This window comes from Phodopus roborovskii, unplaced genomic scaffold (genome assembly GCF_943737965.1).
Source record: "Phodopus roborovskii unplaced genomic scaffold, PHOROB, whole genome shotgun sequence".
Lineage (NCBI taxonomy): Eukaryota > Metazoa > Chordata > Mammalia > Rodentia > Cricetidae > Phodopus > Phodopus roborovskii.
Window position 1 is genome coordinate 47,541,566 of NW_026126418.1, and position 144,179 is coordinate 47,685,744.

The following is a 144,179-nucleotide window of genomic DNA, read 5'->3' on the forward strand; positions in this document are numbered from 1 at the left end:
TTACTGAAGCTGGGGAGTTTTCTTTTAATAAATTTATTTTACATCCTGACTGTAGTTTCCCCTCCCTCTTCTTCTCCCATTCCCTCTCACCACTTCCATTCTCTCACAATCCACTCCTCCTGTTTCTGTTTACAAAAGGGCAGACCTCCCATGGATATCAACAAAGCATGTCATATCTAGTTGCAGTAAGACTAAGCACCTCCCCTTTTATTAAGGCTGGGCATAGCAGCCCAGTATGAATAAGAGGTTCCCAAAAGCCAGTCAAAGTCTTAGTGACAGCCTCTTCTCCCACTTTTAGGAGTCCCACTAGTAGACCAAGCTACACAGCTGTCACATATATCCTGAGGACCTAGGTCCATTCAATGTGGGTTTCCTGGTTGTCAGTTCAGTCTCAGTAAGCTCCCATGAGCCTAGGTTAGTTCCATATGTTGGTTTTCTTGTGATGTCCTTTGACCTCTCTGGCTCTACAATCCTTCCTGCCTTTCTTCAGGAGGATTCCCCCAGCCCTCCTAATGTTTGGCATGGATCTCTTCATCTGTTTCCATCAGTTACTGGAGAACTTTTGTTTTTAACTGGTAGCCTGCCATATATTTTCTTGCATGTGCTTATTAATGCTCCACCTTAACCTTTCCCTTAATGATTGCCTTAGAGTTCATAATGTAAGATTATCCCGGCCTCAAAAAGTGAGAAGACATTGGTAGACTTTACAGAGACAAATACTGGCAGTCTTAACACACAAAACTGCAATGAAGATTCTTCAGAAGTAATTCTAGTGAGCTCTCAAAGCTGCAAATGGAGGCTGGCACTCTACTAACAGAATATAGAGGTGATAAGCTGCATAGTAGCAAGTATGAGTACAATTTGATTTTAACACCCTGTTGTTTACTGTCAGCTATGCATATAACAAATGAATAAAATGAATAAAAAAGGAGATTTGCAAATCTGTAGATCTTGGAACGAAATGCCAGCCTCCTGAACAAGCAGACATATTGCACAAAATTTCCCTAAACCAAAAAAGAAACAAAATAATATTTTACTTCTGATAGTGTTTTAGAAAATATATAGACTAGAAGAGAATCATATTGTCTGACTCTACCATTATTTTTGTTATTATTATTATTATTATTATTATTATTATTATTATTATTACTATTATTATTATTGGTGTGAGAGTCAGGTAAGAGTGAAGAGATATATTCAAATGTTTCTAGGAACACAGTGAACACAATAAAACACCCACATGAAACTTACAATTTCAAAAGTTGAGGAAATCCAAAGGGTTCCAATGATTTTTATAATACTTCTATTTTTCAAGTACCCTCAGCTACTAAATGGAAAATCAGAAAAACTTAGTTCTTATAACTTCACTTCTAGTTTATTAATACTTCTTACCCTTCAATTCATACAAGGCAGTAGACTTGTTCTTCCAGTATACTTACTATTCATTGATAACATTTTCAAAATGACATTTGTGTATGACATATTAATTAGCTTACATTTACTAAATATAAATGTCCATGTAAATTACATTTTCATCCTTTTGTTCTCTAATAGGAATATATTTGATTAGAACAACAATCATTTCTATTGTTCATATAACATCAAGGGGAACTTGAAAGATGACTTCATGGTCTACTGATGCCCCATGGAACAATGAAACAAAATTGTCCCTCAGATTATTGGGTTACTGTTAGAGCCATTAAACTAAGTTAGTCAGTGAGAACTTTCCAAATAAAACCTCCAATTATAATGTACAATTTCTAATGTTACTGTATTCCAAGTAACGTTAAACTTCAAGAACTTTGGAAGCAAAGTTAGGGTAATTAGCACTTCAATTTTCTAAGTCATTTGATCTGGCTTTGGATATCCAGTCATCTGTAAAATACCCTCTTCTCTAAATATTTCTAGGCTGCCAAACTTTGTTTCTCATTCACTCTGTTGTGAATTTGGTGGCACCAATTCTTGCCCAATGTGTTGAGCCATTTCCTGCTTTCTGATGTTTCTTCAGACAAGTCTGTTCCTCTACCATCATAATTTATTCCATTCTACCATCATTTGAATTTGTCATTACAGTATAAACAGCATTGCAAAGTGTGCCAGATCCTGATGGTACCACATGCTACTGGTAGCTTGGCAGTTCCCTTTCTGGCCCAAACTGTTCCTCTTCAGGCCAAACTTGACCTTTAACTATAGCCACTGTGTATATTTTGTATGTCCTGGAGTTGTCTCTTATGTAATATTGAATGAACTCTGATGTTACTAAGAAATAGCATTTAATTTTCTTGTAGTTCTATACCCATGTATCTGGTCATGTTTAAGTAGCTGATATTCTACCCAATTTGACTCCTTTTGAACATCTAAAAACAAACAAACAAACAAACAGAAAAACCAGTACATCAAATTAATGACGGGTAGCTACTAATAATGTGCTACATTTCCAAGTAAGGTCTTAAAAACTATTGGGGCAAAATATCAACAGAAAATAATAATTTTCAAGTACAAAATTAAATTTCAACATCTTTCACAATTTCTTTCCAAATACCAAGATAAAAACCCAAACTTTGAATACTTTGGAATCCACCTTACATGAACCTTCTCCTCTTTGCCTAACTAAAAGATCATTAACTGGTGAGATACTTACCAATGTAAGCCACTGGCCTGCAAGATAGATTAATTTCAGGCTATGGCTGCACAGAGAATATCTCTAGTCAATGACAGAGGAGTAAGAGAAGCATCTACTCTATCCCTATTTTGCTTTTAATGTATGATACACATGTGTTTTAATTTTAGCAAGATAAAAGAACATTTTGAAGGCAATACTTATAATTGTCTCATGGCAGTTAGCCAAACAAACCCCCCCCCGAAATATGAAGAGATAAAAACCAGCCAGTTTTCTTTTAAATGTTGACTAATGGCTGATGGTTGTTCGGAGTTCAGTAAGAAGCTCTCATATATGAATTAAGAACTGACTAGTGTTATCCAGGATTATTTGGGATGTAGCTGGAGTGTGAGAATTCCACACTGATTGTCTATATGTTTTAAAAGGTTGATTTTCTACAAAAACAAAATAGAAACAAATTACCTTTATCCATAAGAAGCCCATTATAAGTGAGATTGCCTTTCTGAAATCCATGTTAGATGGGATTGCAATGTCTGAATGGAAGTCTTTGCTTTATGAAAATTATAATTATTTCAATTTTTGTCCACAATCAGCTTGAAATGTTGCAAAACTCTGCAGGTGCTTGCTGTTATAACAAAACCATGGGAACAGATGGTGCAAGGTACAGGCCAGTTCAAGGGATTAAATGTGAGGCTTTTGAATTTTAAAATTAAAGCTGGGTTATCTTGGGAAAACCTGTTTGGCAAATATTCTTGCTTTAAAAATAAAAATAAAAAAGTTATCCAAATTTTCTTGATAAGCTTATTTATATTCAAATGACTAGGAAAATTAAATAGTTATAAAATACACTTGGCGGGGTACGACTCACCTGACCAAATTAAAATATGAAATGCTCACTCCCATTATGGTGCTAAATCTTTGCATGCAGTGACCCCTCTTATGTTCAATTGCTAATAGGAACCAATTTCTTTGGTCAAGAGGGTGCTTTCCATGTTCTGAAATAAAGATGTCTTAACTGTCTTGCTTAAATGGACATAAAATAATGGTTTAGTTGAAGCAGTGATGATTAAAGGGCTGTGTCGTTTTCTAGCTATGGAACAAATAACATAAATTAAGTTTCAAAACTTAACATGATCAATTAGACTTCGTGATTTTGTCTAAATCTATGTGAAAGAAGTACATTAAAATAATTATTGAAAATATCACCCTCACTATATTTATTCTCACATAACTAGAATATTTTATAATAAAACAGGGCATCACAATACAAGTTAGTATATGTGAACCACTGTTATATAACATTACGTATAGACATCTACTGTATTGTTCATATTTTCTTTGTAAGATATATATATATATATGTATGTATACATACACACACATACATACATACACACACACACATATATATATATATATATATAAAAATCATGACAGTTGCTAAAAAATAATAAAGCTAGAATAAAGAATGGTGAGTTTTGACCCTGTTTTATTTTCTGCTTATATAATGTATTTGTTAACTATCATCTGTATAGTAGTACCCATTTTATACATAAAAGGTCAAAATCTTCAGAAAACCTGGAAATGCTAGTATCACATCATTGAAAAATGGCAGTATAAGGAGAACTCATGTTCTTGTTTCAATTGACTGACTTAATTGGTATGACATCAATTATTTAAGGTCGTATACAAACAGGTTGTTGGTTTTATTCTGGAAAATCTGTCAAATGGCTTAATACCATGTTTTTATTTAGTTGTTTTGTTCTTTGGGGTTTTTTTCCTCCTTTCTTTACTAGGTTTTAGTGTTAGTCAAGATCATGGTAGCAATTGTTCATATATTATCTGGGAGATCAAGGTGATTCTATGAAATTGAATGTGTTAAACATATACATAATGTTTTGGTATATTCACTAGAAATATTGGGCAAGTAAATCTTAGTCTTTGACTTTGGTATGTTTGTAAGACAATTTGGGCAGTATCTCTGGCAATATGTTGAAGATGTTTCATATTGATTGAATTTAATCTATGAAAATAGTTAAATAAATAAATAGGGCAATTCCTATTTTAAATGTTCTTCTTTTTGAGACAGTGTCTTTCTGTGTAGCCCTGCCTATCGTGGAACTTGCTATGCAGATGAGGTTGACCTCAAACTCATAGAGATCTACCTGCCTATGCCTCCTGAGTGCTGGGATTAAATTCATTGGCTACCACCACCTGTCCTTATTTTAACTACAAATAAACCATGGCTCTGATTAAAAGCATATGCCTTTAATCCCAGCACTTTGGGAGGCAGAGGAAGGTGGATCTCTGTGAGTTCAAGGCCAGCCTGTTCTACAGAGTGAGTTTCAGGACAGTCAGGGTTACACAGAGAATCCTTGTATTGAAAAAAAGAAAAAAAAATAAATGAAAAGAAGAAGAAAAACAGCAGCATCAACAACACCACATACTACCATCAACAACAACAAAATAAAACCATGATTCCTTCCAGAAAAGGTAATTCATATATATATATATATATATATATATATATATATATTATAATATATTTATTAATTTAAATTAGAAACAATCTTATTTTGCATATTAATCTCAGTTCCCTCTCCCTCCCACCCTTCCATCCCCCCACTAACCCCCACATCCCATCCCCCATTCACTCTTCAGGGAGGGTGAGTCCTTCCAAGATGGATCATCATAATCTGTCAAGTCATTTGTGGAAAGAAGGCCCTTTTCCTTGAATTTAGTCTAAAAAGTCTGTCCATTCAATAGGGATACATCCTGGTTCCATTGCCAGAGCCTCCATAGACTTCCCAGTCCTCCTAGCTGACACCCATGATCAGGGGTCCTAGTTTGGTAATATTTTGGTTCCCCAGCTATCAGACTGAGGTCTATGAGTTCCTACTTGCTCAGGTCAGCTGTTTCTGTGGGTTTTCCTAGCACAGTTTTGACCCCTTTGTTCATCACTCCTACCTCTCTATAACTGGATTCCAGGAGTTTGACTTAGTGATTATCTGTAGATCTCTGTTTCTTCTTCTATTAGCTACTGGATGAAGGCTCTAGGATGTCATTTAAGGTAGTCATCATTCTCATTATAGGTGAATGGCCTTGAAAGTAGCCTCTCCACTATTGGTTAGGATCGTAGTTAATCCTTAATCTTTTGCCTAAAAGTACAATGCTGAGAAGTACAGATGTATAACACAGATACTAGCACAACAAGCTAAAACCACTGCATTATTTCATCTCAAAAAGAAAGGGAAATGTTATACAGAAAATAAAATGTGGGAAATCATCATAATTGTTATTTAAATGAAACATTACAATATTGAGTTTGGGAGGCAGTGTTACAAGAGGTAGTGCACTTCAAATTGAGTCTTTTTTGAAGGAAAATAGATAATGCCTATTGGCCTTGAGGAGGAGTGAGTGTAAGCATGGGAATCGAAAACATCATGATAGTTCTTGGTCCAGGGAGAGATGACTATGGTTATTTAAGGGAGAACTATCCCCGACTTACTCTAACAGAATTATACTAGTCCTATGTGTGGAGGGACACAAAATCAACCATAAGTGAATTAAAATATGTTTTATAGAACTTAAAGTCATGTTTGTTCAAAATGAAATAATAATATTTATTCATTTATTATTAAAATGTGAATTTATTTAATAATGTGCATTTCAATATTTACATTCTATAATGATTTTACAAAATGTACTTTGATCATATTTATCTTACTCACAAAATTCCTAGCTCCAATCCCTTACCAAAATTAGTGTCCACTTTATTCATTTGTTTGTTTTTGACATGGAGTCCAATTTGTGCCACCTATATACTCTTGGCTGTGTGGATTTAAGATGGACCATGTTCCATCTCCCAGTGCCCATACCCTTAAAGAAAACTGACTGTCCTTTTCCCTTCAGTTGTAAATTGTCAATAGGTTCTTAACCTAGGTTAGGAGTTCATGTCTACCTACACTCTACATCTTGATATTTTTATTGCTCGAGCTTTTGAAGACTTGAGTATGCTGTCACAACTGCTATGAGCTTGTATGTGTTTTTGTGCTATCCAGCAAACACCAATTTTTTGTAGTTACCTACCCTTTATGTCCACATATATTCTACCTTTGTATCTGAGCCTTAGAAAAGAGGGTGTATATCTCATTTAGAACTGAACATTCTGCAGTCTAGTATTCTTTTTTTATTATTTTATTATTATTAATATTTTATTTAATTTTATATAACAAAGTCCAATTAAATGAAAACAAACATTTATACACAATATTTGGGAATTTGAGCATCGTTCTTTCCAAACTACTTCCTGCTGGAAGGGGGCGCAGTCATGGGGGATTCGAAGAAGATTCAGATATCCTGGCTGTAGTCTGTAGGGCTGTTTTGTCCAGCTGTTTTGAATGTAGGATCACCTTGTACTCAGTTTCAGGCGGTCTGGCGTGATCAAATCACATTAGTCTGGAAGGAATCCACAGATTTTCATTTTCTGTGGAAACAAAAATAGAAATCCTTTTCCCCAGTAACTAGTCCTTCAACTTAAATTTTGGAATCAAAGCATTTTTTTTAATTTAATTTATTATTTTACATGTCGATCCCAGTTCCCTCTCCCTCCCTCCCTCCCTCTCCCCATCCTTCTCTCCTTCCCTCCCTTTTACCCTCTTTGCCCTCTCACATGCACTCTAAACACCTTCCCCAACCATCCCCCCACCCCAATTCCATATGTAGGGGAATGCCATCTAGTTGGGGTCATGTAGATCTGACAGGTCCTGTGAAGTAGGGACTAGGGCTTCTCTCCTGTCTCTAGATTAAGGCAGTTATCCTTCCATGGGGGATATGTTCGCAAAGTCCTTTTGTGCACCAGGGATACATCCTGGTTCCACTATCTGAGGTCCCTTAGACTGCTCAGTCCTTCTGGCTGAGACCCATATTCAGGGGGGCCTGAGTCAGTCCCATGTTGGGTTACCAGCTATCAGTTTAGTGGCCCTTAGCTCCTCCTTGTTCAGGGAACCTGTCTCTATGTGTTTCTGCTGCATGGTCTTGTCCTCTCCATCTGCATCTGGGTTCTAGTTTGACTTAGTGTTTATGTATGGGTGTTTGATCCTGTTTTCAACAAGCATTAGTTGAGGGCTCCATGGAGAAGTTAGTTGTTGACCTCACTCTCCGGGAAGGGCATTTATGGTAGCCTTTCCACGGAAGCTCAAATTATTAGTTGGGAGCAGTTTTGTAGTCCTCTAGACCTTTCTTTGTGTTCAATTTTATCTTCAAACCAATATTGGCTCCCTCTTTTATGTTCTCTCTCTCTCTCTCTCTCTCTCTCTCTCTCTCTCTCTCTCTCTCTCTCTCTCTCTCTCTCCTGTCTTCTATTCCTAACCAGGCTCAATCATCCTGGTCACACATGTTTTCCTTTCCTCCCCCTCATTTTCTCCTACTTCTCTCTCCATTCGCTGCTCCCCCTATTTCACCTGAACTCTGGGGAACTTGTTCCTTCCCAGTTCTGTGAGGGACTTTATATGAATCTCTTAGAATATACCTTGTATCCTAGTTCCTCTGGTGATGTGAATTATAGGCAGGAGATCATTTGATCTAGGTCTAAAATCCATATATGAGTGAGTACATACTGTGTTCCTCTTTTTGTGACTGGGTTACCTCATTTAGGATGGTTTCTACAAGTGCCATCCACTAGCCTGCGAATTTCAAGATACCATTATTTTTTTCTACAGAGTAGTATTCCATTGTGTAGATGTGACACATCTCCATTAACCATTCTTCAATTGAGGGGCATCTAGGTTGCTTCCAGGTTCTTGCTATTACAAATAGTGCTGCTATGAACATAGTTGAACAGATGTCTTTGTTGCATGGATGTGAATCCTTTGGATATATGCCTAAGAGGGGGATTGCCGGGTCCTGTGGTAAACTAATTCCCATTTTCCTGAGGAACTGCCATACTGATCTCCAAAATGGCTGTATGAGTTTGCACTCCCACCAGCAGTGGAGGAGTGTTCCACTTTCTCCACATCCTCTCCAACATAAGCCATCACTGGTGTTTCTAATTATAGCCATTCTGTCAGGGATAAGATGGTATCTCAAAGTTGTTTTGATTTGCATTTCCCTGATAGCTAAGGATGTGGAGCATTTTCTTAAGTGTCTTTCAGCCTTTTTGATTTCCTCCATTGAGAATTCTTTCTTCAGTTCTGTACCCCATTTTTTAATAGGGTTATTTGGTGTTTTGTTGACTAGTTTCTTGAGTTCTTTGTATATTTTGGAGATCAGCCCTTTGTCGGATATAGGATTGGTGAAAATCTTTTCCCAGTCTGTGGGCTGCCATTTGGTCTTGTCCACTGTGTCCTTTGCCTTACAGAAGCTTCTAAGTTTGAAGAGGTCCCATTTATTAATTGTTTCTTTCAGTGTCTGTGCCCCTGGAGTTATGTTCAAGAAGCGGTCTCCTATACCAATTTGTTCAAGGGTACCTCCTACTTTCTCTTCTAAGAGGTTCAATGTGGCTGGATTGATGTTGAGGTCTTTGATCTATTTGGACTTGAGTTTTGTGCATGTCGACAGACATGGGTCTATCTGCAGTCTTCTACACACCCTCATCCAATTGTGTCAGCACCATTTGTTGAAGATGCTGTCCTCACCCCATTGTATAATTTTAGGTATTTGTCAAAAATCAGGTGTACGTAGGTGCGTGGATTAATATCAGGATTTCCAATTTGATTCCATTGGTCTACCTGTCTACCTGTCTATTTTTATGCCAATACCAGGCTGTTTTCAGAACTATAGCTCTGTAGTAGAGCTTAAAGTCAGGAATGGTGATGCCTCCTGATATTCTTTTATTGAATAGTGTTCTTTTGGCTATCCTGGGTCTTTTGTTTTTCCATATAAAGTTGATTATTATCCTTTCAAGGTGGGTGAAGAATTGTTGTGGGATTTTAATGGTGATTGCATTGAATGTGTAGATTGCTTTTGGTAAGATTGCCATTTTTACTATGTTAATCCTACCTAACCAAGAGCATGGGAGATCTTTCCATTTTCTGGTATCTTTAATTTCTTTCTTTAGAGTCACAAAGTTCTTATTATGTAGGTCTTTTACTTGTTTGGTAAGCGTTACACCAAGATACTTTATGATGCTTGTGGCTATTGTAAAGGGTGCTGTTTCTCTGATTTCTTTCTCTGTCTCTTTTTTGTCTGAAAAAAAGTAGGGCTACTGATTTTTTTGAATTTATCTTGTATCCTGCTAGGTTGTTGAAGGTGTTTATCAGCTATAGGAGTTCCCTGGTAGAGTTTATTGGGTCGCTTATGTAAATAAACATATCATCTGCAAGTAGAGACAGTTTGACTTCTTCCTTTCCAATTTGGATCCTCTTGATCTCCTTTTGTTGTCTTATAGCATTAGCTAGAACTTCTAGTACGATATTGAAGAGATATGGACGAGAGGGCAGCCTTGTCTTGTTCCTGGTGTTAGAGGAATTGGCTTAAGTTTCTCTCCATGCAGTTTGATGTTGGCAGTTGGTTTGCAATATATTGCTCTTATTATGAGTAGGTATGTTGCTGTTATCCCTGACCTCTCAAATACCTTTATCATGAAAGGGTGTTGAATTTTGTCGAAGGCTTTTTCCACATCTAGGGCGATAATCATATGGTTTTTCTTTTTCTGTTTGTTTATATGGTGGATCACGTTGATAGATTTTCATATGTTAAACCATCCCTGCATTCCCGGGATGAAGCCTACTTGGTCATGGTGGATGATTTTTCTGATGTATTCTTGAATTCGGTTTCCCAGTATTTTATTGAGTATTTTTGCATCGATGTTCATCAGGGATATTGGTCTGTAGTTTTCTTTCTTAGTTGTGTCTTTGTGAGGTTTGGATACCAAAGTTATTGTGGCCTCATAAAAAGAGTTTGGCAATAAACATTCTGTTTCTATCTTGTGGAACAGTTTGAGGAGTAGTGTTATTAGTTCTTCCTTGAATGTCTGGTAGAATTCTGCATTGAATCCATCTGGCCCTGGACTTTTTTCCGTTGGAAGGCTTTCGATGACTGCTTCTATTTCATTGTCGGTTACAGGTCTATTTAAGTTGTTTGTCTGTTCTCGATTTAATTTTTGTAAGTGATAGTTATCCAGAAACTTGTCCATTTCCTTCGAATTTTCAATTTTTGTGGAATACAGATTTTCAAAGTATGACCTGAAAATTATCTGGATTTCCTCTGTGTCTGTTGTTATGTTCTCCATTTCGTTTCTGATTTTGTTAATTTGCCTGTTCTGTCTCTGCTTTTTTGTTAATTTGGATAAAGGTTTGTCTATCTTGTTGATTTTCTCAAAAAAACCAAATCTTTGTTGCATTGATTTTTTTATTGTTTTCCTGGTTTCTATTTTGTTGATTTCAGCCCTCAAGTTGATTATTTCCTGGCATCTACTCCTGAGGGGTGAATTCGCATCTCTCTGTTCTAAGGTTTTCAGTTGGGCTGTTAATTCTCTTATGTGACTATCCTCTGTTTTCTTCATATGGGCACTTAGTGCAATGAAATTCCCTCGTAGCACTGTTTTCAAGGTGTCCCATAAGTTTGGGTATGTTGTATCCTCATTCTCTTTGAGTATTAGAAAGTCTTTAATTTCTTTCTTTATTTCTTCTTTGACCCAGGAGTGTTGCAATTGCACATTGTTCATTTTCCATGAGTTTGCAGGTTTTCTGCTATTTGTGTTGTTGTTGAATTCCAATTTTAAAGCATGGTGGTCCGATAAGATACAGGGGACTATTCCTATTCTCTTGTATCTGTTGAGATTTGTTATGTCTCCTAGTATGTGGTTGATTTTAGAGAAGGTTCCATGTGGAGCAGAGAAGAAGGTATATTCTTTTGTGTTTTGATGGAATGTTCTATAGATGTCTGTTAACCCCAGTTGAGACATAACTTCTGTTAATTCTTTTGTTTCTTTGTTGAGTTTCTGATTTTTGGTCCTGTCTAGTGTAGAGAGTGGTATATTGAAGTCTCTCACTATAAGTGTGTGAGGTTTTATTTGAGCTTTACCTTTTAGTAGTGTTTCTTTTACGAATGTGGGTGACTTTGTATTAGGAGCATAGTTGTTCAGAACTGAGACTTTTTGTTGATGGATTTCTCCTGCGATGAATATGAAATGAACGTCTTCATCTCTTTTGACTAATTTTGGTATGAAGTCTAACTTGTTAGATAATAGGATAGCTACGCCTGCTTGCTTCTTATTTCCATTTTATTGGAAAATCTTTTCCCAACCCTTTACCCTGAGGTAATGTCTATCTTTGAAGCTAAGATGTGTTTCTTGTATGCAGCAGAAGGATGGATCCTGTGCAGTCTAGTATTTTATGTACCTTGATTACATGTGGGTCTCCATGTTAATTAGCATATGCTACAAAAATAAACTTTCATGGTTGATGACTGAAATATGCACTCATCTATGGGTATAAGGATAAGCTATTAGGAGTAAATTTAATAATATATTAATTTTGGAAAATAATATTAGTTAGCTTATATCTAGAAGCTATGTTCTAACCAGCCATGTGTTCCTTAAGTGGTAACAGTGGTATGACTTTCAGTTTGTGATGTTGGCTTTAATCCTATCATCAAATGGTTGGTTACTCTTATGACATTTGTGTCATTATTGTACCAATAGGTGTGTCTTGGTAGACCAGTCATTATAGTGATTCACAAGGTTAACATGGTTAAAAGTTTTCTTTTCTTCTCTGGTATTATGTATTGCATCATCCTGTACTATAAAACCGAGCCAGTGGGGATCTAACTTCAAGTGAATACCAACTTGTTTTCACTTTGTTCTATAATTCAGGAATGTGATCTCTTCAATAACAATGTCTTACACCAATGTTCTGTGGAGCATCAAATGAAATTAGTAATAGTCAATAATGTTGGATCTTCATGAGATCTTACTGACTAAAAATTCCAAAAGAGGTAACCCATTTTAGCATACTTACCTGTGGTGTCTAGTGGGGGCATTGTCACCCTTTTATATGGTAATACAGTTTAAATTATATATATATATATATATATATACATATATATATATATATATATATATATATATATATTAGGGTGCTTCTACAGTAATGGATTTCCATGTGACTTTATATATATATATATATATGCCACAGTCATTCTGTGAGATAGCTTATATCCACATAGATAAAACTCAAACTTTTCTTTCCTCACTTTTGGATGTTTGTTTCAAATCCTCAGATATGTGCATTTCAATTGAAATATCCATAGAGCTCAAGAAATTAGTCATGGGTCAAGGCAGGTAGTTTCAATGGATGCAAGTAGTATAAAAGGTAACAGGGGAATATGCCCAGAAGGATTAAATTGATGTAGGTAATAAGAGGACAGGATAGATATTCATTTTTAGAAGGTATCATAGGTATTAAGATAGGATAATGTAGTAGAGGCTACATTTTCAATAAGTAGGGAGATAGAACACATACTCAAACCTATGCCTATTAATTTTGCTTCACTCTACCTACAGGAATATTTAAAATATTCTCCAAATTTATGGTTATATTTTGAAATGCCATATGAAATTAAAACTTGCTTAATTTTTGGTTATTTATTTTTACAACTAAATGTGAGAAAAGCAGTAACAACCATTGCAATTAGAAACATTTACACAATGGAGTACTAATCAGATGTTAAAAATAAGGACACCAGGACATTTGAGAGCCAATGGATGAAACTAAAAAACAATTATCCTGAGGTAACCCAGACTGAGAAAGACAAACATGGTGTGTACTGTAGTGGGATATTCACTTTGTCTCCTTCTGTGGCACTGACCATGTCCATTGTGGGTGGAGCCATGGACAGAAGTAACCTGGGTTATTAGGTCTGAGGAGGAGCTGGGGAATGCTCTCTGGCAAGCTGCATGGGGACAGGAGGACTTCTGGAGGCATTCTTAAAGCAGGAACCTGCTGGCGCTCACCTGTCTATGTTGTGAGTTATTTCTCCCTGAATAAACATCTGTTTGGCCTAATTGTTTATCCTGATCCTTAGTAAACCACCATAATGTACTTACTCATAAGTGGTTATTAGCTGTAAAATTAACAATAACTATGCTACAATCCACAGACCTAGAGACTAGAAAGTTCATGGGGGTGGATCTTGCTAGGTAGGGGAAATAGAAGGGATTTCATTGATGAACATGTAGAGATGAGAACATGAGTGATCAGATTGGGGAAGTGAGAAGAGGGAGAGTACTGAAAGACACTACTGGAAAGGGCTGTTCATTTCAGGGGGAAATTAAAAAAAAAATAACCTGGCAAATGGAATCTCCTGGGAATCTACAAGGTTAATTCAAGCTAAGATTCCTAGCAATAAAGAATACATGAACATCTCCTTTGACCAGATTTGTGCCTACCCCAATTGTTATCAGAGAGGTTTCACCCAGCAGCTGATGGAAACAGATGCAGACTCACAGCCAAACATTAGGCATATTTGGATATTCCTGCAGAAGAGGAAGAGAAACGATTGCAAGAGGGGCCAAGGACACCACAAGAAAACTCACAGAATCAACTAATCTTGGATCACAGGACCTCACAGAAAATAAACCAATAGCCAGGGAGTCTGAGTGGATCTGACTTCGACAGTTGTTTAGCTTGATTCTCTTTTGGGACTCCTAACAATGAGAACATGGGTTACCTCTGACACAGTCTTTTGAGACCATAATCCTCATACTGGGTCTCCTTGCCCAGAATTAATACATGGGTGGAAAGGACTTGGAGAATGTAGGGGAGGGGAAACTGCATCATGACTATAAAATAAATAAATAAAGAAGTTTATTAAGAAAAATAAAAAACAAAACTATACAACAAAGTGTAATCTTCTACTTTAAATATTTCACTACATCTAAAACAAAACTTCCTGGTTATACATTACCATTTTGGAACTTCAGCTCTTCACATGTTTATAAGAAGAAGAATCAACGTATTCTATATTTTCTGCAGTAGTAAAAACAACCTTTCAAGCTCTTATGGGAAAGTGGATGAAATGGGTGGGATAGAAATCAAATTCAGAATATTTCAGGAATTTCATTAGTACATGTAACAACTGTAACATCTTCAGAGGGTGTTGAAGACACAAATTCCTGTGTATTGTGAAATAGCATAGGGCCATACCTTATTACATCTTTTTATTGAAGTTAGAGGCCATTGATTTGAAGAAAGTGTGGGCAGGGGAATATAACAAGGTTTGGTGGGAAGAAGGGGAAGGGAGAATTGTTTATATTATAAACTCGCTTTTCACCCTGCCATGAGTTTCACTAGCTGTTAACTGAACAGAGAACAATAGTTCTTTCAAACCTGAAACATCCTGACAATCTAATAGTAGTATATTGTTGCATCCTCCTTGGTAATGTGATAGAGAACACATATATCACGATTTCTTATCCAACGACAGTCTATTTCTAGTTCATAATATAATCATTTAGCACAGACATTTTACTCACTTTCCTGGGCTTGATATCTCTAAGAGTTTGTATTTATTAAGCCTGTTAGGAATAGAGAGACTCTGAAAGGTGCTGTAAATTATTTGTGCGGTTGAACTTAAGATCTTATAAAGGGATGTGTTCTGACTCAAGTAAGCCAGCAGCTGATCTGATGGGACCTGGTGGCAAAGGCTTAGGAGGACATGACAGTGGCAGAGAAAGTAGGTTGATGAGGTTCTGTGCCACTGAAAGCCAATTTGGTCTTGATAATGGACTGACTTTTCTTTCTCCTTTCATGTAGCTGACCTATCTTGTCTAAGTAAAGGTTTTATAGGCTTTAATTAGGTAGCATGGTTGGAGAGTTGGCACAGAACAAAAGTCTGCCAGATCAGACCAAGCTTTCTGCTTTGTACACGAGACATTTCATTGGGATGTTTTATTTGGCAGGTACAGGCTGGCAAGCATAACTGATCAAAATTAACTAGAAAGGATAAAAGTAGCTTCAGGGAGCAATCTAAATTTTAAAAAAGGAATTTACAGTGAAGGCCTTTGTCTTTCTCCCTGTACTGTCTCCTTGGAGCACATACTCCTTATTATGTGAACTTGCCTGGTGGCATGGCCCATATTTATTCTAGCCTAAATTTAGAAACAATATAACCTGAAGAGTCCAACTACACTCAGTGTGTTGAGACATTGTAGTAAGTATTATTTAGGATATTTTTCACCCTAAATTTATTTTCTAAGGAGATTTTCTTTTATCTAAAAATAACTGTAATCCAGACTTTATTATTCAACAAAGAAGGACAATCCTTATATTAAAACACTTATTAGAGAAAAATACCATCTATTATTGTCATAATCAGGTAAAATATTATTTAATAGGAGTATACTCTGCTACATCAAAATTATGGTGTCTAGCATTCTGATGCATGGTAATGATTTGATACCAAAGTATATATTTCTGTAAGCAATGAAAAATATAGTACTTCAGTTGTTTCAAGCTTTATGATGTTTCTCGTTTTAAATTATTCACATTTTTTTCAATTTGCATACTGTTTACTATATCTCAGGATTTAAAAAAATATCACCAATTTTGAAATGAATATTAGCATACATTGGTAGGAGAGAATGGAATATAGGCCAAATGTCTAATAGCCAAACCATATGGTTCTAATCCTAATTGGAGTATTCTTTTAGTGGAAATAATTGGATTTACTCAGGGTACTAGAGATATATTTATTGATTTTAGAAGTCCTAAGAATCTTAGTTGAAGGAAGAGTTTGCGTCATTTGTTTCATGTCCATTAATGAAAGGAAGAAATAATCATGTCAACAGTTACAAAACAGTAAATATATATATATTCCCAATGTTATTTAGAATGCTTGTCTCAATTACAGAAATCATACACAGAATAATTATGGAGGACAGACTTCATGCTTCAGGTGGAAGCTTTCTCATTTCCTTGTAGTCCTAGAATAGAATCAAACATTTATGACCAAGAGAAACTTGGAATTTTTCTTTATCTTACACTTCTGATTGAAGACACCTTTCCCACAAGCATCTAACTATTCACTTTAAAATCAGACATAATTAGGAACAATTAACGAGTATTCTCACAATTTGTCTTTGGTATATTTTGTGTATATAATAGTACAGTGTTTATCCTTTCAGATACTTTCTTACAGTCTACACTCAGCCATAATAAAAATAATTAAAGAGTATGTTCAATATTTGTCTTTGGTATATTTTGTGTATATCACAGCACAATTTATATCCTATAAGACACAATATTACACTTTTACTTATACTGAAAATGATTATTTCTTATAAGTAATTAAAACTGGGCAATGATAGTAATTGCCCTATAGTATTTATGGGGTCAAAATGTTAAACATTTCAATGTGAAGACTAAAAGACTATAAGACTAAAAGAAATGTTTCGTTTATATGAGTAACAGCTGACTAATTACATTAGCCATTTTTTTAAGGGCAGTCCTGTCTTCCAATGCATACCTCTAATTGTTATTCCTAGGATAAGTTCTATATGATAAAAGTAAAACCAACTATACAATATAAAATCAATAATATAGGGTTATTTAGTCTATAAAAACAAGAAAAACACAAATCATTTCTCAAGAATGAGCAGAAAATAATAATCATACATTATATAAAAAGAAGTTCTTCTGGATAATAAGTGTAGCCAGAGTCTGACAGCAGGCATGAAAGAAGCTAGACAATGTGAGTGCTGGTATTAGAAGCCAACACAGATCTGAAGGCTTGGATATCAACATTTCCCTTTTAGATCTATTATTGTGATGAAACATTGACAACAAGCAACATGTGGAGGAAAGTTTTTATTTTTTTCTCATAGTCCATAATGAAGCGAAGTTGGGGAAAGGAAGAAACTGAAGCAGAAACCACTGCTATTTACTGTCTTGTTCTCCATAGTTTATCTGTTTACTTTGCTGTTTAACCTGGGGCCCTCTTTTTAGGATATCAGTGATAACTGTGGGCTGGGCTCTTCTGCATCAAGCACTAATGAAGAATATGACTCACAGATTTACAATCTGTTGGAGACAATCCCTTAACCAAGCTTCACGCCTCCTAGATAACTCTTGGTTGGGTCAAGACAAAACCCTGACCATCACAGAGAATTGTGTTTTCCTAAGCAAGAAATTGAAGTGGTTAAGAGAAAACTCAAATGGTAGAAAGATTGAAGAATTAAATGTTTTCCGGTAATGTCAGATGTCAGTAGAGGTGAAAATAGAAGATATGTGGCACAGTGAAGTTAACTTAAGTCCAGGCCCAAAAAAAAAAAATTAGTTACAAGATAGATAGGAGTCAAAAGAGTTTGAAATAATGCAAACAAATTAGTTTTAAAAGGTCATAGAAACTGTATATGTATATACCATATTTAGTTTCATTCACTCAGGAGAAAAATGCTACCTCACAGTCAATGTTTACTAAGATGGAAAACAAGGACACATATTGCTGCATACTTTTACATAAAATAACAAGCAAAAATAGGATTTTACAATCTCAAGTTGTATAACTCATCCAAGCAAGGCTAAATAATACCGCCCACACACCAGATTATGAAATCTGAATATAATCACATAATCTTAAATTGTATACACTACCCTGAAATATTAAACAACAACCACTTCTTGATCACTTCATGAGAAAAATCACATCTTAATGATAATTTTAAAATGTCCAGAAAAGCATAATTTTTACTATATTTATAGAAATGTATAGTTAATTAAGACCATTTGTAAAGAAAATTTAAACCTAAAATATTAAAATTTGATATCTATTTAAGAATAAATTGTAATTTGTAAGAAGTTAGTTAATCCAAATAAAGGGTGAAGAGATGGATGAGTAGTTGAGTGTCCTGCTTTAGCACAAAACCTTATTTTGTTTCCCAGCACCCACATCTGGTGGCTTCCAACTATCGGTAACTACATCCCTGATCTGATATTCTATTCCCAGGCACAGGCACCCCAGCACATGTGTACATATTTCTCCTCTACACATAAATCAATAAATCATAAAATATGTTTTATAAAACTGAAATAATTAATGTAGAAAAAGTTTTCATAATGAATGGGAGTTTTCCATTCAATAACAGCCAACAAATATAAACATTTAAACAGCTCAATTAAAAAGAAGCTGAAAAAGGTCCTTATATGTAAGAAATAAGAGATATTTATGGAAAATAATAAAAGAATCCACATAAATGCATAAAATTTAAATGTAAACTCAGAAAAGTGTGAATAAATATATTAGAAATAGAGATGGAGGAAGTAACTTACACTCAAATGAGTGAATGGTCAAGTAAGTTAGCAGTAAGGAGAAATACCCAAAACTTTGAGTTAGAAACTGGGAAAAATCAAATTCTTTTAAGTTTTATAACATTCAAATACTTGAACTGAAACAAAGTAAGAAACAAAAGGACCCCAAAGAGTTTTGTATATGAGTTTATGTAAAAACCTTTAGCAAAATTATTTACTGATGGAACCCAATAATAAATACCATAGTATCTTGATCTGTATCAAATCTTAGCAAACAAATAAACACAACCCTACAAAAGGACTGCAGGAAGTAATATGGAAACTAAGCAGACTCTCATAGTAGTAAACTCTCTGTACTTACCAAATGAATCTCAAAAATTGAAAAGATTGACAAGTATAAATATATAAACAGTTGAGTGCCAAATTACACATTAGAGTCAGAGAAAAACATTGCAACATAAAAGATACAAAAGTACATAAATATCCTACTGTAAAAGAAGGCAGAGAATTGCAACCAGGAAAAGAAAAACATAGCAACATAATTCACTTAGCACTAATATGATCATATAAAAATATGTAAAAAAATTACTTCCAAGAGAGAACTACAAAATCACATTATAGGATTCATTTGTGACCTAAGATCTTCAAAGATGAGCTATGGGAGTTTATAATCTCTATGTGTATTTCTAAAATTTAATGTGGTGTGTGTGTGTTTGTGTGTGTTGTACATATACACATGCATGTGTTCAATGTTAGTGTTTCTCCCCTATCATATTGCCTTTTTAAAATATAGGTCTATCAATGAACTTGAGGCTTATAAGTGCAGCAAGACAGAGTGGTCAGTGTACCCTAGGACTGTACCTGTCTCTGGTCCCAGTTCTGCAGTCATTGATATGAGCCATACCTTCATGTCAAAATTTTCGGTGACTGCTATTATCTGAACTCAGTTCTTTATGTTTGCCACACAACCATTTAAGGTACTATGCTGTTTCAGCCAATCCAAAATATCTCTCCAGAGCATATATACTTAAAACTTTAAACATATCCTTTGGCCAAGTAATTACACTGGTACAAGTTTATCTGAAGGTAAGAGTCACACACTGAAGTCTACTGTCTCTGAGATCAATGCTGCAACATTTGCAATAACTTAAGAGACATCAATTTAATGAAACCATTTTCTGTATTATTTAAGATCAGTGGTTATTACTGATTTTTTTCCTGTAAGGAGGGTGATATATTAATGCCTAACTAGACTGTCCAACATGCAGACGTGAAAAAGAATGAAAGATGAGTGATCTTGGAGGCAATTATCACAGGTGAATGAAGAAAATGGAATCAGTCACATGAGAGAAGTTACAGAATGGCCACCAAATAGCAGACATTTCTTTCCTTCATTCCAAAGAAGTTGTAAAACTGAAATGGTCCTTTATGTTGTCGTAACTTGATTCAAGGATTTTTGCAGACTGATTCCCAATATTCAGCAGATGCAGCCTACACTCACCAAGGCCAGCAGCTGAAAGCAAGTCTGTAAGGGAAACTCTAATGCTAGCTTCTACCTCCCAATAAACCAACTGTGAGGGAAAATGCCACAGTGTTGCACTAAAAATGAGAGAAGAGATGAAAACTCAATACACTGAGAATCCACAGACAGGTAACAGAGTTTTATTGTCACTATGAACACATCTGCATCTTTTCAATTTGTCTTGGCATTTCAATGTGTTTGTATGGACTCTTGAAATATATCTCAAAGTTTCTTGTGCCAAAAGTTTGATTCTCCAGGAGAGTGGTGCAGGGAGGTAGTTAATGTCTATAGGCAAAATCTGATAGGAGGATTCTCTGTCACTGGGGTTGTGGGACTCTGGTTATTTCTCCTCCTCTATCTGATCCCATCACTTCCTAGTCATTAGATGATTGGGATGCTCTGCTACAAACTTCATCCTTGATATACCATCACAGTAACTACTGGGGTCAAGTAACTATGGACTAAATCCTGCAAAACAGAAAGGCAAAATAACTATATTGTAAGTCAATTTAGCACAGGGATTTCTTGCAGAATCTGAAGCCAATACAATTTGTGCATTTACTACTTTTTCAAAAATAAATTGGAACCAGCAATAACAAAACAAAATACAATGGAATGTAGGAATAATAGTAAAAAAAAGATATTGAAAATATTTTTCAAAATACCATTTCTTCTGTTACAAATTAGCTACAAAATAATGGTGGGGAAAGCAGTCAGTGATTACAATATATCAGGCACAGAAACATCTCAACAACCCCATTTTCTACAATACCTGCTCACTTGGCAGACAACTCCTGGGTCTCAGCCTATAAAGGTCCATACTCATAAGGAAAACAAATTTGATATTGTCTAAGGCTGACCTGAACAAGGAGGAGCTAACGGGCCACCAGACTGATAGCTGGGAAGCCAGCATGGGACTGACTCAGGACCCCCTGAATATGGGTCTTAGCCAGAAGGACTGAGCAGTCTAAGGGACCTCAGACAGTGGAACCAGGATGTATCCCTGGTGCACAAAAGGACTTTGCGAACACATTCCCAGTGGAGGGATAACTGCCTTAATCTAGAGACAGGAGAGAAGCCCTAGTCCCTACTTCAAATGACCTGTCGGATCTACATGACCCCAACTGGATGGCATTGCCCTACATATGGAATTGGGGTGGGGGAATGGGAGGGGAGGGTGGTTAAGGTGCATGTGAGAGGACAGAGAGGGTAAAAGTGAAGGAGGGAGGGAGACATGGAGGGAAGGAGGAAGAGGGAACTGGGATCGACATGTAAAATAATAAATTAAAAAAAAAAAAAAAACAGATTTGTCCTCCAGTTAAAACACAAGCACTTTTCTCTAAAATTTTATTTTATTTTTTTATTTTATATATCAACCCCAGTTTCCCCTTCCTCCCTTTTCCTCAGTCCCACCTCCCAACCTTACCACCCCCCATCCACTCCTCATAGAGTGTAAGGCCTTTCTTGGGAAGTCAACAAAGTCCAGCAAACCAAGTTGAGGCAGAACCAAACCCTTCTTTTCTGTATCAAGTTGAGAAAAGTATCCCACTATAGGGAATGGACTCCCAAAGGCCAGTTCATGCACATGAGCTAGGTCCTGGTGGCACTGCCAGCCCCACCCCAAACAGATGAAGCCATATAACTGTCATCCAAATTCAGAGGGCCTAGTTTGCTCCCATGCAGGTTCCTCAGCTGTCAGTCCATAGTTCTTGAGCTCTCACTAGCTCGGGTCAGCTGTCTCTGTGGTTTTACCAATCATGCTTTTAACTCCCCCATTGTTCATATGATCCCTCCTCCCTCTCTTCAATTGAACTCCAGGAGCTCAGGCCAATGCCCAAAGAAGCTATCACATATGATAGGATAATAAGGATAGATTACTGAATCTAGTCAGAAAATAACAAGGGGAGGATAAAGAGATGTTGAGATGAAAAGGTAGATTACTGAATTTACTCTTAAAAAGCAGTTACTAGTTTTAAATATTTTACATTAGATTGGACTTCTATATATTGTTTACAAATGTCGTATAGTGATAGAAATTTGAGTTTAATTTTGCTATATTTTTAATATGCTATGTGTTGTATATTTACAACTCATTTAACTATGTAATAAAATTTCTAGTCTATGAAAATTAATATGATTACTTATATATAACAAATATGAAATGTAGTTTAGTAATTAGTCAACTATAACAATCAAACATATATTGTCTTTAGGTATGTCTATAAGATTAAACTTTTATATTAGAAAGACAGGTCATCTTCAAACACTTCAGAGATCTACAGAATATGGTAATTGACATGTTTTAATAACATGGTTTCTTTTTTTAATGACAACAAGAAATGTCTGCTGCTGACAGAACCAATCTATGTCAGAGAACATGATAGGCATTGAAGAAACTCCACATGGAGTTTGATTTCATTGTGTTAAAGATAAGCTACTGGGCAAGAAAGTGCCCTTGCCTCAACTGCTGACAATATGTTGTCCAATTTCAACAAACAGAACATCAAGAAGAATAACTGCAAACCTTGCCATGACAAGGCTGCCCAGTCCTTCAGAATATCATTGTTCACAGAAATGTCTGTCAGATATGCTAGCCTTATAGGCTGAAAATAGATGCCCAACATTGCAGAACAATCTTGAGTGACTTTCCTGGCAGCCAGCTGTTTCTATCATTTCTCACATTATTTTGGAAGTAATTTGATTGTACTTCTTGCTTACTCAGTTAATATTATTTCCTTCTTGGGTCTCTGAAGGAGTTGAAGACTAAATAGGATAGCTACAGTTTTCACTGTTTACAAGAATCAGTAAAGAAACTAATATAGATGCATTAAGTGTAATAGGTTTAAAGGACATTAGTAGATAATTTCTTATGCAAATTAGAATAGAAAGTAAATTAGGTACAAAATTTTGGACTCATCAACAAGGAATAGATAATGAAGTATTTTATCAGAATTTGTCATATGCCTATGGACTAGACATTGATAATGTACTTATTGCCATGTATATATTATATATAGTTATTGTTCTTATTGTACATAGTTTTTCTCATATTAGTTATAACCTTTTTCTTGAATTTTAGACAAAATTAATGCACAAATAAAGCCTATCTGTGGGTCAAACAATGGAATTGGCCAATAGCTAACAACAGAGGTCTGGAGGTCTGTACAGACAGAAAGGAAGTGATAGAGCTCTGAGAAGCAGATTACAAGCAGGGAGAAACAGGAAATCACTCTTTTCTCTGCTGAGATGCTTAGGAGGTAAGGTGTACTGTGGCTTGCTCCTTCCCTCTGATCTCTCAGCATTTAACTGATTATCCAGAGCAATTAAGAACTCCTTTTATACTTACATTAAACTTTCTCTTGCATATGTGGCTTACCAGTTCATCATCTATCTAAAGGGTCACAGATTGTCCAGCCTTTTGTATGGACATCTTGAACATACTTTTCTTACTTTGTTGAGGTAAAATTCACTTATTGCTTGGTCTTCATTAGAAAATTTACTTCTATCTCTTCGGCCTTGATGAGAATTCTAAACTTTCATTAATGCACTTCCCAAGCAATAGAGCTCTATAGTCACTCCTCTTCTTGCTTAAGTAACACATGAAGATTAACACAACCATGCCACCAAGTACACACTTAACTAAAACAAAGATAAATTCTGTTCTCTTTGCTGTTCCTTCTGGGGAAGATGAAGGATTGTACATTACCTGCATAAAACTCATCACCTTATTTGATTTTCAAGTTATCTAACTTCACCCTTTAATTTTTCTCTCATACAATTTTCTACTATTCTACATACCCTGAATATTAATGTGGTAAATGATAATACATTATTCCAATATTGCTCATTGTCAGGTAAAGAGAAGTCAGAGAGTGTAGTTTTGATTCCTTATTTTCTAAATCTTCCATTTCATTGCTTCTAGTTAATTGTATTCCTTCCCATTACTTATTTTAAATTCATAAAATATTTGTATATACATTTACTGTATATATCGTGGTTGTTGTTTTCCTACCAAAATTGGATGATATGACCATATTTTTATTTTTTCAAACAAGGAACTTGTTTTAGTAGAAATATACTGCCTGTGTGGGAAAGATGACAATTGTCTTAATTTCCTTCTTGCATATTGAGTAAGTTCATAGACTTCTTTGGCTCTTGGGTTTTCTTCATTAGTGGTCCCTTAAGTAGTGCTTGGCTACAGTGCTTGTGAAAAGAACCCAGAATTATGAATTAGTAAATAATTTACTTTTCCTTCTTCTATTAATTATTTGTAACAAATTACAAATATCACTAAATTTCTAAATATTTTAAAGTCCTCTTCTGGAAGGTGTACTACCACAATATCCAGAAAGTTTCAGTAGGAAAAAATTAACATATAAAAAAGCATATATTAGTGTTATTGAGAACTACATATTGGACAATTTATCTTCACAGTATAATTTCTTTATAAAATCTTATTTAAATTATAAACAACCTTATTTTACATATCATTCAAGTTCCATCTCCCTCCCATCCTTATCTCCCCACATTCTTCCATCCCAACCCCCATCCTCTCTCCAGGGAAGTTGAGGCCTTCCATGGGGGATCATCAGTCTGTCACATAACTTGGGGCACGACCTAGGCTTTCCCTCATGCATCTAGGCTGATAAAGTATCCCTCCATGGGGAATGGGCTCCCAAAGACCATTTGTGCACTAGGGATATGTAAGGAGTAAGGTTTTTTCTCCCACTGCCAGTCTTGTCCCACTGCCTTGCCAGACCCAAATAACACACTGAGACTCAGTATTTTATATAATGCTGTTGGCCAGATACTTGTTTCTTATTGGGTAGCTCTGTCTTAATTATTAACCCATTGCTGTTAATCTACATATTTCCATGTGCTCTTACCGGAGAGACTGCTTGTGTCTCGTCTCCCCAGCCTCTCCATCTTGACTCCTCCTCCCTACTTCCTCTTTCCTTCTTGTCTCCTAGTCCCTCCTATCTTCCTTTCCTATTGGCCAACAGTGCTTTATTCATTAACTAGTATGAGAAACATATATACAGAATGACATCTCCCATCATCTCCTCTTTTCTGTCTAAATAAAAAGAATGGGTTTAACCTTAACATAGCAAAATATATAACATAACAGTTATCAAGTAAGAATCACAGTTAACAATATTTAGTCCATTAACATTTAACACGATTTGAAGCAAATATTCCATCATCTATCCTATCTTTGTGTGTCTACAGTCTAGTAATTTATCTTTTGTACTAACTAAGGAAAATTATAACCATAACTATCTGTCTTCAACTCCCTCAAAGACCACAGAAGGATAATATATAAACTCTAGAAATGACCAAGACATCTTGCCTTGTCAGTCACCTGAAGTTCTTCTGTGATCTTCCATCTTCAGCCCATAGGCAATAGTATGTCTGGCAGACTCTTCAGCAAAGCAGGAAACTTTAAACTGTCTTCTTGTACTGGCAATTTGTCAGTCACTTTTCTCTGTGTCCTGAAGGCTGTCTGGCAGACTCTTCCATGAAGCAGAAACTCTGTAGCAATGTCCATCTTGAATCAGCAGTCACTTTTCTGTGGGTCCTGCATGTCAGGTTTATAAAGCATAAAGTCGAACAGTCCTGACAAGAGCAGTATCATGTCCAAATGGCTAGTCTTTCCATATTGGAAGTAAACTTCATAATGCATTTCTTTGATGTCCATCTTCCTTTCTGATGCAGGTGGTGTTGCCAGGAGCAATTGTGTCTCATAGTCAACAAAATCCCTAAACCATTTCAAATGCCATATTCGGTAGGTCTTTGAAAGGTTTGGAGAATGCCTATTTATGTCAAATACATCTGTATATTTAGAAAATCTTACTCACCTAACTAAAGTTTGACTATTATAGGTAACTATAACCTGTACTAAATTATACATTATATTTAAATGAGCTATATAAACACAATGCCTAAACAAGAGGAGAAATACACATTTCACATAATTGACCTTAAATTGTATCAATAAATGAAAACCCTTTCCAAAACAAAGTAATCATATCTATACCATAATTCTCTTTTTACCTTTAAAAAGAGATTTATTGTGATCATTAATCATTTATAACCAATCCCAATTAAATGAAAAAAACATTTATAAACAATATTTGGGAATTTGGGTATCGTTCTTTCCAAACTGCTTCCTGCTGAAAGGGGGCGCTGTCATGGGGGATCCTAAGAAGGCACAGAAATCCTGCCTGGAATCTGCAAGGCTGCCTTGTTTAATGTGTTTTGAATGTTGGATCACCAGCGACTCTGTTTCAGGGGGTCTGGCTTGATCAAACCACATTAGTCTGGAAGTAATCCACAGCTTTTCGTTTTCTGTGGAAACAAAAATAGAAATCCTTTTCCCCAGTAACTTGTCCTTAGACTTAAATTTTGAAGTCAAAGCATTTTTAAAATACATAAATTGAATTGATCCAGAAGCATTTGTTTTACCAGTTGTTGTTTCCTCAGCAGTCAAACAATACAAAGACAATATAATATCATAAAAAATCCAGATTCTCTCCATCTGTGGCTTTTTTATTATTTTGTTTCTTTTCTAATTTTTGAGACAGGCTTTGTCTGTGTAATTCTTATCTGTCCTGGAATTCACTCTGCATACCGGGTTTACTTTGTAATCATAGAGATCTGCTTGCCTCTGTATCCTGAGTGCTGGGAATGAAGGCGTATGCCACCACACCCAGCTCCTCTCTGTCTATAAACATATTTACAGAATGAACATCTCCCATCAGGGATAAATACTGGATCCACTGCCAGAGTCCCCATAGACTGCCCAGGCCTCCTAACTGACACCCACGTTCATGGGGCTTGTTTCAATCCTATGCTGGTTCCTCAGGTGTCAGGCTGTGGTCCCTGAGCTCCCACAGTACAATTTTAAAGCAGTAACATCATGAAACGAAACTTTTATGGGACAATGTTTGTTTTAAGAATATGTCCATAAAGACTGTCATAACTTAAAAGAATCATTAAGCAATATTAGAAATTGGAAAGCAGCAATGAGTGTGTTTTAATTTAATCACAACAGTAACAGGCAGGCATTAAGGCATAAAGTCATAGAGTTCAAATAGCACAATAGCATGACTTTGATCCATAAACTGCTGTAGTCAAAAACTCAAGTCACTCAAATAATGTTCTAGCATATACATAACTATGATTCTTTAAAAAGTGTCCTATGAGGTGCATTTGCTGTTCTCTTACCTTACATAGTCTTTTAATCTGGAATCCTGTAAAATATTGCAGAAAGAAAAAGCAAGTACATATGTATATGTACTTGCTAACATATAAAATGATTATGCTATTTTACCAACGTGAAAATTTTGGTTGTTCTTTTACAAAGTATATGTAATATTTTATCCTTGTCTTTTCAAGCCATATTCACAGATCAGTATTGGTAATACAAGTATGCCTTTAAAAATATTACCAATCATTTTTACTTGAATCTTTTGAAGTTATTAATGATCTTCCAAAGCTTCATTATTCAGAAAACATGGAGTAGTTAACATTTAAGTTTAACAATGGCTTCCAGGTTGCTGTAGATGTTTTATTCAATAGGAAGAATTGGATTGTGTATAACCCCATGAAAAGATACTGTAATTAATTGGAAAATTGCTGTGACATTGGTAACTATTTTAAACCTTAATTATTTTTTCTTTTGCCTTCTGCCTCAAATGATCTGAATAGCTAGCACACACACCTTTAAAAAAAGTAGAGTATTTAGCTGGAGAACCAAAATGTTAATACTGAAGTGGTTTCTTCCTTTTTTAAAAAAATTTTACAGACCTTCAAACCTAAATTGCCTTGTTCTTTGTAAGTTTTAAATTAATGGCTAGGGCCCAAACAGGCCTAATTTGAGGGAAAGAAATTTCAATGCAAGGAACTTACTCTTTTAAGCTCTAGAGAAATGTAATGCATTTATCAGCTCTGAGTGGATATCATTGTGTTTATAACAGAGTGGAGGCACCATGCAATTTTGCTCCTGAAATTGGTTTATATAGATGACTGGTTGCTGTGAAGTGTGTGTCAGAGTTCCATGCAGCTGTTATGAAGTAGTACAATTGTCATCGCTTCTTACATGGTTGTTGAGAAAAGCTTGAGAGCCCAGCTCAGTCAGCTGTTGAATAGATAACCCAACACAGTTAACGTGGCATACATTGTAAAGAATTACATGCCTGCTACAATGAGCTTTGGGCCTTTGGTCTAGATAATAATCCTAGTGGGTGTACCACACGCAGTGGCTGTCTGATCATTCAGATACAACTGATGAAACATAAAGAAAAATGTCAGTAGACTGAGAAAAATGCTGCTGCAAGTTTGTTTAAGGTTCATGTAAACAGTTATGTGTAGTTTTAAACCCCAAATCTCCTAAAAACTTGAGTGCCAAGCTCAAGGTCCAACACAACATACAAGATCTGGAGATGAAAAACTATTTTGGCTGCATTTAATTACATTGGTGTGCATAAAGCACTTATTATCTGCATGTTTTAGTTACAAACATCAGGTCTTTTCATTTTGTAGAAAATGAAGGCTTTTTGAAAATCAGCTTATATACACAGCATTTAAATAAAGAGTAGAAAATACAATTATTGACAATTTTGGGGTGATGGTGGTTTTGAATTTTAATTACTGGGAAGCACTAAGAATGGCAATGTAGACATCTGGGGTTATTTTTAATTAAAATGAAATGAAAACACAGGAGAAAATATCACTATTTGCCACTTAAGCATAGACACAAACACTGGGATAATTAGCATGCTATCATAATGTCCACGAAGCCCAAAGGATGGGGAAACCACCGATGTTACAGGATTTCCAACTTAAAGCATCTATTTTTTCCCATCTTCTATCTTGTGCTCTGGACTTGTTGCAGCCCATATGGCATGTCACAAACATGGCCTAAAGCAGGACGGCTCTGATTCCTATACCCATCGGAAGGCTTTATGGATACAGCAGCTGCTTAAGTGGGGAGAATTTTTATGTCATGTAATTTATGTCTTCAAAACTAACCCTTTCATCTCCATTGCTTCTATGAATAATAGTTTTGTACTGCACATAATATACGTAAAAGACAAGAGTTCTTGTTCCAGTGACACATGTGACAGGGAGGAGTTATAACTTGAACAATTTTTTAATATTTACAATTGGATTTGACAAATATGTAGTTAGCATTTACCTTTCAAAAGGTGTGTTAATGAGGAAAATTTAAATGTTCATTATATACTCTAGAACCAAGAGACTCAGTAAACTCACCCTGATAGCAAATTCTTCAAGTAAGAAATAAGTTTATCCATACTTTATATGATCATATGCCCAAAATGAATTAACTCTAAAATTGAAGACTTGTTTTTATAAGGATACAACAGAATCAAGTATCTGAGAAACTTTATAAATGATATATAAAATGTTTATATTGATTCATTTCTATTATTCATAGTTCTTGGGACTATATTTTGATGGATAAGTTTCTTACATTAGGTTTTCTTAAATATAGCCTATGAAAGTATTAACTATACACACAAATGAAAGTATTAATTAACTGCATCTTTACCAATGCATGATTATGTAAATGAGAACTCCCTTTATATATCATATTTTGATCAGTTTTCTTTGATTTTTTTATTTTTAAAATATGTTTTATCATTAAGGGTATCAAAAGATGAATAAACCAACATTTAATTACTTTAAAAGAGTAAATAATGTCACTGAGTTTTAATCTTCTGATAAAAAATTTCTCTTTCTCACAGTTTAAGTCTGGTCTGGCTTTTAAACAGATTTAACTAATAGAACTAGGAGGCAGTTTCTTTGTATGACTCTGAGAATATACCTCCAAATCATGAAAATATTCAATGATTTATTAAGGACTGCATATATTAGCCTGAAAAATGACAACAACAATTGAGATGTTAACCATAGATGGAGAAGATTCCAAAAGTTTAAACCCTCTAGGCTCAAACCCTGGTAAGACTGGTACCACTTTGGATGAATGCTGGATTGTCTTGATATAGCACTTATATGGAAGAGAAAGTAGCATTACTCTTATCTAAACAAGTGTGCCAGCAGACTCTTAAGTGAGGATACTGGAAACACATAAGTGTTGCAGCCTGAGGGTGATGACTTCTGTTACTGGTCGATTTTTACTCTTTGGTTGAGGGGCTAACCATCCAGCTTCCAAAATCACAAGGGATGTTATTCTTTTTTATGAATTCATGGCCTTAGTTGGCATATTTCTAGCCAGCTTTTCTTAATTAAGTTATCACATCTACCTTTGCCTCTGGGCTGTTGCCTTTTTCTATTTCTGTATCACTTCATGATTTCTTATTCCGTGGATTGCTATGTAGCTGGGTGACTGGTCCCTGATGTCCCTCTATTTTTTTTCTTGTTCCTCCTTCCTCAAAGATTTCTCCTTCCACTTATTCTATTTGCCTGCCAGCCCTGCCAAGCTGTTGGCTGTTTAGCTCTTTATTAGAACAATTGGTGTTTTAGACAGCCAAAGTAACACAGCTTCACACAGTTAAACAAATGCACCATAAAAGAATGTAACACATCTTTGCATCATTAAACAAATGTTCCAGATCATAAACAAATGTAACACATCTTAAATGTTCCAAAAACCTTCCATATAAACAACACAGGCTGAAACAGAGTAACTATCAACCTATCTGGGCCAGCCCAACACACAAGTCATGAACTTGCAAGTAGCTATTGTTTTAAGCCAGTAGCCTTTGATGTGGTTGGCCACATGCAATAGATAAACTAAACAGATGGTGATTATTCTGATGATTCTTTGAGAAATATTTTCTCAAAATAACACCACCATAATAGCAGTTTTCTGCCTCAAGATATGAACTTGTATTTTAATAACTTTCATTCTAAACATAAGAATTTAAGTAGAGTGTGTACACATTTGTTGTTGAAGAAACAGAAGCCTGAACATCTGTCTCTGTATTATCAAATGTGCCATCTGAATAATGAAAATTTGGTTGAAACATATTTGTTTTTGTTTTGTCTGAAAGTATACACAACCCCCCCACCCCTCATTCTGATTAAGTTTTTTTTTTTTTTTTTTTTTTTTTTTTGGCTGTGTCTGATTATTCAGGAGAGAGAGCCCATCACTCTGTTGATGTGAATGGGATAGTTTACTTACTCATCATTGATCCCTAGAGAAACTGTATTTTGGGGTCATATCAGAGCTAGTTTGAATGTCTCAATTAGAACAGAAGAACACTTTAAGCAATGGATTTTCATTTCTAAAGATCTGTGTTAGGGGTGTGATTTGGCTGACCTTGAAGCTAATTATGAAACATTTATTAATAAATAATGGGCTTCTTGGTGTTAAATACACAAACTTTGGATGGTGATATTTATAGGGATATTTCAATGTTCAAGCCATGCTGCCTTTCTAAAGAATAGGATAGGCTATATTCTAAAACTATATTGCTTTCTTTCTTGTTATTTAAACATATGTAAATAAAACATATGTAAATAAAAACATATATAACTTGGAAGTATTTGCTGCCCTATCCCCTTCTGTCAACACACATTTTCTTTAAAGACAGAGGCATATTAACTGAAGTTCTCTTTTTGAGAAGCCAACTTGGAATTATGGTCAGAATTTGCTTTCATTGGAAATCATTAACAGACACTGTTCATGATATACTTTACTGTGTTAAGAAACACACTTGTATTTGGGAATCCTTGAATTGTTTCATACTGACCACTTTGCACAAAAGGAGCAAATATTACAGCAATTTTTAGAAACATGTGAGCAAATAATAGTAAAACACAATGATAAATAACCTGGAAGAGCTGCAGTTGTCTATAAACTAATTGTAAGAAGTAAATAAAACACACCAGCAGAACAAGAAATAGATATGATCATTTTAAGAGTTGAGAACTTTGTATGAATACTTTTTCTAATAGTCCAGGTAGGTTTCAGATTATACTCAAATTATGTGTCTCTTCTCAACACTTATTGATACAATTAGAAAATTTGTTATTTACTTGAAAATTATGCAATTTCTGAAGTAGAAATCTAACAGAAGACTCATGCTTAAGAAACAAAGCATATCTAGTCTGAGAGAACAATCTAGAATGTCTGATTGCTGGGCCTCGCATAATTAGGCAACCGTAGGAGTCATTTATGTTTCAGGGAGCATGTGTTAAAACTTTAAAATTAGAACAAACCACAAGTTAGATATAGAAGATTATTACCTACTAGATCAATTTCCAAACACCAGTTAATTTCAAAGCACTCATTTGTTGGCATGAGATCTGCAGCCTCCTCACTTCAAAGAGGACACTGCTGTGCACCCAGCAGGAAGCTCAAGTTCAGAGCACATTTAGGATATAGCTCTCAAGCTTTGGAGAAACTAGGGCTTGTTTAAGTCTAAAACAGCACTCTGAAAAGGGGGGGTGCCTGTAATAAGTGGACATGTCTGTAGTTTACTTTCTTATAAAACATATGTAGCATTCAGAGTTCTCCCCTACCCAGTTTTGCTGCAACCAAAGATTTTGCTCAAAGTAAAAGAAGAAACTGTGGATGGCATAATTATATAGAGTCTGATCTAAACTCATGTTTTCACTAAAATTTAACCTTACTATAAAGAATTGAAGACTATATGGCAAATAATTCAACACATTGTATATGCTGGTTCATTTGTAATATTGTTTGTCTACCAGCCAGGCGTTGGTGGTGCATGCCTTTAATCTCAGCACTTGGGGTGGGCAGAGGCAGGTGGATATCTGTGAGTTCGAGGCCTGCCTGGTCTACAGAGTGAGTTACAGGACAGGCTCCAAAACAATGCAGTAAAACCCTGTGTCTTAAAAAAATATTGTTTGTCTACCATTATATTATAGATGTACCAACTCATCATTAGTTAACAAAATGTATTAATCAAATATTATGTCCTATCATCTTAAAACTAAGGACAGAGAATGAATAAAACATAGACTTTCACTCTTGAAGCTTGAATTCAAGTAATGAATAAGCTAATAAAAAGTAAGTAAAGACATATGTGTACTCACACACATGACATAGGGAGCAACAAATAAGGGTATATTTTATCACAGACTTAAATATTGAGACTTGAATACTGAAAACAGCTTTGTATTTAGTGGTTTTGAAAAAAAGTTGGTGAAAGTTCCTAAACTGAGGGAAAAATTAACTGTGTAATTATACATTTGTTTTCTGCTCATATTTGATTTATTTCACCAACTTCCCAACTGCCTTAAAGGAAATTTCTATTTGCATTATAGTTCTGTATCCTAATTTCCTATGTTGTTTTCAGTCAGTTATACCATGTGATATTGTCTACTATCACTCACCTCTTTCACATGGTCATTGCAGTTATTGCTAGTGTAGAGGCAACTAATCTATTTCCTCTAGAATTCCATGCATGTGCCACACTGCTACACAGCTTTACCATGTTCATTGGACCTGGTAACCTACCACAATCTTCAGATTTCAATCTGCCAGTTTGAACTTTCCCAGTGCAATTTGTATATTTTTTCCTTTGCCCCCTGGGCAGACTGCTGTGGGAATACCCTTATTGATCTCTCTTCTGTCTTTCCATTTATTGCTTATTTTAGCAAATGGCAGTTTAAATTATACCCCTTTCTTGAAGGTTCTGGGTCTGTGGTCTGAAGGCTGTTGTTATTGTCAGATTCTTTCTTCAGTCATATCAATTGACAGAATGCTAACGCTGCCTGTCCTGCTCTTCACGGCTGACAACAATCTCCTGAAATCTCTGTTGACATCAGAACTCCCTCTGCTTCTTACCAAAGCAATCTTGTGCCTTCATGTGTAGTGAACAGGTACATGGCCTTAGCAGCTCCAGAATCACTTGTGAGATTTTAAAAAGAAGAAATTTGGGAGCCAACACTGCCTGGCTGAAATAGAACCTGCATGTTTCTATCATTTCTAGAGGATTTACATTCGTATCACTTTTTAAGGAGAACTGGAGCTTATGTCCTTGCAACTAAGTTATTGTTTATTATAAAGATCTTCAATAATGGCTTCCAGGTTGTCAGAGTGTGAGTGACTCTCCTGAGAGCAGAGACATAGCATCGGCCAGCACTGTATTTGCATCAGGCTTCAATCAAAGCTGATTAGCTTTTCTGTATTCAGAAGGTCACAATTGCATATTTGTTGCCTAAAATTGTTATTATTTAGTTTGCTCTATGACTACTGCTACTTTTATGTGAAAGTATAGTTGAGATGTCTACCAGTAGATGTGGCATGTAAGGCCTATATGTTCTGAAGGTCTTCATGTCTTAGTTTGTTGCAAATAAATAAGCTAAACTTTAAATTATTTGCACTGAAATGTTTTCCCATAATACACATCTTTTATTCAGTGTAGGACTGAATTCTAGAATGATCACATATAATAATGTGTAATTGATTACTAGGATAACTCAAAATGTACTACTTATTTAATAGTTGGAAATAGACCTCATAGACATCTCTGTATGTTCCATCTTCAGATGTGCTTGGGGAGGGGGCTGGACACTTGATAAAGTCATGTGATGAAATTATTCATCATCTCAGGTATGCTTAGAGAATATTTCCTTTCTGTGAAGAATAGTGACAATTTTGCATTAAACAAATACTATTTAAGATTTTTATTTAAAATTAAGGTACATTTCAATTAAATGTTTTTAGTTGACTCTTGTTTATCCAGCAATAATATATACTTCCATATCCCACCCAGTCTCCATATTATTACTATTTTGCATTAATATGTTATATTATTTTAATTAAGAAAAAAACCAATTAGGTATTTTGAGTAGCAAAAACTTTAGGTTATTTAGATTTCCTGGATTTTCATCAGATTTCTTTTTCTAACCCAGCATCTCTTCCAAGGTAACATCTGAAAGCCTATCTCTGATTTTCATTGATGGTTCTCCTCACTTGCTTTGTTTTGAATGGCCTTTAACATATTGTGCTTGCCACTTTTGTACGATGTTCTATTATTGCGATTTTATTGATATGATTTCCAATTATGGACTGAGGTTCCAGAACTTTGATATGTAACATCTCACATCAAAATCACATGGAATAACATAATTTCTCTTTCAACTCACTGGCCCTGATCATCAGCCTAGAGTATTTTCAAGATTCCTTAGACTCATCCTTCTTTTTATAGTGTTCTCAGAAAAGCAAACACAGTACACAGCCCATACTGACTGGGTGCAGAAAACAGGTTTTCTCTCATTTATTTGGAATATTTCTATAGATTACTTGACCTCCTATTCCATGAAAGATTTGACTTCACCCTTCCATTCAACTACCTCCTTACTTTGATAAGAATGGACTCGTGTCCATCTACTTTGCATTTCAGTTATAAAACAATAGGACTTTGTTTTGCTTAAGTATTTCAGTTTAAACATGGAGGGATATTCCTTTGTGAGTCCTCTGACTCTTTGTTACAATGCTTTAATGTAAGGTTTTAAAAGTAGTTTATTTTTTCCTTTATTTCTTCTATTGCACTACAAGATGATGTAGCCTCATTTTGTACATTTTACATCTGGTCTTAGAATCTACAATTTTATAAGAATTCTTCATGCTGTTTATGTGGAGAATGGTATGAGGAACCAATATTAGGGAATTAGGTTTGTTCACTGACACTTAAAGTAGCATTGGTTACAGACAATCACAGCTGACAAGACATAAAAGTATTATGTCTATTTCTCAACACACACACACACACACACACACCAAAACAATAACACAGAGTGATACTCACATATAAGTACAAATGTAACATGAAAAAAAATAAATGACCCAGAGACTGATATTGGGGTTCAAGCTTCAAGTTGAATATCAGAAAAGCAAAGAAGCCAGCCACTAGCTCTCACATCAAGCTCAGGCTGAAAGGGCTGATCCATGCATGAGCTCTTCACCAAACCTCAAACTGCTGCCTCACCTCAGCATGAATGGAGAATGAATGAATGCCTCTCTGAGACATTGCTTCTTTCTTATATACACTTCCATAATGTTGTGATTAAAGGTGTTAGACTGATTCACAGTTGTGTAGAAGTGGGTGGCCTTGGACTCATGGAAATCTCTCTTTCTCTTAATCTCTTAATCCCCAGTCCTAGGGTTAAAGGTATGTACCACAATGCCCTAGCTTCTGGCGGCTGGATTAATGGTGTGTTACTGGCTTCTATAGTTTGTGGCTAACTTTGTTTTCTAAATCCTCAGGAAAGCTTTAATAAGTCATAAATAATATATCACAACACATGAACACTCACTGACACACCCAAACACCCATAAACAAACACACTCATACACACTTTCTGATTAGACTAATGAAGAGGTCAGAATGACATCTCCAGATCTAATATATATATATATATATATATATATATATATATATATATATATATATATATATAGTTTAGCTTATTGGAAATTTTTTACCCCAATACTGATAAAGTGACACAATATAGAGCTCAATTGCTCTAGTGTTCAAACATAAACTTTAAAGTGTTTCCACATTTTGTGGGACAATTTGATATTTTGGAATGAAAATACTAAACTAAGAGGACCCATGAGACTGAATTGGGGCACAATGGGACAAGATGTGCTTGAACCTACATAAGAAAGAAGAGCTTATATAGAAGGATGTTCATGTGTTACAAGACATCCTATTTTAAAGTAACTATTTTCTTCAGAATAAGGCTCCATCATAAGAAGGACTACCAAGGATTGCTAAAGAAAAGTGATTCAGCACTGAATTTGAATACCATTGAAGATGTTTTCAACACTACTTTATAGTCACATATAAAGATGTTTATCAGAGAATATATCTGACTGACAAGTGGTGGATAATATTTGTAATTTTCCAAACATTTACCTTCTGATATACTACCATGAGAAAAATTCACAAGGACTTAGAAGGTTGCATTAAGACAATAGAACCACATTATTTTCTTCATTGAGCAATTTGTTTTTAGATTAGTCTTGTTCATGGGGTTTCCAGTGAGTCATACGTAAACTAAATAGTTTCTTGTATTCAAAGAATTGATTTCTCATATCCTCTAGATTTGTAGACAGAATGAAGATATAAACTGGTTTGTTTGCAGTCTCATCATCATGATGGAAGACTGAATACATCACATTCTTTCATTGACTTCAATGATTTAAAAGCTGTTTTCTCCTATAGTTTTTTTTAATGCTTTATTAATTATATGGAAATTTCGTACAATGCATTGTGGTCTTAACCATGCCTTTTCCTAGAATCTGTACTACTTACTACCTGTTTTCCCAATCAACTTAATCTATTCTCTCATTCTCTCTCTCTCTCTCTCTCCTCTCTCTCTCTCTCTCTCTCTCTCTCTCTCTCTCTCTCTCTCTCTCTCTCTCTCTCTCTCTCTCTCTCTCTCTCTCTTTCTCTCTCTGTTTCCCTAGAGTTTATATTGTGTTGGCCAACTACTCCTAGAAATGGGGCATCCCTTAGAGTGTGATTGTTATACCAGGTGTTACTAAGAGCTGTCAATTGCCAATAGGTCCTCATTGGGTGGTACTTCATGATCACTTCCCCTCCTTCTTTCTTGGATGCTGTCTGACTTGTGCTTGTACAGGTATTATTATTACATAACAATTGCTATGAGTTAATATGTGTAACTAACTGCCTTCTTTTGTCTATAAAACACTGCTTCCTTGAAATTGTCCACCACACTGTCATTGTAATCATTATGTGGCTCTTCTACTCATTTAGGGCTAAGCACTCGGAAGTCTCCTCTTCACATTGGCTGGTTTTGGGTCTCTGTGTTAATTGCCATCAATTACATGAAGACAGTTCTTTGAAAAGTTTTGAGCAATGCACTGATATATGGATATAGAAATAAAAAATTAGGAGTTGTCTTAATGTTATGTCCATTTAGAATAACAGGAGTAGGTTTCCCCAGTGAATGGTGCAGCATTTATTAATTATTTACACATATGTAAACATGTATCAAACGTTCCACCTTGTGTAAATACTGTAAAGAATTTCTTTGCTTATAAGTATGAACATATTTATGAAGTATTGTCATTTACTTCACTTAAATAAATAAAAAAATTCATCTGAAGTTTATTAACATGGGACAAGAGTGAAATATAACCAAAGAAGTTATAAGCATTAGAAATTATTTTTAATGCATGCTTTGCTAATAACTCAAAACACATTCAACATGAACTTCTTTAAGCAGCATCCTATTTTTGTAAGTCAAGTCATATCTAAATTCAAGACAGAAATTTTGTGTGTTCCAGACCATCAATGGGTCTTGTATCAGTATGTCACAGTATTGTGGAAGTATTCTAGGATGTGTTTAGTCATTCATCATTTTATCTGATAACTGAGAAGTGAAGGAGGCTGTGCTAACAATGTAAGCTGTATCTTCTGAATATTGAGGAGAAATGTTTACGTATGTGAAATGAAGACTTTTATACTGACCTACATTTTAATACAAGAACTAAGTACTGATCACTAAAAGGATAAAGAGCTATATTAATTTTATGTTCATAAACAATTGATGCTTATAAATGCAATGAAAAATATCTGAATAAGTGTTCTTATTTTCAATGGCATGACAATTAAGACAACTCCCTATTTTTCATTTGAAAGTGTATGAATGTTTTCATAGTTTTTTTTAATTTCTGATTATACTGATTTATTACATCTTTATGAGATAAATGAGAATATAGCTTGGAATATGCAGGAGATATTTAATGTTTCTTACATTTTCTTAAATTAAGCGTTTTAAAGTTAACATTTTAAAATCGTGTTGACAAAACAGCACACAATGGATAAAATGTATCATCCACCCTTGGACTTCTACTCAGGACAGGCACATGAGGATAATTGAGATCAAATGTATCACTGTATCACTAAATCATTACTGAGATCCAAGTTAGGTTGAATAACAAACAACAAAATCTCAAGGGAATTTCTGAAAATATGATAAACAAAACCAGGAATAGCAATCTACCACCCATTCCTCAGACACACTTACATTAATTTTTTGTATAATATTTTTATCTAAATTTGAAACAAGCTTGCTTTACATGTCAATTGCTCTTCCCTCACCCTCTTCTCTCCCACAGTTCCTCTTCCAACTGCCATACCTCACCTTTCTGCTCGTCAAGAAGGGTGAGGCCTTCCTTGGGGGAATCTTCAAAGTCCATCATATAATTTAGAATAGGGCCTATGCCCTCCCTGATGTGAATAGGCTGAGAGAGGATCCCTCTGTGTGTAATGGGCTCCCAAAGTCCAGTCGTATACTAGGAATAAATACTGATCCACTACAAGAGGCCCCATAAACTGCCCAGTCTTCCTAATTCCCAAGTTCAGGGTATCTGGGTTGGTCCTTTGCTGGTATTCCAACTATCAGACTTGAGTCCATGAGTTCCCTCTTGTACATGTGAGAGGTTTCTGTGGGTTTCTCCAGACTGGTCTTGACCCCTTTGCTCATCACACTTTGCTCTATAACTGGATTCCAAGAGTTCAGCTCAGTGTTTAGCTGTGGGTGCCTTCTTGTGCTTCCATCAGCAACTAGATAAAGGCTCTAGGATGGCATATAAGGTAGTCACCAGTCTCATTAGTAGGGAAGGGCATTTATGGTAGCCTCTTCACTATTGCTTAGATTGTTATTTGTACTCATCCTTGTAGCCCTCTTGACATTTCCCTAGTGCCAGTTTTCTCTTAAAACCTACAATGGCTCTCTTTATTATGCTTTTTGCTTGCTCTCCTTTATTCTTTCCTTGACTCAATTTTCCTGCTCCCTCGTGCTCACCTGTCCCCTCTTTTTCTCCCCTTCTCCACACTTAATTTAATTTACTTCCTTCAAGAAATGGAACAAGATTTTTTTTTTCTTGAAGCTGAAGACAACTGTGATGTCTAAAGCTTGCTTTCTGTTACATGAACCAATTCATGATGAAAAAAATCTCTGTAAGTAACCTATTAGGTGCTTCAACACCTGTGTTATAGGAATGAATGTTTACAAGAGAAAAACTTTCATGAGTAAATATTTAAGCAAATTTATTTTAAAAATCATTTTAATTTTAATTATATGACGTAAGTATGTGTTTATGTGGGTATGTAAATGCATATGCAGTTCCTGAGACTGTTAGACCATTGGATCTTTTTGTAATAGGAATTGCAGGAAGTTACCAAGAATCAGACATTGGTCCTGGGAATGAACATACCTTAACTACCTATCAATGTCTCTAGCACTGTAAATATTTTAAAGCCTATTTATTTCATTTTGAAGTCATGGAATAGGGGCAAACTCATACAAGAGAAAAATCCAATTCATGTTTTTTCTTTTATAAGTTTTAAATATAGCTTTTAAGAAAACCAAAAGTCTCCAGTACCTAATGTGCAGTTCAAAGAGTGGTTATTTTTTATGGAAAAATTATTGACTATAGACATCAAGTATGCAGTATCTTAGAAACTAAGCAAAAGATGATCTTTTAATATTTCCCAAAGAAGATGTTATTTTATATTTGTGGTAAATAATTTCAGATTCATAATTTAATAGTCATATTTCCTTCTTGTTCTAAGTCAATAGATTTCAGATAAGTTCATTTACTTATTTAAGTTAAATGAAAAGAATCCAGAAATGTGTTCCTATTTATAAGCAAAAAAGTACTATGCTGTATTTACACATGGTAGAATATTTGATACATGGAGATATGTATAATTAGCTAATATCACCATTTCAAGACAATGTTTGAAAAGGTGTGGAAAATAAAACTTCTGTATAATGCTAAGAAAGGAATGAATGTTTTCAAACTTAGAATACTAAATAATAGTTAGATACTAAGTGGCAGTACCTAGAACAGATAAAATTTGCAACAGTTTTACATTCATAACTGTACTGAAGCATAAATAAAACAAACATTGTTTTCTTTTTTTTTCCATCTTTTTGCAGTTTTTCAGAACAGAGATCTTCTTGAATATTATTGATGAGAGAAAATAAATGAGTAAAACTGCTTTCTGCAATGATGTAATCAAACACCCAGGACTTGTTTGTTCACCTCAAACAAGTCGTAGAGTAAAATGGGCACTAAAGTTTAATTTTTCTTGAAATATTTTGAATATTTATCTCCATAGCCTTGTAGATAAATTCAACAGACCTTCTATTTTCAATTGTTTCATGAGAGGGAGATCACCCATCAGTAACAGTTAGCGACCACTATTGTATACTTTTCTTTTATTAGCTTTACTATTGATTAGTCTATTCTAGTAAATAAACTTCTTACTTAAAAACAATAAAGTAATAAATGATGCAGATAAGTGAAGAATATCTCCATTTTGATGTACTATTTGTTAGATGACCTCATCAAATGATTGGCTCTATGGTTCAAACTACAAAATATTATTGTAGGATATAAAAACTGGGTTTGATTTATTATACTGACAGCTGGTATCTGGTTAGATATGACCCTTCTAATTGCATAGTAATTGATTTCTTCATCTTCCCATTGTTTTTTGATATACTTTTAAACCATTATAAAACATTTGTAATCTTTGGGAACTTGTAATTTAAATTAGTGTATATCTGAAAAGGTAAATTGACTGTGGACTAAAAAAATCATTGTATTACTCATTGTTTTATGCCATTGTAGACTTTGAAAATGATATTGTTTAACCATGGTTCACATTTACATGGTATTTCTGCTCAGAATACTACAGTGTTTTTGGTTTTTCTTTTTCTTTTTTTTTTTTTTCCAAGGTAGGGTTTTTCTGTATTGCTTTGAAGCATGTCCTGGAACTCACTCTGTAGACCATGCTGGCCTCAAACTCACAAAGATCTGCCTGCCTCTGCCTCCCTTGTTCTGGGATTAAAGTTGTGTGATACCAATGCCCAGCATCTGCAGTGTTTTCTTTTCTTTCTTTTTTTTTTTTTTTCTTTTTTAATTTAAATTTGAAACAAGGTTCTTTTACATGGTTGATTCCAGTTCCTTCACCCGCACTAAAACCCATACACTTTCTGATCCCCAGGGAAGGTGAGACTTTACATGGGGAGTCTCCAAACTCTGTCATATTATTTGGGGCAGGGCCTAGGCCCTCCACCATGTGTCTAGGCTGAGAAAGTATCCCTCTATGTGGATCTCATATACCAGAGATAAATACTGGTCCACTACCAGAGGCCTCATGAACTGCCAAGTCCTCCTAACACCTGCAATCAGGGGGACTGGGTGGGTTCTGTGCTGACTTCCCAGCTATTAGACTGGGGTACATGAGCTCTCCCTTTTTCGGGTCAGCTAATTCTGTGGGTTTCTCTAACTTGGTCTTGACTACTTTGTTCATCACTCCTCCCTCTCTGTAACTGGATTCCAGGGGTTCGGCTAGTGTTTAGCTGTGGGTTTCTGCTTCTGCTTCCATCAGGTACTGGATGAAGGCTAGGATGGTGTATAAGGTAGTTGTAAATCTCATTATCATGGAAGGGCATTAAAGATAGCCTCTCCACTATTGCTTAAATTGTTAGTTGGGGTTATCCTTGTAGATCTCTGCACATTTCCCTAGTGCCAAACTTCTCCTTTAATCTGAAATGGCTACCTCTATTATGGTATCTCTTTTCTTGTTCTCCTCTATCCTCTCTATCCTTCCCCTGTCTTTATCTTCCTGTTCCCTCATGCCCATCTCTCACCTCCTTTTTTCCCTTACTCTTTCTACTAACTCCCTCTCCCCTCCCTCCATGTTCTCAATTTACTTGGGAGATCTTATCCCTTTCCCGTTCTCTGGGGGAACATGTATCTTTCTTAAGGTCATCCTTGTTTCCTAACTTTTCTTTGGTGTGAATTGCTCTATGTCTAAAATCCATATATGAGTGAATACATTCCAACATACCATGTTTGTCTTCTTTTTGTGACTGGGTTACTTTGTTAATTACAATCCTGGGTCTGGGTCTTTTTGAGCCTTGAGGTTTTTGTTTGTTTGTTTGTTGTTTTCTATGTTCTAAACTCATTAAGCCTCTATGCCTGTACTATGGTGTCTTCAATTGTACTGTCATCATATAGCTGTTGAATTGAATGATGTATTTTATATAGAGAAAAGTCCAAAGAGAGACAAGAAAGAGATAAAGGTTATTCAGGAAGACAAACAGAGACAATAAATTGAAGGTGGGTCTGATAACAGAGTTGATTACAGAATGAGTTCGACTGAAGTGCCATCATATTCTATCAGTAAAATAATGACCCACATGGTCTGTGGCTAGGGTTTTGTTATGATTTTTTGTGTGTTTGTTTGTTTTCTTATATTTTATTGATGGTGTCAGAATTCATTTTATTTAAAAAATTATTTTTTGGTTTTACATACCCATCCCAGTTCCCACTCCCCCTCTCTGCCCATTCCCTACTTCCCCCTCTTCCAATCCCTCATCCACTTCTCAGAGGGAGTAAGGCCTTCCTTGAGGAGTCAACAAAGCCCAGCATACCAAGTTGAGGCAGGGCCAAAGTTTTCCGTCCTGTACCAAGGTTGAGCAAAGTATCCCACTAAAGAAAATGGGATCTAAAAACCCTGTTCAGGCACCTGAGATGGGTCCTTGTGCCACTGTCAACCCTACACCCAATACCCCAAGCCACATTAATGTCACATGACGTTCCTATTCCAGGTTGCCCATAGTCCATGAGCTCCAATTAGGTTGGTCAGCTGTCTCTGTGGTTTTCCTAAACTTGTTCTTATCCCCCTTCTTTGTATAATTCCTCCTTCCTCTTTTCAACTGAACTCCAAGAGCTCAACTCAGTGCTTTCCCAGAAAGGGAAAATAGTTAAGATATTCAGGGTAAATTGGGGATAGAGTGGAAGGGGCTAGATGGGAGAAGTTATGGGATGAGAACATGAGGGCTCAAGAAGACAAAGTTGGGGGAAGGAAAAAAGGGGGTCATTATGGGGTTTGGGAGAAACCTGGTGCTAAAGAAATTCTCAGGAATCCACAAGGATGACCCCAGTTAAAATTCCTAGCACTAGTGGAGAGAGTGTTTAGGTTTTTTGCTTTTTTTTTTTTTAGGTTCACATTTATCTAACTGGTCACCTAGACACAATAGAATTAGCTGTCATGCTTTGAAATTTTATTTGGTGCTGAAGACTTAACCCATGAATTCATTCAACATTCAAAGTAACCTGTGAAGTGTGCACTATTGTCATCACCTGTATTTTATTTAGGAAACTGCAGTTGATTAATATATTTATCCTTGTGTAATTAATGTGCTGAAGGGTGAGAATATGAACCCACCAAAACTAGCTTTCAGATATTATGTCTCAGACACTCTGCCCAGAAAAACCATCACTCTCCTACTCTATAACTTACATGCAGACAACTGTAAGCTTTGGTATTGGTGGGCATGTAGTTTTTCATACCTGAGCCACTCCCTAACCTCCGTATAGAACACTGGGTAAAAGGTAAGAGATAGTATCATGGTTGCATCTATTCAACTTCAGGACAGTAGTGTATATTTGTAAATCATCCTAAAAAGTTTTCCATTTGTAAAGGGGATGCTTGCTAAAAGCATAAAATTAGTCCTGAATCCAATAAATATTTGATTATATAAAACCAGGCAATAAAATAACTTAGAGGTGAGGAAGGGAAATATTTTCAAGTGGAAGTTGATTTCCATTAAGTAAAAAATTGAACTATTATTTCCCAGATAACTCCTGATACTTCTGTATACCAAACTTAATTTTGTATTTTCATACTGCAATATTTGTATTTCACATCATTGAATGTAGATCTCATATAGACATGGAGAATGTAAAGAAAATAATAACAGTCACTCCAGGGACCATATGTACTGATTCACAATTATTTTACAGAAATAATATAAATATAAAAGTGTAAATTAGCTGCTTGTAGCCCCCTGAGGACTGGGGACTGCATGCACAGGGGCCCAACACAAGTGACTGGCCTTACCAGAGTCTGCCAGCTTCCTGGTTCTTCCTCTGCCCAAGGTAGGAGATAATCTTGGGCCTGTATCCAGCCTGCCTTACAGTGCCCTGCTCAGAGCCTCCTGAGGTCCTGGCACTGTGCACACTGGACAAGCTTATCCGCAGTCTGCTAGCCCCCTAGTTCCACCTCCACCCACTGGACAAGGAGAACCATAGGAGTATTGGATCTGTTTGCACCAACTGGAAGAGAACCTTGGCTCCCTACTCACCAGGAGAAAGAGAAACCCCACAAACAGGCACAGGAAGAAGGATGGAAGAAGAAATAAGCAAATTAAATAGACCTATAACCACTGTTGGTGGGAGTACAAACTCATACAGTCACTTTGGAAATTACTATGGAGATTCCTCAGGAAAACAGGAATCAGTCTACCTCAAGTTCCAGTAATTCTACTCTTAGGTATATATCCAAAAGATGCACATTCATACAACAATGACATCTGTTTAGCTATGTTCATAGCAGCATTATTTGTAATAGCAAGAACCTGGAAGCAAACTAAATTCTGCTCAACTGAAGAATAGATGGAGAAATGTGGTACATTTACACAATGGAGTACTACTCGGGGGGGGGGAGACAAACAAACAAACACAACAGTGGAATCTTGAAATTTGGAGGCAAATGGATGGAACTTTGAGAAACCATCCTGAATGAGGTAACCCAGTCACATAAAGACAAACATGGTATGTACTCACTCATATATGGATTTTAGACATAGAGCAATGGATTACCAGCCTACAATCCACACCATCAGTAAAGCTAGGAAACAAGGAGAACCCAAAGAAAGACATACATAGTCCCCTGGAGAAGGGGAAAGTGACAAGATCTCCCAAGTAAATTGGGAGTGTGGCGGGAGGGAAGAGGAAGTTGGGGGGAGATGAGGGGAGTGGTGGGCATGAAAGAGCAGGAAGATTGAATCAGGGAAAGAATAGAGACGAGCAAGAAAAGAGGTACCATAATAGACGGAACTGTTATAGGTTTTAAGAGAAATCTGCCTCTACAAAATGTGAAGAGATCTACAAGAATGAGTCCAACTAACAATCTAAGCAATAATGGGGAGGCTACCTTAAATGCCCTTCCACAATAATGAGATTGATGACTCCCCAGTAGCTGATAGAATCAGAAGCAGACACCCTCAGCTAAACACTGAGCTTAACTCTTGGAATCCAGTTCCAGACAGGGAGCAGTGATGAGCAAAGGGATCAAGACCAGGCTAAGGAAAATCACAGAAACTGCTGACCTGAACAAGGTAGAGGTCGTAGACTCCAATCTGATAGCTGGGAAACCAGCATAGGATCAACCCGATTCCCTGAATGTGGAGTTAGTTGGGATGATGGGGCAGTCTATGGGGCCTCTGGTAGTGGATCAGTATTCATCCCTAGTATATGAATGTATTTTGGGAACCCATTCCATATAGAGTGATACTTCCTCAGGCTAGACATATGGGGGCAGGCCCGGGCCCTTCTCCACATGATATGACAGACTTTGAAGCCTTCACTCTTCCTGGGGAGCAGAAAGGGGATGGCATAAGGATTGATGGGAGTAAAAAGGGAGGAGGGGAGGATGTAGGAACTGGAATTGATATGTAAAACAAGCTTGCTCAAATTTAAGTAAAAATGTTATATAAAAAAAAAAGGAAAGAAAAGTGTGAATTGATTGGATTTTAATTGTGTCTATAACTCTTAACTTTTTATAAGAACATTATTTTAGAACCAGTATATAAATTAGTGAAATAGATTAACTGTGTTTGTTCTTACTGAAATCATTATTTAAAAATGGAGAAAAATATACACAAGTAGTTTAAATTAAAATGTAAATTAATAATGCATATCATATTAAGTTCCTTTAAATTCTAGATGAAACTACTTTCTTCTTGAAATGCTTTAGCTTTAGTCCTCCTTTAACTTTGATATATGTGTCCCTTTGATATACTTAAGTATACTCACTCAATCCTATTTTGCTTAAGTAGTATATGGTGAGTAGGCTCAAAGCATGGTATTGGCCTACTCTAGATAGGATCCATATGAAGGAAAATCTCCCCCAAAATGACTTCTTATAAGTTCCCTTCTTATAAGAACCTCAGCAAAATTTTCAAGAATTTGTAACAATATAAATTTTACCAAATTTTGCCTAAAATGACAACGTGGAGAAGCTTGGTGAATGGAGATTAATGAAGCTTATATGCTTAATTTTATAGAATACCTCATCACTTTCCCTTCTGTATTCTACTGATGAAGAGCAGCCTTACACTAAGAATGTCCTTCAGGGTGTGAAATTGCCCCATGGTGTTGTCAAGAAGTCAAGAATACTTTATGGATGTGGTCAGTTATCCTGACTGTCTGCTTTATCTGATAGAATCTTCAAATCTAAACTACCTACCTACCAAACAAATAAACAAACAAAAACTCACATTGTTTTGTGATGCTGAATTTGATCTAGTGGATTTAAGAAATGCATTCCAATCTCCCTTTCATTTCAAGCAAAATATTAAATTTGAAAGTTTAAATGAAAGTAAATATATCCAAACTTAATTTTAAGATTCATAAGATTCATAACACTGTGCCCGACTTGCTGTTTATAAGTTCACTTTCATGAGTGTTTCATCCCTTATAAATAAGAAAATTACCAGTAAAACACTTCTGCATTCTTTTGTTTCTAAAATCTAAAAGAATTGCATCATTGATTTAAGAGTCCCCTGAAATGTGTAATTGGAAAAACATTCAGAAAATTAAAATGCTTATATTCTTTTACCCATCCATTACTACTGAGATGTTAAAATAATTTATTCCATTATATTAACAATTGCTTGATGCATCAAAAGATAATTTGCCATGTAATTTTGTTAAACCTGAAACTGTAGCATATTTTCTTGATAATATCATTAATATATCAAGAGTAAATAAAATGTTTAGTGGTAGGCACATTAATTATCGCCTTCATCCATCGGTGTTTAAAACTTAGAAATAATTAAATGTGCTTTAATAAGAAATGGTTCTGAGAAAGCAAGATCGTTTATGAATTGCTAGAGGTGCGTGGAACTGCGTTTCCCCTGAGAGACGAAATTTATGCCTAACACCCCGCTGATTGTTCAGAAGGTAAAGAACCAATAGCTGCATGTACAGAGGTTTAATTTAAAGTGTGTTTCTCACTAGGCTGCTCACAACACTTAATTAAACTCTGCTGTTTTGGCAATGACAAATGCTGTAGTGCAGAAGGAGCCCGAGTCACGGTGACTGAGAAGCTTTTGTAATTTCTTTCATGTGCACTGGCAGCCAGATCCAGGTCAGAAAGAAAGCAAGAATAAAAGAAGATGTATTTAAGGTATTTGGACAAAGTTGCTAGCTCTAAGACTCTATTTCCCGTGTTCAAAATGTTGCTTTATTTATGGATGTTAAATCCTGTGTTGTTTGTGGGAAATAATGCTGCTTGACTGGGGAAACCTATTTACAATTTATTTAAAGTTATTATGCTTGAGGGAAATATTTTTTGTTTTTAATTAGCTATTAGAAAAAGTGGGATCAAATTTAGGTATATACAGAGATGAAACTTCCAGATACGTCTTCTTATGATACTTTGTACGAAGTTTATACTATAGGTATATTTTTCTAAATAACTTTCAAAATTAAGGAAGTCTATTATTTAATGAAAAATATAAAAGCCTCCCAAATTTCTTTAAGTTTTTCTTTTTTTTCTGTTTAAATTGATTTTTTTTGAGAACTTCATACCTGGTACAGTAAATTTCGATCATGTTTACTCCCTTCTCCAACTCCTCATACACATACAAATACATACTTCACTATTTTTAAATTTGAGCCATTATTTTCCTGAAAGTAAATAAATTGTTAGTAATACATTAAATAAATCTTAAACATATTTGCAAAAAATGTGACTATTACTCAAATATAAAAACATAATTTCCATCAGCTTTATCCCTCTGTCTTCTGTATATCTTGACAACAATAATTGTACATGAGTAATAAATTCATTTGTTTGTGTGTTTAAAAGTTTTTCTATTGAAATATTTAGTTCAAATGGTGTCTGTAGGATTCCATTAATAAAACCCTCTATTCTTGTTTACAGACTCCATTTGCATAGCCTCACTGTAAATAAGCTGAGATGTGGTTTAACATTGTTTTTATTTCAAAGTGATGTCAAAGCTAGAAACAACAAATCATGAAAAGCAATGATAAAAATATCCAATAATTATTGAGGTTTTACCATTTGGAAGAAATCATTTGAGCTTGTGAAAATGTGTAACTCACCTGTTCCTGAGTCAATGTATGACACACAATCATGAGGGAGACTGGGAGATGCACTGAATTTACTCTATTTCTGGGGCGAGCAGGGTTCAGATTCATGTGGTCTGTCTCCAGAAATGTATTCAGTACACATCCTGACTAGTAGAAATAGCAGAAATTATAACCCCCCCCCCCCAGAAATCAAAACCAAACCAAAGGCTAAATGAGGAACATACGGTAGTGATTTTCTTTCTTACCACAAAGGTCTTTACTCTTCCTTAAAGATTTATATTGCTGCATTGAATTTAGAAATCTAATGCCTGCAGGGTACAGAGGTACAGTAGCTTGGAAAGGCAAGTAAATGAATAATACTGCAGAACTGAAGAAAGATATCACTAAAAGCAAAGCTAAGTTTTCTTTATACAGGAACCATGTTTTGTGGCATACCAGGTTTCTTTGTTGCTTGATTGACACCTCAGGAGCAGACATATCCCAGCTACTACAACAACAGAAAATAAAGTTCGCCCGCTATTGTATTCATCCTAAGTGTGATAGTGTTTAAAAATCATGACAGATGCTCTTCTTTAACCAATGCTGTTGGTTAAAAGTTTGTTATTCTGGGGTATTTTGATCTCACTCTAACACTGATGAGAATGACAATACATTTTACTTTGAATCAGAGGGCAAAGATAACAGCTAGCTGACCAAAATTAGCCATAGAGGTTTTGGAGGATCAAGGACAAACAGAGGGACATAGGAAGATGCAGGGAAGGGTTGAGAAATATTCTCAGCATTTTTGGGTGAAGGAAGGAGAAAGGAAGTCACTGGTCACTCTCTTCCACTTCTCTGATCAATCAGATTCTTGTCCTGTTATCTGACTCTTGGTTTTTATTGATAAAGAATAATTATAGTTATTGCAGAGTTCTAATATTAATTAGAATGGGCTTTATGTGCAAAATCAAAGAACTGCTGCTACTATGTGTGGTGATACCTTGTTTATTCTCTAACAATAATGCTTGCCCGAATCAGAGGGTAGGGCCAGCCACTAGTAAACCATAGAAATTTGGAAGTCTGTACAGACAGACAGGAAGTGAGAGTACATCGGTCCTATTTTGTCTGGTAAAAGCTGTTTCCCTGGTAATCCCACCTATGACTTTTACCATATTCCCATCTCTTGTCACAGATACTTGAGCCTAGAGGAGAAGGTTTTGATAAGGATCTGCCATTTAACACCAAGTGATCCGAAGTCATTATCACAGAGACCCACAACTCAAATATTTTACTTCAATTTAAAAAATGAAAAAAAAAAAGGATAATTAGATAAATGCTTCATGGGGCACCATATATGTAAGGAGTCTCTCTATGTCCTTCCAGCCTGCTTCCAAATAATGATATGTAGACTTATTATTAATTATAAAGCTTGGTGTTTAGTTTATGCTTATCTCAACCAGCTCTTCCACCTTATCCTAACCCATTTGTATTCATTTATGTTCTATCATGTGTTGTTACCTCTCTTCCATCTTGCACCTTTTGTTTCCTCTAGTGCATCTCCCTGTCCTCTCTTGAGTACCTAGATTCCTCCTCCTCTTTTTTCCCTGGAAATCCTGCCTATCTCCCCTACCAAGATATTGGCCATTTAGTTCTTTCTTAAACAAATCATAAGGCACCTTAAGCATACACAAATCTTTACAGTATAAACAAATATTTTGCAAGAATTTGTATCAAAAATAGTTCAAATTTTCTGCCCCACATATTTTCCTGAAATCACGTTCTTTTCTGGCTGTTGCCATAATTTTAAATGCATTCATCTTAGATTACAGAATTATACAAATAATTTCAGATCATGAAAATGTAGGCCCTGCAGTTAATTCCTCATACTACATAAGTGATTAAGTATAAATAAATAAATAAATAAATAAATAAGAGGAAAACCAAATATTGTAATCTTAATTATGTGATGAGTGTTCATTCATTCCTTACTTGAAACTCTCTAGATATTATTGCAACATTAAATTTTCTTCAAGAGATTACAGTAAAAAGTAAAAATATAATTAGTTTATTTGGGGTCTGGATTGGGACATTTCTGGAATAAGCAGTCTTTAAAATTTGATAACAGATATATTTAATCAAATAAAATTCTAGAATTTTAATTTGCACAGAAAAAATCACTCAGTTTTAAAATAATAACTAGCTTTGTCTTTGATCTTGAGCAATCAGAACAAATATTCTATAAGGGAATGAATCACAGCTTTTTAGAATACATTGCATATTCAACCTGATGGATTCTGCAATGTAATATAGTAGAAGCACCATGTTGGCAAGGCTTTGGCTAGGACTTGTGTGCAATTTCTTGAATAAAAGTAAAACAGAAAATTCACATCTGAAACAAATTTTAGTCTAATTCATCCACAGAAGGAACTTAATTTATTTTTGTTTTATTAGTATAAGGGAGGTATGACCAAGGCCACATCAAATTCATATCTGATGGGATTTATGCCTCCTTTCAGATTATATCTGGAATATGCGGAAGGTGTTTTGATCAAGTATTCTCAGGTTCTATAACTTCTCAAAATTTTCTTTCGGATCTATGAAATTTTCAGTATTTGTAAATCACTTATATTCATTTTCCTTGTTATAAAAACTATTTTATTACTCAGGTGAATGTTATGTACAGTTTTCCCTGCTGGTCTGGTTTCTCTGCCGTACCAGCCCCAAATAATACACTGAGACAATGTATTTGATATAAATGCTGTTGGCCACTTACTAGTTTCTTATTGGCTAGCTCTGTCTTAAATATTAACCCATTCCTATTAAGCTAAGTATTTCCCCATGGTCTTATCTTACTGTAGAGAGGGGCTGGCATTCTTCTCTCCCCGTCTTCCGTCTTGGATCTCATCCTTGCTACTTCTGGAATCCTCCTTGTCTCCTAGTCCCGCCTATCTTGCTTTCCAATTGGCCAACAGTGCTTTATTCATTAACTAATAAGAGAAACATATTTACAGAATGACATCTCCCATCAGGTGAACATATTTTATTTTGACCTTAATGCCAACTTCCTAAAGAGACACTATTTGATGAGCCCATCAGAATGATTCTCTCTCCCTCCCTCCCTCTCTCCCTCCCTCTCTCCCCCCCCCCTTTCTCTCTCTCTCTCTCTCTCCCTCCCTCCCTTCTTTATTTCTGAGCTGAGTTATCTTTACAGAACAGTCAAATTCTAAGATATCTTCATTTTGCATGTATATTTATTTTATTTGCTGTCTTAAGTTACAAATCTTTAGCACTGAAATAATGCTTGGCATTGAGCTTGTTTGTTAAGATTTTCTGAAATAACAAGTAAATAAATGAGTGAATTAAAATTCTCAAGAACATAAATGAAATTTTTTGCTACTACTATGAAAGGAAGAGTCTTTTGCAGTTTTTAGTGTGTTTGTCCTACATACTATAGGCACACTCTCTCGTCACTACTGGAGAGAAACTCATTTGAAAACATAAAACTCCCATATGGGAGATTACAGCCACAAGTTTCTTGTAGTTTAAAAAAAATATTCCTCTACAACAAGAAACACAGAGTGGAGAGAGAGTATTTATTTCTAATATTACATTTTTATTTACTTTTGGGTGTATGTCTGAGTATTTATGGGGCATGCATATGACTCCATACATATATGGAAAACAGAGGGCAGCTTGCATACGTTAGTTCTTTTTTTCCCACCATTTGAGGCCCTGCAATCAAACTCAGGTCACTAGATATAGTAATCTTTGAGACCCTCTCACTGGACCCAAGATAGTAACTTATTTATTTAGTTTTATTTTTATGTTTTTCTTTAAACAAAAATAGATTCTTTTTCATGCAATATACCCTAACTACAGTTTTCCTTCCCTCTATTCTTACCCACCTCTCTTCTCTGTCTCTCATTAGAAAATAACAGGATTTTAACAGATAACAACTATGACAAAATAAAATGTAACATGATGAAGCAAAAGCTATCATATAGTGGTTGTACACAACAACTCAAAAGGAGGAAAAGTATCCCAAGAACAGGTACAAGAAGCTGATGTCCACTTGTTCTCATAGTGATGAGTTCCATAAAAATACTAAGTTAATATCTATCTTCCTATCTATCTATCTATCTATCTATCCATTCATAATATCTATAAATATATAATATACATATACATAAATATATGTAAAACACACACACATACATACATACATACATACATATATATATATATACAGAGGACTGGTACAGACCCATGTAGCCCCTATGATTGTTGGTTACTCATCTAAAAAAATGCATATTAATGAAATGATTCCAAAAGATATTCTTACGTACCCATAGAACAATACCTTATCCAGTAATCATCAGAGACACTTCTTTTGGTAGCCGATGGGAACAGATACACAGACCCACAACCAGCCATTACTTAGATAGGCTAAATGAGAGGTCTTCATCCCATCCCTCCACTCAGAACTCAGATAATTCTATGGAGGGAGAGGTTGAGACACTCTAAGAGACAAGAAGGTGGAAGACACCAGGAGAACAAGACCTTCTGAATCACCTAAGCAAAGCACATATGAGCTCCAAGTTAATAACTTATATGAAAAAGTACCAATGTTTTTGTTCATTTTGGTAAATAACCATGTAGTATTAGACTTATTCTAGCATCTCTGGGGCTACAATAACATTAATGGCCAATGTATAAAGAGAATAGGATATTTCAGTAATTGTTGCATCCAGTAAAAATTCCTTGACTTTTTTAGTTTTGCTTGACCTCTGTAATGGTAGCATATGCTTGTTTAAATGCCCCAACCATCCATTCTATCTTGTACAGCATGTTTGAGCAAATAGAGTGGGGAATGGTAGTGAAAAAATTGTGGCAGTTACAATTTATTATTCCTATCAGCAGCTAAAAGACCCTTCACCTCCAGTTTTCCAACATTCATACTCCCCTAGATTTTCCAGAAAATTGGATGACTTTGAGAAGTCACAGCTTCCCTCTTTCCTGTATCTTGTGTAATGATGTTCCGAGTGAACATAAGTTTCAAAGGAGTTCTAGTTAAATTCCAGTGTCTGGATACTCAAGTTTCTGTGCTTACATCCCATCACTCCACATGTAGTGGTCACAGAGCATACTTTAGTGATGAAGGCTGAACCCCTTGTCCCCAACATTTAAAGAAGCAATTCAAAGCAGATAGTGAGCAATTCAGCCCAGGCCTATTTACCCTTGTCATTTATTTTAAAACCATAACACTAAAACCAGACCATTTTAAATGGTAGATAAAAGGCAGTGAAATTGATGAATGCCTTTTGGCACGTACAGTAGAGTTTCCATGGGGCTTTCTACATTATTGACACTGTCAGTGATTTCGGTGATTGTGGCTACAGCTGGGATGTTATTATTACCATGTTGCTATACTTCTGTTGGAAGGCTATTCCGTGGTCACAGCTGGAAGTGTTACTGGCATTTGATGTTCATGACCTGCAGTAATTGTACCATTTTATAAGAGGAGTTCGAGAAATCCATAGTCAAGAATTAAGCTGTACCGGACCAAGTGACTTATGCTGGAAGAAAAGGGAATGAGCAGGAGTGGCCTCAGTCAGAATTCAATAGTTGCTACGAGAGACTGAGCAGGTCGTTATGAGGGTAATGTTATTGTACAATGGCACCAATCTACACAGGAGTCTGGGGTTGCTGTGCTGGCACTGATACATTTCCTTCAAGGCTGACTTTGGGTAGGGAATTTTGTAAGCCTTTAAGGCCAAGTGAATTCTATTCCACAAAGTATTGTGTGATGAATAACCCTTTTACTTTTTCTAAATTTGTTTCTCAGATTATAAAAGTAATACATGTTCATTATGGATAATGTGCATAATACAACAAAGGAAAGAAAATAATTTTAAAATATCATTTAATCTTAATGCTCAGAGGTAACCAATTTTAATATTTCCTTGGATAGCTTTCCAAAATATATAAATTTATTTTGTTTTTATATGTAAATGTATATGAACAAAATTGAATTAATTCTGTATATGCCATTTTTATTTTTAATTCTGCCTTTTCACATTTAAGAGTAGGTATTAATGAATTTCTTTTTTATTTACATTATTTCTTTTTTATTTACATTAAAATTTCGTTTTTATTTCTTTTTTATTTACATTAAAAAAGTCTTTTACGTGTCAATCTTTCTGCTCCCCAGGCAGAGTGAGGCCTTCCATGGGGAATCTTCAAAGTCTGTCACATCATTGGGAGCAAGACCCAAGGCCTAGGCCCTCCCCCATGTGTCTTGGATGAGAGAATATCCATCTATGTGTAATGGGCTCCCAAAGTCCACTTGTACACTAGGGATAAATACTGATCTACTACCAGAGTAAGTAATGAATTTCATAATAGAAAACTTTTTGTTATCTAACCTGACAGAACATAATATTCTAAACCAGAAACTATATGTACATAAATCTTTTACTGAAAAGCAAACAGGGTTAATAGAGTAGAGCAATTACCAACATGGACTAGATTTACAGTAATTTTTTAAAATTTTATGTGTAAAGAAAAATAGAAAATTATTGAAAAGGTGAATAGTTTGTAGTGAGAAAACTGAGCAACATGGTTGATGCATGCAATTATCATTCATGAGTGCACTCAATGGGTCACTATTGTCATGAGGAAACCAAGATCTTCACCTGTGTGCTGCATGCCATCTTGTTAAAATTTCAAATAATATTAAAAAAAAGGCATTTTTGTCCTACCAAGATCAAGCAAGAACATATGAAGTCTCTCTTTTCATAGAATTTTAAACATTGTAGTCTTTTAAAAATTGTAGTCCACTGTCTTCTGTTTCTGCATTATATGAATTTTTATTTTTACCTAAAGTACTGCCAAGAATTGAGATTTTCTATAGCATATGTAAACTCTTTCCTGGTGTATGACAGTAACCCTCTTGTTAATTTTCCTGTTTTATTTTCTTCTTTTTTTTATATATACTTTAAAAAGATTCTTCTATTCTGACACTTTCATGCATGTGTTCTCATGTCTTGCTATATAGTCTTCATCCACATTACTTCTAATAAAACTATTCTCAACAAGTCTTCCTCCAACTCTTCCTCCAACTTTTATGCTGTTTGTAAATATGTTACCCAATGAGTTCAGTAAGGCTTGCTAGTATGAGCATGGGTGTGAGGATATTCACTTGACCACTGGCAACTTATCAGTGTATACAAAACTGAAGAAAGATACAACCCTTCCCAGCCACCATTAACTGTCAATAATCATTCAGGGAAGTATGGATCCTTGTGGACCCTCACTTGTGTAGGCCTTGTAAAGAACATTTACATTGTATCCAGAAAACATATTTATATACTGTCTGCCCATCCTCCAGCTATTCCATTTCTTTTTTTTTTTTTTTTTTTTCCTCACTGTTTCAAGATGTTCCTTGAACCTTGGAAAGTGTTATATAAGAAATCTTCCTTGGGTTGAGTACTCTTCTGTCCCTTATTTTTAGCAGTCTTACACTGACCACTGTCCACTCCTGTTAGAAGCTTCTTTAACAAAGGTATAGGGCAGCATTGTACCAGGCTATGGAACAGACCTCACTTGAGTCACAAAGTAGTTAAACCCCATAGTGTTTATCCCACTATTGTACCAATGTACATATATTATCAGCATGGTCAATATTGCAGTTCATAATTTCATAGAGTGAAGAGCTGGACAAAACTGTTGATGATTTTTTCTCTTTTAGCAGAGTGCATAGCACAACTGCAACACATTTGGTCCTGTTTCTGTTTATCTCCTTTTCTGTATACATTGTTAGTTAAAAATTTTTTCAATTGGCATATGCCAAGCATACACCTGACATTCTCAGCACAGTGTCCCCAGAGCTAAAAAGTAATCCTTAGAAAATATTAATAGTTTAAGGCCAAGATGCAAATCAATCTGTGGGATGACTATTTGGTAAGATATTATTGTGAATGTCTCTATATAATATTTCTTTAAGAGATTAACAATCAAATGGATAAACAATAAAGTTGATTGCCTTCGCTAATGTGAATGACCTTTATCTAATCAGTTGAAGGCTTACACTTGGCTGTCCATCATTACTTAATTAATAGATCAGTAACCTAACTCTGTGCATGTGGTGGGGCAATAGTCTTTTCCTGCTTCTGTACTTGGAGTTAATCATTTGCTTTTCCTGGTGTTTGAGCTTCCTACTTTTCAGGTTGAAAACTCCACTATCAGTTTTGTTTCCTGAACCTTTCTACTTGAACAGAAACTACAACACTGTCTTTTTTTGGTCTTTAGCTTGCCATCTGAGGATTTCTGGATTTGTGAATTCTAATATCTGCATGAACAAATTTTCTTTTTTTGTTTTTTGTTTTATTTATTATTCTCTTATACAATACATCTCAACCACAGCCTCTTCTCCCTCCCTCCTTCCAGCCACCCCTTACCTTCTGTCTTCCCCAGATCCACTGCTCCTCTGTTTTCCTTCAAAGAGAATAGGCCTCCCAGTGATATCAGGCAAAATATTGCATGACATGGGGCAATACAAATAAGCAATAATCCTCATACCAAGGCTGGATAAGGCAACCCAATATGAGGAAAAATGTCCCATGAGTAGGCAAAAGTCAGAGATATCTTACTCCCATTGTTGAGAGTCCATAAAAACTTCAAAATAAAAATAAAAATAAAAACCACACTGTGTATGAAGAGGGTTTAGTATAGACACATTCAGGCTCTGTGGTTGCTATTTCAATCTCTGTGAGCCCCTATGAGCCACGTTTTGTTTACTCTGTCAACCATGTTTACATGGTGTACTTGATCTTTCCAGGTCCTAGCCTTTCCTCCCCATCTTCTTCAGGGTTCCCAGAGCTATGCTCAATGTTTGACTGACTTCCAGTGGTGGGACTGGGATAACAACCCATACACAAAATGTGCAATGTTCAACCTACCCTGCTTGAAAGATGCACTGGGGCAATGGTGACTTAAAGCTTGTGGCAGTGGCTAAGCAATGGCTAAACTAAGTTGAGGCTGACACCATCATAGAGAGACCATGTCCAATACTGCCTAGATGGCCATAATCCAGAAGCGGGTTGTCTTGTGGACCTAGGATAGAACGAAGCACTAGTAACCACAATAAAAACTCAGTGAAATGATTTTTAATGCTATTCCTCTATGCTCATAGATTGGCAAACAGAAAGCATATTTATTTTTTTTTGTTGTTTCATGAAATTTTCTTATACATATATATATATATATATATTTAATTTTATATAACAAAGTCCAATTAAATGAAAACAAACATTTATACACAATATTTGGGAATTTTGGCGTCGTTCTTTCCAAACTACTTCCTGCTGGTAAGGGGCGCTGTCTTGGGGGATTCGAAGAAGATTCAGATATCCTAGTTGTAGTCTGTAGGGCTGAATATGGGTCTCATCCAGAAGGTCTGAGCAGTCTAAGAGACCTCAGACAGTGGAGCCAGGATGTATCCCTGGTGCACAAAAGGACTTTGCAAACATATCTCCCATGGAGGGATAACTGCCTTATTCTAGAGATAGGAGAGAAGCCCTAGTCCCTACTTCACAGGACCTGTCAGATCTACTTGACCCCAACTGGATGGCATTCCCCTACATATGGTATTGTGGTGGGTGGTTGGGTGGGGAGGGTGTTTAGAGTGCATGTGAGAGGGCAGAGAGGGCAAAAGGGAGGGAAGGAGGGAGGGAGGGCTGGAGGGGAGGAAGGGAGGGAGGGAGAGGGAACTGGGATCGACATGTAAAATAATAAAAAAAAAAAAAAAAAAAAAAAAAAAAAAAACGCTTTGACTCCAAAATTTAAGTTGAAGAACAAGATACTGGGGAAAAGGATTTCTATTTTTGTTTCCACAGAAAATGAAAAGATGTGGATTCCTTCCAGACTAATGTGGTTTGATCATGCCAGACCACATGAAACAGAGTACAAGCTGATCCTACATTCCAAACAGCTGGAAAGCAAATTTTCTTAAAAATAAATTTCCTTATCTATTTAAACCTATCACCTCTTGGTGAAGAACTCTGAAGGCAACTCTGCCTGAAAGAAAAGTGGTGAATTAAGGTTTGAAACTATATAATCAGTTTAATTTTTTCTTCAAGAATGGATTAGAGATGGATGTCTGCTTCTGTTTCCATCAACTACTGGATGAGGGCTCTCTGATGGCATATGAATTAGTCATCAATCTCATTATCAGGGAAGGGCATTTAAGGTAGCTTCTCCACTTGGTCAGATTGTTAGTTGGGGTCACCCACAGCTAAACACTGAGCCAAACAGGAGTGATAAGAAAATGGGGACAAGAGCAGGCTACAGAAACCCACAAAGACAACTGACCTGAACAAGGGGGAGCTAATGAACACTCAGACTGATAGCTGGGAAACAGCATTGTATTGACTCAGACCCCCTGAACATGGGTCTCAGTTAGAAGCCTGGGCAGTCTAAGGGACATCTGACAGTGGAACCAGGATGTATCCCTGTTGCACAAAAGGACTTTGGGAGCACATTCCTCATGGAGGCATACTCCCTTAACCTAGAGGCAGGAGGAAGGTCCTAGTCCCTATTCCAAATGACTTGACAGATTTTGTTGATCTCCCTGTGGAGGGGTGGGATGGGATGGTAGTCTGGGGTCACGGAAGGGAGGGAGGGGGAAGGAACTGGGATCTACATGTAAAATTAAAAACAAAACAAAACAAAAGGAATGGATTAGAAAGGGCTCAGAGAATAAAGGTGGTCATCTTTAAGCCTGAAGATCTGAGTTCAACTAATGAAATTCACTTGGTAGAGAGTTTCTATATGTTTACTGTACCCTCCATGCATGTCTTCATGTGAGTATACTAAACATGCACTTGAGTGCACAAACACACACACACACACACACACAACCACAAATAAATAAATAAATAGTTACAGTAATTTATAATTGATAATTCTTAAAACTTTGAATTTATTTTGTGAGAGGCTCAAACATTTTTTTATGGTAGTTGGTTGATGGTGGCAGGTGCCTTGAATCCTAGCACTTAGTGGGCAGAGGCAGGAAAATTTCTGAATTTGAGGCCAGCTTGGTCTACTAAGTGAATAGTAATTTGACAGGCAGGGCTACACAGAGAAATCTTGTCTCCAAAAAGAATTTTGGGTAGAATTCACAGTGCAAGCTGTTTTATTGTAGTGATATTTTATTTGTGATCTAATAAAGCTAACTGTAGAGGCCAAGCAGTGGTGGTATACATTTTTAATCCCACACTCAAGAGACAGAGTCGGATGGATCTCTGTGAGTTCAAGGCCACAATGGGCTACATGAGGGTGGATCCATCTAAAAGAGAAATGGAGATCACACCTTTAATCCTGGCACTAAGGAGGTGGAGACAGGAGTGATAGGGCTGGACAAAGAGAGGAATGTAAGGTGGAAGGAGACAGGAACACATTCCAGGCTTTGTGAGTCTGAGGAGCAATGCAATTTGTGGTGTGTGTGTGTGTGTGTGTGTGTGTGTGTGTGTGTGTGTGTGTACAAGTTCTCCTCTGTGTGGACGTATGTGTATGTGATTCTGGATGTTCATATCAAATCCCTCCCTATATCATTCTCCAATTTTAGAGTGCTTCACCCAGAGTTTGTAAAATCAGCTTATAGGTATCTATCTTGTCTTAGGCATCCCCCGTCTCCAGCTCCCAAATGTTGACATAAATGGCTACAGTTACACATGCTCAGTTTTGATGGGTCCTAGGTATTCAAACCCTTAACACTTCCACAGAAAGCATTTAATCCCCAGAGAGACATTTTACTACCCATGTCTCACCTAACCTTCACATTTTCTCTCTGTTTTTAAGCGAAATTTTCTTTATTTTTTTAAATTAATGTACAAATTAATGGTTTTTAAAATATATCTGTATCTATTTTTTATTTTATTATTTTTATTTTACATGTCGATCCCAGTTCTCTCTCCCTCCATCCCTCCCTCCCTCTTACCCTCTCTCCCTGCTCACATGTACCCTGACCACCCTCCTCTCCATCCCCCCATCCCCATTCCACATGTAGGGTTATGCCATCCAGGTGGGGTCATGTAAATCTGTCAAGTCATTTGAAGTAGGACAAGACCAGGTTGCAGAAACATATAGAGACAGCTGACCTGAACAAGGAGGAGCCAATGGGCCCCCCCAGACTGATAGCTGGAAATCCAGCATGGGACTGACTCAGACACCCTGAATTTGGGTATCAGCTAGAAGGACTGAGCAGTCTAAGGCACTCAAACAGTGGAACCAGGATGCAATCCTGGTGCACAAAAGAACCTGCGGACACATCCTCCATGGAGGCATACTCCCTTAACCCAGAGACATAAGAGAATATACCTGTATATATATATATATTTCTTTTTATGTAATACTGTAACTGCATCTTGATGAAATTGCAAGCCACATTTTTAGTTCATATAAATGCATTCGTCAATTTCCTTTACTTTTTGCTTGTAACAGCTCATTAAGAGTACACTGTTTATCTTACACATATTCATGAATTTATATATTTCTTCATGTTCTACTTCTTAGTTTTCTTTCACTGTCTTCACAGAATGTATTTTATGTGACTTCAGAAATTTATTTCATTCAAATTGCTTTCTTGCTGTTTAAGCATAATCTATCTGACAGACTATAGACACCTCACAAATGCTCTTGATGCTCTTGGGTGGCAGGCAGCAAGGAACGGAGGTATTGTTTCTCAAATATAATCCAAGTCTTCTGTTTCATATTGTTTTTCTTCCTACTTATTTTACCCATCACTGAAAATGAAATATGGAGGTCTCCCATTACATACATAACATTTTAAATTTAAATCTAAAGTGTGTATTTTGCATAATACATAAAGTAGAAGAAAAATTTTCCTTGACCAGTCTCTGCAGAATTGAAAACTTACCAATATTAAATGTAATAATGATAATTCAGGTTCTACATTTTCCAATTTTCTGTTTAATGTTTTATACATTTCATTTCTTTATCCCCAAACCATTTCCTTATGATGTACTACGTTGTAGTTGCTGTCTTCTAAGGTGCTACATCTCTTGTTCCCATGCCATATTGCTAAAGCTGCATTCTCAGTGGTCATGGTAGATTATAATTATCATTTTTGTCAGTATTGTTTAATAAAGCACAAGCATATTCAACTTATATTGATACTCAGTATTTATACCGTAAATAGTATTAGTATCTTTTATTTCTTCATGTCCTATCAAGTTACTAAGAGGTTTCATTTCATTTTAAATTGAGTATTTTATTAATTCCTATACAGAAAGCCAGCTTATGATAAATTCTTTCAGGTTTTCTTCAACCATAAATGTCTCAATTTCCTGTTTTGTTTATTTGGAGACACTTTTGCAAAATTTGTAGCTCATAGTCATTCTTTAATTACTTAAAGTTCTTTGGGATATATCATTGCATAACTTTATAATTGCAGGTGACAAATGAACCATTATTAGTAAGAGTATTTGGTAAACGGTAAATTGCTTTTGTTGCAATTCTGTTTGTCCATGAAATTTCTTAGTGTCATTGTATTCCTATGCAGTTTAGTATGCACTTTCAATTTTGGACACATTTACTTATTATTTCTTCAAGCATAACTTCTGAAGTCCCTTCTCTGTCTGTCTTAGATTCCCACTGTGCAACTGCTGATAACTTTGATGGTCTCTAAACAGGTCCCTGAAGTTCAGTTATTTTCCTTTTTAAAAAACGTATTTAAATTAAAAAACAATCTTATTTTACATACCAATCCCAATTCTCTCTCCCTCCTGTCTTCCCATTTCCCCCACAACCCCCCCATTCCACCCTCCATCCACACCTCAGCTAGAATCAGGCTTCTCATGGAGATCATCAAAGTCTGTCATATCATTTGGGACAGGTCCTAGGCCCTCCCCCATGTATCTAGGCTGAAAGAGTATATCCCTCCATGGGGAATAGGCTCCAAAAATCCATTTTTTGCACTAGGAATAGATACTGGCTCCACTGCCAGAGCCCCATGGATTGTCATGCCCCCCCCCCCCAACAGACATTCACATTCGGGACCCTGATTCGGTTTTATGCCGGTTCACTAGCTGTAGGACTATGGTCTCTGAGATCGCACTTGCTCAGGTCTGTTGTTTCTGTGGGTTTCCCCAGGTTGGTCTTGACCTTTTTGTTCATCACTCCTCTCTCTCCACAACTGGATTCAAGGAGATGGCTCAGTGCTTAGCTCTGGGTCTCTGCTTCTGCTTACTTAGCTACTGGATGAAGGCTCTATGATGGCATTAAAGGTAGTCATCAATCTCATTACAGGGGAAAGGCATTTAAGGTAGTCTTTCCATTACTGCTTAAATTCTTATTTGGGGGTCATCCTTGTGGATTCCTGGACATTTCCCTAGTGTCAAATTTCTTGTTAAGCCCATAAGGCTCCCTCTATTAATGTATCTTTTCTTGCTCTCCTTCTATGTTCTTTCCCCAATTCGACCTTCCCGATCTCTCATGTTCTCCCCTCTCCTTCCCTTCTCCCCTCCTCTTTTCCTACCTCCCTCTCCTCTTCCCCATTGTGGTTTTATATTATTTCAGCTTTGTTTTCTTATCAAAATAGACAATTTCAAATTTTCTGACTATTACTTCTTTAGTCAAATAGGCTGATAAAACCCTCCCCGGTTATTTCTTATTTTAATCATTTTACTTTGTAATGCTAGTTTTATTAAATAATTATATCTTTACTATATTTTGATTCTTTATTCTGAGGGTGTCATTCTAATATCTGCCCTTAAGTTTTTAAATTTGGGCTCATTTAGCATTTCTTTCCAACATGTTTAAAATGGCTCTCTTAACAATTTTGTCTTGTAAATCCTATAGGATATTTTAAATTGGCTGTCTAAGTCTTAAATAAGAATATTTCTTTTTGAAAAGTACATATATCCAAAGTTCTGCATATCAAATATTCTTTTCTCTTTAGGGATCATTTTCTTTTTTTTTTCTTTTTTTTAATTTTTTTTATTATTTTATTTTATTTTATATAACAAAGTCCACTTAAATGAAAACAAACATTTATACACAATATTTGGGAATTTGGGCATCGTTCTTTCCAAACTACTTCCTGCTGGTAAGGAGCTCTGTCATGGGGGATTCGAAGAAGATTCAGATATCCTGGCTGTAGTCTGTAGGGCTGCTTTGTCCAGCTATTTTGAATGTAGGATCACCTTGTACTCTGTTTCAGGCGGTCTGGAGTGATCAAACCACATTAGTCTGGAAGGAATCCACAGATTTCATTTTCTGTGAAAACAAAAATAGAAATCCTTTTCCCCAGTAACTTGTCCTTCAACTTAAATTTTGGAGTCAAAGCATTTTCATTTCTTGTTATCTTCCTGAACTAATCCACTAACATCTTTACCTTTTTGTTTTATGAGGACATGGCAGTTTTTACTTTTTAAATTTAATATCCATCTAATATTTAGTACTTTCTTTTATTGCCTAGAATAAAGAGATTTCCATTTGGTGTGCTTGTGAACACCCTTACTTTACCTATTTAAACAGAACATTAAGGTCAAAAGAAGATGGGAACACAGAGTGCAGGGTTGGTTCTAAAGATAAGAAATGGTAGAAGCATACCTAAAACCCTGGGTTTTCTCATCCTTACATCTGCAAATCTTATCTGATCCTCTGCCTTGTTCAGGTATCAGCAGATCCCAACGAATAGATTGACATGACAGGTTCATGTAGCATCTGATAAGCTCTTGAGTCTCCACATATATAGGGAATGGTGGTAGTGTATTGCTGAAACATCTTGGGCTAGACTTGCTTTTTTTCAGTATGGTCTTAAAAGGCTCCTTTCTCTGGCACCTGCTGCTTCCACATATGCAAATGATCATTGATATTCCTGTCCCAGCCAATAACATACCAACGCATGGATTATAGATACAATCAGCCTTTCTTCCTGGAGTATAAGTATCCCCTGCCCCCATCTAATAAAGAAACTGTCTTCTGATAGCCTCCCAGGTGTTCTTTCCTGTAAGGAGTAAGGTTTTTCCACCAGCTGTTGGTCTGTTCCCACCGCCACGCCAGCCCCAATTAGCACACAGAGACTCTGTATTTGATATAATGCTGTTGGCCAGTTACTTGTTTCTTATCGGCTTGCTCTGTCTTAAGTATTAACCCATTTCTATGTATTTCCACGTGGTCTTACCAGGGAGAGGTGGCTGGCGGTTCTGCCTTCTCCAGACTCTCCATCTTGACTCCTCCTTCGTACTTCCTCTTTCCTCCTCGTCTCCTAGTCCCACCTATCTTGCTTTCCTAATGGCCAACAGTGCTTTATTCATTAACCAGTATGAGAAAAATATATATATAGAATTACATATCCCATCACTTTCCTGTCATACTTACTGCTGCTCAGGATCTTTCTTCAGCCTGGACTGTTCATGGGCACTTTTCTCACCCCCACCCATTGGGGTAATGTACAATAGTCAGACAATAACAGGATATAATGAAACCTAGTTCCCGGAAGAGAACATGGCAAAGGTTCAATAAATGAAAATCCATTCCAACACAAAATACTCATATCTGTACCATAATTCCCATTTTACCTCTAAAAAGAGATTCGTGATTGTCATTAACCATTTATAGCCAACCCCATTTAAATTAAAAAAAAAAATTTACAAACAATATTTGGGAATTTGGGTGTCATTCTTTCCAAACTACTTCCTGCTGGTAAAGGGCGCTGTCATGGCGTATCCTAGTTGTAGTCTGCAAGGCTGCCTTGTTCAAGCTGTTTTGAATGTTGGATCACCAGGAACTCTGTTTCAGGGCGTCTGGCTTGCTCAAACCACATCAGTCTGGAAGGAAACCACAGCTTTTCATTTTCTGTAGAAACAAAAATAAAAATCCTTTTCCCCAGTAACTTGTCCTTGGACTTAAATTTTTGAGTCAAAGCATTTTTAAAATATATAAATTGAATTAATCCTGCAGCATTTCTTTTATCAGTCATTGTTATTTCCTCAGCAGTCAAACAATTTAAAGACAACATAATAACATATAGTATCCACAGTTTCTCTGTGCTTTCCATCTTTAGGTGGCTTTTTTATTACTCTGTTTCTTTTACTTTTTATTTTTTCATTTTTTTGGGACAGGGTTTCTCTGTGTAACTTTTATCTGTCCTGGAATTCACTCTGCATACCAGGTTTACTTTGCAATCACAGAGATCTGCTTGCCTCTGTCTCCTGAGTGCTGGGATTACAAACATGTAACATATTTAATTAATTTCTTTGTGTGGTATTTCTCTTTTCATTTTAATTTTCAGTGTGTGTGTGTGTGTGTGTGTGAGTGCTTGCACTAAACTTTTCTTTAATTTTCACATTTATACTTTATCCGTGAATCAAACAGGCTGTCTGAGATATTGTATTGTTTTATATATAAATACTGGAAACTGATAAAATAGAGAGCAAATCAAGAATGCCTCCAAAATTGCTCAGGCTCTTCTAGAGAGAACTTCTCTCCTGATACTCACTTTGAAAATGAGTGAAGTGATGCAGCTACACCCTCTCCTGCTTTAACTATAAACCTGGTCAACATTAAATACACACAGAGCTTAAGTGTAAAAGCTCAGAATCTCCTTTCAATTAGTGTCTTAGCCACACAGCTTTGTCAAATGTCTCAAAGTCCATTTATAATGATCTTTGGGCAATCTAAAAATCCAAAAGATTTTGACATTGTGGTTTGTTTTCAGTAAGTAATGAAAAGTCTTGGTGCTGGCTGGCAATTGCACACAGAAGGCATGGAGGGTTAAGCACTTTGTGGCACACAAAAGGACAAGATTACCTGAACTCTTCTTCTCTCAAGTGGCTACAGGGGCTCACAGCATAGATTACAGAATAAGAACATAGCTTTGAAAATTATTGCAAAGGCTTGCACAAATCCCACAGTGAATGGTGTAACTCAGCCACTATTACTCCTACCTTTAGGATAAAATATTTAATATTTCAGTGGAAAGTAAGAGATATCTTAACTGCATTTAGATAACACGAAAGTCTAAAATGTTTTGATTTATTATTCACAAACACTTCATTTGTTATCACTTTGGGGGGTTATAATTATTGTTGTCATTTTATTTTGAGGAACTTTCCAAATTTTAAGAGGGCAAACTAAAGCATATATTCAGACTAATAAAAATCAATGTAAGTATTTTGATATACTATAATCCAAACGTTTTTTCTTTTTGCATTTTATTTTATCTTTAATTTTTATATTTTTCCCTAATGTATTACATTCAGGCCACAGTTTTTCTTTCCTTTCACACTTTCCGCTCACCAACCCTCTCTTGCAGATCCAACCCTCTCTGCCTTCCATCAGAAAAGAGCCAACTTTTCAAGGACATCACCAAAAGCATCATAGACAGCCCCCACTTCCATTGTTAGGAATCCCACAAGAAGACCAAGATACTCAGTCATAACATGAATGAAGGGAATTTAGGTCAGGCTCCTACAGGCTCCCTGGAAGTCCAGGTCAGCTGATTCTGTGAGTATGAGTTATTATGATATTGTGACCCCTCTGATTTCCCCATTCCTTTCTATCCTTCCAAACTTTTATCTTAAATTTAACTTTTAAGAACTATTTCTATATATGGAATAACATTTGCTTACATCTGGAGAGAGGACTCAGCAAATAAAAGCACTTGCTGTATAAGCATGACGACCTGAGTTTGAACCTATAGCCCTCACATAAAAAGTTAGCCATTACTATAGCTGCTTGTACCTTACCACTGAGGAGGAGACAGGAGGGTCCCAAGAGATGTCTGGTGAACTGGCCTAGCTGAAACAGGAAGAAAGACAATCAAGAAGAGAGGGAAAGACCTCAAACATACTTATCTGATCTCATACACAATAGTGCACAAACATATGCTCACATGCACTCACTCACATGCATCACACTCAGCATACAGTAAGTATATATGCTTGCTGAGTGTGCACGCACACACATACACACAAATAATAATGCTTTCAAATCTAAACCCTAATGATTTTCCCAGAAGCATCCATTTCCCCACACTAATATATTATTTGTCTATTTGTTTACATGGCTTTTGTTTAGTTTTGTTTTTGAGACACTGCCTCTCAGAGTAGCTTAAGCTGCTCTTGAATTTGTGACCCTCCTTCCTCAGCCTCCAGAGTATGTCTTAGAATTATAATCATGTGCTGCCATTTCGAGTTCATTCTTATTCCTGACAACCTCTCTTTATGAAAATACACAAAGTGTTTGCTTTTAGTTGTACATATTTACATTAAATATGTGCTTTTTAACTTTTGATTTTCACTTTGACTGCATATATACTATGTGCAGTTCTCTAAGTTTAACAAGGTTTTCATTGTATCTTATTATAATGCCTTTGTATTGTGAAATACAAATAAATGTATACCTAGACTTAGGGCACACACATAGCTACGTGTCAATAGGCAAAAGATAGGGATATGCCATGCCTCTTTATTTCTGAATACCTGTTTTAATTTAGATACTTCTTACTTTATCACTATCTCCTTAGTATTTCCCCTCTTAGATCAACTCCCATACACATAGAAGTGAAGTACTGTAATCCCTGCATGCTGTGGAATTGAAATAATCCATGGCCAAATGAGACATGCTTCAGATGTCTGTACACATACACACTGTGACAGTCAGAAGTATTTTGATGAAGACACTTAGAAGACATGGTGATATAATGATCTCTAGTATAAAGTAGCTGTGTGTCAAAGGTGAAATCCTTCTCAAAAGGTTTAACTAGTTATTGTCATTGTGGGTAAGAAAACTATATAGAGCTACCATGTCTCCGTGCTGCTTGGGTCCCAGAAACCTGACTGGGCTGTGAGGAAAATAAACAGACATACTGACATGCATACAGAAAAGCTGGGGAGAGATGGTTGCTTCCATTCTGATGGGAAGTCACCAACTAAGGCACAACAACCAAAAACTCAGAACTTTTATTATTTAGGGCAAGGTCTGAGAGTGGTGGTGATGCTGGATTTATCAAAACTCAGTAGGAGGTCTCTGTAAGGGATCTCTGCAGGAGAACAACTCTTCATCTATAAATATCTGTGGGGAGAAAGTTTCATTGGTAGTTTTGCACACACTGATTAATCCTGCTTAAACACCCATTTTTGGACCAGATGAAAGCTTTGCTAGTCAAAAACTGACCCCAGGGCACTTTGCCATTCCTGTTAGCCTGAAGCATTGGTCCTCGATATTCCCATGCCCATGTGACCAAGACACATTTTTCAGACTTCTACTCTTCTTAAATTGTTGTTTAGATTATATAATTATATTATTTCCCTATTGCTTTTCTTTCTTCCAGTTTTCAGTTCTCTCTTGCTCTCTTTCAAATTCATCCCACCATTTTCTTTAAGTGTGTGTGTGGGGGGGTGTGTGGATGTAGGTGTGGGTGTGGGTATGGTTAAATGCATAAGTACAACCAGCTTGGTCTATGTAATGTTTCCTGTATGCATATATTTTTAAGGTTGACAATTTGGTGTTGTGTAACCAACTGATCTGGTCTTGGTTGTGGAAGACTATCCCACTCTTAGAATGTGTTAAGTCCCTGTATTTCTTTGTCTAAGGCCTCATTAGCTTTCACATAGTTCAGCCTACTAAATCTCAGGATCACAACCCAAACTTCATCTATTCTTTACTTTTATATGCTTGAAGCTTATTTTTCTTATTTTACATATAGAACCCAGTTCCCTGTCCCTCCTTCCCATCCTCCCATGCCCCCTGACATCCCTCCTTTCCCATTCCACCCCCAATTCCACAAGTAGGGTGATGCCTTTCAGGAGGAGTCAACAAAATCTGTCAAGTCATTTGGAGTAGGGACTAGGCCCTCCCTCTTGCCTCTAGGTTAAGGGAGTATCCCTCCATGGATAATGTGCTCCCAAAGTCCTTTTGTGCAACAGGGATATATCCTGGTTCTACTGTCAGAGGTCCCTTAGACTACCCAGGCCTTCTAACTGAGACCCATGTTCAGGGTGTCTGAGTCAGTCCAATTCTGATAGTTTCCCAGCTATCAGTGTGAGAGCCCATTAGCTCCTCCTTGTTCAAGTCAGCTGTCTCTGTGGGTTTCTGTAGCCTGGTCTTGCCCTCCCTCTCTGAATTTGGATTCTAATTCACCTCAGTGTTTAGCTGTGGGTGTTTGCTTCTGTTTCCATCAGCTACCAGATGAGGACTCTATGATAATGGATAAGTTAGTCGTCAGTTTCATTATCAGGGAAGGGCATTGATGGTAGCCTTTCCATTGTTTCTCAAATTGTTAATTTGGGTCAGGCTTGTAGGTCTCTGGACATTTCTCTAGAGTCAGTTTTCTCTTCAAACCATAATGGCTCCCTCTTTTATGGTCTCTCTCTTTCTGTCTCTCTCCCTCTCTTTTCTCTCATCTATACCCTGATTCAACCTTCCTAGTCCCACATGCTTTACTCTCCTCGACTTCTCTTTCTCTTAGCTCCCTCTGTACTCACTGTCACCCCTCCACACACACACACACACACACACACACACTCCCAATATGCTCAGGAGATCTTGTTGCTTTCCTCTTCTGTGTTCATCTATTCTTTACACATACATTCAAAGCTTCCTCAGCATCCTCCCACTCCCACTGTGTTCTGTATATATGATAAGCACTATGGTAGTTTGAATGTAATTGGCCCCATAAGCTCAAAAGGAATGGCACTATTAGGAGATGTGGTCTTGTTAGAGGAAGTGTGCCACTGTGGGGGTGGGCTTTGAGGTCTCCAATGCTCAAGGTACACCCAGTGTCACAGTTGACATCCTATTGCCTGTGAATCAAAATGTAGAAGTCTCAGCTGCTTCTCTAAAACCATATCTGCCAGTGTGCTGCCATATCTCACCATGTTGATAATGGACTAAACCTCTGAAACTGTAAGACACCCCAATTAAATGTTTTCCTTTATGAGAGTTGCTGTAGTTATCATGTCTCTTCACAGCTATAAAAGCCCTAACTAAGACAACCTCATTAACAAATCCCATATGACACAATGATTATATTTGATCCTTTCTGCCTGGAGCTGGCAAGGATTTGTCTAACCAGAACTGAAGACAAAATGCTTAAGTTTTTTTTTTTCTCTTCTTACAATAGTTGAGACCACATCATTAGCCAAGGACTTGCAGTTTAATTAAAATATCGCCTCCAAACAATCAGCAAATTTCCCTGCGGCAGGCTTCCTGGTCTCTTCTCTCCACCTCTATGAAAGTTCAAAGTGTTCTTCACTTTAAGACAGGTACCTCCTTGGTATGTTCCTGATACTTCTTTCCATGAGAGATTTTATATAAAGTAAACTGAAATTGTAGAAACAAAGACATTTTCTTTTTCTTTTTTATTTTTTTTTTTAATTTTACCTGTTGATCCCAGTTCCCTCTCCCTCCCTATCTCGTCCCCTCCCTCCCTCTTACACTGTCTCCCCTCTCACATGCACCCTGACCACTCTCCCCTCCCATCCACCCATCCCCATAGGGCTATGCCATCCAGGTGGGGTCATGTAAATCTGTCAAATCATTTGATTAGGGACTAGGACTTCTCTCCTATCTCTAGGTTAAGGCAGTATCCCTCCATGGGGGATATGTTCGCAAGGTCCTTTTGTGCACCAGAAATACATCCTGGTTCCACTGTCTGAGGTCCCTTAGACTGCTCAGGCCTTTTAGCTGAGATCCATATTCAGGGGGTCTGAGTCAGTCCCATGCTGGATTCCCAGCTATCAGTCTGGGGAGGGCAATTAGCTTCTCCTTGTTCAGGTCAGCTGTCTCTATGTTTTTCTGCAACCTGTTCTTGTCCTCTCTTCATGCATCTGGATTCTAGTTCGACTCAGCGTTTAGGTATGGGTGTTTGCTTCTGTTTCCAACAGGTACTAGATGACGGCTCCATGATGGTGGATAGGGCATTTATGGTAGCCTTTCTACGGTTGCTCAAATTGTTAGTTGGGTCAGTCTTGCAGTTCTCTAGACCTTACTTAGGTTCAGTTTTCTCTTCAAACCAATAATGGCTCCCTCAACAAAGCCATTTTCTAAGAAAGGAAGAACATGTATATTAGGAGAAAATGAGTTTGAAAAAATGTCATGTTTACATATTAAAATGTATTCAAGTAAGCAGCTGAATAACAAGAGGAAAATTTAAACAGAGCTAAACATCTGAAAATTACCAGAAAAAGCAATCCTTTTCTATTACAATACAATAAATATGAAAATGAGCTTCTTTTCAGGGACTTTTGACCACGTGTGGTCAAATCTATATACTATTGGGATAAGAAAGTGGCACCAATAGCTTAAGTTGTCTACACAAATCCACCCTTGCTTTCCCATGGGATAATCCACATCTCAAGTATGGCTTCCTAGAGAAATCAGAGTTTTATTTTTTTATTTAATTTATTTATTTTTCTTATTTTACATATTGCTCCCAGTTCCTTCTCCCTCTACCCCTCCATTTCTCCCTCCCTTCTTACCTCCCTCTCTCCCTCCCTGCCATGACCCCTACCACCCTCCCAACCCCCCACACACATACCACAGGGAGGGTGATGCCTTCCAGGAAGAGAAAACAAAATCTGTCAAGTCATTTAGAGTAGGGACTAGGCCCTCCCTCCTGCCTCTAGGTTAAGTGAGTATCCCTCCATGGGAAATGTGCTCCCAAATCCCTTTTGTGCAACAGGGATACATCCTGGTTCCACTGTCAGAGGTCCCTTAGATTGCCTAGGCCTTTTGAGACCCATGTTCAGGGTGTCTGAGTCAGTCCAATTCTGGTTTCCCAGCTATCATGCTGGGAGCCCATTAGCTCCTCCTTATTCAGGTAAGCTGTTTCTGTGGGTTTCTGTAGCCTGGTCTTGTCCTCTCTGCATCTGGATTCCAGTTCAGCTCAGTGTTTAGCTTCTGTTTCCATCAACTACTAGATGAGGACTCTATGATGGTAGATAAGTTAGTCATCAGTCTCATTATCATGGAAGGGCATTTATGGTAGCTTTTCCACTGTTTCTTAAATTGTTAGTTGGGATCAGTATTGTAGGTCTCTGGACAGTTCTCTGGAGTCAGTTTTCTCCTCAAACCTATAATGGCTCCCTCTTTTATGGTCTCTCTCTCTCTCTCTCTCTCTCTCTCTCTCTCTCTCTCTCTCTCTCTCATCCATTCCTCCCCTGACTCAATCTTCCTAGGGAAGGGAGAGGAAATCTAGATGTTCATTATTATTATTTAAATATTCCTTATTTAAATTCAAACAGTCTGTTACAGAAGATATCAATCCAGTCATTATCCATGTATGCAGTTATCAAACTTCAACTACTCTTTTAAATTTTGGCACAATATAAATCCCACAAGTTACCCCTGGAACATATTCTTAGGGTGTCCAAATTATTCATATATTTCATATTATAATGATATAGAATATATTTAATGGAGATTGTATATAATTAAATAAAATTATAGAGTTTGGGGTGAACAAGCTCTTTGGAACTTAATGGCATGATACCTTGATAACAAAATGGCCTTTTAGATTTCTCAATCTCTCTCATTTAAATTTTTACAATATGAGTTGTGATTTTGTACATGGTTGAGGAATTGGCCAGTTGTATAGCACATAGGATGCCAGAGGTGAAGTTTATTAGAAGCTATTGCAATAGAGAATTTTAAATTATTAAAAGTGACTTAATACAGAGAGAGAGGGGAGAGAGAGAGAGAGAGAGTATGAAAATGGCATAAACCTTTGCCAAGTCAAAACATGAAGCTGTAACTCTGTTAGCTCTCCTTGACTGGTCTGAGACACTGCCTTAGATCTGAAACTATTAATGTACATGATACATAGACAGACATTAGCCAGCTTGGAGGCTATTAAATAGGGATTCCACCTCCCGGTTTTCTCTGGTAACAATAGAAAAGGAAGCTTAGTAATTGCCCCTTGTTAGGATTTAAAATACCACATGAAAAGGTAGAGATATCTGGGATTAGTTATAGTCCATTAAGGGAAAGCTACTTTCTCCTGGTAATAAGAATGAATTCTGAATTCTACCTCTGACCCTTTCTGGAAACATGACATTTTAATCTGCCATAAAGATTATAGCATTATAGAACATTGCACCTTCCCTTAAGAGTTAATCCAACTGAGCCTGTCAATCATGTACCCAAAAGTACATTCCTTAGGAAAACTTACTCACCTGAAGACATTCTAAGGCAATGGGAGTAATAATTATCTCCCTAATGAACTAAAAAATCTTCTACTTACAAAAGCCCCTCCCACGGTCAGTTGATTGTATAACTTCATTGCTAAACCTGCCTGATTATATGTGTTCAAATTCAGGAGTAACTTCCTTTTTGCTAATTTTTCTTTCTGATTCAGATAATAACCAAATGCTTGAGGATGCTTTCTCTAATTCTCTGAAGACCAGTACCTTTCACAGCTATGAAGTGACTCCCATGTCTAGCTTAAAAGGTACATGTTTTTATCTTCTTCCTCTTTACTTCAGGAAGCTTCTGGCTTTTGTTTATTCTTTTAAACTTTAATAAAATGGTTTAGGATTTGCTTTTAACTCAGTTGTTAAATGTTTTAGTCAACAAGACTGTGAACATACAAAACAGGATCTCAAGTTCCAGGTAACAAACTTCTCTCATATATTATCCATGACATAAGTAAACACAGAAGCCTAGTGGGGACCAAAGAGTACAACTGCAATATTTGAATGTAGCTATCCCCTTTACATTGATAGGGCAATAATCTACCAGTGAACCAGGTCACTCAATATAGGAGCAGGACAGATGTCTCTTTAAACCTGACTGCCTTTTCAAGCCCTCCAAGATACCAATTACTTTTGCAGGAACACTAAAGGTCATCTTATGTAATGCAAAGACTCACAATAGAAATGAATTATGAATATAATTATCTTGTCATTGCTGGGGCAATAACAGCATCCTATGGTTTGAATATATAGTTGTGGTACAAAAGGCATAAGCTAATGGTGTCTCTGAGTGTGCAAAAGACAAGTGGTCTCTATGAGTAATGAAATACTTGTGGGAAGTCACAGTGCAAATACAAGTGGCACAAGGGAGAAGAAAATATGCAAGGAACTTATTTCACACTGCTGGTTCACAGTGTTTCACAAAGGTGATTCTCTTGATACTTTTAGTTCCTAAATCATATTTATAGTAAGGACACTGCCACTTATAGCTTGAAGAGTATGAACCAGAGGTATTCAGAAATATAGATGTGGTAGTTTGAATCAGAATGGCTCCCATGGGCTCAAGTACTTGAATGTTGGTTTCCCAGTTGCTGGACTACTGAGGAAGGATTATTGGGAGGTGTAGCCTTGTTGGAGAAGGTGTGTCACTGGGGACCAGCTTTGAGTCTTCAAAAGTCTGTGCTAGACTCAGTCTTTCCTTCTCTGGGCCTCCTGCTTGTAGCTCAGATATCAGCTCTCAGCTACTGCTCCAACACCTGCCTACCTGCCTGTTGACATGCTCCCCACCATGATGGTCATTAATTCGCCCTCAGTGAGTTATCTGTCAGGAAGTCCCCAATTAAGTGCATTCCTTTAATGGCTGTGTTGGTTATTCTGTCTTTCACTGCATAGAGCAGCAACTAAAATTAGTAGGTAATGCAAAGTAAGAAAATTTATAGTGGTCTGACTGAGGAGAAGATCATCTTATGTCTCAAGAAAATCTACTTCTTTTTTATTCTTAAAGATGGAAGACTAGACAGAATTTAGTCAATAACTGTTTCTGAATACATTTTTAATTAAATGAAATAATTCTTTATAAATAAAACAAAAAATTTTCTCATTCTATCTGACGTCATGGGTTAAAAATTAAAAAAAATTAATATTATGTAAAACACATATAGTACCTAAATTTATCATGTCAGGGTGAATCAATGAAGACAGAAGAAAGAAAGAGACAAAGAAAGAAAGAAGGAAGGAAGGAAGGAAGAAAGGAAGGAAGAAAGAAAGAAAGAAAGAAAGAAAGAAAGAAAGAAAGATTGAGTGCACAGACTTACAACGTGAATGATTTCCTTAGGTAAAGGCAATGTTTAGATAATGATCACATAGAATTTCCTATATAGCAAGACATTGATTTGTCTTTGTTCTTAAGCTTTCTTGTTCTTTAGAACTGTACTCTACTTTGGGATCAGAGCATAAGCATATTAAGATCACAAATATGCTCTTATTCATGAAAATTTGTAAGACTAAATGTGATATTGTTTACTGTGTTGAGCTTTGAACTTAGGAAGACAAAAGAAATCAAAACATGTGCGTGCTTATAATATGTTCTACATTTTAGAATACCCATGTTTTTTTCCTCAAAATTTTTTTGGGAAATTAAATAGAAGTATTTTTTCTAGATATTTTTATTTAGGTGATATATTTGTTGAATTATTTGAATGTGAAATCAAACCATAATGACCTTTGGTAAAACACAGTAGAAATTTTTTATTTTCTTTAAGTAAACTGTTTTGTGTCAAGAGAAAGAAAGCAAATTATGCATAAGCAGATTAAAATTTCACATTATGCCAAGCTAGGAAAATATAACTATTCATTTTGATATGTTCATGAGTATAATTATTTTATATTATTTACTGAAGTATTTATTACAACTTTGCTATCCATTTATCCACTAAAGTAACCAATAACCAAATAAGAAGTAGTTGAAATAAAATAAGGCAAAATTAAAATATGTATGCTTATTTTTAATTTAGTAAATCCTCATTTATTAAAAACAAATAGCTATTTTAATAGAATCTTGACAGAATCAAAAGATTACCTTTCATTCTTAATACTCAGAAAAACTTTATATATTTTAATTCCATGACATGACTCATCTCATGACTGTTTAGAATCATGAGACTATGATCTGTATTTGTCAATCAATACAGTTTTCCAACACAAAGTTAAATTATATTTCAAGTAATTCGATTTGTTTTTTTGGTTTTTTTTTTTTTTTTTTTTTTTTTTTTTTTTTTGGGTCAGGTTTTTTTTTAAGATCAGTCTATACTGAAATGCCACAAGATTCTTTTTCTTTATTTTATTCTTATTTATTTATTTATTTAATATAACCAAGTCCATTTAAATGAAAACAAACATTTATAGACAATATTTGGGAATTTGGGCGTCATTCTTTCCAAACTACTTCCTGCTTGTAAGAGGCGCTGTCATGGGGGATTCTAAGAAGACGCAGAAATCCTGGCTGTAGTTAGTAAGGCTGCTTTGTCCAGCTGTTTTGAATGTAGGATTACCTGGTACTCTGTTTCAGGCGGTCTGGCTTGATCAAACCACATTAGTCTGGAAGGAATCCACAGATTTTCATTTTCTGTGGAAACAAAAATAGAAATCCTTTTCCCCAGTAACTTGTCCTTGAAATTAAATTTTGGAGTCAAAGCATACTTTTTATATATAATTTATTATTTTACATGTCAATCCCAGTTCCCTCTCCTTTGCTCCCTCCCACCCTTCCTCTTTCCCTCCATCCCTCCCTCCCTCCCTTTTACCCTCTCTGCCCTAACACATGCACCCTAGCCACCCTCCCCTCCCATCCCTCCACCCCAATTCCATATGTAGGGAAATGCCATCCAGTTGGGGTCACGTAGTTCTGAAAGGTCAGCTGAAGTAGGGACTAGGGCTTCTATCCTGTCTCTAGGTTAAAGCAGTTATCCCTCCATGGGGGATGTGTTCACAAGGTCCTGTTGTGCACCAGGGATACATCCTGGCTCCACTACCTGAGTTCCCTTAGACAGCTCAGTACTTTTGCCTGAGACCCATATTCAGGGGGGCCTGAGTCAGTCCCATGCTGGCTTCCCAGCTATCAGTCTGGTGGCCCTTTAGCTTCTCCTTATTCAGGTAAGCTGTCTCCATGTGTTTCTGCCACCTGGTGTTGTCCTCTCCATTTGCATCTGGGTTCTACTTCCACTAAGTGTTTATGTGTGGGTGTTTGCTCCTGTTTCCAACTGGCATTAGTTGAAGGCTCAATGGATAAGTTAGTTGTTGATCTCACTCTCCCAGAAGGGCATTTATAGTAGCCTTTCCACGGAAGCTCAAATTGTTAGTTGGCAGCAGTCTTGTAGTTCCCTAGACCTTTCTTTGTGTTCAATTTTATCTTCAAACCAATATTGGCTCCTTTTTTATGCTCTCTCTCTCTCTCTCTCTCTCTCTCTCTCTCTCTCTCTCTCTTTCCTGTCTTCTCTATTCCTTTTTTTTTTTGGGGGGGGGGGAGGCAGTAGGGCAGGGGATTTATGAGTTTGGGAATTCTCCTTGAGGATCTGCTGCTCAGGCAGGATGACCTGCTACATTTGCCCAGAAGAGGAAGGAGCAATGTTAGGGGAGTCATGATAAGAGTCCTGCTCATATTTGGCCACCTCCTCCTCTTGGTCAGCTTCTTTCCCTGCAGAGCGGTTGCCTGAGTCTCTCTTTCTCTTTCTTTCTTTCATTCATTCTTTCATTTTTAAATTTATTTTATGTAACAAAGTCCATGTAAATGAAAATAAACATTTATAGACAATATTTGGGAATTTGGGCATTGTTCTTTCCTAACTACTTCCTGCTGGTAAGGGGCTCTGTCATGGGGGATTCGAAGAACATTCAGAAATCCTGGCTGTAGTCTGTAAGGCTGCTTTGTCCAGCTATTTTGAATGTAGGATCACCTCGTACTCTGTTTCAGGCGGTCTGGCTTGATTAAACCACATTAGTCTGGTAGGAATCCACAGATTTTCATTTTTTGTGGAAATAAAAATAGAAATCCTTTTCCCCAGTAACTTGTCCTTCAACTTAAATTTTGGAGTCAAAGCATTTTTTTTTAAATTTAATTTATTATTTTACATATCAATCCCAGTTCCCTCGCCCTCCCTACCTCCCTCCTTCCCTCCTTCCTTCCTTTTAACCTCTCTGTCCTTTCACATGCACTCTAACCACCCTCCCTTTCCATGGAAGCTCAAATTGTTAGTTGGGAGCAGTCTTCTATTCCTAATCAGGCTCAATCTTCCTAGTTGCAATGTTTTCCTTTCCTCCCCCTCATATTCTCCTACTTCTCTCTCCATTCGCTGCCCCCCCCCCACTTTCCCTGTGCTCTGAGGGAAATGTCCCTTCCCAGTTCTGTGAGGGACTTTACATGACTCTATTAGAGTACACCTTGTATCCTAGTTCCTCTGGTGGTGTGAACTGTAGGCTGGAGATCCTTTGATCTAGGTCTAAAATCCATATATGAGTGAGTACATACTGTGTTCCTCTTTTTGAGACTGGGTTACCTCATTCAGGATGGTTTCTTCAAGAGCCATCCACTTGCCTGTGAATTTCAAGATTCCATTATTTTTTTTTCTGCATAGTATTCCATTGTGTAGATGTGCCACGTCTTCATTAACCATCTTCAATTGAGGGGAATCTAGGTTGCTTCCAGGTTCTTGCTATTACAAATAGTGCTGCTATGAACATAGTTGAACAGATGTCTTTGTTGCATGGATGTGGATCATTTGGGTATATGCCTAAGAGGGAGATTGAAGGGTCTGTAGTAAGCTAATTCACATTTTCTGAGGAACCCACATACTGATCTCCAAAATTGCTGTACGAGTTTGCACTCCCACCAACAGTGGAGGAGTGTTCCCATTTGTCCACATCCTCTCCAGCATGAGTCCTCATTGCTGTTTCTACTTTTAGCCATTCTGGCAGGAGTAAGATGGTATCTCAAAGTTGTGTTGATTTGCATTTCCCTGATAGGTAAGGATGTTGTGCAATTTCTTAATTGTCTACCAATTGATTTCCTGTATTGAGAATTCTTTCTTCAGTTCTGTACCCCATTTTTAATAGGGCTATTTGGTGTTTTGTTGACTGGTTTCTTGAGTTCTTTGTATATTTTGGAGATCAGCCCTTTTTTGGATATAGGATTGGTGAAAATCTTTTCCCAGTCTGTGGGCTGCTGCTTGGTCTCATCGACTGTGTCCTTTGCCTTACAGATGCTTCTAAGTTGAAGAGGTTCCATTTATTAATTGTTTCTCTCAGTGTCTTTGCCCATGGAGCTATGTTCAGGAAGCAGTCTCCTATACCAATTTGTTCAAGGGTACCTCCTACTTTCTCTTCTAAGAGGTTAATGTTGATGGATTGATGTTGAGGTTTTTGATCCATTTGGACTTGAGTTTTGTGCATGGCGACAGACATGGGTCTATCTGCAGTCTTGTACACACTCGCATAGAATTGTGCCAGCACCAATTGTTGAAGATACTGTCTTCGCCCATTGTATAATTTTAGCTGTTTTGTCAAAAATAAAGTGTTCATAGGTTTGTGGGTTAATATCAGGATTTCCAATCCGATTCCATTGGTCTACCTGTCTATTTTTATGGCAATACCAGGATGTTTTCAGAACTATAGCTCTGTAGTAGAGCTTAAAGTCAGGAATGGTGATGCCTCCTGAAGTTCTTTTATTGTATAGGGTTGTTTTGGCTATCCTGGGTCTTTTGTTTTTCCATATAAAGTTGATATTTTTCCTTTCAAGGTCACTGAAGAATTATGGTGGGATTTTAATGGGGATTGCATTGAATCTGTAGATTGCTTTTGGCAAGATTGCCATTTTTACTATGTTTATCCTACCTATCCATGAGCATGGGAGATCTTTCCATTTTCTGGTATCTTCTTTAATTTATTTCTTTAAAGCCACAAAGCTCTTATTATATAGGTCTTTTACTTGTTTGGTAAGCGTTACACCAAGATATTTATGTTGCTTGTGGCTATGGTAAAGGGTGATGTTTCTCTGATTTCTTTCTCTGTCTCTTTGTCGTATGAAAAAAGTAGGGCTGCTGATTTTGTTGAGTTTATCTTGTATCCTTCTAGTTTGCTGAAGGTGTTTATCAGATGTAGAAGTTCCCTGGTAGAGTTTATTGGGTCGCTTATGTAAACTATCATATCATCTGCAAGTAGAGACAGTTTGACTTCTTCCTTTCCAATTTGGATCCTCTTGATCTCCTTTTGTTGTCTTATAGCATTAGCTAGAACTTCTAGTACGATGTTGAAGAGATATGGAGAGAGAATGTAGCCTTGTCTTGTTTCTGGTGTTAGAGGAATTGGCTTAAGTTTCTCTCCATGCAGTTTGATGTTGGCAGTTGGTTTGCTGTATATTGCTCTTATTATGAGTAGGTATGTTGCTGTTATCCCTGACCTCTCAAATACCTTTATCATGAAAGGGTGTTGAATTTTGTCGAAGGCTTTTTCCACATCTAGGGCGATAATCATATGGTTTTTCTTTTTCTGTTTGTTTATATGGTGGATAAAGTTGATAGATTTTCGTGTGTTAAACCATTCCTGCATTCCAGGGATGAAGCCTACTTAGTCATGTTGGATGATTTCTCTGATATATTTTTGAATTCGGTTTCCAGTATTTTATTGAGTATTTTTGCATCGATGTTCATCAGGGATATTGGTCTGTAGTTTTCTTTCTTAGTTGTGTCTTTGGAAGGCTTGGGTACCAAGGTTATTGTGGCTTCATAAAAAGAGTTTGGCAATGAACCTTCTGTTTCTATTTTGTGGAACAGTTTAAGGAGTAGTGGTATTAATTCTTCCTTGAATGTCTGGTAGAATTCTGCACTGAATCCATCTGGCCCTGGACTTTTTTTGGTTGGAAGGCTTTCGATGACTGCTTCTATTTCATTGTGGGTTATAGATATATTTAAGTTGTTTGTGTGTTCTTGATTTATTTTTGGTAAGTTATAGTTATGCAGTAATTTGTCTATTTCCTTTGAATTTTCAATTTTTGTGGAATAGAGTTTTTCAAAGTATGACTAGAAAGTTGTCTGAATCCTCTTTGTCAGTTGTTATGTTCTCCTATTTGTTTCTGATTTTGTTAATTTGCATGTTGTCTCTCTCTGCTTTTTCGTAAGTTTGGATAAAGGTTTGTCTATTTTGTTGAATTTCTCAAAAAACCAACTCTTCGTTGCATTGATTTTTTGTATTGTTTCCTGGTTTCTACTTTGTTGATTTCAGCCCTCACTTTGATTATTTCCTGGTGTCTATTCCTACGGGGTGAATTCGCTTCTCTCTGTTCTAAGGCTTTCAATGGTGCTGTTAATTCTCTTATTTGACTATCCTCTGTTTTCTTCATATGGGCACTTAATGCAGTGAACTTCCCTCGTAGCACTGCTTTCAAGGTGTCCCGTATGTTCAGGTATGTTGTGTCCTCATTCTCGTTGAATATTAGAAAGTCCTTAATTTATTTCTTTATTTCTTCCTTGACCCAGTTGTGGTAGAATTGCACAATGTTCATTTTCCATGAGTTTGCAGGTTTTATTCTATTTGTGGTCTTGTTGAATTCCACTTTTAAAGCATGGTGGTCTGATAAGATACAGGGGACTATTCCTATTCTCTTGTATCTGTTGAGATTTGTTATCCCACCTAGTATGTGGTCGATTTTAGAGAGGGTTTCATGTGGAGCAGAGAAGAAGTTATATTCTTTTGTCTTAGGATGGAATGTTCTATAGTTTTCTTTTAACCCCAGTTGAGACATGACTTCTGTTAGTTCTTTTGTTTCTTTGTTGAGTTTCTGATTTGTGGTCCTGTCTAGTGTTGAGAGTGGTGTATTGAAGTCTCCCACTATAAGTGTGTGAGGTTTTATATGAGCTTTGAGTTTTAGTAGTGTTTCTTTTACGAATGTGGGTGCCTTTGTATTAAGGGCATAAATGTTCAGAACTGAGACTTTGTGTTGATGGATTTCCCCTGTGATGAATACGAAATGACTGTTTTCATTTCTTTTGATTAATTTTCGTTTGAAGTCTAAATTGTTAGATATTAGGATAGCCATGCATGCTTGCTTCTTGGTTCCATTTGATTGGAAAAATGTTTTCCCAACCCTTTACCCTGAGGTAATGTCTATCTTTGAAACTTAGATGTTTTTCTTGTATGCAGCAGAAGGATGGATACTTTCTTCGTATCCATTCTTTTAGCCTGTGTCTTTTTATAGGTGAGTAAGACCATTAATATTGAGGGTGAGTAAGGACCATTAATTGTTGATGCTTGTTTGATTTAGGTGTGTTGTTGGCAGTGTTATTGTGATTATATTGGTTCTTCTTTACCCTTGGTCTCTGGTGTAGTTGGATTATATGTTGCCTACATTTTTGTTGACATAGTTACCTTCCTTCTCTTGGAGTTTTCCTTCCAATACTTTTTGTAGGGCTGGATTTGCAGATATGTATTGGGAAAATCTGGTTTTGTCATTAAATATCTTGTTTTCTCCATCTATAGTGATTGAGAGTTTTGCTGGATATAGTAGCCTATGCTGGCATCCGTGTTCTCTTAATCCTTTTAGAACATCTATCCAGGACCTTGTGGCATTGAGGATTTCCATGGAGAAGTCAGGTATAATTTTGGTAGGTCTGCCCTTATATGTTACCTGTCTTTTTTACTTCACTGCTCGTAATATTCTTTCTTTATTCTGTATGCTAGGTGTTTTGATTTTATATGTCGAGGAGTCTTTTTTCTTTGGTCCAGCCTTTTTAGGGTTTGGTATGCTTCTTGTACTTTCGTGGGCATGTTCTTCTTCAGATTTGGAAAGTTTTCCTCGATGATTGTTGAATGTGTTTTCGTCACCTTTGAGCTGTCCTTTCGCACCTTCCTTTATGCCTATTATTCTTAGGTTTGGCCTCTTCATGGTGTCCCACATCTCCTGGATGTTTTGTGTTAAGGATTTGTTGGATTTATGATTATCTTTGGTCAATGAATCTATTTCTTATAGTTTATCTTCTGTGCCTGAGATTCTCTCTTCCATGTCTTGAATTCTGTTGGTTATGCTTGCATCTGTAGTTCCCGATTTTTTCCCAGTTTTCTGTTTCCAGCATTTCTTTGGTTTGTTTTGCCTTTATTTTCTCTATTTCAGTTTTCAGTCTTGAACCGTTTCCTTCACCTGCTTAATTGTTTTTTCTTGGCTTTCTGTACTTTCTTTCCTTTCCTTTCCTTCAGGAATTTGTTCATTTCTTCCACTTTTTTTGTTTGTTTTTTCCTCTTTTTTCTTTAAGGGATTTTTTCACATCTTCTTTGAGGGCCTCTATCATTTTTATGATGGTAATTTTTAAGTCATTCCCTTCTGCTTCCTCTGCTTTGTTGTTGTGTTCTTTTCTAGTTGGTGTAGATTCCCTAGATTCTGGTGGTGTCATGCTTGTCTTCCTGTTGTTAGGTGTTTTCTTGTATTGATGTCTTCCAGTAGGTTTTGTTGGTTTCTCCCCCTCTCTCTATGGTACTTCCCTGGTGGGGTTATTTAGGTCAGAGATTCAATATCTGTAGCTCTGAGTAGTCCATGCCCTATAGGAGGTCTCTGGGCAGAAAGGGACCCAGGGATGGAGTCAGGGCTGAGGATCCAGTAGAAGATGCCTCTAGCCAATGTCTCTACCCAATGGCTGGTGTAAGAGGACAAAGGCTGAGCTGAAACTTGGGAAGTTTCTGCAGGATAGTCTGATCTCACTTGAAACTGGCACTCTCTAGCTGAGGCCTCTTTTTTTTTTTTTTGCAGAGGCCCTGCTTTGGGAGTCAAGGATCTTGCTGGAGGGAACTCAGAGTTGACCTGCAAAAATAGGCAGATCTCTGTGAGGGGCCCAGGACTCCAGCAATGGACTGGAGGTGGGGTCACAGACCAAGCAGGTGGAAATTACGGGTGGTCCCTCGTGGATAGGCAGGTCTTCTTTTTTCAGAGTTGCTCCGAGAATTGTCCGAAGTAGGGTGGAAGCAAATAATGCTATTTGTTATCTTTCTATTATATTTGTTCATATGCCTGTTTGTCAATAACTTGACATAAGCATTTAAGTTGACTAGCATCTATTTGTTATTCCTTTATAATTTAAGATGATGAATGCAATTCTTTTAACTGCCTTTTTATTCTATGTTTCCTATATGTAAAAAACAAACTAACAAAAAACATGTTTCTTTCTTGATGTTTTTTTTTTTCCATAAACTCACATGTGTAGTCCAAAAAAATGTCAAACATATTAAAATAGAGAATAAAATTGTGACTCTGTTTGGGCATAAGTAGATGTAGGTCAGATTATTAAAAAGAAGTATTTCTGTAGATTCACAAATTTGGAATTTCCTTTCAGCTTGGCAAGTATAGAGAATTGTGTCCTATTGGAGAGTTTAAATGAAATGAATTGATTTTTGAAGTGATACCCACAAGTAAACACAAAATAATTGGAGTCAACACCAATATATAAAATCACACTTTGTTAATTATTCAAGAGAGTGACCATTTTATTTTATTCATGTATCACAGTAATGGTTTCTTTAGATTTCACAATAAAATTGCTTCAAAATAAAAAATGTTTAGGATTATAGATGCCTAATGACTAAAAAAAAAAAAAAATGCAAAGCATTCCATTGAACAAGTTAGGTATTAAAAAATAGTATTTCTTTAAGTTTTGATTTATTTATTTAGGAAAATCAATAGCTAATTTGACCTACAATCATGGATAATGGAAGATTTATATTATGTTGTTTCCAAAGATAACTCAGTAATCTTGCCTTTTTGAAGTTCTTTGAAATTTTCTAAGTTAAACAGAGTCCTAACTCTGTTCCTCTTCTATTTCTGCAAAAGTAGTCAGAATCTCTGTAACTACTTCATTAACTCCTGATATAGGACTCAAAAAATGGTTCTACCAGACATTTGTTCATTCAACACACAATAGAGAAATGGTTCTGGGTTTAAAATCTATTATGTTTTCTTTCAGAGTACCAGGACTCAGAACATAGAGTCATAGTGGTCTACAACCATCCATCTCTCTGAAACATTCTTCTGGATTCTGTGGGCATCAGGCATTTGTACAGTGTACGTATATGCAAAGTTATATGAATAAAATAAAAAATTAAATCTTTGAATTTGTTTTATGAAATGATGAATTGCAATGCAAATAAATTCTAAGTATAAGGTTTAAAATGCTAAGAGGTAGTAGAGATGCCCCATGCAAAAATGACCACTCAGAGATTTATATACATGGCCAATGACGAATCTGAACAACCACTTTGCACCACATAAAGAAACACTGGCCAAAATTTAGGGAAGAATGAATCAATTGACATAAGCATTCACATATAGAATGGACCATTTATCAAAATGACAGTAAGTGTCCCATGACATGGTGTATGATTTCCTTTGTTGTAAGCTTCTGTCTATATTTATAGTACTAGGCATGAAATCCTTTCTGTGAAATATGTCTTATATATTACCATAGAGTGGATTGTTATATTCACAACCTTCCTGCCAGTATTTCATCACTGTGCACATATTGCTGATTAACATTATAGTGTGAAAAATCCAGAACTAGGTAAAATGTTTGCTATATTTTCTCCTCCTGCAGCCCAAACAGCATCTTATATCCCTATGTAAACTACTTATGAGAGAGTTTGGTGCCCAGTTAAAGGGTGCCTTTTTTTATTTTTTATGTCCTACATCTAAAGTAAGTAGGGACTTCTGAAGAAAGATCTAGAAATACACTTTAGTCAACATTTTAGAACCCCTAAAAGAGTCTCTGTCTCATCACCCAATAATAAGGCTAAACTAAAGAGATGACATCTGCATTTAGAAACACAAAATATACATCTTTATGGTTCTGCAATATTTGTTTGGCTTAGGTTGTTTGGCTGAGACTACCTTGCTATGAAACTCAAGCTGGACTAGAACTTTCCAACAGCCTATTAAAATCTCATAGGTGGTAGTGTCACATGTATAACCTTCAGTAGTTAATTAAATTAAAATATTTTAATGTTTCATTCTGAGTGCCATCATAAATCTGGAGAAACTCTTTAATATGAAAAATGAAGGAAAAATAATAAAGCATAAGATCAAACTGTGTTGCATAGTTTTATGTCAGTTTGACAAAATTTAAAGTCATAGGCCAAGAGGGAATCTCAATTGAGAAAATCACCCCATAAGGTCCAGCTCTACATGAGCCTGTAGAGAATTTTTTTAATTAGTGATTCATGGGGAGGGCCAGGCCCATTGTGCGTGCTGCTGTCCTTGGGCTGGTGGTCTAGAGTTCCGTAAGAAAATATGCTAAGTAAGCCATGTGGGACAAGTATCCTTTTAAGGCCTCTCTGTCAGCTCTTGCCTCCAGATACCTAACCTGTTTGTGTTCCTGTCCTGACTTTCTTCAATGATGAACAATGCTATGGAACTGTAAGCCAAGTAAACCCTTTCCTCTCCAAATTTTTGGCCATGGTGTTTTATCAGAACAACAGAAACCGTAACTGAGACAAGTTGGTAGCAGGAGTGGGGTATTACTGTAAGAGAGATGACCATGTGCGTGAGAGAGGATTGTAGAAGAACTTTGAAACTTTGGTACAGAAAAGCCACTGAGTGTTGAGAACACAGTGAGATATTCTGTGGGATCTTGAAAGATAAGAATATTGAGGACAGTGAAGAAGTTGGAGGCCTAGCTTGTGAAGTTTCAGATGGAAGTTTAAAGACTCTATCAGTATATAACTTAGGGTAGGGTTTGGGGTTTCAGAAGTCTAAGGCAGGCCCAGAGCCTCTCTGTTCTTACTGATCCCTTCAGATCCAGATGTAAAACTCTCGGCTACCAGGTCTATCTATGTGCTTCCATTCTCCCCTCCACTATGATAAGGGACTAAAGTTCTGAAACTGAAACTAAGCTGTGATGGTTTGAAGGAAAATATCCTCCATAGGTTCACAGGTTGTGGCATTATCAGGAGGAGTGGACTTGATCAAGTAGTTATGGCCTTGTTGGAGGAAGTGTGTCACTGGTGATGTGTTTTGAGGTTTCAGAAGCTCATTTGAGGTCCAACATCACTATCTATTCCTGTTGCTTGCCAATCCAGATGCAGAACTGGCTAAGACATATGTGCACATATGTTATTGATTTATCAACATTTTAGAACATGTAGACTATTGCAAACTTCACCATTTCACTCCTCAAAAGCATGGATTCATTAGTAAAAACTTGTAGAAAATTAATTTCTAACTGCTTCCATCAGTTACTGGAAGTCAATTCTATGATGGTACTTAGGGTGGTCACTAATTTGATGGCAGGAGAAGGCCACTTTAGGCATCCTATCCATTATTGCAAGGCATCTTATCTGGGGTCATTCCTGTGGATTTTTAGGCATTTTCTTGGCACCAGGTTTCTCCCTAACAATTCGATGGCTCCCTGTATCAAGATATCTCTTTTATTGCTCTCCTTCTCAGTCCTTTCCCCAATTTGGCCACATTGATGATCTGTCATGTTAACATTCCCCATTTGGTTCCTTTTACCACATTCCAGGTTTACCCAGGATATCTTACTCAGGCCCTCCTTACATGTTCCTTTTAGAGTCTTCCTTTTATTTTTTAATAGTTTAATGTATTTTAATAGCAAACTTACAGGAACAGCACAGAAGACAGACAACATTAAAAACATGTACTTGCATGTAGGACAACTCAGTTAGAAAAGTATAGTGAATGGATGGAATCTACTGTTGATAAAAATGCTACAAACACTATTTAGTTGCCGTCAATAAGAAATTTACTTATTTTAAAAAAATTCAAATGCTGGCATTGTCCAGAAAAATATAACAGGCTTATTTATAATTGTTATAAAGTTGAACTGTTGAAAGTGTTCACTGAAACATTTTTCTTGCATTAATGCTTTACATCTTGCATTTATAGTAAAAATTCACACACAAATGAAAATGGAAAAACTGCCAATACCTGATTTCTGTCCCCTATTTTTCCACTCGCAATCATATACTTAGGTACCTTTTGATCACCATGGAAAAAAATATCTAACATTCAGAACTACTGATAACAGGAAGAAGAGGAAAAAATTTTTGAGAATGAAATGTTTCCCCTCATAGTGGAATCTTAAGCACATTCTCCGCGTATGCGGCATGCTTACTGGATATCTTTTGGCATAATTGTTACACGTTTGGCATGGATAGCACACAGATTGGTATCTTCAAAAAGGCCAACAAGATAGGCCTCACATGCCTCCTGCAAAGCACCAATAGCTGCACTCTGGAAGCACATATCTGTTTTGAAGTCCTGAGCAATTTCTCACACCAGACGCTGGAAGGCGAGCTTGCGAATTAGAAGTTCAGTGGATTTCTGATAGCGTCTGATTTCATGGAGTGCCACAGTACCAGGCCTGTAACGATGACGTTTCTTCACCCCTCCAGTAGAGGGTGCACTCTTGAGAGCGGCTTTTGTAGCCATTTGTTTCCTGGGTGCTTTACAACCGGTGGATTTACGGGCAGTCTGCTTTGCACGAGCCATGGTATAAGTACCTCCTCACTTACCCCTCTTCACGAGCCATGGTATAAGTACCTCCTCACTTACCCCTCTTCTCCTACAGTTGGAGTTTGGCAAGAGAGAGGTGGCACTGGCATTAGAGCTGCGGCTGCGATGGCTGCGAACACCTAGAATCTTCCTTTTTACCTACATCCTCTAGTACTATAGAACTATGGATTGTAGCCTGGTTATCCACTTATGAGTGAGTGCATACCATGTTTACATTTTTGGGTCTAGGTTACCTCACTCAGGATGGTTTTTCTAGTTCCATCCATTTGGCTGCAAATTTCAAGATGTCAATGTTTTAGTTTTGTTTTGTTTTTCCACTAAGTAATTGTTGGGAAATTTAAGTACTTGTCCCTTATAGCTTTGTCCCTCTCCACCCAGCTGTAGAACTTCCATGCTCTCAAGGTTGAGCAAACAGGGTTGTTCTTAGAACTTCCCAGTGCCCGTACCTTGACCCCAGGTGTGGGTGGTGCATGACTTCCTCCTAAGCTTAGCCTATCCCCTGGCTTGGATATATAAGCCCAATACTCTCTGTAATAAACAGCAGCTTCTTCACTTCTCATGGTGGTCTGTTAAGTGCTTCAATCCTGACACCCTCCACCAGCTCGGTATTTTGGCAAGTAATACCACATATTCTTTATCAACTCTTTAGATGAGGGGCATCTAGGTTGTTTGCAGACTCTGGCTATTAAAAAAAAATGCCCTGTGATGAGAATATGCTACCTTTTGGTATATGCCCAAGAGTGAAGTTGCTGGGTCCAATGTCTTGAGAAACCTCCATACAGATTTCCAATGGGGCTGTAAAAGTTTGCACTCTGACCAGGAATGGAAGAGTGTTCTCCTTTCTCCACACATAGGCTAACATTGGTGTTTCTGATCTTAGCAATTCTGAGAGGTGTAAGATGGTATCTGAGTTGTTTCGATTTGCATTTCCCTGATGGCTGAGGATGTTGAACAATTCCTTAAGTGTCTTTCAGCCATTTGAAATTCTGTTGAAAATTCTGTAACATGAGGTTCCAGCAGTCATTTTGCCCCAAATAAACACAGAGACTTTTATTAGTTCTGAATCTGCTGGCCGATGACTAGGGCTTCTTATTGGCTAGCTTTATCTTAATTATTAAACCATTTCTATTAATCTATGTATTTCCACATAGTGTTTGCTTAGTGGAGAAGGGTCTGGTGCGTTCTACCTCCCCAGTCTCATGTGGCATCTCTTTTCTACATATACGTCCCAGAATTCTGTTGTCTGGTAGACCCACCTATCCTTTCTGCCTGGCCACTAGCCAAACAGTACTTCATTCATTAACCAATAAGAGAAAACATGTACAGTAGGATTTCCCCCATCAGAATTCTGTGTTTAGGTCTGTACCCCATTTTTAAATGGATTTTTTGTTATTTTGATGTCTTGTTTCTTGAGTTCATTATATATTTTGGAAATCAGTCTTCTGTTCGATGTGGGTGAAGATCTTTTCCCATTCTGAAGAATGCAACTTTGTCTTGCTGACTATGTCCTTTGACTTACAGAAGCTTCTCAGTGTCAGGGGGTCCCATTTATTAATTGTTGCTCTCAGTGTTTGTGTTACTGATGTTATATTTAGGAAGTGGTCTCCCATGCCGGTGCATTCTAGGCTACTTCCCACTTTCTCTTCTATCAGGTTCAGTGTAGCTGAATTTATGTTGAGGTCTTTTATCCAGTTGGACTTGAGTTTTGTTCATGGGGATAGATGTGGGTCTATTTGCATTCCTCTACATGTTGACATCTGGTTATGCCAGCACACTTTGTTGAAAATGCTTTCTTTTTTCCATTGTGAAATTTTAGTTTCTTAGTCAAAAATTAAGTGTTCATAGGTGTGTGAATTAATATCAGGATCCATGTGTCTGTTCTTATGCCAATTTCAAGCAGTTTTTTAAATTAAAATTGTATAGTAGAGCTTAATAGCAGGGATGGTGATGCCTCTGGATAGGTAGGCAATATTTACAGGAATGTTTTAGCTATCCTGGGTTTTTTGTTTTGCCATATGAAGTTGATTATTGTTCTTTTGAGGTCTGTGAAGAATTGTATAGGGATTGATCCTACCTATCAAAGAGCATGGAAAATCTTTCCATTTTCTGATATCTTCTTTAATTTCTTTCTTCAATGACTTAAAGTTTTTATCATATAGGTCATTCACTTGTTTAGTTAGAGTTACCACAAGATATTTTACATTATTTGTGGCTATAGTGAAGGGTGATGTTTCCTTGGTTTATTTTTCACACTTTTTATCCTTTGTATATAGAATGGTTAGTAATTTTTTTGTATGTTACTATTGTATCCTGCCACATTACTGAAGGTTATTATCAGCTGTAAGAGTTATGTGGTAGAATTCTTTGGGTCATGTATAGTTTCACCCACAAATATTGAACATTTGACTTCATCCTTGGCAATTTGTATCCCCCTTGATCTCCTTTTGTTGTCTTACAGCTCTACCTCGAACCTAGAGTACTATTTTGTATAGAAATGGGGAGAGCAGACAGCCTGGTTTTCTTCAAGCTTTTAGTGGAAATGCTTTGAGTTTCCATCCTTTTAATTTAATTTTAGCTATTGGCTTCCTGCATATTGCTTTTATTTTGTTTATATATACTCCTTGTATCTAGTATCTCTCCAAGACATTTCAGAAAGGGTTGTTGGATTTTGTGAAAGGCTTTTTCAGCATCTAACAAGATGATCCTGTGTTTTTCTCCTATCAATTTGTTTATATGGTGGATTATATTTATGGATTATAAGCTTTTCTTTGACGTTCTGGTAGGATTCTGTGCTGAAACCATCTGGCTCTGGGATTTCTTTGGTTTGGAGATTTGATAACTGACTCTATTTCCTTAGGGGTTATAGATACATTTAAATTGTTTATCTGGTCATGATTTAAATTTGGTATATGTTACCTATCCAGAAAATTGTTCATTTCTTTTAGATTTTCCAATTTTGTGGTTTCTTTCAGATTTTCCAATTTGTGGAGTACATACTTTCAAAGTATGACCTAATGATTCTATGGATTGCCTCAGTAAATATTGTTATGTCCTCCTTTTCATTCTGATTTTGTTAATTTGAATATTTTCACTGTGTCTTTTGTTTGGTTTGAAGAAGGGCTTGTCATCTTCTTGATTTTATCAATGAACCAGATCTGTGTTTACTGATTCTTTGAATTTTTCTTTGTTTCTATTGTATTGATTTCAGCCTGAAATTTTATTACGTCCTGTTGTTTACTCCTTCTGGGTGACTCTACTTCTTTTTGTTCTAGAGCTTTCAGGTGTGCTGTTAAGTCACTAATGTAAAGTTTCTCACCGTTCTTTATGTAGGCACTTAGTGCTATGAACTTTCCTGTTAGCACTGCTTTCATAGTGTCACATAATTTTGGGTATGTTCCACATTCGTTTTCATTGAATTCTAAGAAGTCTTTAATTTCTTTCTTTGTTTTTTTTTTTTTTTCCTTGACCCAGTGGTGATTTAGTTGAGCATCATTCAATTTCTATGAGTTTGTAGGCTTTCTGTAATTTGTGTTGCTGAATTATAACTTTAAGTCATAGTGATCCAATAAGATACTGAGGGTTAGTCCTATTTATTTTCTTGTATTGGCTCTTGTATTTGGGGCAGAGATACTCAGACTTGAGACTTCTTCTTGATGGATTTTTCCTGTGATGCATATAAATGTCCTTCTCTATTTCTTTGATTGATTCTAATTAGATGTCTATTTAGTTAAGTATTAGGATAGCTACACCAGCTTTCTTGTTAGGTACATTTGATTGGAAATCTTTTCTCAACTCCAACCTAAGGTAATGTGTCTCTTGAGGTTGAGGTGTGTTTGTTATGTTCAGCCGAGGGATGGGTCCTGTTTTTTTTTTTTTTTTTTTTTTTTTAATCTATTCTGTTAGTCTGTGTCTTTTTATAGGTGAGTTGAATCTATTGCTATTAAGAAATATTAATAAACAATGATTGTTAAATTTAATTTTTTGTTTTGGTGGTGATGGTGGTAGTGTTTGTATGTTTCCCTTCTTTGGAGTTTGGTGGTGTGAGGTTATCTGTTGTCTGTGTTTATATGGTTGTAGCTAACTTACTTTGGTTGGAATTTTTTTTCAGTTTCTTTTAGTGAGGTTGGATTTGTGAACAGGTATTATTAAATGTGATTTTGTCATGGAATATCTTGTTTTCTATGGTGACTGAAAGCTTTTCTGGGTGTAGAAGTCTGGGATGGCATCTGTGGTTTCTTAGTGTCTGCAACATGTATGTCTGGCTTTCATAATTCTGATAGATCTGCCTTACATATTTCTTGGCCTTTTCTCTTAGTAGCTCTTATTTTTGTCTATGTTCTATATGTTTGGTGTTTTGATTATTATATGGTAAGGGGAATTTTTCTTTGTCCAGTCTATTTGGTGTAGTGTACGCTTCTTGTACCTTTAAAAGTATATCTTCCTTTAGGTTGGGAAAGATTTCATCTATGATTTTGTTGAATATATTTTCTGTAACTTTGAGCTGGAATTATTCTCTTTCTTCTACCCCTATCATTTTTAGGTTTGGTCTTTTCATGGTATCCCATATTTCCTAAACATTTTGTGTTAAGAATTTGTTGGATTTAATATTTTCTTTAACTGATGAATCTATTTCCTCTATTGTATCTTCAAACTCCCGAGATTCTGTCTTCCATCTCTTGTATTCTGTTGGTTAGTGAACATTTACCAGATTTTTTATTTCCAGAATTTCCTACGTTTGTGTTTTCTTTATTGCCTCTATTCCAATTTTCACATCCTGACATGTTTCCTTCATTTGTTTGATTGCTTTTTCTTGGGTTTCTTTAAGAGATTTATTGATTTCTTCCACTTTTTGTTACCTTTTATTTTCTTTCATGGAATGTTTCAATTTTTCTTTAAAGGCCTCTATCATCTTCACAATGTTGTTCTAAAGTCAATTTCCTCTGCTTCATCTGTGTTGGGCTGTTCAGGTCTTGCTGATGTAGGACAACAAGTTTCTGGAGTGCCATATAGCTTTTTGTATTGCTGAATGTATTTTTACACTGCCATCTATACAACTCTGATTCCAATCAGTGCAAGTCGAGTCTGAGCCTTTGGGGATACCTCTTATTCCAACTGCTTTAGGTGGGGCCTGTAACTCCAGTGGTTACTCTTCCTCAAGGTGCATTTGAGGCCTCCTCCTCCAGATGTAGTTGGGCAGGTAGCACTGATGGTCACTGGTGCAGTCCTTCCAGCTGCATGTAGGGCTGGTGGGTCCAGTTGTCACTGTCCCTCCACATATAGGTGGGGCTGATGTGTCCTGTGGTTTCTGGTACAGCAGGGGATGGTTGGCTGGAGAGGGTGCTTAAAATAGAATCTCATTTAGTCCAAGTTGAGAGAAAACACTGTGTGTGTGTGTGTGTGTGTGTGTGTGTGTGTGTGTGTATATATATATATATATATATATATATATATATATATATTAGTTTGTTCTAATCCTTTCTGCTTCTACCTTCTAGGTGCTTATAACTTTATGTGTGTGTCATCATCCCAAGCTATGTGTCACTTTTGAAATGAAAAATATTATATTGTCTTATATATGGTGACTTCTATTTTAATTCATGAATAAAAATTTTACATGATTTAACCACAAATGCAGATGTTTGAAGTAAGTAGAGAAATTGTCGTACATGTAATGACTTTGAGGAGGGAAAACAAGGAATTCTGAGCACTGCTAATAAATACTATAACTGTATTTTATGAAATTCATACATAGGCAGGAATTATACTTTATGTAATTCCTTATACTTTGATGTTTTAGTGATGTCTCCTCCAAATTACCCATCAGTATCTCTGTCTTCTGAATGATCAATTTAAGATTTCCCATAATCTAAGAGAAGCTCAGCTATCTTCAAATAGACAATGGATGAATAATGCTTTGCCGTTCAATCTTACTTACTATTTAAATTATGAAATGTTGGCTGGTTACTAGCATTTGTTATTGGCTATCTCTGTCTTAAATATTAACCCATAATCACTAATACATGTATTTCTACATGGTCTTATCTTACCAAGAATGCCTGATACATCCTCTCTTCCTGAGATCACATAGTGACTCCACTCTATTTCCCAGAATCCTCCACCTCTCCTAGTCCCATGTATCTTGACAACAATGTTTTATTCATTAATCAATATAAGAAACATATCTACAAAATGACATCTCCCATCATCTCCTCTTTTGTCTAAAATTTAAAAAAAATATGTTAATGTTAACATAGTTAAATATATAATGAAAACTTATGAAATAAGAACCACAGTTAACAATATTTAGTTCATTAACATTTAGCAAGATTTAAAGAAAATATTCCATCATCTATCCTATCTTTGTGAGTCTAAAGTCTTATATGTAACTTATCTTTAATCCTAACTAAAGAAAACTATAACCATAACTATCTGTCTTCAGTTTCATCAAAGACAACAGAAAGATGATTTATAAACTCTAGAATTGACAGAGACAACTCGGCTGGTCAGTCACCTGAAGTTCTTCTGTAATGTTCCACCTTCAGCCTATAATACATAGTGTGTCTGGCAGATTCCTCAGCAAAGCAGGAAACTTTAAACTATCCACCTGCTTTGGAAATTTGTCAGTCACTTTTCTTTGTGTCCTGTAGACTGTCTGCCAGACTCTTCCATAAAGCAGGAACCCTGTAACAATGTCCATTTTGTTTCAGCAGTCACTTTTCTGTGGGTCCTGCATGTACAGTTTATACACCATAAAGTCAAACAGCTCAAATAATAGCAGTCTCTTGCCCAAATGGCTAGATTTGCCATATTGGGAGTCACTCCATATTGAGTTTCTTTGATATCCATCTTCCTTTGTGACAAAGGTGGCGTTGCCAGGAGGAGTTATTTCTCATTGTGAAGAAAAACCCCAAACCATTTTAAATGTCATATTCTGTAGTTCTTTGAAAGGTTTTAAGAATGCTTATCCATTTGGAATTATAATTACAATTATAATTATAAATTTTGACTCATAGGTAACTATCTATAGTCTGTCTTTAATTATACAATACATTCCCCCATCGCCAGACCTCTACTAAAGAGGCCTCAGCTGGAGAGTGCCAGGCCCCAGCTAGATCCACCTATTGGTGCAGAAATATCCTGAGTCCCAGTCTAGTCTTTGATCCCCATTGCCTTTGACCCCACATCGCCAGGCCTCTGGTAGAGGTGAGTCTGGGACCAATTCGGGTGGAATTTCCCCAACACCCTTCACTGGGAAATCCCTGTATTGGCCCCAATCTCACTCCCCCTGTGTCCTGTTCGCATCGAGAGCACTTCTGGTGCTCTGATACATCCCCACACACCCCCACCAAGAGCCTGGCCTCCTCCTACCCTGTGTCCTACCCTGCCCACTGTCCCACAGCTCTGGTTGAGCACTGGGATAGAGGGTGGTGCCATTAATCCTGCCACCTTTGGGGAACTTCCTGGAGCTGATCTGAGCACAGTAGACCTGCCTATCCACACAGGACAACCAGGAATCCCCACCTGCCAGGTCTCTGACCCCCACCACTGGTCCTCTACTGGAGTTCAAGGCCCCTCCCAGAGATACGCATATCTCTGCAGGCCACTCAGAGTCCCTGCAGGCTGGATCTTTGACCCCTATCACCAGGCCTCCACTAAAGAGGCCTCATCTGGAGAGTGCCAGGCCCAGGCTAAATCCCCCTATCACCACACAGAACATCCTGAATCCCAGCCTTCAGGATCTTTGAGCCGCATTGCTGGGCTTCTGGTGGAGTCCAATCTTTGACCCCCATTGTGGGACCTCTGCCTGAGGAGAGACCTTCTGGAGAGCTTGGACCACCCAAAGCTACAGATTTAAAACCTCTGACCCACCTAAGCCCACATAGAGAGACAGACCTGACCTACATCTATACTACTGGAAGAAGCTATGAGAAGACAGCAATATAAGAAAACAATTAACAATAGAAAGATATGCATACCACCACCAGAATCTAGAGACACTACACCAACTAGACATGAACACCCCAAATCAGATGAAGCAGAAGAGAACAACTTAAAAATTATCATCATAAAAATGATAGAGGACCTCAAAGACAATGTGAGAAAATCCCTTAAAGAAATGGAAGAAAAGACAAACAAAAAATAGGAAGAAATGAACTTTCTTAAAGAAAGTACAGAAAGCCAAGAAAAAAAAAAAATTAAATGGGTGAAGGAAATGGTTCAAGACTTGAAAACTGAAATACAAACAATAAAGAAAACACAAACTGAAGAAATGCTGGAAATAGGAAAACTGGGCAAACGATCAGGAACTACAGACACAAGCATAACCAACAGAATACAAGAGATCGAAGGGAGAATCTCAGGTGCTGAAGATAAACTGGAGGAAATAGATTCATCAACCAAAGACATTTATAAATCTAACAAATCCCTAACACAAAACATCAAGGAAATGTTGGACACTGTGAAAAGGCCAAACCTAAGAATAATAGGCATAGAGGAAGGCGAAGAAGCCCAGCTAAAAGGTGCAGAAAACATATTTAACAAAATCATTGAGGAAAATTTTCCCAATCTGAAGAAGTACATTCCCATGAAACTACAAGAAGCATACTTAACACCAAATAGACTGGACCAAAGAAAAAAGACCCTTGACACATAATAATCAAAACACCTAACATACAGAATGAAGAAAGAATATTAAGAGCAGCTAATGAAAAAGACAGGTTGTTGTTCTTTTGCTATAATTATTGCCTATGAAACACAAACACGTGGAGTTTATTGAGAGAGGGGAGAGAAAGGGGGTAGCTGTTGACCTACAAAAAGAAGGGGAGAGAAAGAGAGAAGAAAGAGAAAGAGACGGAGCAAGAGAAGGGTGCGTTTGATATGCTTGCTTTAAAAGGGAAACTTGCACATTTGCAACTGAGTTCCCTGGCAGCCAGGAAAAGCTTGAGCAGCCAGGTAAGTCATGACTTAGATAAGACATGGCCATGAGCATCCCGCCCATCATCAGGGGGCAGGATCATCAGACTACTGGTTCCCAACACAGGTAACATATGAAGGCAGATCTATCAAAATCACACCTGTTTTTTCCATGGAAACTCTCAAGGCCAGAAGGTCCTGGATAGATGTTCTATAAATACTCAGAGTCTACAGATGGCAGCCTTGGCTAATATACCCCACAAAACTCACAAGCAAAATAGACGGAAAAAACAAGATAACAAGATATTTAATGACAACCCCAGATTTTCACAATACAGATGTACAAATCCAGCCCTACAGAAAGTTCTGGAAGGAAAACTCCAACCCAAGGAAGTTAACTATGCTCACAAAGACATAGGCAATAGATAACCCCACTTCATCAGAACCAAAGGGTAAAGCATGACAAATATATTCACAATACCACTGCCAACAACAAATCTAAAACATACAAGCATTAACAATCAATGGTCCTTACTCTCCCTCAACATTAATGTTTTTAACTTGCCTATAAAAAGACACAGGCTAATTGAATGGATACAAAGACAGAATGCATCCTTCTGCTGCATACAGAAAACACATCTAAATTTCAAAGATAGACATTACCTCAGGGTAAAGGGCTGGAAGAAGATTTTCCAATAAAATGGAACCAAGAAGCAAGCAGGTGTGGCTATTATAATATCTAACAAGTTAGACTTTAAACCAAAATTAATCAAAAGAGATGAAGTTGGTAATTTCTTACTCATCACAGGAGAAATCCATCAGACCAAAGTCTCAATTCTGAACATCTGTGCGCCAAATACAAAGGCATCCACATTTGTAAAAGAAACGCTACTAAAATGCAAAGCTCACATAAAACCTCACACACTTATAGTGGGAGATTTCAACATTCCACTCTCACCACTAGAAAGGAGCACCAGTCAGAAACTTAACAAAGAAACAAAAGAACTAACAGAAGTTATGTCTTAATTGGGTTTAACAGACATCTTTAGAACATTCGATCCAAACACAAAAGAATATACCTTCTTCTCTGCTCCACATGGAACCTCTCTAAAATCGACCACATACTAGGTAACATAACAAACCTCAACAGATACAAGAGAATAGGAATAGTCCACTGTATCTTATCAGACCACCATGCTTTAAAATTAGAATTCAACAACAACACAAATGGAAGAAAAACTGCAAACTCATGGAAACTGAACAATGTGCAATTGCACCACAACTGGGTCAAGGAAGAAATAAAGAAAGAAATTAAGGACTTTCTAATATTCAACGAGAATGAGGACACAACATACCTGAACTTATGGGACACCTTGAAAGCAGTTACGAGGGAAGTTCATTGCACTAAGTGCCCATATGAAGAAAACAGAGGTTAGTCATATTAGAGATTTAACAGCACAACTGACAGCCTTACAACAAAAAGAAGCAAACTCACCCCAGAGAAATTGATGCCAGGAAATAATCAAAGTGAGGGCTGAAAACAACACAGTAGAAACCAGGAAAACAATACAAAAAAATCAATGCAACAAAGAGTTGTTTTTTCGAGAAAAAGAATAAGATAGACCGACCTTTATCCAAACTAACAAAAAAGGCAGAAAGATAACATGCAAATTAACAAAATCAGACATAAAAAGAGAACAGGAAACTCCAGACAATTTTCAGGTCATATTTGAAAACCTGTACTCCACAAAATTTTAAAATTCAAAGAAAATGAATAAATTTCTGGATAACTATCAATTACTAAAATTAAATCAAGAACAGACAAACAACTTAAATAGACCTATAACCCCTAACAAAATAGAAGTAGTCATTGAAAGTCTTCCAACAAAAAATGTCCAGGGCCAGTGTAGAATTTTACCAGAAATTCAAGGAAGAGCTAAGACCAATACTCCTCAAATTGTTCCACACAATAGAAACAGAAGGTTCATTACCATACTCTTTTTATGAGGTACAATCACCTTGGTACCCAAGCCACACAAAAACACAACTGAGAAAGAAAACTACAGACTACGATTCCTGATGAACATCGATGCAAAAATACTCAATAAAATACTGGCAAACCGAATCCAAGAATACATCAGAGAAAGCATCCAACATGACCAAGTAGGCTTCATCCCTGGGTTGCTGATATGGTTTAACATACGAAAATCTATCCACGTGACCTACCATATAAACAAACTGAAAAAAAAAAAAAAAAAAAAAAAAACACATGATCATCTCCCTAGATGCTAAAAAAGCCTTCAACAAAATTCAACACCCTTTCATGATAAAGGTCTTGGAGAGGTCAGTGATAACAGGAACATACCTAAACATAATAAGAGCAATATATTGCAAACCAACTGCCAACCTCAAACTGAGTGGAGAGAAACTTAAGCCAATTCGTCTAAAATCAGGAACAAGACAAGGCTGCCCTCTCTCTCCATATCTCTTCAATATTGTACTTGAAGTTCTAGCTAAAGCTATAAGGCAACAAAAGGAGATCAAGGGGATCCAAATTGGAAAAGAAGAAGTCAAACTTTTTCCATTTGCAGATGATTCTAAGAGATTCATATAAGGTCCCTCACAGAGGGGGAATGGACAAGTTCTCCAGAGCACATGTGAAGTGGGGGGGGGGTCTCAGTGAGTTGAGAGGGAACTAGGAAAAAGAGAAGGGGAGGAGATGAAAGCACATGGGATTTGGAATAATGAGTCAGGGGAGTAATAAAAGACAGAAAAGCAGGAGAGAGAGAGAGAGAGAGAGAGAGAGAGAGAGAGAGAGAGAGAGAGACAGAGAGAGAGAGAGAACATAAAAGAGGGAGCCATTATAGCACTGAAGAGAAAACTGAACCTGAGAAATGAAGAAATGTCCAGAGAGCTACAGGGTTGATTCCAACTACCATTTGAACAACAGTGGAAAGGCTACCATAAATGCCCTTCCCTGATAATGAGAACAATGATTAAATTATCCACCATCATGGAGCCCTTATCTAGTACCTGTTGCAAACAGAAGCAAACACCCACAACTAAACACTGAGCTGGACAAGAATCCAAATACCGAGAGGGAAGACACAACCAAGCTGCAGAAACACATAGAGACAGCTGACCTGAACAAGGAGGAGCTAATGGGCCCTGACTGATAGCTGGGAATACAGCATGGGACTGACTCAGACCCCCTGAACATGGGTCTCAGCTAGAACACCTGAGCAGTCTAAGGGACCTCAGACAGTGGAACCAGGATGTATTTCTGGTGCACAAATGGACCTTGGGGGCACATCTCCCATGGAGGGATACTCCCTTAACCTACAGACAGGAAAGAATTCCTAGTCCCAACAAGAATATGTCCCTACTCAAAATGACTTGACAGATTTAGATGACCCCTCCTGGATGGCATCAACCTACATGTGCAGTGGGAGGAGTGTGGTTGGGATGCATGTAAGGGGGAGAGAGGGAAATAAGGGAGAAGGGAAGAAGGGAGAGAGGGATGAAGGGAGAGTGGGAGAAGGAACTGGGATGGATATGTAAATTAAATTTTAAAAAGAATATTAAAAAAACAAAAACCAAAAAAAATATACATTACATTTTTAAATGAGCTATATAAATATAGTACTTAAACAAGAGGTGAAATATACATATCACAAAATTGACCTTAAATTTATATCAATAAATGAAAATCCATTCCAAAGCAAAGCATTCATTTTTATACCATAATCCCCTTTTAACCTTTAAAATGATTGGTTGTGAACATTAACCATTTGTAACCAACCGTATTTAAAAGAAAACAAACATTTACAGATAATATTTATGAATTTGGTTGTTGTTCTTTCCAAACTGCTTCTTGTTGATTGGGGATGCTGTAATACCGTTGGAATCCTATAAAGATGCAGAATTTGCAAGGCTGCCTTGTCCCAACTGCTTTGAATGTTGGATCATCTGGGACACTCTTTCAGGGAGTCTTGCTTGATTAAGCCCTGTTTATCTGGAGGAAATACACAGCTTTTCATTTTTTGTGAAAACAAAATGAGAAATTCTTTTCCTTAGTAATTTGTCATAAGGCTTAAATTTTGAAGTCAAAGCATTTTTATATATAATTATCAGCTGCACTGATAATCAAGTGTGTTTTAGCAGTTGTTCCTTCCTTAGCAATTGAGCAATTTAAAGACACCACAATAGTACACAGTATCCAGACACACTGTGTGCTTTCCATCTTCATGTGGTGTTTTTATTATTCTTTTTCTTTTACTCCTATTTTTTTTTTTTTCGTTTTCTGAGACAGGGTTTCTCTGTGTAACATTTGTCCATTCTGGAATTTACTCTGTACACCAGGTTCACTTTGACATCACAGAGATTTGCTTGCCTCTGCCTCCTGAGTTTTGGGAATTAAAGGTATGTGCCACCACATCCAGCTACTCTCTTTCTTCCTTTCCTTTCCTTCCCTTTCCTTTCCTTTTCTTTTCTTTCTTTCTTTCTTTCCTTTTTTTAAAACCACTTTATCTTGCTTCGTTGTGTCTCCCAAGCTTATGTACTATTTTAAAACACACTGTAAACCTTTAGAGGTTTATCTTTATCTGCCTTTACTGTAAATCTTTATCTTTTTCTGGCCTAGAGTCTTTTATCTGCTATACAACAACATTGCTAAAATTAAAGCCAGCTATTCATGAACACCATTCTATTGTTAGCAGGGCCTCTTAAAAGTGCCCTGTTTTTTTTTTTTTTTTTTTTTTTTTCTGCTTATGCCCAGTAAGGAAACCTCCCTTAAAGGAGACAAGAAAGTTTGCTTGTCTCTAGCAAAACAGAGCCTACCTGAGAGAAATACTGCTACTCAGAAGCCTTGTGTGTCTCTGTTCTTTTTTTTTTTTAATCCATTTTTAGCTTTGTTAAGGTTTAAGTGTAAGTTCTTAGTACCTATGTTGTAGGCCCCATTTTGTTATGAGCAGTTTTATGCCAGCCTGATCCCACAGCTGTTTCAGCCCCAAATAACATGCAGAGACAGTGTATTAATTATGAAACTGTTGGCTGGTTACAAGGATTTCTTATTGGATAGCCCTCTCTTAAAAATTAATGCATTTCTATCAATCTAAGTGTTTCCACATGGTCTTATCTTACCAGAGAGAGTGTCCGGACATCTTCTCTCATTTCTTACATCTTGACTTCTCCAAGGCTTACTTTTCTTATTGACAATTTGAAAAACATTGACATTTAAAAAGAATTAGCTCAATATACATAATTTACAGCATTATTTAAAGCAAATAATCATTAACTTTTTTCAATAATTTCAGGATAAAAAAATGTTAAAAATCTGGAAAATAATTCTCTGTACCATAAACAGAAAGCAATAGATAACAGATATGATTTAAAAGAGTGTTATGAATACCTCCAAAACATTGGCAGGTTATTATTATTGTGTGCCATTGCCCTGGAGATTAAATGCTAAATTTATATACTGGATATATGCTGGAAAATTCTAGTTGTAGTGATATTGATCACACCATCATGTTGTCTTAAGTAATTTTTATCTATATGGAAGGATTGGTGTTTATCCACATCGTATTTCAGCAACTAAGCTTTGAATTTCTTCTCTTCCAACATTTAGTGTCTTCCATGTTTACTTGATTATCTGCCATTCAAACTTTAGCTTAAATGACTATAGGCTTAAAGGGAAAGTTGTTTTAACAATTTGAGCATCCGTGGAAAGCCTACCATAAATGCCCTTCCCGGATAGTGAGATCAACAACTAACTTATCCATTGAACTTCAACTAATGCCTGTTGGAAACAGAAGCAAACAGAAACAACCATACCTAAACACTGAGTCACACTAGAACCCAGATGCACATGGACAGGACAAGACCAGGCAGCAGAAACACATAGAGACAGCTGACCTGAACAAGGAGGAGCTAACGGGCCACTAGACTGATAGCTAGGAAGCCAACATGGGACTGACTCAGGCCCCCCTGAATATGGGTCTCAGCCAGAAGGACTGAGCAGTCTAAGGGACCTCAGATAGTGGAGCCAGGATGTATCCCTGGTGCACAAAAGGACTTTGCGAACATATCCCCCATGGAGGGATAACTGCCTTAATCTAGAGACAGGAGAGAAGCCCTAGTCCCTACTTCACATGACCTGTCAGATCTACATGACACCAACTGGATGGCAAACCCCTACATATGGAATTGGGGTGGGGGGATGGGATGGGAGGGTGGTGAGGTTGCATGTGAGAGGGCAGAGAGGGTAAAAGGGAGGGAGGGAGAGGGAACTGGGATCGACATGTAAAATAATAAATTAAATAAAAAAGAACGGAAATGTGTTGATAATTTAAAAACAAAATATTCCTAAAACAATTCCAAATGCAATAATGAGAACTGAATCCTTTCAAATGTTATTCTCAATTTCCATCATCTTGGAAAATGTATATTGGTTCCCAGCTATTCCACTGTTTTTGTTAAGAAAGTCATCAATATCCTCTAAGTTCCTAACACAATTGTACTGAATTTACATGAGTATAAGTAGCTATTTAAGGCTAACAGCAATGATTGAAGTAGTTGCAATAACAAAAGAAGGGTGTTGCAAAATTGTCAATGCCTATCATGTTTAGTAAGTAAAAATAAAAGCAAAGATGTAGGAAAAATCTTCAACTACCATTGAAAAATAATTTTTAAAAAGTCAGTAACAGTAAAGCATTGACTAATGCTAGCATTTAAGCTGACAGTTTAGGAAATAAATAACCAAATCTATAAAATATGTGTTTAATTTATAGTGTTCAGACTGTTTTGTTATGGTTAAAATTGAGACTCAAATGCATGAGAAATGTAGGCCATGGCTAGCTTCACTGTCATCCACCTTGATATTTTCTTCACATGCAAGGTCTACTGGAGGAGCATGGTATACAGAACTTCTATCTCCTGCAAGAACTGTGACTTCTAGAATCACTTCTGACAAACTTGCCTGAAGGTCTTTTTGAAGAAGTGTGGCTTTTTCAGGAGTGTGTCCATAATGCTATACTCTTGTTTTTTATTGCAATACAAATTTTCCCTAAACCTAATTCTGTACCTGACCAATTTTCACTATTCTTAACACTGAACAGGGGTTGGAGTTCATGTTTGCAACCTTCTTAAAAAGGAGCTAGTTGAGATCTACAAAGTATCTGCTATATAATTCCATATCAGTATTTTCTTTAACTTCTTCATTTTATTTCCTTTTGCCTTTTTCTTGGTGCCCATTGTTCTTCCAATAACATTCATTAGTGAATATTCCCATAAACCCCTCCAAAAGCTTTTAAATTTTATCTTCTTACACTATAAATTTGTTTTCTATCCAACCATATTTTGCTAAATTTTTGCAATTTTTTATTGGTGATTTGGATTTGAACTGTCACCCACAGACAAACATGTGGAACTTTTGGTTCCAAGATAGTGCTGTGCCCGTGTGACCAGAGTACCAAGCTGATGGAGAGTGTCAGGATTGAAGCACTTAACAGGCCACCACAAGAAGTGAACAAGAAGCCACCGCCCTTTATTATAGAGAGTAATTGGCTTATATACCCAAGCCAGGGAATGGGCTAAGTATAGGAGGAAATCATGCACCACCCAAACCTGGGATCAAGGCATGGGCACTGCACACCCAAAAAGTTATGAGAACAACCTTGCTTGATCAACCTTGAGAGCACAGGAGTTCTACAGCTGGGTGGGGAGGAAGAGAGCTGTAAGGGACAAGAATTTAAATTTTCCAAAAAGATAGTGGTGACATGAGGATTTCAGAATTGCAGAAATAAGAATGGTGTCCTAGTAGGAAGACATGAATTACTGTTTATTACTCTTGAAAGATAACCCTTATCACTTACCTCTCTCTCTCTCTCTCTCTCTCTCTCTCTCTCTCTGGTGTTCACTGTCTCTTTATCTCTCTCCACCTCTCTTATTCCTTCTCTCTCTCTCTCTTATTCTCCTTTCCAATGCATGTGAGCATATTTATTGCAGTGTGACGGGTTGGAACCCCCTACACAGACTTCTACTACATGTTTGTGTGTCACTAATCTGTTTTTTACTTCCTCTTTAGTTTATTTTCCAGTTCCGCATTATGATGTTCTGGCTTACTACATGCTCACATCAGTGGCATTAAATAATCATGGACTAAAATCTCTGAAATCATGAGCCAAAATAAATCCTTATTACTTTTAAATTGTTTTTTCTTTGGGTATTTTTGATAAAAAAACAAAACAAACATAACAATAACTAAAAAAACAAAATGATGACAAAAACCCTGCCACATACCTTGTCTTGGCAAACTCTTTAAAGTCATGGATCAATCCCTTGAATGGCTTCTTTCAATTATCATTTATGTTGAACTTGATAGTATGACTCCAATCCCAAGAATATATATGATGAAGTTAGAGAAATCATAATCTTTTTCAAATGTTTTGAGAAGGAAGACCCTTAATCTAGTTTGCTAATTCTTGAAACATATCATTGATTTGATTTGCTTATGGAAATCAATGTTCTAAACATCCATTTTCAGAATGAATAAATTCCATTTATATTATAGAGTTTCTCTGAAAAGTAACTTTGTTTTGCAGTCAACATAGTTAGTGTTTTGAAGGTCTTCAATTACATGCACTTCAACACTCAGACTCATTATATCTTTTTCTGTTACACAATAAATAGAGATTGTTGAATAATTGCAATAACATAGAGCTAGTATTACTTTTCTGTAATTATGAATACATGACTGCATTGGTCCTTAGCACATATCTTTCTTTTTATAAAATATATGGCATAGTCACAATTTCCTGTGTATATAACTTCCTTTTATTAATTAAATTTGTTCTTTGACAATTTTGTACATGTATAAAGCCATTCTGAATATTCTCATCCTTCACTTGTTACTTTCTTTTAGCTATTTCAGATCTCTTCTCTAATGGTCTTTCTCCAATGTTCATTTCTTTTCATTTTGTTTTGTGACTGACTATGTTTGACAAGGGCCATTTATGACTCATATTTGGTCATTACTAGGTACACAAGTAAAGACAATGATGTACCCTCCCTCAGAATGTATAAGTAATAAATTGTTCATCAGAGAAGAATAAGGGCCCATGCGTATCTCACTAACTTTTATGTTACTGATACCATGTCCAATTTGTGCAGGTTCCTTGCAGAAACCCCAGTGTAAGTTCACCATTGGAATATCTGTGTCATACCTAGGAGAGAGCATTTTATAACACTTCTTATTATACTCAGAGTTTTTACACCTATTCATCCCTTTCTGGAATATTACCCAAGATTTAATTATAATTATATTATTTTACTCTTCCCTGTCCTTCCTGCAAACTCATATTTTTCCTTGTTCTTCCTTAAACTCATGACCTTTTAAACTAATTGTTGTTACATGCACATATACATCATATAACAGATTCATATATATATATATACATATGTATGTGTGTATATATATTTATACACACATATATGTGTGTGTATGTGTGTATTTCTGAAAGCCTTCTATTATAAAGGGAAACTTCTGATCCTATAGAATCATTTATTGTAAATGTCCTATGCAGGTAAAGCAATTTTAAACAATCTTTTACTTCATGTTTTTAATTATATTTTTTCTTTATTTTTAGAAATTTCATGCAGGTATACAATAAAATGCCATGATATCTACTACCCCACTTTCTTCTTGCGACTTCCTTTATATATGTACCACAAGACCCCTCACACAATACTTTCTTCTTCCTCCCCCTTTTTTTGGGGGGGTGAGGGGGTAACCTACTAAATCCAGTTAGTGTTTTCCATATAAAGATGACTGTCAAGTCATCCACTTTAGCATAGAAACTAAATAGTGAGAACACTATAAAAAATTATTACATATTCCCATGTAATTATCAACTGTCAATAGTTCCTCATGCATAGTAGGACCTACAGAGCACTTTCCATACCAATGTTGGAATTTTGATTGGCTTAGAATTATGCAGGAATTGGGTAGGTAATCACAGCTATTGTGAATTTATAAGTATATTATCAATATTATGTTCAGAAGATAGCATCTCAGATCACTTGTCCCATCCTCTGGCTCTTATGATACTGTTATTGTGCTTTGCTTATGTTGTGATACACAAAGACTATTATATTAAATCATCTTTAGTATTAAGTAAAACCACATGCTGTATGTCTGTAGGCTAGGAAAAATAGGCTATGTTACAAATCCAAGGTATAAAGGAAGCCCAAAATCTCCCTCTTCCTCTTCCTAGGAATCAGAATATAGCTCTCAGCTATTGCCATAAGGCCTCACTGCATGTTATTAGGCATTACAACTGTAATCTGAAACTGTAAGTAAGCCCTTAATTAAATGTTTCTTTTTCATTACATTTCCATGGTCATGGCATCTCTTCCTATTGATAGAACAGTGAATAAGACATGTGGTGACCAACAGCAAGCCAGGATGTTTTCAAAATTATAAGTTGTTCTCCACAAAATGATAGCAAGACCTCAGTGTTGAAGACATCTGCATAATTCACTGAACATGGAGAAATTGAGACCATGATTAGATAGAGCCTTCACCCCTATGTGTTAGTTAGTGCCTTTGGTAAAAGAAGGTATTTTGCAATCTACCAAAGTAAAAAAGTAAACACCAACTTAGCCACAAACCCTTTGTTCTACAATATTGTCCTGTCTTCAAAATATGCGAGTGCAACGGTTGCACAAATTTTATGTGAGTAACAATATAATTTCTCATTTGATTTAGAGTCCACTCCATGAGATTGAACTTGTAATGAATAATGCTTAGGTGACCAAGAATCTAAGTTAGAAAGCACAGGGACATAGGGTAAATGCCAATACTACTGTCTATAAACACATTGATTAAGAATCAATAACATGATTCTTAATGATATTTTTCTCTATTCATAATCAGTGCCTTACTCAGCTATCATCAGAGAAGCTTCCTCCTGCAGCAGAAGGAACAAATACAAAGATCCACAACCAATTATTATGCAGAGAGTGTGAGAATTCAGAACACTCAGCCCTAAATAAAATCCTTAAGTCAAATCCTCCCTTCAGGGCTCAGGGAACTCCATGGAAGAGAAGGTGAAAAGACTATAAGAGCAAGGTGTGGGGTACACCAAGAAAGCAATGTCCTCTAAATGAGCACATTTGTTGCTCATATGAACTCACAGAGACTAAGGCAGCATGCATAAGTGCAAGCATGCATCTGCATCTGAAAGGAAAATGGGACATGAGTCCTCATCCCCAACCCAGAAGCAATCTCTAATTGATAATTACTTATAAATGAAAATTTAGTTTTCTTCAAGTATAGCTCACTGGAGAAACCAACTACTCTGAAGGGTAGACTGTACACTCAGCAGTAGATGTCAAACAGAAAACAAACACAATGGGATCTTTGAAGTTTTCTTGTCTCATAATATAATGTCAGGGCATTTTGATATATATTATCTTACCTATATAATATATAAGGCTATATATTAATCTTACTCTTAAAATTTTTCATTTATATACATTTTTCTTCTTTCTTTCATTTTACCCTACAGTGTGTGTGTGTATGTTTGTGTGGGTTTTATGGCTTCCAGTTTAGTCATTTTATAGGTTACATGAGTGTATGAATGAATGGGTCTCTGGTGTTTTTTTTTTTTTTTGTGTGTGTGTTTTATTTTAATGGACTCTGTCTTTCTTTTTGTTTGTTTTGTCAATCTTCTATGTGTTACCTTTTGCTTTTCATATTATACTAATTACATTATTTTATATCTTTTAGAAGCCTATTTATTTTCTAATGAGAGACAAAAAGCAGGTGAATATAGATGGAAGCAGGAGGATCCAGATGAGAGAGGATATGGGGAAGAATTAGGAGGAGATAAGGGAGGGAAAAATATAATCAGGAAACATTATATGAAAAAAATAATCTATTTACACTAAAAGGGGAAAAACAAAGGTCAAAAGAAAGAGTAAAGACCAGGAGAATAGGATAAGAGGACAATTTAAATCTTCTGGCTATGCACAGATCTCAACTGAGAATAAGTAGATCCTAATGCTCAGAAGAAAGAAAAGATAGGGAAATTTTTATCCCATCATTATTGAAGTAATGAACAATTTATACCATCATAGATAATTTTTAAAAGCTGAAACCTTGAGTAAACAGAATAAAATAATTGGTTTATGAGAGTGTAAGTAAGAAGTTGAGAGGTTGCAAATATGGATTTGTATATCTTTATCATTTGCATAGTTCAACAAAAAATGAAGAAATCACAAAAAAAAATGACTACATCAACAAAATGTGCCTAAATACAATATATAGTGATTCATTCTTTCTTTTTCCTTTCTCCGTTTCACCGCATGTGTTTCCACAAATTTTTGTTACTTTTTCCATTTATTTTAAAACAGGATATGGTAAATACATAAATAATCATGACTGCTCAATGTACTGAGCATAATGGATGAATGAGTGTCTTTCCATAACAGGACACTTTTTATTAACAGCTCTAAGACACAGGGAACATCACAAAGTATGGAGGAGAAAAGTGTAAGATGAAGAAGATAGGGAGAATGACCAACCATAAATTGTTATTTGCTGGTTATGACATATCCATTTCAATCATGAACTCACAGCAGCTGTGTTTGCTGTGTTGGGTATGTAAGCCCTTAGTTGTGGATATGGTATGAGCCCATGGAGCACTTCCCTTCCCTGCTGATCTATGCTCTACTGATGGCTTCTAAGAGAGGGTGAGCATCATCTTCAGGTATGCATCTATAGTGCAGCCATCAAGCAAAATTCACTATCTACAAACACATAATCACAGATGACCTGATTTTAATTAGTGAGTCACAAAATAAAACAAACCAAAAAATATACACCTTAACCTTGAATATGGGAAGGAATGGGAGGGAGATGGGAAAAGATGAAGTGAATAATCAGGATGTATTATATGCATACAAGAAGTGGTCAAAAATAAATTTAATTGACCAAAGTGACATATTTTGAAATAAAGAAGAGCATATGCCAGTTTAAAGTGAAATTGTTATTACATTATAGGTGCCACTATGTTGCACATTGCTGAAAAATATTCTCTAAAACCTTAGAAGTACTAATTGAATTCTAAATTCGCTTACTACTTGTGTTCCATACCTTATTCATTATGCTAGTTTCCACTGATTAGATAATTACATTTTAATCATAAAATGTAAGGAAAAATTACTAAGCATATATGTTGTATTTTCCTTCCTATTTATGATTCTATCATATTAAAAATGTAAATGAATCATATCAAACAGGGGTGTGTAATTATGAGACTGTTTTGCTGCATTAGTGAGCTAATAGTATAAATGTCTTCTCAGCCCTGATCATGTTCCTGTGTTCCAAATTCATTCAAATTATTAAAAGTCTAACAAGAACAAAGCTCTCATAAAAAAAAAATGTACACATTATTCCTGTCCTCAAAAAAGATTATAATCTCACAGCAGATCATACACTGCTGTTAATTTGAGGAGATGTTTTGAAGCGATTTCCTTAAAATGAAACATTATCTTCAAGAGGGATGAGAGAAGCTCATAAGACCAAAAAAAAAAAAAAATACAAATATTACAAAGTTGAAACTTAGGAGATTCATACAGACTAAAGTTATAACAGCAATAAGAATTTCAGCAGTTAGAAGCTTCTCAGACCACCTAAGCTTACTCTTAGTTGTATAGAGAAGTCCAGGGATGCAGCTTTTGTGAGTCAACCCCAGATATATGCACTACTGATGAGAGAGGGAGAGCATCATCTTCAGGTGTGCATCCATAGTGCAGCCATCAAGCAAAATTCGCTAGCTACAAACGCATAATCAGAGATGATCCTGATTTAACTGGAGTGAATTTTTCAAGGAAGCAATTGCCGATGTGTTGTCTATGCACCTGTGTGGGTCAGCTCCTACCCATGTTCTGCAAGTCCAATAAACCCAATGCTTCATCAAATTGGACTTTGGTGGAATTTGTAAAGTTATCTGTCATGGTGGGTGGCTCTTTGTTCTCATTTTCCTGGAAAATATAAGTACAAACCACAGCTGATGGAATGTTGGAGCTTAAGTTGATTTTGGGTGTTCAATTTCATGATTCCTGCTATGTACTGCCAGGCAAGTATCTGAGGTGGAACTGGCTACATTCAGATCATCCACAAGGGTGATATCTACCTGGAAGCCCTCTTTCAAGTTGTGTGTGGCATGTGAGTTCTTATAATGATGGCAGTTATATGGGACTTGATTTGTGTAATAAGACATAGGAGGTAGACTATTGTCAATAGACTTCCAGGGTGGCTGTGTGGTATGGAGTTATATGCTTTCTTGATGAATGGTGTTTGCTACATTTAAAGGACTGGAGAATATTCTCTAGTTCCAGAGACAGCATGAGGGGGTGAAAATTGCTGACAAGTTAAGGGTTTGGTCTTGCTGCTATTAAGCCTAATAGGATTGCAAATTTGGCTGAGATGGTCAAAGGGATTTGCTCATGTAAGGCAGGAATTAAAATAATAAAGGAGCACACCTTCCATCATCGTCCACATCGGTTTCTGATTTATTGGGTAAATTGGATTTTTAAAAAAGATGATTGTCTTTTTGTGATTGGGTTACCTCACTCAGAATGGTTTCTTCTAGTTCTATCTATTTCCCTGCATATTTCAAGATTCCATTGTTTTTGTTTTGTTTGTTTGTTTGTTTGTTTGAGTAGTGCAAATGTACCACATTTTCTTTATTTTCTTCAGTTGAGGGCTATCTAGGTTGCTTCCAGGTTCTCGCTATTACAAATAATGCTGCTATGAACATAGTCAAACAGATTCCTTGTTGTATGAATGTGCATACTCACTCATATATGGATTTTAGACACATAGCAAAGGATTACCAGTCTGCAGTCCACACTGCCAGAGAAGCTAGGAAACAAGGAGGACCCTAAGGGAGAGATACAGGCCCCCTGTAGAAGAGCAAAGGGACAAGATCTCCTGAACAAATTGGAGCATGGGGGGAGAAGAGAGGTAATTAGGAGAAAGAGAAGGGGAGAAAAGGAGGGGAGAGGAGAACATGAAGCACAAGGAAGATAGAGTCAGGAAGAATAGATAGCAAGAAAAGAGATATCATAATAGAAGGAGCCATTATAGATTTTAAGAGAAATCTGGCACTAGGAAAATATCCAACGATCTACAAGAATGATTTCAACTAACAATTTAAGCAATAGTGGAGTGGCTACCTTAAATACCCTTCCCCAACAATGAGATTGATGACTACCTTTTATGCCATCATAGAGCCTTCACCCAGAAGCTGATGGAAGCAGAAGCAGACATCCACACCTAAGCACTGAGCTGAACTCCTGGAATCCAGTTGCAGAGAAGAGGAAGTGATGAGCAAAGGGGTTAAGACCAGGCTGGAGAAACAGGCAGAAATGTAACGAGTACGGGTTTTTCCACCTGCAGCTGCTGGTCTTGTCTCGCCACCACGCCAGCCCCAAATAATGCACAGAGACTCTGTATTTGGTACAATACTGTTGGCCCGGTTACTTGTTTCTTATTGGCTAGCTCTGCCTTAATTATTAACCCATTTCTGCTGATCTATGTATTTCTCTTACCGGGGAGCCGGCCTGCATACTGCTTTCTCCAGACTCTCCATCTTGGCTCCTCCTTACTACTTCCTCTTCTTCCTTGTCTCCTAGTCCCTCCTATCTTGCTTTCCTATTGGCCAACAGTGCTTTATTCATTAACCAGTATGAGAAACATATATACATAATGGCATCTCCCATCATCTCCTCTTTTCTGTCTAAATAAAAAAAAAAAGGGTTTTAACCTTAACATAGCAAAATATATTACACAACAGTTATCAAGTAAGAATCACAGTTAACAATATTTAGTCCATTAACATTTAGCAAGATTTGAAGAAAATATTCCAACATCTATTCTATCTTTGTGTGTCTAAAGTCTAACTAACTTATCTTTAATCCTAACTAAGGAAAATTATAACCATAACTATTTGTCTTCAACTCCTTCAAAGACCATAGAAGGATAATATATAAACTCTAGAAATGACAGAGACAACTCATTGCCTGGTCACCTGAAGTTCTTTTGTGATCTTCCATCTTCAGCCCATAGGCCATAGTGTGTCTGGCAGACTCTTCAGCAAAGCAGGAAACTTTAAACTGTCTTCTTGTATTGTCAGTTTTTCAGTCACTTTCCTCTGTGTCCTGCAGACTGTCTGGCAGACTCTTCCATAAAGCAGGAACTCTGTAGCAATGTCCATCTTGAATCAGCAATCACTTTTCTGTGGGTCATGCATGTCCAGTTTATATAGCACAAAGTCAAACAGTCCAGACAAGAGCAGTATCTTGTCCAAATGGCTAGTCTTGCCATATTGGAAGTAAACTCCATAACGAGTTTCTTCAATGTCCATCTTCCTTTCTGATGCAGGTGGTATTGCCAGGAGCAATTATGTCTCACTGTCAAGAAAACCCTAAGCCATTTTAAATGCCATATTCTGTAGGTCTTTGAAAGGTTTGAAGAATGCCTATCTATCTCAAATACATCTCTGTGTATGTTGAAAAACCTAACTAACTTAACTCTAAGCTTTGACTATCACAGGTAATTATCTATAATCTGTACTACATTATACATTACATTTCTAAATGAGCTATATAAACACAATACCTAAACAAGAGGAGAAATATACATATCATAAAATTGACCTTAAATTTATATCAATAAATGAAAATCCATTCCAAAACAAAGTATTTGCATCTATATCATAATCCCCTTTTTACTTTTAAAAAGATATTGGCTGTGATCATTAACCACTTATAACTAAGTCCATTTAAATGAAAACAAACATTTATAAACAATATTTGGGAATTTGGGCATCATTCTTTCCTAACTACTTCCTACTGGTAAAGGGCACTGTCATGGGGGAATCCTAAGAAGACAACCAGAAATCCTGGTTGTAGTCTGCAAGGCTGTTTTGTCCAAGCTGTTTTGAATGTCAGATCACCAGCGATTCTTTTTCAGGGGGCCTGGCTTGATCAAACCACATTAGTCTGAAAGGAATCCATAGCTTTTCATTTTATATGGAAACAAAAATAGAAATTTTTTTCCCCAGTAACTTGTCCTTGAACTTAAATGTTGGAGTCAAAGCATTTTTAAAATACATAAATTGAATTAATGCAGCAGCATTTCCTTTATCAGTTGTTGTTATTTTCTCAGCAGTCAAACAATGCAGAGACAACACAATAGCATACAGTAACCAGATTCTCTTTGAGCTTTTCATCTTTACGTGGCTTTATTAATACCCTATTTTACTTTTATTTTTTCATTTTCTGAGACAGGGTTTCTCTGTGTAACTTTTATCGGTCCTGGAATTCACTCTGCATGCCAGGTTTACTTTAAAATCACAGAGATCTGCTTGCCTCTGTCTCCCAAGTGCGGGATTAAAGGCGTGTGCCACCACACCTAGCTCCACTCTGTTTATTTAAAACCATTTTATTCCTTTTCTCTCCCAAGCCTACATATATTTTAGAACACACTGTAAGTAAACCTTTAGTGCTTTTTCTTAATGTGAATCTGTCTTTACTGTAAATCTTTATCTTCGTCTGGCCACAAGTCTTATATCTGGTAAACAACAACATTACTAAAATGAAAGTCATAGCTGTGTGAGCCGCGGTTTACCTACCAAAGATGGTGGCGGGTACTTTTACTGCCAGCACGGAAAGCTGTGCTCACCGCCTTGGTCTGCGCTGCCACCCAGAAAGCATGCTGCCCACTTGGAGATGTGGTCACTGCCATTGCCATCTCTCATACACACCAATAAATTGTTAGCAGAGTTATTTAAAAGCTGTGCATTTTTTTTTTTTTTTTTTTTTTTTTTGCCGCTTATGCTGAGTCAGGAATCTTCCCTTAAAGGAGCCGCAGAAATTTTTGCTTGTCTCACAAAAAACAGTGCAACCCAGAAAATGTTGTTATCAAGAAACCTTGCTTGTCTCTGTTCTTTTGTTTCTAAAACCCTTTTTTAAGCTTCTGTTAAATTTTAAGTGGTAGTTCTTATTAGCCCCACGTTGGGCACCATTTGTAATGAGTACAGGTTTTTCCACCTGCAGCTGCTGGTCTTGTCCCGACGCCGCACCAGCCCCAAATAATGCACAGAGACTCTGTATTTGATATAATCCTGTTGGCCCGGTTACTTGTTTCTTATCTGCTAGCTCTGCCTTAATTATTAACCAATTTCTGCTGATGTATGTATTTCTCTTACTGGGGAGCCGGCAGGCATACTGCTTTCTTCCGACTCTCCATCTTGGCTCCTCCTTACTACTTCCTCTTCCTCCTTGTCTCCTAGTCCCTCCTATCTTGTTTTCCTATTGGCCAACAGTGCTTTATTCATTAACCAGTATGATAAACATATATACATAATGGCATCTCCCATCACAGAAACCACTGACCTGAACAAGGGAGAAACCATTATAGGACCGACCCAGATCCCCTGAACATGGGGGTTAGTTAGGAAGCCTGGGCAATCTCGGGTAATGGAGCAGTATTTATTCCTAGTATACTAATGGACTTTGGGAGCCCATTCCACACAGAGGGATACTCTATCTCAGCCTAGACAAATGGGGGAGAGCCTAGGTGCTATTCCAAATGATATGACAGAATTTGAAGATCCCCATGGAAGGACTCACCCTCCCTGGGGAACAGAAAGGGGATGGGATAGAGAGTTGATGAATGGGAGGAGGGGAGGGAGAAGGAGCTGGGATTGACATATTAACAAGCTTGATTCTAATTTAAATTAAAAAAGGAAGAAAAGTAAAACAAATGATGAGATAGATGTATTGGCTTGTTGCTTCATACAGATTTGGGAGGTTGAAAAGGAAATGTATAAATTACACCTATGTTAATTATCTTCTCCCAGGGGTAAAAGATTTTGTAATCCATGGGGAAATAATGAGGAAGAAGAGTGAAGTAAAAATAACAGAACATGTCCCAGTCAGAATTTTAATATAGTTAAAGAAAATCTCCTTGACAACATGAAGATGGGCATAACAGCACTTATAAATAGCCCAGTGAAGGAGATCATGATAGTCAAGAAGTATTCTTCCTCTGAAGTATTTGATCTGAGAAACATTTTAAGGAAGTAATGAAAGAAATATTCTGGCCTGGATAGTCCACCTGTGGTGTATGGGGGCAGATAGAATCAGTCTAAACTTGACTCTTGTCTCTCCTTGATAGTATATCCCAGGATTGAGTAACCCAAGGCAGTGTGAGAGAAATAAGTCCCCTGATGGACTGGCTCATAAGATCTATTAAAAGCACTTCATCTGGGATACATATCAGGAACAAGAACACAAAAACAGGATAATCATTATTGAGGGAAATAGGCACAAAGAGTGCTATGTTTGATGCCCACTTCACAGGGGAGTTAAGAAAGAAACTGATTCAGCAAAAACCATGAAATTGGTAAGGGCCTTTAGTGGCTTTGCTGAGCCCAACTATGTCTTCATATTTATGATATAAGAAAGGTTTTGGCAAATCTCAGTGACTTGGACTGACATGTATATTTGGTTCAGACAGTGCTGAAGCAAGCAGAAGATAAGAAAGCCAAGCAAAACAATGTCTATGCCACTCAGAAATGTCATAAAATGACATCTCATGGAAAACCACATGTTTTGTTGAAAAGGCCTTGGAAAGGTTCAAGGCCTGACCAATAGTCCACCAAACAGTTAAAAGGGCAGAATACAGTGAGACACAGGGGATTCATCACTAAATTCTTTGATGTCCAAAAGGTGACATGAGGTGGTAACCATTCCAGCCACCCTCTGATGGAATGATTGAGTTGCCTGACAATACATACGGACCCTCATTGAAATAAAGTTTTATTGTTTCCCCACACTAACATGTGAAATGCTTGGACTTTAGTGAATTCTCACCCAAATGTATCTTAATTCAAGATAATCTCCAAAAGCATACATAATGATTGACTGCAGCAGAAGGAAAAGCAGATTAAATGGGGGCAGCGAAAGGGACTAACTTTGTCCTAAGGGGAGGCAATTTAACCTCCATTTCTGTACTGTACTCATATTTCCATTGTAAAAGAAGATTGTGAGGGTAGAAATGATGCTGAGGCACACCCTGTATTCCACCCTCACCCACAGAGAGTTTTGTCTGAGTATAAACTGTAAAGGCAGCCATATGTGGAGGATAGAGATGGGAGTTTGCAAAGACACATACTATATGTGGGACCATAAATATCAAACATGACAGACTGCCTGGTGTCTGTTGAAATAAAAGAATCCATAAGGAAGTGAGAAAGGATACACACTATTTACAAAGGCAAAAGGTCTTTAAACAGTCCACTATGATCTGTAAATAAGCCAGATAAATTCTGGAGAATGACTGCATTATAGATAACTAAATTAGGTGATTCTCAAAATCCGTGGTATCATACCCAACATTGTTCTCTTGTTGAACAAATAGTACAAGTGACAGGAGTCTTTCCACTGATTCTTGCTCATGGATTTTAAATTCTCCTACTTACTGAATCTTTACGACATTGTGTATTTGTTTGGAGTAAGTAGCAGGTACTTTATTATTATTTGGAATGTATTAAGATGAATTATGCTATTTAATATAGAACTAATCTATCATACTACTTCTCTGTATCATAATATAAAACATTGTTATAATTACATACATCTGATTTTAAAATACTGTAAAATTTGATTTAATAATCAATTTTTACAACTAACATTATAAAAATGTAACCATTTTTTCATTACGATGATTCAGTTGTCTTCCATATGCTATGGTATGACATTTTAATTTAGTAAATTCAAAATGTTTTCTACCTTCATCCTATATTTTTATATGACCTATTTTTCTCTATAACCAATTTTTAAAAAGAAATATGTTGTCCAATTTCTAAATATTTTAGGATATTCTCCATGTTTTCTTTTAATACCTTTCTTCAATTTTACTTTAGTCAGAAAATAATCTGTAATCTGAATTTTAGGCATTCCAACGAGAACTTTGAATTCTAAATGATTTGCGTACAGACAGAGGCAGAATTTTTGTTTCAGTCTTCTATACGTGCATATCCAGCTTTCCCTGCACTGTATGTCAGAGGTTGTTCTGTCTCCAGGGCATGCTGCTGCCTCTGCAGTGACTCGATTAACCACAGTATGCTTCTGTGTTGGAGGACTGTCAAGTTTCAGTTCTCATTTTCATTAGTGAAGACATCCAATTTTCAGTTTAACACATTGCTCCCCAGTTTGAAACCGATGCTACTTACACTTCAGTATTATTATGTGGGTTCATATGAAGAGCTCCAGAATATACCAGCTAGAATTAATAGTATTTCCCTCTTCATTTTCCTAACTGCTTTTAGTGTGACATATAGCTAGAATTCTCTGTCTTAGATAACCTGGTGATCTGATGAGTTAGTACAGAAGAAGGAAACGTTGACTACTTGATGACATTTTAGCAGCCATATCACCTCTCCAGTATTTTATATTGGAAACCTATCTATAAACTTGCACAGGTATTCATTTTATAGGGTATGGAATCATTGTTGTTATGATATAACAAGACAGTTTTTAACTTCTTGTCTATACAATTTGGACTGTAGTGATAATTTGCTACCCTTATCACTGTAAAGATTAAATGAAAAGATATATCAGTATGCTAGCTACTTTTTCAATCATAAAATAACTTATAAAATGACTTCTTTGAGAACATCACACATTACAAATCAACTAGGTAATAATTTATATTCCTTTGTAATTCTGTGGATAAAGCCTTTTTACCTCCTATGAAAGAAGCATGCATGCTGGGAGGATTACACATACTATAGTTAAACTATAGTATATAACTATGTGTCAATCTCTGTATAAAATAAATTATTGGCTGGATATTTATAAGGGAAAAAAACAAATTCAGTAATTCTTACATAAAACATCCTCAACCATTGAAAAGTTTAAAGTACATATATTTTAAACAAAAATTTTATTATATGTAAAACATACTTGGAATCTTAGGACAAAGTATGATTCTCTTTGGTTTCTAAAATTAATCCATACACATTTTGCTTTTGCATTAACTTTTTAACAGTTCACTTATAAGATCAAATCATTCCACTAGTTGAATGTGTAAATATATGAACATTTCTGTGGACTCCTTGAAGATATAATTTCAAAGCTTCACCTTGACAGCAGGTTTTCTGAGGAGACATGGATTCAATCTTTCTATCAACCTTGTAGTTACATGGCCTGTGCTAGTATATGTGTTATTTGGCCAACAAGAGGTAAGTTAATGCCACACATGAATTATATTTTTATATTAGACTAAGCACCCAGGGATCTTCTTTTTCTGATCCTTGTAGTGGATAATATTACCTTTTACATTATGGGAAGTCTCAGGTGTACTAAAATAGAAACTTCAGCAGCAGCACTGAAAAAAAATATTATTTTAAGAACATATTTACAGGTTGTTTTATTCTAGACTCCTCAGACTATGGATTTATTGGAAAACCCAAGTAAGTAATACCATTCAATCTGTTTAATTTACTGCCTTATAAGGTAAGGCCATAGGTAAACCATTCTTATCATTTGTCTGATCCCATACTTTTAAGTCAAACACAATGTCAAATAGGACAATTGATACCTCTACCTCTCAAAAGAAGGTATCCAATATGCTTTCCTTTACAATCTCTTGCATTTGACCCTTCACCTCTTATCTTTACTGTTTTACTGATGAAAATATAGAAATGATAATACAAATTATTTGATTAATAAAAAAACATGTGCTAAATAAGATAGAAAATATGGGTGGTTAATATCAAAAGTGAAAGTGTTAATTATCCTGTGGTAGTAAGGCTTTTACCTTAGTCCTAATGTAGAGGCAGATATTTATCTTTAACTACCCCAGAGCAAAGAATCTGTGAAGAAGACAGTTACCTTTGGAACCATATTTATCATGTAAATAGCTCAGAAAAGGATACTGCCAGTTACATCTTTAAAATACAAAAATGCATGCATTTCACTATTTTGTAAATGCCAGAGAGATGCTGCATCCGTTAGAGTTAACGGTGCGGCACTTTTGTATTCAGTAGCATGAATCATTAATCATGAGACAGGCCATATTCTTGTACCGCTTCTGCTTTCATTACTTGGCCTAATTAAACAGTTCTCTGAACTGGAATCTCAGATTCCTCTGTTACAGATTATCATTAATTATGGTGAAAGTGCTCAGAGATGTTGGACTCAATTATATTCTACTCAACTCTGGCAGCGTGTGATTCATTGCACAGCCTGCTCTGCAGATGTACTCTTTTCTTATCTCGCACTCCCACTTTTGTAAATTGGGCTCTGGCAGCCAACAAACTAAGAGTTATGTGCTGCGTTTTCATTAAAAACATGTTGGAGAAGCACAGACCAATTAAGGATTCTGTATTTTATAAGGAGTGATGAGATGAACAGTGGATTCTGGGAGAATTAGCTCAGTGTTGAAGCAATCTCAATCTCATTGTGTGGCTGAATTGGATACCTATTTTGGTTGTTTGTTTGGGATCAGTTGCTTGGGTTTCTGATGTAAAACTTTTTAAATTTAAGGTAGATATGTTTATGTTTAGTCAGTAGGAAAAGAATAAAAATATGTGTTTGATGCCTGTTTAAGCTACTGGAAAACATTTTCAGTGACATGTGCCAAGCATATTATAGCTCAAAAGACATCAATTTTATCAAATTTGACAGTAATTATCTATGTTAGGAAATGAAATTTGTCCTGTAGTACTGGGTCTCATACAGACTGGGCAAATGTGCTCTTATAGACAAAGGTGAAACACCAAGATTTTCAGGCTTTTGAGGATATTTGAAGTGTGTTCTTGAGAGAAAGGAAGGGTTTCGTTTGTCATATGGCATATACATATCAAATTATCCCAAACCACCTCTACTACAGCTAAAACATATTTATTTAAGAATTTCCCATTTTGCTTTTGTCTTCCTTCTTTCCATATTTATACCATTTCTTTGTTTGTTTCTTTCTTTCTTCTTCTCCTCCTCCTTCTTTTCTTCCTTCTTTCATTTCTTTCTTTAATTCAAATATTATTACAAAAATTATGGAATCTTAAAATGTAATTTCCTAGCCTTTAGTCCCTGCACTCAGGAGGCAGAGCAGGTGGATCTCTGTGAGTTCGAGGCTAGACTGTATTAAAATGATTTTTCTGGCTTTCCATTGGCTACAAGATCATAACAAAAGCTTCAGTCTGAAGTCCATGACTCTGTAGTATTTCCTAAAAAGAAAACTAGTTTATAAAATTCAAATATAAATGCATACAATAAAGAATTAGGTAACTTCCTGTTTAAGATTGTCCAGTAGGAAAATAGATAGCCTTTGATACCCCATGAATCAAAATGTTTAGGTTTTAGAGCAACTAAATGTCCTTGGTAAATATACAAACAAGTTTGAGACAAATAGGACTTTAGATGTTGTTTCCTTTTGTGTCATCAGTTTTAAAACATAATAGAAATTATTCACTTACAGAACAGCTGCTATTAAAGTCAAATCCATTTTAATATAATTTACTTTGGCAATTATTTTAAATAAAAAGTTATCAAGGTACATACAAATTTAAGTAAATATTAGCATTAATATTTGTACAAATTTTCTGTCTATGTTTTTATAAATATAGTGTTGTAATCCTTCATTCAAATCAAGATTTTGTTGAAAGTTCTTATAGCAGGATATGATTTTATCATTTTATTTACAGGAGCAAAATAGAGCAATAAAATCTAGGGTTAAAATCCACTCATTTATATAACAATCAAGGCTTCCTACCTGACAAATCTGTGCTCATAACTAACATGTCAAAAATGTACATGTTTAACTTGTGCAAATTAAATGTGAGCAGAAATTTCTCTCTTCTTTAATTCTACTTCAAAAGTGTGATGTGAAATCAAATTGGCAAAACTACACGTATCCCTTGATTTCTTACTTGAGAGGCTAAGAAATACAGACCTTATCACAAAACTGCTCTTGGGGTCACATGGAGAGTGTTCTAGTGTGAGTGGACTCAGCAAGCCACATGTCTCTTTACTCCTATATCTCCCCTTTACAATCTTCACCTTTGCTTGTTTGATAATAAAGCTGGCCTCAGTTGCATCTTAAATATATTTCATATACTTTACCTTGGATATGTTCCCTCACAGAAGCAGACACAATAGTATAGGAACAAGGTACATTTTTTCATCTTTATAACTTCTATAAGTTTCTATTTTCATTCTTACTAAATATCTTTAATTATAATCCATTGCATGTTCACTGTTCTTGAATGCAGGTTAAAAAGATAAGAGATTTAAACATAATGGAAGAAAAGAAGTTCTAGGTGTAAGCCTTTTGGCTTAACAGTCTGTAGGTTTTCATATCCTGCAGTAGTTTTGGGTTTTAATATATATGAAAATCAGTGGTCTTGTAGCTATGCATATGTGTCATCTATAATATAATTTTTGACAGATGGAGAGAGGTATAAATCTACTCTCTGACTATAGAAAATCCTTGACTTGACTTGCACTCTACCAAAACTTGTTTAAAAAGGCATTCACGTGTATTTATTTTTTAAATAAAAAATTCATTTGGGGGGGGGCTTGCCCTTCTCTCTCACTAAGATGCTGGCTTCCTCTCCAACATCCACATTCTACCTTAGCCGTTGTGTTTTTCTAAAACAGGATTACTCCATGCATAATGTTGATAATGATACCCATTCTACATCTCCTTCTTATTAAAAATAAATATGTTACCTTGCCCCTGTTTGCACCATCTAAAATTCCGACAATATCTTACTTACAAAAAATACAGATGTAGAAACCAGGAAGCCATTTCTTCCATGAGCGGCTCTAGACAGACTCCTCATTGAAAATGTAATACACTGCACTGTGTCACAGGTCAGCTGGCAAATGGCAATCTGAATTTTAAAAGGAATATGAATAAAATTCTGTTTTATTTTGAAAATGAACTTTCTGCCCTCCATCATGAATCCAATATATGTCTTAATCTTCTGTGCTCTTGAAGCCTGCGGCTCCTGGCTGAGTCCTTTGACTCCTGATCCTAATAAGGAAATAGGTTGTTTTCTCATCCTCGTCTCATTTTTAGAAGGGCTGAAACAAACAGTCCCCTATTTCAAATGTAATTGACAAAGCATAAAAACATGTATGTTATGTAATTTTTGGTTTACAACCGCGCTCAACACTGGGATGTTTTATTTTTAAATTTGATTAAGATGTTATACCTTTAGAAATGTGCTGTCAAGATTCAAAATCAAAATCTCCAAGTATATGGTACATGTTTACCTTAGAACCTCATATGTGAGGCTGATAATGGACAGACTGGATAATGGTACACTTCCAATGGCAACATTTTCACTTAACCTGGACATTTTTATGGCCACACAGAGGGGTGTATAGACAGAGTTTTAAAAATACATTTATGGCTGTTGTTGTTAAAACTCAGGTATGTGCCACATCTGTGTCTATGTTTGATATTTTTCCTAACTAGAAGTTATTCATTATGTTACTTTTTTCTAGAGTTATTGTATTCTACATTAATTTAAATTCATGACCTCTAATTAGAAAAAATAATGCTCTTGTTTTCAGAAAAATAAGATTTTGATTTTTTTAGCATGTCTTTTCTCATTTGAATCCCCTAAGATTGGTGTTCTGTCATAGAATCATCAGTGGATTCCATTATTATTAACATTTGACACTACTTTTAAAAGAGAGAAAAAGTGGAATAGAACATGTTTAAAACAAGGGTAATTACATGTCCTATGGTGGGATACCTTGCTCAACCTTTATGGGTGGGAGTGAGGGAGCACTTGGCCATGCCTCAACTTGGTATGCCTGACTTTCTTGACTCTCCAAGAAAGACCTTACCTTTTATGAGGAGTAGGTGGAGGTTAGAAGGGAGAGATAGATGGGAAGGGAGGGGAGAAACTGGGATAAGTAAAATGAAAACTAATTATTTTTAAAGTAAAATAAACCAAGGGCAATTAGGCATGCCTCTTTTAAGTGTACCTTATAATCCTGTACATGTCCACCACAGCCTAACTGCTTACTCTAAGGGAATAGGCACTGCCACTGCCAAGAATGTGCATGCAAATTTTGTAAAACAGAGTTAGTCTTGCACCTAAGTGATGAACCACTCTAGCATGTGCACATTGTTTGAATCTGAGAGAAACCTTTTATTTTTTTCCACCATCTAGATATACTTTAAAGTTGTTATTTTTATCATAAATTAGCATCACTGATTATCAAATTTCAGAAACACACAAAACATTTTACAGTAAGCACTTTTAGTCTGCTTACCTTATATCCCAATATTCAAAGAAAATATCAACTGAACTGTACCTGATAGTTACTCACAACTCAATACATTGCTCAGTTTCAAAATACTGAAATAATAGCTAAGAATAACAAGATAAGTAAAACAAGATATATCAACAGTAAGCTTTTTTAGTTAAAGGAATTGGATGCTTGATATAATTGTTATCGAGGGAGTCAAAGAGGCTAGTGTAGGAAAATACAGATTAGACATACAGAGGAAGACCACACCTGGCACACTTAATGAGGATCTTGGAAAACATTTCAGGAAAAGTAAGACCTAGTCTCACAAAATAAGATGCACAAAATGACTTAGTGGAGCCCATTCTATATGGGGAGATACCTTGTTCAGCCTGGTAACAGGGGTGGGGGGGGTTGAAGAGTTTCCTTGGTCCTGCCTCAATGAGATGATGGGACAGTCTAAGTAGACCTCTTAGGGGAGGCCTTATGCTCTCTGAGAAGCAGATGGGAGAAGGGATGGAATAGGGAGAGTAGGAGGAGAGGAGTGGGGGGGGACTGGGATTAGAATGTGAAAACAAATAAATTAATAAAAATTAAAATAAAAAAGGAAAACAAGATGAGAAAAACTACTTTTGATGGCAGAATACTTAGGAGATATTCTTTTTATATTAATTCATTTTTTTATTTTTGTTTTACATATCGATCCCAGTTCCCTCTCCCTACCTCTCTCCTTCCCTCTCTTCCTCAATCCCTTCCCCTCCCTCTCTCTCTCTCTCTCTCTCCCACTCCCATTCTCTCTCTCATATCCCCCCAGACCACCCTACCCTCCAACCCCCCCCATTCCACATATAGGGTGATGCCCTCCAGGAGGCGTCGTTTAAATCTGTCAAGTCATTTGGAGAAGGAACATATTCTTGTTGTGGGAGTCGATTTTATGCAAGCACGAAAATGTTAACCCTGTAGACTAGAGAAGGAACACACACACACACACACACACACACACACACACACACACACACACACACATATATATATATTACATACTGAAAATATGAACAACCAAGTACATACAGTGGATAACTTAGCATCCACTCTACTACCTCCTTTCAAATTGCAGTCATGTTGCCCAGAAGGCATGATTTCCAATTTCAATAATGTGTGTTTCTTACATTAAGCTAATTAAGACAGAATGTTATCATTTCAGTAACAGATTTGTATAAATCATCTTATAATAGTACACAGACATCTTGGATCCTATGTGAGCACATGGATTAACACAATCACACTGTAGGATGATAGTTATTCCTTTTTGGCTATAGGATTGAAATCCTCTATCTCTTGCTAAAGCTAAAGGCATCAAGGAGACAGTTGCATGTGATATCATGTTCACATTCCAATGCAAGTTAATAGAGAAAAAAATCCAAATATGCAAGCAAATTAATTCTCCAAGCTGTATAGGACACCAAAATGTGAGAAACAATTTTTGGATCTTCGTGGACAGAACTGTGAAATGTGTCCTTCTAGCTGCAAAGGAAGCATGGAATAGATTCTAAACTGGCATGTTCCTGTTCATAATTAAATTGTTTTATTAGCAAGTAAGCAAGGCAGAATGTATAGTTTATTTCCAGTCCTAGCCTCAAAGTTGTCACAAAGTACTATGAGAAGTATACACATCCACGCATTTATTTTTATGTTAAAATATTCTTCTTAAATTTTGAGAATTTCTTTTTTTATTCTTTTTAATTATTTTTTATTTTAATAAAGAACAATCTTATTTTGCCTATCAGTTTCAGTTCCCTCTTCTTCCTGTCTTCCTCACCATCTCCCCATCCAAGCCCCCATTCATCTCATACAATGTATTTTTCCAAGATTTTATTAGTAATTAAAATATAGTTACATCACTTTTCCCTTCCTTCTCCCTTCAACTCCTCCTCTGTTCCCCTTTCCACCCTTTCTCTGATTAATGGATTATTATTATTTTTATATATGAATAAAATTATAAATACAACTTAATGTTGCTTTTATGCCATTGCTTTTAAAAGTTGACCACTTTGTATTGGTTAATGAATTAAGATTCTCATCCCTGGTGAACATTAATTTTTCTTCTCTTAGAAGTTGTATATTTGTTTATAGCTATTAATCTAGGGGTGGGGCCCTATGAAATTTCCAATATCTACATTATGATATCACCTGGTGTTGGAATCATGGCTTCAAGCAGCCATGTTATGAAGATTTCATGAGTGTAGCTTCTCTGACATAGCTAGAAGGTACAATCTCACAGCTGGCGTTCTGGTCCTCTGGCTCTTAACAATCTTTTAAACTACTCTTAAGTGCTTCTTGAGTCTCATGCAGAAGTTATGGTGTAGATAAATCAGGATTGGTGTTCCCACAGCAAGTTTTTTTCTGCATTTTGACTAGATGTGGGTTTCTGTAATGGTCTACTTCACCTGGGAAAAGAAAAGTCTTTGATGGTGGGGTGTAAGATCTATATATCTGTAGGTATGAAGGATAAGTATTTAGAATGAAGTTAAGGATTATGTAGTTTATGAAATTGACAGTAATAGGTTCTCCCTTAAGACCCTAGGAAAAAAATAAGTTTTATTTGTGCTGCCCTTATACTCCTTGGCATGGTTCACCTACTAGAGATCACATCCTTAAATTATATATAAATAAGTGTTATCAAGACAGTATTTTGATGGAGATAATAATCTTTACACAATGTCCATTACCTGAAAGAAAGAAAAGTTACAATTTACCTCCATATGGAGGGGAGGATGTGTTGGGGGGACAGAGGATGTGTGTATGTATAGTTATGTATTACATACATAAATGTACATATAGTATATATGTACATATAGTATATATGTAACTTCAAGACACATCTTCAGTAAAGAAGAAAACAGACTAACAAAAACAGTTACATCATTTTGAGAACCAAGAAGTTGTCAGACGCATGAGATACATAGAGTAGTTTGATGATACATGCAATGTGAGAAATGAACAGTAACTTAACTAATTGGGAAATAAGGGTGGATTTGAATTTTATCAAAACTATAACTGCAACTCTAGGAATAGGGTGAAGCATAGTATCCAACTACCTCAGTGGACAAATCTGTGCTTCCACGGTATACTGTATTAGAAGTCTCAGTACCTACAAAGGAAAAGCAACCCCAGTGGCTCAGCTAGCATAAGTCTGTCAGATTCCCTGTGCTCCAGAGTACCCCAAAGCATCTGCAGAATCTACACAGCCTCCATCAAGCATGTATATTGTTTTATGATATAAACAACCAAACATTTTTTGCATCATACTTAATAAAAGTTTAATTTTTAGGTAAAATTAATGACAAAAAACTCAATCATAATTGTGCAACTTAAAGATTATGTTTACTTAATATATAGGTGGCATAAATATGAGTAACCTGTAAGAAATTATGTAAAATAAAAGTAGAATTGACATAAAAATAATAACATTATATAACATGCAGAAAGAATATAGGTAATTATCTAAAAATGTCTTCCTAAACAAGATAAATTAATCTAAAGATATGTAAATTATCAGTTTAGACACGTGGAATAGATTAATACTTTATAGTATACATCCATAGATAGACTAAATATAAGAACAGTGAATGAATAAAAGTGAGAAAAAAAAATATTTTTCTGAGACTTTCTCCAAAATTTGCTTTGAATACAATGTTTTTATTAGCTTTGTTCACATGTAAGAACCGACATTAATTTTACTTCAATAACTCAGAAAATTAATCTTTACATGCATTGGTAGGGAATGTGATTTTCTACATAAAGAAAAATAAAGTCTGGCTGTGTTCTGCATGTCTGTTGTTCCAGTGATAGGGAGGCTGAGTCAGAAAGATCTCATGTTCAAAGTGCAAAGGGAACCTATGATCAACTTGGACAATTTAATGTTTATCTATATATCCATTTATTGTAGTAGTCTTTGGATGTGTGTGCACATGCCACAGTGCATGTGTGATGGTCAGAGGTCAGCCAATATGTACCAGTTCTCTTCTTTTATGTGGCTTCTGAAGATTGAGCTGAAGTCCTTGGACTTAGAGGAAAGGACTTTACCCAGTGTGCTTTCTTGTCTATCCTTGTTTTAAAATATAAAATGTGAAAAAAAGTAATAGAAAAAAGCAATAGACTTATTGTGCCCCAAGTTTCAGTTCTAACACTGCATTTCATTAAGCATGAATAAGCATACTTGTAATTAAATATAATGTCAAATATTAAGCATGTCAAATATTTAGCAATTAACCTTATTAATGATTTGGAATAATCCATATGAAATCAAAACAGGTATTGTTTGACAGAGCAATTGGAGAAAAAAGGAAGCAAAATCATTGTTCACCGAACTTAATCTTTAGTGTGTAGGCATAAGTCAAGAATAATTTCACAAGCAAATAAAATATGATAAATCAATTTTATCAAAATTAAAAACATCATTATTTAAAAATAGTGCTAGAAAAAATAGATTAATATCTTATTTACAAGAGGATTATCAAAGTATCTAGATTTTATAAAGGTCCCATAAAAGTTGACATCTTTCGTAGAGATAAATTGTAGCAGACAGACATTAACAAGTGTTGGCAAAAATGTGAAGCTGATACATTTGTGTTTGAAATGAATAACTGGAGGAGATACTTTAAAACTCAGCTAAAATTTCTGTTCAGGTGCTGAAAGGAACTGGAAGTGGAGAAATAGCATGGGTCCTGGGGAGAGTATGAATAACATTACTACTTTCAAATATTAGTTTTCAGTTTCTGATCATCTTAAATGTATGCATAAAGACTTCAGCAATTCAACTCTTGAGTGTTTTCCAAACAAAAACAAAAGATGGATGACATTTAATATGTTAAAAGAGTAAAGATATTCTATGGGAAACTTGTCAATAAATCAAAGATTGAATGAAATAAAACAATTATTTTAGAAACAGAATTATGATAACTTCCAAAGAAACTGAACTCTAAATGATTCTATATTAATAAAATACTTAAATATTTGGTAATAACATTCCAATAAAGAAATCCTGAGGTATGACTATTTCACTGATGAATTATAATGAACAAATAAAGGATGAATGCCAGCAATTTTATAAAATAGGTTTTAAAAATAAAAGCAAGCAATAATTCTCACTTGATTTAGTAATGCCAGAATTATTCTGAAGCAGAGACCAGACAAATTAGAGCATATATTAAAAAATAATAATAATGTATTGGTTAATATATACCCACAGATCCAGCTCAAACATTACAGCCTAGTGTCATTGCTTTTGATTACCCTACAGAACAAAATGGTAAGATCCTATTGCTTAAAGACACCATATACTTGAGTCAGAAGAGACTTAGAAGGAGAAATCAAGCTTTGTTGAAGACCTAGAAATATCTTCCCAATTTTCTAGGTATCAGAAGTCTGGAAGATCCTATATATGATGCTGGGGGGGGGGCGGTGAGGTCTTACCCGAGTGATAACCCTCAAACGTCCAAAGGCAACTTGTCAAACAAGATATTCCCATTGGTGCAATAGTGGCATAAATTCTATAGAGTAATCAGTCACTTTCAGATTTGATTTAAGATCCACTACACTAAATGTAACTCATGACTAGCATCATTAGTTGAGCTAAAAGCAAAAACAAAACAATAACAACAAAACCTTGTGGCTAGCTAAGACAGAAACCATAGGAAACAGTCTAATACTATTATTCTGCTAAACGGACATAATAATAAATTACCCCTGCCCCCAATACTTATCTTTATACCTATAGATTAGGGCATCTCTCAGTCATCAACAGAGAAGTTTCTTTTTGCATTTGATGCTAATTCAGAGGCCACAAATGATCACAAAGAATAAGAAACAGTGTGGTGGTCAGTTATGAATGGCACATATATATTACTCCTCATCTTCAAGGCTCAGGAATCACAATAGGGGAAAAGGAATTTTAAGGACAAGAGGTAGTGAATATCTTCAGCAAAGCAGAAGCAAAGCAGTTATGCTGGGCATAACAAGACCGCTGCACACAAGAAGTCACAGCAGCTTGTTTATGCACAAGACTTTCACAAGATTAACCAGCCAAAATGGCAGCATGAGTGAAAGAAGTCATGAAGTTCTACCCTTAACTGAGGCACCTTTGCAAATATGTGGCTATAGTTTGAGGGTTGAAGAGATAGATCAGTGTTAAAGAGAACATGATAATGTAGCAGAAGATCCATGTTGCTTCTCAGCATTCACAGTGGATGGCTTGCAGTCATGTATAATTCCAATTCCAGTTTGAGCTTTGTGGGTAGATGCATGCATGTGGGTCAATTATAGATATGCAGACCTACACTGATAAAGAGACATAAATAAAAATAAATATTTTTAAAAAGAAATTAAATTGGAATTTTATAGTGGTTACACTGAATCTCTTTAGTAATATGGCCATTTCTACATTTAACTCTTTTGCAATATTTTAATTTAAAGTTGTCATTTATTTATGTGGATTAAGTATTTCTGAATGTGTTGAAGACTGCCATCACACTTCTGAATTCATGGGTTGGCTAACAACTCTTTGAATAGTTCCACATGATTTTGCTTTGTAGAATGTGACTTAGTATACAGAGGCTAATTATTGTGACTGACCATTTCTCTTCTACCTTATAGCTTTATTTCATATTTTTTGTACTCCATCCTATATGCAAAGTAGCCTTTCAGCTATATAAATCTTACTTATTCAAGCATGTCTAATCAGATTAATATTTTATATCAATATTTATAACTATTTCATGGATTTAAATATTACAGTATCAAGCTATGTCGATCTACTTTTTGTTCCGCCTTTTGAGCTTGCTATAAAGGTAGAAATTTAGTATTTTTTATTTATCTTTGTAGATGATGGACACTGAATTACTGACTATCTTGCATTGGTTGGTTATATGAATTTCTTAAATCAATATGAATATTTGTTTTATTTTGCCCTTTAAGCCATTTTCTAAATATATAACTCCATAAATATAATGAAATTCACAGATAGAAAAATTAAGATTAACAGGCATACAGGGTCAAGACAAAAACAAAGAAATAAATGAGAATAACAAAAATTATGGAGTCCATTTTATGTTAGTCAAACATTCCTGTTCATGGAGCCTGTTGGAATGTGGTTGGTAGACCCAGTGATACTTCCTTGGTAATATATATTTTTCCATTTGCCATTGGGTAACAATTATAAGTAGCTTCTTCATTAGAGGTGCAACTTTCTCCCTGTCTCCCCTTCTCCATGATGGTATTTTGTCTGGTTTGAACCTCTTTTGTTGTTGTTTTTCTCTTTTTATATTTTGTTTTTTTCTATTATTTTGAGAGAGAGAGAGAGAGAGAGAGAGAGAGAGAGAGAGAGAGAGAGGGAAGAAGGGAGAGAGACAGAGAGAGATAGTATGAAGTTGGGTGGGCAGAAAAGTTAGTATCTGGGAGGAGTTGAGGAAGGAGAAAGAATATGATAAAACTTTATTGTATAAAATTTTAAGTAGAAAATTTTAAAACAAGTTTTGTAATTTAAAAAGTGGCATGAGAAGGAAAAATGCCATATGACAGAGCTCATATTGAGATTTTTTTTTGTTTTTTGTTGTTTTGTTTTGTTTATTAGGGGAAAGAGAAAAAGAAAGGGAAGGGGAGAGACCGGCCTATAGGGACAGGAACAGCAGAAGAGAAAAGAGAGGTAAAAGAGAGAGGGGGAGATAGAGAGACAGAGAAGCAGAGAGTGAGAGAAAGATAAGAACAGACAGAGCAAGGGAAAAAGACAGAAGGATGAAAAATAGGCAGTGCCCTTTTTAAAAGGGAATGTAGTGAATGTGGCTACAGCTGAGAATGTATCCCATCAGAACCGCAAGGAGAGGCCAGTACAGATGCTTGAATACTAACAAGTGTTAGAGATTTTAAAATTATAATAGGCTAATTTCACTGTGAAATTGCTACAACCAGTTCAGATACTTTATTTCTGTCCTTCCTTGACTTATGAACAGAGGCTATATTCCACAGATAAATTATACTTTAAGTAGCAATGCTATAGGATCTCCCCAACACTGATTTGTATAGAAAATATATCAATACTATATTACCATTAATTTCTGATTGATATGTATCAAACTATACAAGTTTTAATCTCAGTCCTATTTGGAGTGCAAAGCCTGTTTTTTGAGTCCCTAGAACTCTTCATAAAACCATAGAGTCAGATTAAAAGTACATATTTCAAAAGTTCAGTTCATACACCTGGGACAGGTGTATGATAGTCCCACTGCTACACCCCCCCCCCAACAGATCAAGCTATATAACTATAACCCATATTCAGAGAGCCTAGTTCAGTCCCATTCAGGTTTCCCAAATGTTCGTTCATAGTCCTTGAGCTCCCAGTCAGCTGTCTCTGTCGTTTTTTCCCCGTCATGCCTTGATCGCCCTTGTTCATATGACCACCCCCCCCCCTCTTCAATTGAACTGCAGAAGCTCTCAGTGCAATCATTGGCTATGGGTCACTCCATCTGCTTCTATCAGTTACTGGATGAAGGTTCTAAGATGACAATTAGGGTAGTCACTAATCTGATTAAAGGGGAAGGCCTGTTCAGATACCCTTTCCACTATTGCTAGGAGTCTTCACTGGGGTTATCCTTGTGGATTCCTGAGAATTTCTTTAGCCCCAGGTTTCTCCCTAATCCCATAATGGCTCCCTCTATTGTGATAACTCTTTAATTGCTCTCCCCCTCCATTGCTTTCTCAACTCAATCCTCTTCATATTTGGAGGCCATTCTTTAAAGTTTGTATGCCAGACTTTGTTGCCTCCCTGAGGAAGGTCTTACCCCCTCTGATGAGTAAGTAGATGGAGAGAGGTTAGATGGAAGAAGGACAGAGAGAGGGGGAACTGGGGTTGATATGTAAAATAAAAAATAAATTTTTGAATAAAAAAGAAAATACAATAAATATATTTTATTAATTTATCTTAATTTCTCATACCTATATGATGGGAGATGCCATTATGTATATATGTTTCTCATACTGGTTAGTAATAAAGCACTGTTGGCCAATAGAAAAGGAAGATAGGAGGGACTAGGAGACAAGGAGGAGATAGGAAGTAGTAAGGAGGAGTCAAGATGGAGAGTCAGGAGAGAGCTGGACGTCAGCCGCCTCCCCGGTAAGATAAGGCCATGTGAAGATACATAGATCAGCAGAAATGGGTTAATAATTAAAGGCAGAGCTAGCCGATAAGAAACAAGTAACCGGGCCAACATTATTGTATCAAAAAAAAAAAAAAAAATACATAGGCTTGGGAGACAAAAATAAAATGGTTTTAAATACACAAATATTGTTAACTGTGATTCTTATTGGATAACTGTTATGTGATATATTTTGCTATGTTAAGGTTAAAACCCTTGTTTTTATTTAAACAGAAAAGAGGAGATGATGGGAGATGCCATTATGTATATATGTTTCTCATACTGGTTAATAATAAAGCACTGTTGGCCAATAGGAAAGGAAGATAGGAGGGACTAGGAGACAAGGAGGAGATAGGAAGTAGTAAGGAGGGGTCAAGATGGAGAGTCTGGAGAAAGCAGTATGCCGCCGGCTCCCCGGTAAGAGAAATACATAGATCAGCAGAAATGGGTTAATAATTAAGATAGAGCTAGCTGATAAGAAAGTAGTAACTGGCCAACAGTATAATATCTAATACAGAGTCTTTGTGTGTTATTTGGGGCTGGCGCGGCGGCGTGACAAGACCGGGCGGCGGCAGGTGGAAAAACCGTACGCCTTACACCTATATGCAAAATATTAGCTGGATTTAGTTCTTTAAATAGTTTTTTTTTTAATTGTTATCTAATCTGAAAAATTCCTAAAACATGGCAGTTTTCTAGGAACATATATGTCTTAAATTAGATTATAGCTTTCTTGACTTATTTCTAATTGTATCCATTATCCCTAAATTCTAATGAACATCTTCATATAAAACTACAGGTCTCTTTTTTTCAGCCAATAAATTCATAAACCATAAACTGTTCTGTAAGTTTAAAACTTACCATATGTAGATATGAAGAAAAATAACATCTCATGGATCAAGTTGACTTATTTCACTAGCTCAAGTGGATAAGAAAGACAGCACCTTGGGTTCTTTATATTGTTGTGAACAGACATCATAATTAGGAAAACTTACAAAAGAAAAAGTTTATCGAAAGGAGCATGGCAGCAAACAGGCAGGCATGGTGCTGGAATAATAGCTGACAACAACAAGATAGTAGTTGTGAAAACAACCAGGGGGCAGATATATAGAGTGATAATTGAACATTATCAAAACCCACCCCCAGTGACACACTTTTTTCCAACAAGCCACACCTCTTAATCATAAAAAAACAATTACAATAACTGGGAATCAACTATTCAAAAATATGAGCTTATGGAAACCGTTCTTATTCAAACTACCAAAGAGTGGAAGACAGTATAGATATTTTTTTAAGTGTGTGTGGGGGGGGAAGGGCAAACCAGTAAATCAATAACCAAAGCAATAAATACAAGCACACAACTAAAGTCGTTGAATAGCCTATTAAATTTCCTACAAAAAGATTTTGCTACATCTTGTAAGAAGTACGGTTTTTCCTCCCGCCGCTGGTCTTGTCCCACCATGGCGCCAACACCAAATAACGCACAGAGACTCTGTATTTGATAATATGCTGTTGGCCAGGTGCTAGTTTCTTATCGGCTAGCTCTGTCTTAATTATTAACCCATTTCTATGTATTTCCACATGGTCTTACCAAGAGCAGATGAATGGCGGTTCTGTTCTCTCCAGACTCTCCATCTTGGCTCCTCCTTACTACTTCCTATTTCCTCCTTGTCTCCTAGTCCCTCCTATCTTCCTTTCCTATTGGCCAACAGTGCTTTATTCATTAACCAGTATGAGAAACATATATACTGAATGACATCTCCCATCATCATCTCCCTATCGCAGTTAAATAAGGATCAGGATAAACAAATAGGCTGAATAGATGTTTATTTAGGGAGAAATAACTTACAACCTAGACAGATGAACACCAGGAAATTCAACCCGATCCTCTCCTGTCCGAGTCACACCAGCAAGAGAGCTGTTCCCTGGCTCTCCCTCCTACTTCCTTCCACAGGTCATTTCTGCCCATGGCTCCACCCCCAATGGGTGTGGTCTGTGCCACAGAAGGACTATCTCACTACATCTCCCCTCAGCTTCCCCACCTGATCTTGCTGTACCCATATACTCTGTCTCCCATAAAATTTATTCTATTTCCCCCCTCACAATAATCTCTTCCTCTATGCATAACCTCTCTGTATATACAGATTGTAGCTTTGGTAATCATTTAAGTAAGGACTAATGTTGACATATAAATGAATGCATGCCACATTTAATCTCTCTGGGACTGGCTTACCTTAATCAAGATGATATTTCTCTAGTTTCATCCATTTACTTCAATATTCCATGATCTCTCTCTCTTTCACACAGCTGAGTAATAATGCATAGTATAAATTTACAACATTTTTTTCATCTATTCTTTGGTTGAAGGACATCTAAGTTGTTTTCAGTTTCTGGCTATTACGAATAAAGTCACAATGAACATGGCTGAGCAAGTATCCATATTCCATAGTGCAAGTATCCATAGAGCATCCTTTCAGAATATGCCCAAGAATGTATAGCTGGATTATGAGATAGATTGGATTGATTTCAATTTATTGAAGAACCACCATATTGATTTCCATAATGTCTACACAAGTTTGCATTACCACAACCTCATTAGTATTTACTTGTTATTGATCTTAGCCATTATGACAAGTTTAAGATGGAATCTCAATGCTGCTTTGATTTGCATTTCCCTGAAGGCTAAGGATGTTAAAATTTCTTTAAATGTTTCTCACCTATTTGTGTTTCTCTCTACAGAGAGAATTTCTGCTTAGATAATTACCCATATTTAATTTGGATTATTTGAATTTTGTTTGTTTATTTTTGTGGGTGATTTGCTATCTAATTTATTGTGTTCTTTGTATATTTTGGATCTTTTTTTTTTTTCATTTGTTTGCTGAAAATTTTCATTTAGGGAAGGAATATGGGGAAAAGCCAGCTTGAATAGAGGGACATTTGAGCGACAGTATGGAAACTTAGTGCAGTGAAAATTTCCTAAATTATGTGAAAGTGATCCTAAAGAAGATTCTATTGTAGTTTAATAAGGATCAGTATAAACAAATAGGCCAAATAGATGTTTATTTAGGGAGAAATATATTTCAACACAGACAGATGAACACCAACAGATTCCACCAGATGCTCTCCTATCCTCTTCTGGCCAGCAAGATAGCGCTCCCAGGTTCTTCCTCAGACCTAGTTCCCCAGGTCACTTCAGCCCCTGTCTCCACCCCAATGGGTGTGGTCAGTGCCACAGATGCTGACAAAGTGAATATCTCACTACAAGACTCCAAATAATGGGGGGGACACAGAGTGCCAACTAGCCATCTTCTGTCATTAAGTGAAGTTTCCAGTACTTGGACTAGGTTTCATCCAATTGAATTGTTATCCAAAGAGATACCAAGGAAATCCCCAGGTAACTAAGGTTGGTGCCAATGCAATATATTGCTCTCTCCAACTGTCAGCAAGCTCCATTGCTGATGGCAACACACACACACACACACACAACTCCTTGAACACAGAGAGGGGGAGCTGATACCTACATAGATCATTCACCCCTATGTTCTAGTCTCTTTGGTGCAGGGATGTACTTGACAGAGTACCAAAAGGGAAACATAAACACCAATCCAACCAGGAAATCTTTGTTCTACAATGTAGATGTGCTTGCAAAATATGCTAGGATAATGGTGGGACAAACTTGTGGTAGTGACTAATGAACATCTGATTTTACTTAAGTCCTATTCCATGAGATAGAAGGCATATGTGACACTGCTTGGGTGACCAAGGACCAGAAACTAAATAAACCAGAGACACAGGATAAAACCAAATACTACCCATCTTTAAAAAGAAAGTATTGATAAAATGGCTACTAATGACATTCTTCAATACTCATATATCAATGACTTATTTATCCATGATTAGAGAAGCTTCCTCCAGAAGCAGACAGGAACAAATATAGGTAGATATTAAGCAGAGAGAGGGTGTGTGGGGAAGAGAGAGACCTTGTAACACACCGCTCTAAATGGGATAACTCCATCAAATTCCTATGCACAGAGTTCAAGGAATGACACAGAAGAGGAAGTACTAAGAGTGTAAGAACCAGAGGAGATGGAGGACACCAGTAGAACAAGGGCCTCAAAGCTCATAAAAAACTCAAAGTGACTGATCCTCTGTATATGTGTTATAGAATTCAGTTTAATATTTCTATAAGAATTCTGAGTGTGTGAACAAGTGGGCCTTTCATTCTTGTGTCATCTGTTAGGCTCTTTTCTTTCTGTTTGCCTTGTGTGAATACAATGTGGCAGTTTTATTTTATATTATTAATTTCATTTTCAAATGCATTTTTGCTATAAAAAGCCTATTTTTTTGATGAGAGACATAAAGTGAATGAATCTGGATGGAGGTGAGGGTCAGAATAAAGGGAGAGAAATTATAGTTAAGGTATATTGTGTGAGAAAGAATCTATTTTAAGTGAAAGGAAAAAATGAAAATAAATGTATTACAATATATTATAACTTATTTTTATATAACATAGAAGTACTATTAAAGCCAAAACCAATATTTAGCTTCAAAATTTAATACCCAAAACTCCATACAATATTATCATTTAATTTTAGAAATGGAAAGAATGCTAGTGTTATTGAATGCTATCATGCAATGCCTAGCCAGAGAATAGTATGGGTGGTAAAGAAGTTGAAGGGAAAATCAAAACTAATGTTTCTTGCAGATTAACTAACAAAAGGAAAGCTCGAAAATAAACTGTAATTCACAAGAAATAAAAGTTTAGTACCTGATTGCATAGACAATCACTATAATGTACCTTTCTTATATTTTATATCAGAAAAATATATTGAAGGAGAAATCTATTGGCAATATATTCTTACTCAGTATTCAACATATATATTTAACATGTAATTCAATATCCAACATATTTTTATGATGGTCATAATTAAGATCACCTCTAGTCAAGAACAGGTGAGGCACTTTGGAAAACATGATGAATGTGTGTTTCTTTAGAGGACAAATAGGGCATGAAGAAGTTGTAACACTCCTTAGATAAAAATAAGAAAGATTATCTTCTTTGATATTCTCCTTAAAATAATTAATACATTCTTTTGATTACCAGTTTAAATTTCCTCAACCTTTTTATTTGTGGGGGCACCTGACAAAATGATACTGTGGTTTATTTGGGAGAACTATTTATATATTACTATATAACAGAAATTTCAGAAAAGGAATGGTAATGTAGCATTGCCTTGCTAGATATTAGAATAATCACTAATATGAAACTTGTTTTTTATGAATTATTTTTCTTTTATGTGAAAAAAGCAGCGCTTCAATTATACATGCATGTTTTATACAGAGGTATAGAATTATTTTAAAATATTGGTGAATAATATAAATTTTAAAACATACATATCAGATGTTCCAAAAAAATATAAAAATTATCAAGTTACACAACAAAAGCACTGGTGGTTTTCTTTATTATTATTATTATTATTTTATATAACAAAGTTTATTTAAATGAAAACAAACATTTATTTGGGAATTTGGACATTGTTCTTTCCAAACTACTTCCTGCTGGTAAGGGGCACTGATATGGGGGATTCTAAGAAGATGCAGAAATCCTGGCTGTAGACTGTAAGGCTGCTTTGTCCGGGTATTTTGAATGAAGAATCACCTGGTACTCTGTTTCAGGCAGTCCGGCTTGATCAAACCACCTTACTCTGGAAGGAATCCACATCTTTTCATTTTCTATAGAAACAAAAATAGAAATCCTTTTCCCCAGTAACTTGTCCTTGAACTTAAATTTTGGAGTCAAATCATATTTTATTTCTTTTAATTTATTATTTTAAATGTCAATCCCAGTTCCCTCTCCTTCCCTCACTCCTTCCCTCCCACCCTCCCTTTTACCCTCTCTGCCCTCTCACATGCACCCTAGCCACCCTCCCCTCCCATCCCACCACCCAAATTCCATATGTAGGGGAATGCCATCCAGTTGGGGTCATGTAGCTCTGACAGGTGATGTGAAGTAGGGACTAGCTTTTCTCCTGTCTCTAGATTAAGGCAGTTATCCCTCCATGGGGGATGTGTTAGCAAGGTCCTTTTGTGCACCAGGGATACATCCTGGCTCCACTGTCTGAGGTCCCTTAGACTGCTCAGTCCTTCTGGCTGAGACTCTTATTCAAGAGGAGCCTGAGTCAGTCCCATGCTGGCTTCCCAGCTATTAGTCTGGTGGCCCATTAGCTCCTCCTTGTTCAGGTAAGCTGTCTGTATTTGTTTCTGCCATACTGACAGGAGTAAGATGGTATCTCAAAGTTGTTTTGATTTGCATTTCCCTGATAGCTAAGGATGTGGAGCACTTTCTTAAGTGTCTTTCAGCCTTTTTGATTTCCTCTATTGAAAATTCTCTCTTCAGTTATCTATTCCATTTTTAAAATAGGGTTATTTATGTTTTGTTGGCTAGTTTCTTGAGTTCTTTGTATATTTTGGAGATCAGCCCTTTGTTGGATATAGGAATGGTGAAAATCTTTTCCCAGTATGTGGGCTGCCATTTGGTCTCGTCGACTGTGTCCTTTGCCTTACAGAAGATTCTAAGTTGAAGAGGTTCCATTTATTAATTGTTTCTCTCAGTGTCTGTAACTCTGGAGTAATGTTCAGGAAGCAGTCTCCTATACCAATTTGTTCAAGGGTACCTCCTACTTTCTCTTCTAAGAGATTCAATGTGGCTGGATTGATGTTGAGGTCTTTGATCCTTTTGGACTTGAGTTTTGTGCATGGCGACAGACATGGTTCTATCTGCAGTCTTCTACACACCCTCATCTAATTGTGCCAGCACCACTGGATGAAGATGTTGTCTTTGCCCCATTGTATAATTTTAGCTGTTTTGTCGAAAATCATGTGTTCATAGGTATGTGGATTAACATCAGGATTTTCGATTGGATTTCACGGGTCTACCTGTCTATTTTTATGCCATTACCAGGCTGTTTTCTGAGCTATAGCTCTGTAGTAGAGTTTAAAGTCAGGAATGGTGATGCCTCCTGAAATTCTTTTATTATATATGGTAGTTTTGGCTTTCCTGAACCCTTTGTTTTTCCATAAAAAGTTGATTATTATACTTTCAAGGTCAGTGAAGAATTGTGGTGGGATTTTAATGGGGATTGCTTTGCATCTGTAGATTGGTTTTGGCAATATTGCCATTTTTACTATGTTTATCCTACCTATCCAAGAGCATGGGAGATCTTTCCATTTTCTGGTATCTTCTTTAATTTCTTTCTTTAGAGCTACAAAGTTCTTATTATATAGGTCTTTTCTTTTACTTGTTTGGTAAGCATTACACCAAGATACTTTATATTGTTTCTGGCTGTTGTAAAGGGTGATGTTTCTCTGATTTCTTTCTCTCTCTTTGTGGTCTGAAAAAGTAGGGCTACTGATTTTTTTTGAGTTTATCTTGTACCCTGCTAGTTTGCTGAAGGTGGTTATCAGCTATAGGAGTTCCCTGGTAGGGTTTATTGGGTCACTTAATGTAAACTATCATATCATCTGCAAATAGAGACAGTTTGACTTCTTCCTTTCCAATTTGGAACCCCTTGATCTCCTTTTGTTGTCTTATAGCATTAGCTAGAACTTCTAGTACAATATTGAAGAGATATGGAGATAGAGGGCAGCCTTGTCTTGTTCCTGGTTTTAGAGGAATTGGCTTAAGTTTCTCTCCATGCAGTTTGATGTTGGCAGTTGGTTTGCTGAATATTGCTCTTATTATGTTTAGGTATGTTCCTTTTATCCCTGACCTCTCCAAGACCTTTATCATTAAAAGGGTGTTGAATTTTGTCGAAGGCTTTTTCCTCATCTAGGGAGATAATCATATGATTTTTTTTTTCAGTTTGTTTATATTTTGGATCATGTTGATAGATTTTCCTATATTAAACCATCCCTGCATACGAGGGCTGAAGCCTACTAGGTCATGGTGGATGTTTTCTCTGATGTATTCTTGAATTCAGTTTGCCATTATTTTATTGAGTATTTTTGCATCGATGTTCCTCAGGGATATTGCTCTTTAGTTTTCTTTCTTAGTTGTGTCTTTGTGAGGCTTGGGTACCAAGGATATTGTGGCCTCATAAAAAGAGTTTGGCAATGAACTTTCTGTTTCTATTTTGTGTAAGAGTTTGAGGAGTAGTGGTATTAGGTCTTTCTTGAATGTCTGGTAGAATTCTGCACTGAATCCATCAGGCCCTGGACTTTCTTTATTTCTTCTTTGACCCAGGAGTGGTGCAATTGCGTATTGTTCAGTTTCCATGAGTTTGCAGGTTTTCTGCTATTTTTGTTGTTGTTGAATTCCAATTTTAAAGCATGGTGGTCTGATAAGACACAGGGGACTATTCCTATTCTCTTGTATCTGTTGAGGTTTGTTATGCCACCTAGTATGTGGTTGATTTTAGAGAAAGTTCCATGTGGAGCAGAGAAGAAGGTATATTCTTTTGTCTTAGGATGGAATGTTCTATAGATTTCTTTTAACCCCAGTTGAGACATGACTTCTGTTAGTTCTTTTGTTTCTTTGTTGAGTTTCTGATTTGTGGTCCTGTCTAGTGTTGAGAGTGGTGTATTGAAGTCTCCCACTATAAGTGTGTGAGGTTTTATATGAGCTTTGAGTTTTAGTAGTGTTTCTTTTACGAATGTGGGTGACTTTGTATTAGGGCATAAATGTTCAGAACTGAGACTTTGTTTTGATGGATTTCTCCTGCTATGAATACGAAATGACTGTTTTCATCTCTTTTGATTAATTTTGGTTTGAAGTCTAACTTGTTAGATATTAGGATAGCCATGCCTGCTTGCTGCTTGGTTCCATTTGATTGGAGATTCTTTTCTCAACCCTTTACCCTGAGGTAATGTCTATATTTGAAGCTTA

General features: G+C 36.3%; 1 pseudogene; it reads right to left on the reverse strand.

Annotated features, from left to right (window-relative positions):
• Positions 1-89,050: 89,050 nt before the first annotated feature.
• On the reverse strand, positions 89,051-89,832 carry LOC127222508 (histone H3.3-like; annotated as a pseudogene).
• Positions 89,833-144,179: the final 54,347 nt, after the last annotated feature.